The 144,179-nt window shown below is 48.5% G+C and overlaps 1 protein-coding gene and 1 pseudogene across 1 annotated transcript; both read right to left on the bottom strand.

The window, feature by feature from the left end:
• Nucleotides 1-45,025: 45,025 nt before the first annotated feature.
• LOC142814480 (uncharacterized) lies at nucleotides 45,026-136,344 on the bottom strand (annotated as a pseudogene).
• Nucleotides 136,345-137,241: 897 nt separating this feature from the next.
• Nucleotides 137,242-138,730, bottom strand: LOC142814108 (uncharacterized). The gene has a single exon (XM_075892043.1). It carries the CDS (start codon nucleotides 138,597-138,599, stop codon nucleotides 137,460-137,462), a length of 1,140 nt encoding a protein of 379 aa, XP_075748158.1. The 5' UTR covers nucleotides 138,600-138,730; the 3' UTR covers nucleotides 137,242-137,459.
• Nucleotides 138,731-144,179: the final 5,449 nt, after the last annotated feature.

Here is a 144,179-nt window from a genome sequence, read left to right as displayed (position 1 = left end):
ATGCCACATGAAAAACATATCGGCCGATTATCTGGAGTGCGCCATTGGCTGAAGGTAGGGGCACTGTTCGCTGAATAGGTTACCATAAATGGTCGTGCAGGCGGCGGCGTAATATAAACAATCTGAGCTGTTTCGCATACAGCCGGAGACCGAACGGTCAACAGGCGGGCAGGTGGTATCGACGAATAAACGTGGCGAGTAGCTTCGTAGATGCCCGCAGACGCTGGCGCACGTGGCCGAGCCACAGCGGCTGCATACATTAGTGGTGCGGTAACAGATGGTGGAGCCGAGCTGGCGGCAATGCTTCGGCAACTTGCGATATAATGACCTGGCGAAGCGAAGGCGACAAGGGTGCCATCGGCTCGGTAGTTCTTGTGATTATAGATGGGTAGCTTTTATAGGTGGGTAGCTTTTATGTGTCCGCGCTGTGCTGACGGGACGTTCACCCATCGAACCGGATGGCTGTGAAGTTCTCACAACATGCATTTTATCACAGTATTTTCTGGTAGGTGATGTGGTTTTCGCGAGCCACAACACAGCGTCCCGTCGTTTACTTCACCTGCTTGTTACCGCGATGAAACAAGACGTTGATAGATTCTGGGGCGTTGTTGGCCTGCTACGGGTGGACGGCAGGTTCACGCGTGTTTTGCGTGTTCCTCTTTATTGCGATAGCAAGTATGTAGACCTCTCGAATGGATTCAGCCGCCAGCATCGGCGTCGCCTTCACTCCTCGTATATGTATACGTATCAATATATATGAAAACGCAAGAAAGAATATTTATTCGGAAGATGACTTCAGCGCGCGGAATCAAACCTAGGAACTCTGAAACTTGAGTGTGAGGTGTTAACCACAGAGCCACGAAGGAGCACGTTCTTCCCCGTTCAAACAGATGCATATTCATATCTTCTATTTACAGCTTGTGACGCATCTGAAGTGTTCTTGCTTTGTTAATAAGCGATAAAGAGCGACGTTTCGTAGTTGTGTCTATGCCAGTGTACGGTGAAAAAGGAAAAGTTATCGTGAAGAATTTTAAAGCTGCTTATGTGGTTCTTGCAAAGGCTAAAAGACAAGCGTTAGTATGCAATAGGTTGAATTCGCGTGGCCTTCGAGAGAGTGTAACTGCCATTAAGAAAGGGTCGCTTGATATTTTTTTACGGAAAATACTAAAAAATATTGGTGTTCTCTTCCACCCAAGTATGATTGAGAAGGGCAAGGTTGGGATTTCCGAATTTCTCCCGTGATATTTGTATGGTCTGAAGGTTACAGATCCCTTTTCGGTAAAGAACTTTAATGAGCTGATTGAATTTTTCTGAAATTAGGAAGTCCTTCGGAGTCGGTATCCGCTCTTTCTTTCAATACCGAGGACGTTTTATATTTTATTTCTCAGCAAAAAGTATTTAGTGTGGTTTCTAATGCAGTCCTTAGTGTAGTGCTGTATTTCTTGGTGTAGTTGAGACACCATTGAGGAGTCGGACCCTTTGAGCTTTCACAGCTCCTCGGGGCTATCAACTGTGAGCTTTAGAGTTACTATCTTTTTATCTTGCTAATAGATTTGTCTGTTTTAACGATCAGTTTTTATACAAAGAGGGGGATTTTGTATTGGGTCGAGAATAGCTCCAATTTAAGTACATTGTTTTTGCTCATTGTGACACACAGATTGCAGCGCACATTGATCACGAAGTCATAGCAGCAACTTGGGATACGTTGATGATTATCTGATGGCGATAAAGAGGCTGGCTTCTCTAGCAGAAAAAGATTGCGCCCAAAGTATGTTAAATGTGCTAAGCACATATTCGAAAAGCTTCAATGAATTGCCGGAAGGGGGAATTCCTCAATCTGTGCTTTGTACAGGGTGATGACCACGTGTGCTAGAGCTACGAACAACGTTCACGAAAAGTAATTCTCAGGAAATTCTCAAAATAGGAAATTCGGCCCATTCAGCACTAATAAAAAAGGGAATCGCTCTCGGCTGCTTAGCAGCTCTCGCAAAGTCATGTGAACACCATTTTGGGCAAAATTTGCAGCGCCAAGTAGATCGCCTCGAGAGAGTGGGCTTTACCAGAGAACTAATCGGTTCTGTGGCTAAAGGAGGTGAGGACTGAAGGGGGTACTCGTGCAATGTCCTCTGGCAAGCCAAAATAGAGGTCTGTAGCCTCAGCATACATCTACCGCAACAAAATGCGGTGTCTCGGTGGTATTCTCTGCCCGAGAGACGTTTGCCCGCATGTGCCCGGTGGTGAATGGTAGAAAAGGCAAAACTTGTGAGCATGCAAAAAAGCATGTGACCATGCTCGTGCCTTGTGACTCGTGAGACGGGTGTCATGAATAAGACACCTGTCTCTCCCGGCGGTTGCTTACAACACAGGGGAAATCGGGCGCTGTCTTCATGACAGATTGCGAGAGCACCATTCGGCAGTTGGCGCACAGACAGCGAGCAGTTATTTGGTAAATTATTGCGGCAGGTGTGGTTGAGCTTACTTCGTTACTTCGCCAATACATGTGTGCTTGGAAAAAGCAACGATAAGACAACGCAAGAGACGATACAAGCGTTCGCTATCACCGAGAATAAGAGAAATTGTGTCAGCGTGGCGTCGGTTGCCTTATCCAGAAAAGAGATTAAGTATGTAAAACTAAACCTTCCGCATGCAGAGTGGTAATGCATGAAGTGACAAAAATAAGGAAGCACCTGAGCAAGTAATTGTGTGCTTGCGCTCATGCCCGGCGGTTTTTGGCCTTATCAATAAAAATTATGTTGCTGTCTAGCGCCCGTCCTGATTATGTGTTACTTTTGTGTGTCTCTGACTTTTTCCGTTTTGCGCTAGAAATTTTAATGCAAGTGAACAAAACCATAGCCCGCATCGCCGCCTTGCCTTCATTTAAGAGACAGACGTTTACTGAGCGTCTGCGGTACTTTTAGCGTTTTCTAACGGTAAAAGTGCTAAACAGTGACATTATGCAAGCGTCGGTAAACTCCACGAAACAATGTCAACTAGCGAGATAGAGCGTTATTACCATTACAAGTGCGAAACTGCGATATTATGCAAACCTCACTGAACCGCACTTAGATCTCATTATTATTATGTCAAACACGGAAAAACGAGTGCTTAGGTATACACTTCTTTGCCTTTTTTCAATAACGAGGATCGCTTACCGAGAGACTTGGTGCGTTAGGTTTTATACGAGGGACTATCAGTCAGCTACCAGCTCATAATGAGTTAAGGTGCTACATAACGCCACACAGGCTCATAAAAAGTTTGCCACACTCGCCGCCATGGCTACAGAAGGCACTGGCTGACATCCCACGATAATTTCACTTATATACCAAATAAAGCGGCTGGGAATATAGCCGCCGTACTAGTTCAGGGGTAAAGCATCAAACGCGTTATTTGAAGGTCGCAGGCTTGGTTCCTGCCCACAGCAAGTTCTTGTTTCAGCACTTTTCTTTCTTCCTTGGCACTATTGTCTGTTAGATCAAGCTAATATTGTGTCACAACATGGAAAAACGAGCTGTTGAGTACACACTTCTTTCCCTTATTCATTGACGAGGGTCTCGTACTGGCAGACTTCTGCTCTTAGATTTTATACGAGGGTATATTAGTCAGCTCGCAATGAGTTCACGTGCTACGTGACGCCACACAAACTCATAAAGCGTTTGCCACACCCCCCGCCATGGCTTCAGATGGCGCTGATGGACACTACCGAGTTCAATATCACCCCTATAGCAAATATTGTGGCTGGAAGGATATCCGCCATGGTAGCTAAGGGGTAGAGCATCGAATGCGTTATTTGAAGGTCGCAGGTTTGGTTCCTGCCCACGTCAAGTTATCTTTTCACCGTCTTTTCGTTCTTAACATTTACATTACAATTTGGTTTAATAACTTCCCCTATACCTTCCTTGGCATTATTGTATGTTAGCTCTCATTATTACTGTGTCAAGTCACGGTCAAAGAGCTCTTAGGTATACACTTTTTGCTTTAGTCAATAACGAGGGTCTCTTACTGGCAGACCTGGTATCTTGGTTGTGTATTGGGCACGTTATATTCCCCTACAACCGATACGGCACCGCACATGCGCAGTGTACATCTACGAAGGTATAAATACGGCGCATGTAATACAACGAGGCATTTCCTTGTTCTGCACCCTGCTGTTGCCTCCGTTATTTTTCAACACGATACATGGTGTCAGAAGTTGCAGCCGTGCGGCCATCGAAGAAGCGGTGATGGAACTAAGGCCTCCGGAACTCTTGCAGCTGACGGGTAACCTGGCTTCGAACTGGAAACTCTTTAAGCAAAAATTTGACTTTTTTCTCCAGGCGACAGCGTCGAAAGAACATCCCAGGACCGAATCGTCGAAAGCAGCCCTCTTGCTCAGCGTTGCCGGAGACGACGCCCTTGACGCGTTCAACACCTTCCAGTTCGTGGACGAAGAAAATCGGGAAGACTACGGAAGCGTCGTGCGAAAGTTTGAAGCCTACTGCTCTCAGGTGGGAAATGAAGTTCATGAACGATACTTGTTTCGCTTGAAGAACCAAGCTGAGAGAGAGCAGTTTGAAAAATTTCTTCGCGACCTTAAGAAGCAGGCAGAACAGTGGAACTTTGGTGTTTCAAAAGATTCAATGAGGACAGACCAGCTAGTGTTTGGCACTAACGATGCAAAACTTCGGGAGAAATTGCTTCAGGAAAGGAACCTGACGCTGCAGAAAGCGGAAGAAATGTGCAAAGTTGCAGAAGCGTTGACGCAAATGAAGGTAGTCTGGCGCGAAGGCAACAATGTGATAGACGCTATCGCAAAAAGGACAGCAACGAAGTATAGAATAGACAATCGGCGCCAAGGCAGCGATTATCGGTGTACGAAGTGTAACCGCCGGCACAAACCACGCCAGTGTTTCGCTTATGGAAAGCGATGCAACTTTTACAATAGGCTTCATCATTTTGCAGTGTGCTGCCCGACACATATAGGCAAGGACGAAGTAAGGGAAGTAACCGAGCAAGGTGTCGACGATACCTTCGAAATCCTTCACGTTGGTAATGAGAGCAGAAAAGGCAAGGATTGGAAAGTGACGGCACATGTTGCCAATCGAGAAGTACTGTTTAAGGTTGACACTGGCTTCTAGGCTAACCTCCTACCTTTTGCTGTTTACCGAAAGATGGCAACAGAATGTCAGTGGAAGCCCTCAAATTCAGTACTTCGAGCATACAACGGAGGGGAGATCAAGAATTTCGGGAGGACGTCGCAAAGCGTCACTATAGGAGAGCCAACTAAAAATATCACTTTCTTCGTTGTAAAGTGTGGTCAGGCCATACTTGGCTTGGACGCTAGTGAAAGTCTGGGGTTTTTCAACGTACTGTAGGCATAGTTGACGCTTGCCACGAGAATGATGTACTACACGACTTCAAGCACGTCTTTAAGGGTCTCGGATGTCTCAAGCAGCCGTACAGCATGGTGCTGCAACCAGGAACAGTGCCTGTCGTCCAGCCAGCACGCCGCGTGCCGCTCGCATTACGTCAGCCACTTCGTGAGGAGCTTGAAAAAATGGAGTGTGCTGGGATTTTCAAAAAGCAAACCGCCCCAACAGACTGGGTGAGTCCTTTGGTTTTGGTGCAGAAGAAAGACCGTAGTCTAAGAGTATGCATGGATCCGAGGCGCATCAATGAACATATCAAGAGGTAGTATTATCAGCTTCCCAAACGGGAAGATATCGAAGCAGAACTTGCTGGTGCTGCGTACTTTAGCAGATTGGACGCGAACTCCGGGTTTCACCAGATTCTTTTAGACGAGAGAACATCCAAGATATGCACTTTTGCAACCCCATTCGGCAGATACAGGTATCTTCGGTTGCCTTTCGGCATTTCATCTGCACCGGAAGTTTTTCAGCAGACAATGAGCCAGGTTTTTGACGGTTTGCCAGGCGTTCATATTTACATCGATGACATCCTAGTGTGGGGCGAAACGAAAACTGAGCACGATGATAGACTGGCGGCAGTTTTGCAGGCGGCTGAGAAAGCTGGCTTGACACTAAACGCACAAAAATGGGAATTAGGGTTGACAGAAATGCAGTTCTTAGGTGACGTGATCAGTCGGAAAGGCATATCGCCCAGCCCGAAGATTATTCAAAGTTTGAGGAATGTGCCGCCGCCAGAATCGAAGGCCGATGTTCAGCGCATGCTCGGGGTACTAAACTACTTTGGCAGGTACGTCCAACGCCTGTCGGAAAAAAACTACGCTACTGTGTGATCTTATCAAGTCCAAACACATTTTTGAGTGGACTGAAAACCACGCAAAAGAATGGAAAGCAGTCGCTCACATCTTAACTTTAATGCCAGTGCTAGCCATCTTTGATCCCAGAAAGGGAATTAGGATAACATGCGATGCTTCGGAAGGTGGTGTAGGTGCAGCGCTTCTGCAGTGTCAGGCGGACAACAGCTGGCGACCAGTTGCCTAAGCCTCCCGTGTCCTGACGGAAGCCGAACAACAGTATGCACAAATTGAGAAAGAGGCACTAGGCATTGTTTTTGGGTGCGAAAAGCTCTATCAATTTGGGTATGGCCAGAAATTCATCATCGAAACCGATCACAAACCATTATTTCAATAGCAACCAAGGAAATTTCTGACATGCCCTCGCGCTTGCAGAGATTTTTTTCTTAGGCTTATGAAATACTATTATCCTTTGCAGTTCGTCCCAGGAAAGGATCTTGTACTAGCAGATATGCTGTCACGAGCATCCCCATTGATTGGAAATGACAACACAGGGGCAACAGAGGACGTCAACGTTCATGCCGTACAGCTCATGGGCGCAATGGTCACTGAAAATACCCGCCGCAAACTAACCAATGCATCTGCCCAGGACGACTACTTAAATGCGGTCATCGGCAAGGTAACCGCTGGTGAAGAGGTACAAGGTGAATTAAAGCCATTTTCCGCGGACTTGACAGTCGTGAATGGAGTTTTGTTGAAGGGCAGCAAAGTCGTGGTACCGAGAAGCATGCGGCGCGAAATCCTAGACAGAGTTCACGCCGGCCATCTCGGATTGCGCAAGTGCAAAGCAAGAGCCAGAAGTCTGATTTGTTTGGCCAAGACTTAACAGTAACATAACTCAGCTTATTCAGAGCTGTCCCACTTGCAAGAAATACGCCTACAAGCAACCGCAAGAGCCTCTGCTGTTGCGCGAAACTCCAGCATGCCCATTGTATAGGGTTGGTGCAGACATATTTCAGTATGCCGGGCGATCTTATGTCGTTGTGTTTGATACTCTTTCAAATTTCCCAGAAGTCGAGCAACTATGTAACACAACGGCAAGGACCACAGTAGAGGCTCTCAGTGCTATCTTTTCCCGCCAAGGAGTTCCGGTTGAAGTATGCACGGACAACGGCCCACAATTTGCCAGTTACGAGTTCGTGCTCTTCGCGAAACAGTACGACTTCATTCACGTCACATCAAGCCCGGGCTGCCCCCGATCCAACGGACTGGCGGAGAAAGGCGTCCAAGTAGTCAAGCGTATCCTGAAAAAGTGCGCCGACTCATGGAGGGACTTCTGGTTAGGTCTGTTGGCCTATCGATCATCACCTTTAGAACATGAACGATCACCAGCTGAGTTACTGCAAGGCAGGCGCCTCAGAAGTAACATTCCCGATTTTAACAAAGTCGCCAAAACGGAAGTGAGAAAGCACCCGCAACTAAAGGAAGGACGACCGATTCCACCTTTGACGCAAGGCGCTGAAGTTCGAATATGGGAGAATGCTTGGTCGCGTATGGGCAGGATTGTCAACACAGCTGGCCCGAGGTCTTACATTGTGCAAACAGGACCTCACAACGCGCTCAGACGCAACCGACGTCACCTACTTCGCACAAGTGAGGACTATAATCCTGAGTCAAGTGACAAAGAATGTAGCGCGCCTTCTACGCCATCTTGTCTAGCTGCGACTGCCTCCAGAGGACCTACAGAGTTGCCAGCCTCCAGTGATGAGGCAGCCTCCAGTGGCTCTACAGATTTGGCACAGCAAGCCTGCATGCTACCTCGTCATGAGCAGTCTCCAGCCATCCAAGCTGAAGTCCCAACTGCGCCAACTGCAGCAGCGCATGCCTGCGCATCCAATTTAGCTCCGAGAAGGTCAACACGCTCAGTCAAGCCACCTCGGCGTCTTGCGTACGATGCAAACTTTCAGCAGCTAGTATAAACTCCTTTGCAAAACTTTTGTAACGGCAGAAGGATGTATCGGGCACCTGTTATTCCCCACAACCGATACGGCACAGCACATGCGCAGTGTACATCTACCAAGGTATAAACACGGCGCATGCAATAAAACGAGGCATTTTCTTGTTCTGCACCCTGCTTTTGCCTCCGTCATTTATCAACACGATACAGGTTGTATACGTGGGACTATTGGCCAGCTACCAGCTCGTAATGAGTTCACGTGCTATGTTACGCCACAAAGACACCTGAAGAGTGCGCCAAACTCGCCGCCATGGGTACAGATTGCGCTGACTGACACTCTCACGTTTAACTTAACCTATATACCAAATAAAGTCTGGGAGGATACCCGCCGTGGAAGCTCTGGGGTAGAGCGTTGAACACTTTATTCGAAGGTCGCAGGTTCGTTTTGTGCCCACGGCAACTTATTTTTTCACCCACTTTTTTTACTGGCATAATTGTCGGTTAGATCTCGTTATTATTGTGTCAAAACACAGAAAAACGAGCGCTGAAGTACACACTTCTCTACCTTATTCATTAATGAGGGTCTCTAACTGGCAGACATGGTGCCTTAGGTTTTATACGAAGGACTATCGGTCAGCTGCCAGCTAGTAATGAGTTCTTGTGCTATGTGACGCCACACAGGCTCATAAAGCATTTGCCACATTCACCGCCATGGTTTCAGTAGGCGCTGACTGACACTCCAACGTTTATTTCACCCATACACCAAATATTGTGACTGGCAAGATAGCCGCCGTGGTAGCTCAGGGGGAGAGCATCGAACGCAATAATTCAAGGTCGCAGGTTTGGTTCCTCGCCAAGGCAATTTACCTTTTCACCCACTTTTTTTTTCTTAACATTTACATCACAATTCGGTGTAATAATTTCTATACTTTCTTTGGCATATATAAATGTTAGCTCTCATTATTACTGTGTCAAAACACAAAAAAAGAGCGCTCAGGTATACAATTCTTTGCCTTATTCATTAACGAGGGTCTCTTACTGGCACACCTGGTGTCTTGGTTGCACACGAGGCACGATTGGTCAGCTACTAGCTCGTAACGAGTTCCCGTGCTACGTACCCCACACAGGCTCATAAAGACTGCGCGGCACTCGCCGCCATGACCACAGATGGTGCTGACTGACACCTGACGTTTAATTTCACTAACTTACCAGGTAAGTGGCTGGGGTGATAGCCGCCTTGGTTGCTCTGGAGTAGAGCATCGAACACATTATTCGAAGGTCGCAGGATCGGTTCCCGCCCACGACAAGTTATCTTTTCACCCACTTTTCCATCTTCTTTGGCATTATTGTTTTTAAATCTCGTAATTATTATGTAAAAACATGGCAAAACGAGCCCTTAGGTACACACTTCTTTTCTTAATTCATTAACGAGGGTGTCGTACTGACAGGCTTGGTGCCTTAGGCTATATACGAGAGACTACTGGTTACCTACCAGCTCGTAATAGATTTGCGTGCTACATGACACCACATAGACTAATAAAGAGTGTGCCACAGTCGCCGCCATTGCTACAGATGGCGCTTAATGACACTCCCATGTTTATTTCATTTATATACCAAATAAAGTTGCTGGGAAGATAGCCACTGTCGTAGCTCTGGTGTAGAGCATCTCACACGTTAGTCGAAGGTCGCTGGTTCGGTTACTGCCCACGGCAAGTTATCTTTTCACCCACTTTTCTTTCTTCCTTGGCATTGTTGTCGGTTAGATCTCGTTAATATTGTGTCAAAACACGGGAAAACGAGCCCTTAAGCACACATTTTTCCCCTTATTCATTAACGAGGATCTCGTACTGGCAGACTTGGTGACTAAGAATATATACGAGAAACTAACGGTCAGCTGCCTGCTCATAATGAGTTCACGTGCTACGTGACGCCACACAGGCTCATAAAGCGTTTGCCACACTCACCGCCGTGGCTACAGATGGCGCTGACAGACACTCCAACGTTTAATTTCACCTATATACTAAATATTGTGGCTGGAACGATAGCCGCCGTGGTAGCTAAGGTGTACAGCACAGAACGCGTTATTTGAAGGTCGCAGGTTTGGTTCCTGCCCAAGGCAAGTTACCTTTTCACTCACTTTTCTTTCTGAAGATTTATTTTACGATCCGGTTTTATAACTTCTCCTATACTTTCCATGGTATTATTGTCGGTTAGATCTCGTTATTATTGTGCAAATACGAAAAACAAACGCTTAAGTATACACTTTTTTTCCTTATTCATGAACGAGCGTCTCTTGCTGGCAGACTTGGTGTCTTAGGTTGTATACGAGGGACTATTGGTCGGCTACCAGCTCGTAATTAGTTTACGTGCTATGCGACACCATACAGGTTCATAAAGAGTGCGCCACACTCACCGCCATGGCTACAAATGGCGCTGCCTGACACTCTCACATTTTTTTTTTCACTTATACACCAAACAAAGTGGCTGGGAGCATACCCGTCGTGTTAGCTCGGGGGTAAAGCATCGATCGCGTTATTCGAAGTTCGCAGGTTTGGTTCCTGCTCACGGCAAGTTACCTTTCACCCAATTTTCCTTGTAACTTGTCATTATTGTTTGTTAGCCCTCATTATTATTGTGTCACAACACAGAAAAACGAGCCCTTAAGCACACACTTGTTTTCCTTATTCATTTACGAGGGTCTCGTACTGGCAGACTTGTTGGCTTAGGTTTTGTACCAGAAACTATCATTCAGCTGCCTGCTCGCCATGAGTTCACGTGCTACGTGACACCACACAGGCTCATAAAGCGCTTGCCACACTCACCGCCATGGCTACAGGTAGCGCTAAAGGACACTCCCCCGTTTAATTTCACCCATATACCAAATATTATGGGTGGAAGGATAGCCGCCATCGTAGTTCAGGGGTAGAGATGTGGCTATAATAGAGAAAAGAAGACAAAAATGAGCCCCAGAACATCGAACGTGTTATTGGAAGGTCGCAGGTTCGGTTCCTAAAATCGGCAAGCTACCTTTTATCCAATTATCCTTGTACCTTGTCAATATTGTCCATTAGATCTCGTTATTATTGTGTCACAACAAGGAAAAACGAGCCCTTTGCACACACTTGTTTCTCTTAATCATTAACGAGGGTCTCTTACTGGCAGGCTTGTTGCCTTAGGTTTCATACGAGGGAACATCGGTTAGCTGCCTGCTCGTAATGAGTTCACGTGTTACGTGACGCCACACATGCTCATAAAGTGTTCGCCACAGTATAACCGCCATGGCTTCAGATGGCGCTCACTTATAATCCCACGTTTATTTCACCCATATACCAAATATTGTGGCTGGAAGGATAGCCGCCGTAGAAGCTGAAGTGTAGAGTGGAGGGTGAGGTTTGGTTTCTGCCCAAAGCAAGTTACCGTTTCACCCACTTTTCTTTCTGAAGATTTACATTACAATTCGATTTATTAACTTCCACTATACCTTCTTTGGCATCATTATATGTTACATCTCATTATTACTGTGTCATACACGGAAAAATAGCGCTTCGGCATACAAATAATTGCCTTATTCATTAACGAGGGTCTCTTACTGGCGGACCTGGTGTCTTGGCTTTATACAACGGACTATTGGTCAGCTACCAGCTCGTAATGAGTTCACGTGTTATGTTATGCCACAGAGACTCATAACGAGTGCGCCACACTCGCCGCCATGGGTACAGATTGCGCTGACCGACACTCTCACATTTAAATATTTATATGACAAATAAGGTTGCTGGGAGGATACCCGCAGTGGTAGCTCTGCGGTAGAGCATCGAATGCTTTATACAAAGGCCGCAGCTTCGTTTTGTGCCCAGGGACAGTTATCTTTTCACCCAATTTTTTTTCTTATTGGCATAATTGTCGGTTAGATCTCGTTATTGTGTCAAAATACGGAAAAACGAGCACTGAAGTACACACTTCTTTGCCTTATTCATTAAAGAAGGTCTCTTACTGGCAGACTTAATGATTTAGATTGTATACGAGAGACTATTGGTCAGCTACCAGCTCGTAAAGAGTTCACGTGCTATGTAGCGCCACACAGGCTCATAAAGAGTGCGCCACACTCATCGCCATGGCTACAGATGGCGCTGACTAACACTTTCACGTTTAATTTACCTTTTACACCAAATAAAGTGGCTGGGAGGATACCCGTTGTGGTAGCTCTGGGGTAGAGCATTGAGCGCGTTATTGGAAAGTCGCAGGTTCGGTTCCTGCCCAAGGCAATTTATCTTTTCACCCACTTTTATTTCTTAACATTTACAATGCCATTCCGTTTAAGAATTTCCCGTATACCTTCCTTGGCATTATTGTATAATAGCTCTCATTATTACTGTGTCAAAACACGGACAAAGAGCGCTTATGTATACAAAACTTTGCTTTAATCAATAACGAGGGTCTCCTACTGGCAGACCTGGTGTCTTGGTTGCATACGAGGGACTATTGGTCAGCTACCAGCTCGTAATGAGTTCACGTGCTATGTTATGCCACACAGGCTTATAAAGAGTGCGCCACACTCGCCGCCATGGGTACAGATTGCGCTGACTGACACTCTCACGTTTAATTTATTTTATATACCAAATAAAGTTGCTGGGAGGATATCCGCCGTGGAAGCTCTGGGGTAGAGCAATAAACGCTTTAGTCGAAGGTCGCAGGTTCGTTTCGTGCCCACGGCAAGTTATTTTTTCACCCACTTTTTTTACTGGCATTATTGTCAGACCTCATTACTATTGTGTCACAACACTGAAAAACGAGCCCTTAGGCACACACTTCTTTTCCTTATTCATTTTCAAGGGTATCGTACTTGTTGCCTTAGGTATTGTACGAGGTGTGAAGAAGAAGATGTGCCTGCAGCGAGCAGCATCGCCAACGCCCGGCTCTCTCGCCTCGTGCTTCGGCTCGCTGCTGTGCCGGTCTTTGCTGGACGGTTCATCACGCTGTCTTGCCGTTGTCGTTAACTATTAATAAACCTCTTCACATTTGGTGGATGGTGCTGTTTATCCCCGTCGCTACACCCTGAAGCTGCGAAGCCGCGCGCTACAGCCCGTCATGACTGACAACGCCAACCCATCGGCATCGTCACCTCAGTTCAACTGTCCCGGCCATCCTAGGCTACGGGACCCGAAGGTCTTCAGTGGTGCGGATGGGACTGACGTAGAAGACTGGCTCGACCACTACGAGCTGGTGAGCGCCAATAACAAGTGGGATGAAGCCGAAAAGCTGGGCCACGTCATATTTTATTTCACTGGCGTCGCAGAATTGTGGTTTAACAACCACAAACACAACATTCCTACATGGAGCGTCTTCAAGATGTCATGTGCCGAAGTGTTTGGTCTGCCGGCTGTCCGCAAGCAGCAAGCAGAACAGCGCTCGCGCGTCCGCTCTCAGCAGACTGGAGAAAATTTTACGAGCTATATTGAGGATGTCGTCGACCTTTGTCGACGGGCGAATGACACCATGCCCGAGTCGGACAAGGTCAAACACATCTTGAAGGGCATCGACGATGGCGCTTTTCAAATGCTCTTGGCTAGGAATCCAAGCACAGTTTCTGAAGTCGTCAGCTTGTGTCAGAGCTACGACGAGTTGAAGAAGCAACGCACTCTGACTAGGCAGCCTCAGCCTGGTGGTGAGTCGCTGTTCAGTTTCGACTCCATGCCCGACAATTCACCATTGCTTCAGCAAGTCCGAGCCTTCGTCCGTGAGGAATTCGCCCGCCAACTTTCCCTAGCGCCCTTTACTCACGAGACCACCACCCGTCTACCTGCCCCGCTTCGCACTGCTATATCGGAAGAGGTTGCACAAGCTGTTCCTCTTGCGCACTACGAGCCACCTCTGTCTAGCCGTGGTCACTGCCCGGGTGTCGCACAGCCGGTAGGCGCTCCTGTCGCCTATCCGCCAGCCGTTCAGCCTGTCGCCTCGCCCCTAACCTATGCAACGCAGCCTGTGGCTCCTCCTGTCGCTTTTTCGCAAGAGATGCAGCCCGTAGCCGCGCCGCTCACATATGCAGACGCTGTACGTAGGCTCCCGCAACCACCCTACACCACGCCCTCACAGCCCGCACACCCGGCTGCTTATACTGCACCTTGGGCGGCAGCACCAGTCGCGAATTTCTGGAGGACGCCCGATAACCGACCGATTTGCTACGCTTGCTTCACTCCCGGACACGTTGCTCGCTACTGGCGCCGTCGACCTCAGACGTTCGGCGGCAGCCAACCCTTCGTCCAATATGGGCCGGTCTCGCCACCTCGCTATGCCCCTACTGACCACCTTGACTTCCAGCCGCAACGCGCACCCTCTCCTCGTCGGCGATCGCCCTCCCCTATGCGTCGCCGGCCCGGACCCTCCGACCAGGAAAACTAAGCACCGCAGTTCAAGAGGCAAGAACTGCGCCGTTTTCGAACTGTCTAAGCCCTCGCTCCTCTCCTGCTAACGTGGTCGCAGTAACTGTTGAAGGTTATGGTACTTTCACCCTTGTGGACACTGGCGCCGCTGTTTCTGTTATTGCCGCTAATCTCTGCCGTTTATTACGCAATGTAACGACGCCGCTTTCGGGACTGTCGCTTCACACCGCAAGCGCACAGCAAGTAACGCCTCTCTCAGCCTGCACTGCAAGAGTCTCCATCGAAGACATTCTTTACATCGTGGAGTTTATTGTTCTTCCTGTCTGTTCGCATGACGTCATCCTCGGGTGGGACTTCCTATCCCGCCATAACGCCGTCATAGACTGCGCACGCGCCGAAGTTGAGTTTTCGCCCTTGTGTGATGTCCCATTGAAATTACTGGACGCTCCTCATCAGTCGCCGAAGTTGCTCGTTCATGAAGATACCGATATTCCGCCTGGAAATTTCGCACTTGTTCCCGTTTCATGCAACGCCTACACTGACGCTACAGTCCTTTTTATGCCTTCCGATATCTTCAAAGTCGTCGAGCTTTGCCGCTGCCTTTCGCAACAATTGACCTTGCCGCCGGAAGAAGCAACATGTTCGTAAGCAATCCGCTTTCCACATCTGTCACTTTGCTTGCGGTGGAACGTCTCGGCCGCGTGCAGAATCTCGGCCCTTCGTTTTTGGTTGATGTCCCGGATGACTACTGCGACCACCCAAAAGCACTGTCGGCACTCGGGGAGTCGTCCAATGATACGTTTTCCAGCGCCATCGCCGACACTCTCACTCCCACCGAACATGCCGACCTGCTGGATCTTTTGCATGAGTTCAGGAGTTCGTTCGATGTGTCGCAACCTCAACTGGGCCGCACATCACAAGTCAAACATCATGTTGACACCGGCCTACACCAGCCACTGCGTCAAAGACTATACCGTGTCTCCGCTGAAGAGCGCTGCGTCATCAACGATCAAGTTGAAGATATGCTTCGTAGAGACGTCGTTCGACCATCTCACAGTCGCTGGGCGTCTCCCGTCGTCCTGGTGCGTAAGAAATACGGATCTATCCGATTTTGCGTGGAATATCGTCGTTTGAATAAGATAACCCGCAAGGACGTCTATCCTTTGCCGCGAATTGATGACACCATTGACACCCTTCACGGAGCGGAATTTTTCTCGTCGCTAGATTTGCGGTCTGGCTACTGGCAGGTCCCAATGGCAGAAGCCGATCGCCAAAAAACGGCATTTATTACACCAGACGGACTATATGAATTTAACGTCATGCCCTTTGGGCTTTGTAACGTGCCTGCCTCGTTTGAACGTCTTATGGATAATACGCTACGTGGCCTCAAATGGAATATGTGCCTCTGTTACCTCGACGATGTCGTGGTTTTCTCCCATGACTTTCCTACGCACCTCATTCGCCTCAGGCACGTTTTGAGTTGTCTGACCAACGCTGGTCTGCAACTTAACCTGAAAAAATGGCGCTGCGCTGCACGCGAGCTCATCATCCTAGGCCACATCATGTCCAAGCACGGCGTATTACCAGACCCAGCAAAACTTCGAGCAGTCGCAGAATTTCCCAAGCCGACGACCATGAAAGAACTTCGCAGTTTTGTACGCCTATGCTCCTGTTTCCGGCGCTTTGGTCGCAATTTTGCATCTATCATGTCACCGTTAACCCAGCTTCTTCGCGGTGACGTGAACCTCACCTCCTGGTCCCCTGCATGTGACGTTGCCTTCACTACTCTGCGCCGTCTGCTCACTTCCCCACCTATTCTTCGCCACTTCGACCCGACGGCTCCTACCGAAGTGCACACCGACGCCAGCGGCGTCGGGCTAGGCGCGGTCCTCGCTCAACGAAATCCCGGCTATTCAGAATACGTTGTAGCCTACGCTAGCCGCACTCTGACGAAAGCCGAAACTAATTACAGCGTGACAGAAAAAGAGTGTTTGGCTCTGGTGTGGGTGCTTGGAATGTTCCGGCCGTACTTATACGGCCGCCCGTTCGATCTAGTAACTGATCACCACGCGCTTTGCTGGCTCTCCACGTTGAAAGACCCTTCTGGCCGCCTTGCGCGATGGGCACTCCGCATCCAGGAGTGCGACATTCGCGTCGTATACCGCTGCGGACGCAAACACTTTGACGCTGATGCCCTGTACCGCTCACCTTTACCACCAGATCAGACGTGCGGAAACACTTGCCTCCAGATCTTGTCATCGCTAAATCTAGACTCGATTGCCACCGAACAACGTCGTGACCCGTGGATCGCCTCCCTTGTCGAATATTTATCTGGCACGCCCAACCTTCCAGTATCTCGATCCCTCCGACGTCAAGCTTTCCATTTCGCCATCCGCGATCAACTTCTTCATCGACGCAACTGCGCTCCCGATGGCCGCCCTTGGGTCTGGTCATTCCACGCTCTTTACGATCGCAAGTATGCGCCTCCCTTCACGACGATCCCCAATGTGGCCACGCCGGAGTGTTCAAAACATATGAACGCCTTCGCCATCGCGATTACTGGCGCGGCATGTACAATTTTGTACGTAAATTTGTGGAGTGCTGTCCTGACTGTTAGCGACGTAAATGAAGTAAATGAACACTGCAACCTGCGACTGGCGCATTGCAGCCACTTCCATGCCCTGCCAAGCCATTTGATCGCGTCGGCGGTGACCTCTACGGTCCCCTTCCATTGACATCAGATGGTAATCGGTGGATTAAAGTGGCGGTTGACCACCTGACACGCTGCGCCAAAATAGCCGCTTTGCCGAGCGCTACAGCTCAGGATGTCGCCTCTTTCATTTTGCAACGCTTTATCCTTCGACATGGTGCACCTCGAGAGCTCCTTTGTGACAGAGGCCGCGCTTTCCTTTCCGAAGTCGTCGAAACTCTGCTTTCGGAATGCCACATCATTCATCGGAAAACGACAGCATACCACGCGCAGACTAACGGACTAACGGAACGGTTCAACCGCACGCTAGGTGATATGCTCTCAATGTACGTGGCATCTGATAATAGCAACTGGGACCGTGTTCTCCCATACGTCACGTTCGCATACAACACCGCAATACAAACCACCACGGGATTCTCACCTTTCTTTCTTCTTTACGGACGTGAGCCTTCCCATACAATTGATACCCTATTTCCTTACCGTCCTGATGCTTGCGAGTGTCCACCTATCTCCGATGCTGCTCGACAAGCTGAGGAGTGCTGCCAGCTTGCCCGTGCGTTAACCTCGGAAGAGCAACAACGCCAGAAAGAAACCCGTAGCACCTCTCTTCCGGATCCCAGCTATGCCCCAGGGTCTCTTGTGTGGCTTGCCATCCCCTACCAAACACCGGGACTCTCCTCGAAACTTGTCCCCCGGTACGAGGGGCTCTACACCGTTTTGGAAAAAACCTCTCCGGTTAATTTCCTAATTGAACCAGTTTCCCGATCGCACGACATGCGCCGGTGTGCACGTGACATCGTCCATGTTTCCCGACTGAAACCGTACCATGAGCCTTTGCCTGAAACTTCTTAAGTCGCCAGAATGGCTCTTTTTTCAGCGGGGGCGATTGTGAAGAAGAAGATGTGCCTGCAGCGAGCAGCATGGCCAACGCCCGGCTCTCTCGCCTCGTGCATCGGCTCGCTGCTGTGCCGGTCTCTGCTGGACGGTTCATCACGCTGTCTTGCCGTTGTCGTTAACTACTAATAAACCTCTTCACAGAGGGACTATCGGTCAGCTGCCTGCTCGCCATGAGTTCACGTGCTACGTGACGCCACACAGGCTCATAAAGCGCTTGCCACACTCACGGCCACGGCTACAGGTAGTGCTAACGGACACTCCACCGTTTAATTTCACCCGGAGACCAAAAATTGTGGCTGGAAGGATAGACGCCGTCGTAGCTCAAGGATAGAGATGTGGCTATAATAGATAAAAGAAGAGAAAAGTGAGCCCCAGAACATCGAACGCGTTATTCGAAGGTCGCAGGTTTGGTTCCTGAACACGACAAGTTACCTTTCAGACAATTTTCCTTGTACCTTGCCATTATTGTTCGTTAGCCTGATTATTATTGTGTCACAACACGGAAAAACGAGCCCTTAGGCACACACTTCTTTTCCTTATTCATTTACAAGGGTCTCTTACTGGCAGACTTGGTGTCTTAGGTTGTATACGAGAGACTATTGGTCAGCTACCAGCTCGTAATGAGTTCACGTGCTATGTAGCGCCACACAGGCTCATAAAAAGTGCGCCACACTCAGCGCCATGGCTACAGATGGCGCGGGCTAACATTTTCACGCTCAATTTACATTTCACATCAAATAAATTCGCTGGGAGGATACCCGCCATGGTAGCACTGGGGTAGAGCATTGAGCGCGTAATTGGAAGGTCGCAGGTTCGGTTTCTGCCCAAGGCAATTTATCTTTTCCGCCACTTTTATTTCTCAACCTTCACGATACTATTTCGTTTAGGAATTTCTCGTATACCTTCATTGGCATTATTGTATGTTAGCTCTCATTGTTACTGCGTCAAAACACGGACAAAGAGCGCTTATGTATACGATTCTTTGCCTTAATAGATAACGAGGGTCTCTTACTCGCAGACTTGGTGTCTTAGGTTGTATACGGGGGCCAATTGGTCAGCTACCAGCTCGTAATGAGCTCACGTGCTATGTGACGCGGCACACGCTCATAAAGAGTGCGCCACACTCGCCACCATGGCTACAGATTGTGCTGACTAACACTCTCACGTTCAAGATAACTTATACACCAAATGAAGTGGCTGGGAGGATACCCGCCTTGGTAGCTCTGAGGTAGAGCATCGATCGAGTTATTCGAAGTTCGCAGGTTTGGTTTCTGCTCTCGGAGAGTTATCCTTTCACCCTCTTTTCCATCTTCCTTGGAAATATTGTCTGTTAGATCTCGTTATTATTGTGTCACAACGCGGAAAAACGGGCTCCGATTTACACACTTCTTTGCCTTATTCATTAACGAGAGCCTCTTACTGGCAGACGTGGTGTGTTAGGTTGTATACGAGGGACTATTGGTCAGCTACCAGCTCGTAATGAGCTCACGTGCTATGTAGAACCATACAGCCTCATAAAGAGTGCGCCACACTCGTTGCCATGGCTAAACATTACGCTGACTAACACTCTCACGCTCAAGATAACTTATACACCGAATGAAGTGGCTGGGAGGATACCCGCCTTGGTAGCTCTGAGGTAGAGCATCGATCGAGTTATTCGAAGTTCGCAACTTTGGTTCCTGTTCACGGCAAGTTATCCTTTCAGCAACTTTTCCTTATTCTTTGGCATTATTGTCGGTGAGATCTCGTTATTATTGTGTCACAACACGGGAAAACAAGCCCATATGTACCCACTCCTTTCCCTTATTCATTAACGAAGGTCGCGTACCGGCAGACTTGTTGCCTTACGTTTTATATGAGAGACTATCGGTCAGCTGCCTGCTCGTATTGAGTTCACGTGCTATGTGACGCCACACGGGCTCATAAGCGTTTGCCACACTCAACGCCACTGCTACAGATGGCGCTGATTGACACTCCCACATTTAATTTCACACTTATACCATATATTGTGGCCGGATGGATAGCCGCGATCGTAGTTCAGGGGTAGAGATGTCACTATAATAGGGAAAAGAAGAGAAAAGTGAGTCTCAGTGCATCGAACGCGTTATTCGAAGGTTGCAAGTTTGGTTCCTGCCCATGGCAAGTTACCTTTCACGCAATTTTTTCCTTTCACCCAACTTACCCAATTGGGTTACCTTTCACCCAACTTGTCAATAGTGTTTGTTAGATCTCGTTATTATTGTCGGAAAAATGAGCCTTTAAGCACACACTTCTTTCCTTATTCATGAACGAGGGTCTCGTACTGTCAGACTTGTTGCCTTAGGTTTTATACGAGGGAATATCGCTCAGCTCCCAATGAATTCACGTGCAACGTGACGCCACACAGGCTCATAAAGCAATTGCCACACTCACTGCCATGGCTACAGATGGCGCTGACTGACACTCCCACGTTTAATTTCTTTCATATACCAAATATTGTTGCTGGAAGGATAGCTTCCGTGGTAGCTCAGGCGTAGAGTATCGAACGCGTTATTTGAAGGTCGGAAGTCTGGTTCCTGCCCAATGCAATTTATCATTTAACCCACTTTCATTTCTTAACATATACAATACCATTCCCTTTAAGAACTTGCCCTATACCTTCCTTGGCATTATTGTATGTTAGCTCTCATTATTACTGTGTCAAAACACGGACAAAGAGCGCTTAGGTGTACACTTCTTTGCCTTAATCATTAACGAGGGTCTGTTACTGGGAGACCTGGTGTCTTGGCTTTATACAACGGACTATTGGTCAGCTACCAGCTCGTAATGAGTTCACGTGTTATGTTATGCCACACAGGCTCATAAAGAGTGCGCCACACTCTTCGCCATGGCTACTGATTGCGCTGACACTTTCACGTGTAAATATACACCAAATAAAATGGCTTGAAGGATACCCGCCGTGGTTGCTCTGGAGGAGAGCATCGAACGCTTTATTCGAAGATCGCAGGTTCGGTACCTGCCCCTGGTAGTCATATTTTGACCCACTTTCCTTTCTTCCTTGGCAATATTGTCAGTTAGATCTCGTTATTATTGTGTTAAACACGGAAAAACGAGCACTGAAGTACACAATTCTTGGCCTTAGTTATTAACGAGAGTCTCTTACTGGCAGACTTGGTGTCTTAGGTGTTATGCGAAGGACTATTGGTCAGCTACCAGCTCGTAATGAGCTCACGTGCTATGTAGCGCCACACATGCTTATAAAGAGTGCGCCACACTCACCGCCATGGCTACAGATTCAGCTGATTAGCACTCTCACGTTCAATTCAGGTTATACACCAAATAAAGTGGCTGGGAGGATACCCGCTGTGGTAGCTCTGGGTTAGTGCATTGAGCGCGTTGTTGGAAAGTCGCAGGTTCAGTTCCTGCCCACGGCAAGTTATCTTTTCACCCACTTTTCTTTCTTCCTTGGCATTATTGTCAGTTATATTGTCACGTTATCACCGAACGACCACAACGTCTGTTCACAGGAGGAGCACTGGACGTCGAGCCGAGCCGAACGTTAGAGCACGAGCACACAAACCGCCCTCTTCTTCTTTCACACCATGGCACATACTCGCATTGGCATGGCTAAACCTCGTTCCATGCCTGTGGCATTAGCCCTTCCCCCACCCTTCGAAAAAAAAAGTAGCACCCTGATGACCAATGCCGATTAAAAGTTAAAGTAGTCGCGTGCCCGTACAAAGACGCATGATGAAGCAGTGTCAGGTGGCTCGGGGGTAGTGTGGCTTCATTCGTGACACATGAACAATGTCGGCCTGGTGGGAACATCGAGATCGCTGAGCTGTGTCTTCAAGCAGAATTTCGTAGTTGACATCTGTGAGACGCCGTAGTACTCTATAGAGACCGAAGTAGCGGTGAAGTAACTTTTTCGAGTTGGCCCTTTTGCGAATGGGGATCCACAGCCAGACCAGATCACTGAGTTGGTAAATGACATAGCGATGACGGGAGTTGTACCTCTGCGAGTCGATTCGTTGTTGTTTTCGGATCCACTCGAGTGCAAGCTGGCGGGCCGCGTCGGCGAGCCGGATAAAGTCGTTCGCATCAGTAGTAATATCGGTCGTGTCAGGCAACAGCATGGCATCAAGCATCGTAATTGCTTCTCGGCCGTGAAGCAATCGGAATGGAGTGAAACCCGTAGTCTCTTGAACCGCAGTGTTGTAAGCGAACGTTACGTATGGCAAAATTGCATCCCAGTCTTTGTGATCACGGTAGACGTACATAGATAGCATGTCAGCGAGCGTCTTGTTTAATCTCTCCGTCAGACCGTTGGTTTGTAGATGGTATGCGGTTGTTTTGCGATGAGCTGTTCCACTAAGTCTCGTGACGTCTTGCATCAATTGGGCTGTAAAGGCTGTTCCACGGTCAGTGATAAGAACTGTTGGCGCTCCATGGCGTAGGACGATGTTGTTGATGAAAAAATACGCAACCTCATTGGCGGTGCCTCGTTGTAGGGCTTTCGTTTCGCAGTACCTCGTTAAATAGTCAGTAGCGACTACGATCCAGCGGTTGCCATCATGTGACTTCGGGAAGGGCCCAAGCAAGTCCATGCCGATTCGTTCAAACGGTTGTGACGGGGGTGCAACTGGCTGCAATAAACCAGCAGGGCGCACAGGTGGGGCCCTACGGCGCTGGCAATGATTGCACGTTTTAACGTAATGCTTGACATCCTGGGTGAGCTTTGGCCAGTAGTAGCGAGTCCGAATCCGGGCAAGGGTAGGTGCGAATCCTAGGTGGCCGGAGGAAGGCTCGTCGTGGCAGGCAGATAAAATGTCAGCACGTAGCCCAGGTGGGACGACGAGGAGGTACTCAGTCGCATAAGGTTCGAAGTTCTTTTTGTAGACGATGTCGTTGCGGAGACAAAATGACCCTGAACGTGCGAATGCTGATGGTGGACTCGAGCTGCGACCTTGAAGGTATTTGATAAGTTGTTGGATCTATGAATCATTCCACTGTTGTTGGGCCAAGTCAGATTCACTGACTGCACAAAGAAAATGGCCATCGGTATCATCGTCCCTCGATGTCGTCGCGAGGGGTGTGCGCGAAAGGCAATCAGCACCAGTGTGCCTGCGGCCCGACTTGTAGACGACTGTAACCTCAAATTCTTGAAGGCGTAAGCTCCACCTCGCGAGGCGCCCTGAAGGGTCCTTGAGATTGGCCAGCCAACAGAGGGCATGATGGTCCGTAACTACTCTGAATGGACGGCCATACAGATACGGTTGGAACTTTGTTATCGCCCAAATAACAGCAAGACATTCCTTCTCCGTGGTCGAGTAGTTAGTTTCCGCAAATGACAAAATGCGGCTAGCATAAGCGATGGGACGTTCAGCGCCGTCTTGCCACTGGACGAGTACTGCACCAAGACCGATGTCGCTTCGTCAGTGTGAAGTTCGGTGGTGGCATCTTCATCAAAGTGCCCTAGTAAGGGTTCACTCTGAAGGCACTGCTGAAGCTGGGAAAAAGCGGCTGTCTGCTCTGGACCCCACACAAAAGGAGTATCCTCCTTCGTTAAACGGGTAAGGGGTTCAGCGATGTTGGCAAAGCTCTGGACAAAGCGCCTGTAGTAGGCCCAGAGACCCAAAAACCGGCGCAAATCCTGTTTGTTCGAAGGTGGAGGAAATGCAGCAACAGCCATGGTCTTTTCTGGGTCTGGTCTAATTCCATCGTGACTGATAAGGTGGCCGAGGAACTTTAGTTCTTCGTAGCCGAAATGACACTTCTCCGGTTTTAGCGATAGGCCTGCGGATCGAATAGCGACGAAGACGGACTGAAGTCGTTGTAAATGTTGCTCAAATGTTTCGGAAAAAACAACGACGTCGTCTAAATACACGAGGCAGGATTCCTACTTCAGACCGGACAGGACGGTGTCCATCATCCTTTGGAACGTTGCCGGTGCAGAGCACAATCCAAATGGTAACACTTTGAATTCGTAGAGGCCATCGGGAGTTATGAATGCTGTTTTTTTCCTGTCACGTTCATCGACCTCGATCTGCCAGTAGCCGCTGCGTGAATCCATTGAGGAAAAATATCGGGCATGTCGAAGTAGATCCAGTGCATCATCTATGTGCGGGAGAAGGTAGACGTCTCTCTTCGTCACTTTGTTGAGCTTCTGGTAATCGACGCAAAATCGAAGAGGGCCGTCTTTCTTTTTAACAAGTACGACGGGTGACGCCCATGGACTGTTCGAAGGTTAGATGACGTCGTCGTCGAGCATATGTTTCACTTGAAAACGTATTGCCTCTTGTTCTTTTTGCGACACGCGGTAGGCGTGCTGTCGTACAGGCCATTCGGTAGGGTCTGTTATAATGCGGTGCTTCACGGTTGGGGTCTGCTTGATTTTGGAGGTGGACGCAAAGCAATCACTATACGTACGTAAAATCATGCGTATCTGCTGTTGTTGCGCAAAGGATAGCTGGCAATTCACGTCAACTGTACTGGCTAATGCAGTGTTACCTTCGGCAGCACAGCAGTGGTAATCGGAGCGATAGTGGAACATTCTTCGTCATCGATGGCTTCAAAGCTCGCGATTGCTGCTCGCTTTGCCAAGTGTTGGTACTGGCCGCCGAAATTCGTGATCAGAAGCTGAGTCCTCCGACGTTTCAGTTTGACGATAGCACGCGCGACACAAATCTGCCGAGCCAAGATCACCGAGAGGTTAGTTTCCGCGATGCCACTACTCTTGTTTTCACAGTCGCTCTCCACAGTTACCAACATACTGGCTCGCGGCGGCAGTGCGATGGTGTCGTCAGCAATTCGAAGTGTTGTGGTCAGCGCAACTGCATCCTTTCGTAGGGCTGTATGGTCGTTAGATAACGTTATGAGCAGGTCGCGAAGGTTAATAATGGCTCCATGCTCGCGGAGAAAATCCATTCCGAGAATCAGGTTTTGGAAGCATTCGCGCAATACAACGAAGGAAACAATGTACGTCGACTCACGAACTCGGAGGCGGGCAGTGCGCATTCCTAGCGGTGTCAATAGGTGACCTCCCGCAGTCCGGAGATTGCTTCCATGTCCCCAAGGTGTCGTTACCTTTTTTAGCTGTGCAGCGAGGTCAGCGCTTATAACAGAATAATGGGCACCCGTATCTACCAGAGCGGTCAGCAGGTGGTTGTCGACAAGGACAGAGATACGAGCAGAGACCCCTTTGTCGTCGATGGCACACGTCGGTGAAAGAATGTCGTCGGATGTCGGCAGGCAAATCGGGGGAGGGTCTTGTAACGGTCGATCAACAGCGGCCTCATCCCCAGTGGCCGCTGTTCTTAGTTTCCCCGGCGCGGGCTTGTGGATCTAGGCGATCTTCCTGCAAGGACGTCCGCAAAGGTCGATTGTTGGCCAGGTGACGTGGAATGCCGTGGAGATGGTGAGCGGGATTGGCGACGCGGAAGGGTTGAGGATCTTTGGCTTGCCAAGTATTCGGCGATAGCGCGGGGCGCTCACCATCTCTGGGTCGACGAGCATCCGGACGAAAGCCAGGAAGACCCATGTGCCTGTAGGCGCACTCACAGTAGTTGTGACCTGGTTCACCACAGTGATAACATAGAGGCCGGTTGTCGGGAGCATGCCATACACTGGATTTCCGTGTAAAGGGTGCGTTGCCGTACTGCGGTGGTCCCGAGTAGAACAACGGTGCCGTCTGCAGGGTGGACGGACGGGACGGATAGCCAAAAGCCGGTGCAGGAGTACGTAGTGCTTCCGCGTACGTTAATAGCGGAGCTTCGACTGGACGCGGGGCCGTCATGGGTTGGACTTCGGCTGCACGCAGAGTCGTCATGGGGTGCACCAGCTGCCGGACCTCTTCGCGAATGACATCCGTTAGAGCAGCAACATGGGGCGGAGAAGACACCACGTGCAGCTTTTGTAGCTCCTCGCGCACAATACTGCGCACGATCTCCGTCGGGTCTTTTACAGTCGTGACGTCAGGTGTTGGCAGCGCCGACGACATTGACGAAAGACTGCCAGGACGCTCATACTGGTACGAACGCTGCCTTAGCATTCTGTACATTGTCGTGGCTTCGCGGAGGAAATCCTCTACAGTGCTGGGAGGGTTCCACACTAGTCCCGCGAACAGCTGCTCTTTCACTCCCCGCATTAGGAGGCGCACCTTCTTCTCTTCCGTCATTGAGGAGTCGGCTCGCCTGAACAGTCGCGACATGTCCTCAACGAACATGGCAGCACTCTCGTTCAAACGCTGGTTTCGGGAATAGAGGAGCTGTTCCGCTTGTTCCTTTCGGTCAGAGCTTCGGAAGGTATTTCGCAACTGGTTGCAAAACTCTGGCCAGGTTGTCATAGTGGCTTCATGGTTTTCGAACCAAGTGCGTGCAGAGTCCTCGAGATAAAAGTAGACATACCGAAGCTTTCGCTGCTCGTTCCATTCGTTGACGCTGCCGCAACGGTTGTAGTCGTCAAGCCAGTCGTCGACGTCCTCGTAAGGGTCACCGTGGAACGGCTTCGGAGTTCGCGGGACGTTGAAGAACCATGGAGGAGGCAGCGTTGATGTTTCTTGGGTTTGCGTTCCCGCACTAGCCATAGTACTGCCGAGTTGTGGAAATGGTCCGAATTCAGGAGGTAGGCCTAGTTGTCGCCTGCTACGCCGTAGGCCAGCTGGTTCTTCCAAGTCGCGACTAGTGTCGGGACCTTGCCGCTGATTGCAGTGCATACACAACTACCGAGCACCTCCACCAGAAAATGTCACGTGATCACAGAACGACCACAACGTCTGTTCACAGGAGCAGCACTGGACGTCGAGCCGAACCGAACGTTAGAGCACGAGCACACCAACCGTCCTCTTCTTCTTTCACACCATGGCACATACTCGCATTGGCATCGCTAAACCTCGTTCCATGCCTGTGGCAATATCTTGTTGTTATTGTGTCACAACACGGAAAAACGAGCCCTTAAGTGCACACTTCTTTCCCTTATTCATTAACGAGGGTCTTTTACTGGCAGACTTGGTGCCTTAGGTTTTATACGAGAGACTATTGGTCAGTTGCCTTCTCGTTATGAGTTCACGTGCTATGTGACGCCACACAGGCTCATAAAGCGTTTTCTACACTCACTGCCATGGCTACAGATGGCGATGACTGACACTCCCACGTTTAATTTCACCCATATACCAAATATTGTGGCTGAAAGGATAGCTGCCGTCGTAATTCAGGGGTAGAGATGTGGCCATAATAGGGAAGAGAAAATTGAGCCCGAGAGCATTGAACGCGTTATTCGAAAGTCGCAGGTTAGGTTACTGCCCACGGCAAGTTACCTTTCACCCAATTTTCCTTATACCTTGTCAATATTGTCTGTTAGATCTCGTTATTATTGTGTCTCAACACGGAAAAACGAGCCCCTAAGCACACACTTCTTTCCTTTATTCATTAACGAGGGTCTCGTACTGGCAGACGTTTTGCCTTAGGTTTTATATGAGGGAATATTGGTCAGCTCGCCATGAGTTCACGTGCTACGTGACGCCACACAGGCTCCTAAAGCATTTGTCAAACTCACCGCCATGGCTACAGATGGCGCTGACTGACATTCCCACGTTTAATTTCTTCCATGTATAAAATATTGCGGCGAGAAGGATAGCTGCCATGGTAGCTCAGGGGTAGAGCATCGAACCCGTTATTTGAAGGTCGCAGGTTTGGTTCCTGCCCAAGGCAATTTATCTTTTCACCCACTGTTATTTCTTAACATTTACAATACCATTCCCTTTAAGAACTTCCCCCATACCTTCCTTGGCTTTATTGTATCCTAGCGCTCATTAATACTGTGTCAAAACACGGACAAAGAGCGCTCGCTTAGGTACACACTTCTTTGGCGTATTCATTAACGAGCGTCTCCTACTGGCAGACCTGGTGTCTTGGTTGTATATGAGAGACTAATGGTCAGCTACCAGCTCCTAAAGAGTTCATGTGATATGTTACGCCACACAGGCTCATAAAGAGTGCGCCACACTCGCCGCAATGGTTATAGATTGCGCTGATTGACACTTTCACGTTTATTTACCTTTTATACCAAATATAGTTGCTGGGAGGATACGCGCCAAGGTGACTCTAGGGTAGAGCATCAAACGCTTTACTCGAAGGTTGCAGGTTCGCTTCCTGCCTAGGCGAAGTTATCTTTTCACGCACTTTTCTTTCTTCCTTGGCAATACTGTCAGTTAGATCTCGTTATTATGGTGTTAAAACATGGAGAAACGAGCACTGAAGTACACACTTATTTGCCTTATTTATTTACAAAGGTCTCTTACTGGCAGACTTAATGTTTTATGTTGTATAGGAGGGACTATTGGTCTTCTACCAGCTCGTAATGAGTTCAAGTGCTACGTAGCGCCACACAGGCTCGTAAAGAGTGCGCCACACTCACCGCTGTGGCTACAGATTGCGCTGACTAATACGCTCACGTTAAATTAAACTTATACACCAAATTAAGTGGCTGGTAGGATACCTACCATGATAGCTCGGTGGTAGAGCATTGAGGAGCGTGTTATTGGAAGGTCGCAGGTTCGGTTCCTGCCCACGGCAACTTATCTTTTCACCTACTTTGCTTTCTTCCTTGGCATAATTGTCTGTTAGATCTTGTTATTTTTGTGTCGCAAAACGGAAAAACGAGCCCTTAAGTACACACTTCTTTCCCTTATTCATTAACGGGGGTCCCGTACTGGAAGACTTGTTGCCTTAGGTTTACGAGAGACTATTGGTCAGTTGCCTGCTCTTTATGAGTTCACGTGCTATGTGACGCCACACAGGCTCCTAAAGCGTTTGCCACATTCAGCGCCATGGCTACAGATGACGCTGGCTGACACTCCGACGTTTGATTTCTTAGATATACCAAGTATTGTGGCTGGAATGATAGCTACCGTGGTAGCTCAAATGTACAGCATCGAACGCGTGATTCGAAGGTTGCAGGTTTGGTTCCTGCCAAAGACAAGTTATCTTCTCACCCACTTTTCTTTCTTAACATTTACATTGCAATTCGGTTTAATACCGTCTTTTATAACTCCTTTGATATACTGTATGTTAGATTTCATTATTACTGTCTCAAAACACGAACAAAGGGCGCTTAGGTACACACTTCTTTGCCTTATTCATTAACGAGGGTCTCTGATTAGTAGACGTGGTGTCTTAGTGAGTATACGAGGAACTATTGGTCAGCTACCAGCCCATAATGAGTTCACGTTCTATGTTACGCCACATAGGCTCATAAAGTGTGCGCCACACTCGCCGCCATGGGTACAGATTGCGCTGACTGACACCCTCACGTTTAATTTACCTTCTTTACCAATCTTTATACCAATCTTTTAGAACAATCTTCTGGTTTTTGGCATACCTGAAAAACCGGGTGAAACACAAGAATCGCTGGAATCAAGAGTAGTTGAAGACTTGTTCAAAACTAAGCTTAGTGTAGAGGTAAAATCTGTCGAAAGTCTACACAGAATTTGGCGTATGCAACCCGACAAACCTAGACCTGTGATCTTAAAGTTCATAGGTGACGGGGAGAAAGACACGTGCTGAAGGACTGCTCTAAACTGAAAGGAATGGGCATATCTTAATCTGAGGACTTCTCGGCAGCCACGAGGCAAATCCGAAAGAACCTATGGGATAGTGCCTCCGATAGCAGGAAAGTGGGAGTAAATTTGAAACTGTCATATGATAAAATTTGAATTGATAACGAAACGTATGAATGGGACAGTATTCACATGAAGAGGGTTCCTATTAGTCGACGCAGTAGCGGGCTGCGAGATAAGAAGTGACATAAAAGCAAGGAAACTAAGCAGTTTCGTTGTCTTAACATAAATAAATGCCTGTAGTTTGGTTAACAAGGTCGTTGAATTAGAAAGTGTAATTATAGCCCACAAACCGCATATGTTAATAATTACAGAGTTGTGGCTACACCGAGACATAGGTGATGATAAAATAGCGCCACCAGGCTACAAAATGTACCGTAACGACAAAGATTCTCATGGTGGCGGTGTTGTCATCATGTTTCGGGAATCGCTATATGTGACACGATTACCCAATATTAAGGGAATTGAATGTGTTCTCGTTAAAGTGTTATTTGATGAGCTACTTATTGTCGTTGGGGGATTTTACTGTCCGCCCAATTGTGGTGATAAGTTTGTGGAACAATAAATGAGTTTTTGTGTCAGTATAAAACGAATAGTTGCAACGTCTTAATCGGTGGCGACCTTAATTTTCCCATGATAAATTGGTCGGATGAATTTCCACATGCCATCTCTGCTGCATCTGTATCTTTTCTTGATGTCTTGCTGTTCCATGACTTGACGCAGCTTGTGAAACACCCACTTGCATTCAAAACGAATCTAGCACAATTTTAGACCTGTTTCTTGGTAGTTGAGGTATATATAACCGCAGTCCAGTAATAGAAATTTACGACGGCATTTCGGACCATAAAATTGTGTCAATAAACTTTCAACTGTACTATGCGAAAATGCCTGATAAAAAGACCGTTTTCGTACCCGTATTCTCGCGTGCTAGGGATGTGGACATAGTAGACGCGTTTGATCATTCTTATTCCTATTTCCTAACGCTTTCCAAAGAAAGTGAATGTTCTGTTGACCGATTGTGGTGCCTTTTCAAAGACCTAGTAATTAAATGTATCCAAAACTTTGTTCCTCACAAACGCAAGGTAGTAAACCGGTCTAGCCCCTGGATTACGAAAGAAATCGTACGCCTCGGGCGCAAGGTAAAGAAGGCAAGATAGCGACAAATAGAACGACCATCATTGTGTGGACTAGATAATATATTAGAGATGTGTCACATACTGAAAGCCAAATTGAAAAGTACAAAGGAAAATATCAAACCAAGGCTTTTGCAAACTTTCTCTTGACGTCACCAAATACGTTTTGGCAATATCTTTCACCCAAAAAAAGTCCAGTATCAAGCTTATCTATTAATGGGGATGTTATAACCGACAAAAGGCAAATAGCCGGGGCGATGAATACGTATGTTTCCATGGACCTGAGACACTCTTTTCACGAGCGCAATAGCTTTAATGCTCAGGAATCTTGAAAGTAACTTTTAATAGTCAAAATGGTGCAATACGGATACCGAAACCTAGCAGCGCATCCTGTCTGTGTATGATGTACTATTGGGGGCCGGGATTTGGAGCTGGCACGCTTGCCGACATGCGGCTGACATCTTTTGTTTGTGTAGATTTTTGCTGCCCTTTGGTTAAACGATCCTGAATGGTCGGGTAGGCGAAGAGACGTCGTTTCTGCGCATGCCTGTGTCGTCGCCCACATCGCCGTTCGCGTGGGTCACATCAGCATGCGGTGGTGCATTTACACTGCTGGTGATCGCACACGACGGATTTTCCGAGGATGGCGACGATGGCAGCGACGGGCGACCGACCAACTACGAGCGGAATGAACCACGTGACAAAGGACAAGAATACATAAGCGAGCAGCACTACGCATTCGTGGGATTTGGAGCCGGCACGCTTGCCGACATGCAGCTGACATCGCTCTTGTTTGTGCAGGTTAGTCTCTAGTATGCCATTCACAGTAAAACAAACATTATTGTATTGCCGGCCCCTCCACGATGGCGTTTGCTGCTCCCGTGGTTAATAAACATGTCTGAGCGAAGGTGTCCAAAAGGCACTTTCGCCTGTTTGCTAATAGTGTGCTGTATTTGCTCTTGCTGTTGCTCCTTGCTGGAAATGTGGAACTAAACCCCGGTCCTGATGGTATTGTCCAGGTAAACTGGACAAGTCATGAAGATGCTGCTCAAATAGATTGCCTCAGAAGTCTGCAAAATGGTCAGGTGGTGATAATGAATAAGTTAGACGCAATTGAAACTGTTTCGCAAAGCATGAAACCTTGATAGCAGAAATAAGTAAAAACCTGGCTATCACGCAGGAACATGTAAAGGACGTCAGTGAATTGGTATCGAGGCAGGCAGATATAATCAAGGGGCTTCTGAAACTAGTTAATGCTAGTTAATGAGTTACAGGGGAAGTCGGTCGAACTAAAAAGAGAAGCCGGAGACAAAATTTAGTCTTCTATGAGGTGGATGACACTGACCGGTTTGAAAATTCGGACCAGTCAAAAAAAAATAATCCAGAGGATTTGTGAAGATAACTTAGGAATACAGTTGAAGTCGGTTCAAAGAGCGCACCGGATTGGACGTTTCACTGGACTGGCTAAGTGACCAGTTATTGTAAATTTCTCCCGTTACAAAGAAAAAACAAGACGTTCTACTAAATGCTAAAAGATTTAAAGGACCAATTTCAGCGTTGTTCAGGATTATTCGCCTAAGACACGTGGAATGCGCAAGCGCCTGTGGGAATATGCGAAAGCTAAAAAGGAAGATACAAATAACAAAGTGAAATTAAGTCATGATAAGCTTATTATAAACGGCAGGGTTTATAGGTGGGACAAAAAAATGAAGAAGTTTCTGTTACAAAACCTTGATGTGGTGCCCAAATTAAGGTAACACCTCATGTCGATCTGGTTGTTCTAGTTGTGAATTGCCGTAGCGTGAGCAACAAAGCGGATGAACTTGCGGCCTTAATAGAGTCTGTAAAGGCGGATATAGGATTCTGCATGGAATCTTGGCTAAATCCTTCCATCAGCGACAGTGAAGTTTTCCAGGGAACTTTGTTGTCTTTAGAAAAGATAGGCTGAGCCGTGGTGGCGGCGTTTTTTTGCTTGTTTGATCTGATTTTCGCTCATCTGCCCTTGCTATCAGCCATGATGCGGTGGAAGCTGTGTGGTGTAAGGTGCACTTATCTCATTATTTTTCACTTACTGCCGGGGTGGTGTATCGGCCATCGAACTCTGACGTGGCGCCATTACATGCTTTTGGTGAAGTTATCTCTGAGGTTTCAGGTCAGGTTATGTTGGTAGGTGGCGACTTTAATCTACCAGACTTTCACTGGAGTGATAATACCTGTGCATTTCAAAATTGCAGTCAGGTTAACATAACATGAAGAGCATTATTGATACCCAAGGCCTGTTACAATATGTAACCGAGCCAACCCGTGAAAATAGTATCTTAGACTTGTTGTTTTGCAACTCGCCATACCTTGTAAACTCAGCAACTGTTATTTCGAGATTAAGTGACCACCACGCTGTAGTCGCATCTATAAAACCGAAAATTGATCGCGTGATGCACAGCGGGAATAGAAGAGTATTCTTCTTTGACCGAGGCGATTATTCAAGCATAAATGAAAAACTGTATAGTTATCTACCGGTCTTGCAATGCCTGGCGGATGATAAGGATGTGCATGAATTGTGGTGTCTGTTAAAAAATAAGTTACTCGAACTCGTTGAGGCACATGTGCCAAGCGCGGATTCCTTCAAAATGAAAAAAAAAACGAAGAAATCCGTGGATGACGTCATGTCTGTTGCGGCTAATCAATAAGAGAAAGCGGTTATTCGCTAAATTCAAACGAACTAAACGGACTAGCCTCTATCAAATGTTATTTGAGATTACGCAAGAATACAAAAAGTATTAAAAATGCCAGAGACCTCTATTTAAAAAAACTTTAACGACACGCTGACAGCAAATCCTAAGCATTTCTGGCAATATATCAAGAGTTGCGGTTCTGAGAGTGTCGGTATAAATGAAATTGTTTATAATAACAAAACTATCACAGATGATGGAGAGAAGGCGAATTGTTTGAACAACTCTTTTAAATCTATCTTTTCGCCAATACAGGACTTTGCTTATTCGTTCGACGCCAGTAGCATACCTCAAATGAACCCAATTGAGTTCAGCGTAAGGGGCATTGAAAGCTATTAAAGCAAACAGACGAAACGAAAGCAACTGGCCCAGATGCGATTTCTCCGCGTATTTTGAGATGGTGCGCCAAACCAATCTCTCTTTACTTGCACATAATTTATAAACAATCTTTTAAATCAGGCCTCTTACTAGTTGATTAGAAAACTGCCCATGTTGTTCCGATCCACAAGGGGGGATCGAAAAAGAATGCTGGGAATAACATACCAATATCTGTAACATAAATAGTGTGCAAGGTAATGGAACACATTCTCCACTCTGGAATAATGAAACATCTCACTGAAAGCAATATATTAACTAATGTTCAACATGTGTTCCGAGAGGGGTTGTCGTGCACCACACAACTAGTATAATTTTATCATGATCTGGTATCCACCATTGATTCAGGTGGCAAACTGACTGCATCTTCTTAGATTTCTGCAAGGCAATCGACACGGTAACACATTCACTCCTTTGTAACCAACTTAAATTAATAAATATAGGTTTTGCTGTCCTAAATGGGATTGAAAATAATTTGTGCCAGCGCCGGCAATCCATCATCTTAAACGGCAAAAGCTGTGATTATGTTGGTGTGACATCGGGAGTTCCACAGGTTTCAGTTTTAGGGCCACTTTTATATTTAGTTTACATAAATAATATTTCAGCAGGTATTTCATCACATATTAGACTGTTTGCAGACGATTGTGTTGTGTATAGACAAGTAAAGAATGACAGAGACCTCACTCGAATGCAAACTGATTTGGAACGTGTTCAATATTGGTGTCCTACGTGGAAAATGAACCTAAATAGTAAAAAGTGTATCCATGTCTCTTTTACAAAGAAGCGGAAACCTAAGGAAACCGAGTATGCTTGTCATCCGACTGCTCGTGGAATGCGCTTGTAGATGATGTGGTTTGTAAAGCTGGAATGGCGCTAAACTTTATCCAACATAATTTAAAAACTTCGGAACTGAACTTTAAAAAGACAGCCTATTTATTATGTATATGACCTATACTGGAATACGCTTGTGCCGTGTGGGAACCTTCGCAAGCCACATTGATTGATAAAATTGAATAAATTCTAAACCGGGCGGCCAGGTTCGTCTTGGAACGGTACAAGAGAGGGGAGAGCTGCACTCAGATGAAAAATGAGCTTGGGTGGGAACTTCTTTCCTCGCGTCGCCAAAAGCTGTGACTGAAGTTCTTTTTTCAGATATGTAATGATAAGACAGGAATTAATAAAGAAAAGTACTTCAAGGAACCTCATTACCGTTCATCTAGAACTGACTATGTTTTTAAAATTAGAGAATTACGCACCAGGACGAACCTGTTCGTGAATTCATTTTTTGTTAGAGAGAGAGAGAGAACAACTTTATTTAAAAATAAAAGAAACCCAGTCTGGGTCTACTAAAAAAAACTATTTATCAGACAGGCCTGGAAGTTGCAAATGCTGGAGCAGTGTCTTCATGATGTCAGGGGAGGAGTCCGCCAGCCACTCCTCAAGGGTCGCAGGTTTTAGGTTTATAGGTATGTGCTTGAGGATCTCGCCCAAAGCTGCGCGACCACCCGGGCAATTCCACAGAACGTGAGCATTATCCGGGAAGCCACCACATGCCATGCAAGCAGGAGACCCATCTTTTCCTTGTATGTAGTGTTGAATGTGTGGTGTCATTAAAGAGTGAGTTTGCGCACGCCTTATGAGGGATGCCTCGCGTCTGGTCATGAAATGAGGAGGATCGGGATAAACACTGCGATTGTTGCGCATCTCATCGTTCGCGCCTCTCTAAATGTGCCATAGCAAGCAAGTAATTCGGTGCGTTTCAGTGAATCCGGCCACCACAGAGGAGGGCCTGGGAAATTTACGCAGGACATGGCGTGTGCCACTTCATTCCCTCTGATCCCCGAGTGACCATGTATCCACTGTATACGAACACGTAACGAAGGATGGTCAGCTAAGTGCTTCGTAAGTTTGTTGTAATGCGCGTCTGAAAAGTCACCTGTCGCGAGGGCTCGACAGGCAGCTTGGCTATCTGGGCGTATCAGTAAATTACGAGCATTTGGATTGGGCATAGTAACTGCTTCTACTATGTCCGTGATTTCTGCAATGTCTTGCGTACTAATGTTGTAATGGAAGCCCCATGACAGCGGTAGCCCATCGGAAGCTATTCCCGTTCGAAAGCCCTCGCCGGTATGGCACGGAGATGCATGCGTGTACAAGATCCACTCTCCAGTGGCTTCTCTGAGATGATGTACTCGTGCTTTACGTCGTCCTGTTTGGGTATCTTGATCCATGTGCCGCGGAACTGGTTCGACGATGATCTGATCGAGCGTCGCCCAGGGGGGCCGGGTTGCTTCAAATGTGACAAGGGCAGATATGTCATAGCCTAATTCACAAAGCAGGGCGTATCCTTGTGCGGAATGTTTGAGGTGCGTGAATTGTGCTTCACGCTGAATTTGGGCCAACTCGTCGAGGTTTGGTAGGATCGCAGTTCCTTGAACCCTATCAGACTTTGCATAATGAGGGGTACCCAGTATCGTGCGAGAAATCTGATGAAGCAGGATCTCGAGCTTCGATTTTGGGATCTTGGTAATGTCAATATATGGATATTGATACATGACGCGGGGTATGGCTAAAGCTAGGTTCATGTGCCTGAGTTGGTGTTCTTTGATGCCTCTCAGCTTTTGCGTTGTGCATATCAAAAGACGGTGTACTTGCTGCAACAGTTGTATTGTATGTTGGAGCCACTTCTTTGACTTGCCGTCATCTGGCAACCAGAAGCCTAGCACGTTGATGCAGGGATTCCTGGGAATAGTGTCCTTCTGTATGGAGGGCATCGTCCTAGAGCTAGCTACCCGGTCGTTCAATAAATCCCCCCCCCCCCCCCCCCAGTACTTGTGACTCAATCGTGACAAACTGGTGGAAGGTGCTGGGTAGCCTCACGGATGCTGCAGACCCCCCCAGGAAGCCGTAATACGAGTCCAGTGCCAGTCAACACTCCCGTGCATCGGACCAGCCGCCGAATCAGGGGATTGCCTCCGGAAGTCAACGATACTGCTCCCACCACGTCAACAAACATGACCAGCACTTCGGTACAAACCTTGGCAACCGGCACGGGAAGCACGTCGCCGAACCGCTATACGTTGGAAAGCCCACGGGCACCGCCGACGTTCCATGGTACGGAGCGCGAAGACGTTGAGGACTGGTTGGCGGACTTCGAGCGCGTAGCCAACTTGAATCAGTGGGACGACGCGGCGAAACTGGGTCGTGTCTACTTCTATCTCGAAGACGGGGCTCGCACGAGGTATCAAAATCGGGAGGAGCAGCTGACGACGTGGCCCGAATTCTCTCGTAGACTTCTGCAGACATATGCCAGCACTGACCGCCAAGAAAGAGCTGAACGAGCTATTCTTGCCCGCGTCCAGTCGCCAAACGAAACTGTGACCGCGTACGTCGAAGACATGACGCGCCTATTCCGACGGGCCGATTCAAGAATGACTGAGGACAAGAAGTTGCGTCACTTGATGCGCGGTGTCAAGGACCAGCTTTTTGCCGGCCTCGTGCGAAGTCCTCCGAAGACGGTCGCGGAGTTCTTGTCCGAGGCCGTGACAATGGAAAAAATGCTGCAGCAGCGATCCAACCAATACGACAGGCAAGTCAGTGGCATGTCTACTGCCGACATTTTCACCGCCACTAGAACCAACAACGACTGTCTACGTGAACTCATCCGTGATATAGTACGTGAATAGTTACAAAAGGCTGGTGTAACACCTCATCCTACAGTCAACTCTATTGCAACTGTGATCAAGGATGAGCTGCACCAGGCCCTCCGGGACACCTTGCCTCATGATACAGCTGTGCCAGCTCCTGCTGAATACCGCCGTGAGACAACCTACGCGGAAGCCGTGAAACGCCCTGCTGCAACGCCGCCATTATTCGTCCATCCTGTTCCTGCTGTTTCACTACAGTCAGCGCAGCACATACCGTACTACGAAGGCACGTACACGCCACCACCGTTGGCCTTTGTCCCTGGTGCTTCTGCCGCCCATCGTTCAGGGCAACCGGTTCAGTACATCGACGATCGGCGCACATCTCTTCGAAAGTCTGATGTTTGGCGCACACCCGATCGCCGGCCTCTGTGCTTTCACTGCGGAGAAGCTGATCACTTGTACCGCCAGTGTCCTTATCGCCGTCTTGGGCTTCGCGCCTTCTCTGCGTACTCGCCGCCCCCCCGTTACGGCCAGAGACCGCGCGACATCCAAAACTACCTCTCCCAGCAGCATGCACCACCGTCTGCCGGGCGCCAGTCGCGCTCGCCATCACCGAGGCGATTTTCATCAATGCCCCAGCGGTATTCTACCGCACGATCTCCCAGCCCCCGCCGGGAAACTAGCCGAAGCGACCTCTGGGGGCGGGGTTGCTGAACGTCGAAGCGCTGAAGACCTCCTATTGACGCAGAACCGTACAGAAACTGGTCCGACATCACCTGCTGCTGCAAAGGATAGCCGGCTTTCACTCGACATAGCCGTAACACTTGATGGTTGTGTAGTTAATGCGTTAGTGGACACCGGCGCAGACTATTCCATACTGAGCGGGAAACTGACAACGCAGCTGAAGAAAGTAATCACGCCGTGGCATAACTCGCAGATTCGTACAGCTGGTGGCCATGTCGTAACTCCACTGGGCGCCTGCACAACTAGAGTACAGATTCAAGGGTACACATTCGTAGCAAGCTGCCTTGTTCTACGTGAATGCTCCCGTGACGTCATTCTGGGAATTGATTTTCTACAAGAAAATGGAGCTATCATTGATCTGCAAGAGCGCCGCGTCACGTTCTCAGCCCAGCGAGCAATCAACGTGCAGGATGACGGAATGCGTGTCGACGTACTACGTATTTCTGAACAGAGCGTGACGCTTCCTCCCCGAGCCAGTGTTCTAGTCGACGTAACGTGCTGTGGTTTGAGCGATGGCGATGTGGTGGCCGAGACAAATTTAGAACACCTACTGCAGCAAGGCATATGTGTAGCGAGAAGTGTAATACACGTTCGTGACGGCCGATCTGAATTGCTCGTTACCAACTTTAGCAACGAGCATCGACACCTTTTCCGTGGCACTTCGATAGCGTTTGCCCATGAAGTAGCGAACGTAACCAACTGTCTCACGTCAGAAGTAGTGGATAACGCAGACACATCAATGAGCAACATTGACATCAATCCTGATCTGTCCACCGATAACCAGACTGCGCTGCGAGCGCTCGTGTTCGAGTACAAGTCTTGCTTCGCAAGTTGCTCGAAGATCCGCCAGACGTCCATCACTCAACACAGGATCATCACGTACGAGGACGCACGCCCAAGACACCAGCACCCCTACCGCGTGTTGGCTAAAGAACGTGAAGCGATACGTACGCAAGTTCGCGAGATGCTTGACGATGGCGTTATCGAACCATCCAACAGCCCGTGGTCATTCTCCAGTCGTGCTTGTCAAAAAGAAGGACGGGTCGCTACGCTTCTGCGTCGATTACCGAAAGCTTAACAACGTGACCAAAAAGGATGTGTACCCGCTACCGCGTATCGACGATTCGCTAGATAGACTTCGTCGTGCCCTTTATTTCACTTCTCTCGATCTCAAAAGCGGGTACTGGCAAATCGAGGTAGATCAGCGAGACCGCGAAAAGACAGCCTTCGTGACTCCAGACGGCCTATACCAATTTCGAGTACTCCCTTTCGGCTTGTGTTCAGCGCCGGCGACTTTCCAGCGAATGATGGACACTGTCCTCACAGGGCTGAAGTGGCAGACTTGTCTTGTCTACCTTGATGATGTGGTGGTCTTCTCTGCCACGTTCGAGCAGCACCTTCAGCGCCTGCGCAGCGTGCTGGAGGCTATCCGATCGGCGGACCTCACACTAAAGCCACAGAAGTGCCACTTCGGCTATAAAGAACTAAAGTTTCTTCGACATGTAGTTAGCGCCGAAGGAATCCGTCCCCATCCGGACAAGCTTGCCGCTGTTGCCGAATTACAAGCTCCTGTCGATAAGAAAGCCGTCCGGCGCTTCCTTGGTTTGTGCGCCTACTATCGCCGATTCATTCATGGCTTTTCACAGATAGCAGAACCTCTGACTCGTCTCACAAGGGACGACACACCGTTTGTCTGGGAAAACGAGCAACAAGCAGCTTTTGATGAGCTGCGACAGCGCATGCAATCAGCGCCCGTTCTCGCTCATTTCGACGATGATGCTGACACGGAGGTCCATACCGACGCTAGTAACATTGGGCTAGGTAGGGTGCTCGTTCAGTGTCAAGAAGACATCGAAAGAGTGATAGCCTACGCCAGCCGCTCTCTATCGCGTGCTGACGCGAATTATTCCACTACGGAGAAAGAGTGCCTCGCAGTCGTGTGGGCAATCACCAAGTTCCGCCCGTACCTTTATGGTCGTCCCTTCAAGATAGTGACGGACCACCACGCCCTCTGCTGGTTGGCAAGCCTGCGCGACCCTTCAGGACGGCTAGCACAGTGGAGCTTGCGGCTGCAAGAATTTTACGTCACCATCGTCCATAAGTCCGGCCGTAAGCATGAAGACGCTGACACACTGTCACGCCCGCCCCTTCATGTCGCCAGTCAGGAAGCAGAGGAAGACGAAGGCTTCCTGGGCGCCATTAGCTCATCAGACTTGAGTAAACGGCAGCGGGATGACGCAGAGATTCGTCCGATCATCGATCATTTAGAGGGCCAGGACACAATCATACCACGTCATTTATTCCGCTCGTTGCCGTCGTTCTGCCTTCGAGATGGTGTGCTGTACAAGAAGAACGCTCGTTCGAACAACCGTGCCTACCTCCTGGTGGTTCCTCGAGACATGCGAGACGACGTCCTCTTCGCTTGCCATGACGAACCCACATCCGGTCATCTGGGCTACTCACGAACACTTGCCAGAGTGAGTGAGAGGTACTATTGACCAGGACTTTCGGCAAGCGTCAAGAAGTACGTGAAGAGCTGTCGGGATTGTCAGCGCCGAAAGCAACCATCTGTTAAGCCAGCTGGTTTGCTTCAGCCCATTGAAGCACCTTGCACGCCATTCGACCAAGTCGGCATGGACATTCTCGGGCCATTTCCCCTGTCTGCTGACAGCAACAAATGGGTGATCGTCGCGACCGACTATTTGACACGCTACGCTGAAACGCAGGCGATCCCACGAGCCACGGCTTCTGAGGTAGCACAATTTTTCATGCGCCACATCGTGTTACGACATGGTGCTCCTTCCAGTGTAATAACGGACAGAGGGACGGCATTCACGGCGCAGCTTACGGACGAAGTTTTCAAACTGAGCAACACCAGACACCGAAGAACAACTGCGTACCACCCGCAAACCAACGGACTTACCGAGCGACTGAATAAGACCCTCGCAGTCATGATCTCAATGTACATCGACGTACAGCACGAAACATGGGACCGGATCTTACCTTACGTGACCTTCGCGTATAATACCGCCGTGCAAGAGACCACGCGATTCACGCCATTTCGGCTTCTCTACGGCCGCGAAGTGCAGACCATGCTAGACTCTATGCTACCGTGTCAAGACGAAAACGAGTTGGCAACTGACGCCGAAGAATTCGCAGAGCGTGCTGAGGAAGCCCGGCAGCTCGCGCGACTGCACATCGGCCAGCAACAGCAGGCAGACGCACGACGCTATAATACCCGCCACAGAAAAGTGTTTTACAGCCCCGGAGATCAAGTTTGGGTGTGGACGCCCGTTCGCCGCCGTGGCCTTAGCGAAAAGTTGCTGAGCCGGTACTTTGGCCCATATAAAGTGTTACCCTGCGTCAGTGACGTGAACTACGAAGTGGTTCCGGACTCAACACCCCATGCACGGAGCAGGACACGGCTGAGGCCGGACGTCGTTCATGTGTTGCGCATGAAACCATTGCGCGTTGCTCGTAACTTTTCCTTTACCGTACAGCATTCTTTGTGTTTTTTGTTTATTTGTGTGAACTTGCTTTCTCGTTCATTGACGTTTCTTATATTGGCACGCTCTTCAATTTTTACTTTCACATTATCCGAATTTACAATTTCTTTTTCACGTGCCTATGTAGTAGCATCGTGGTGATGCTATGTACTTTTCTTTCCTCTTTTTGGGACTTGTTTTTTTTCTTTTCGGAAGGGGGGATAATGCCACCAACACGTAGTGGGTCGACAGCAAGAGCGGCTCTCAATCTGGAGGAAAAAGATGATCGCGTGCTTTCTTCTCTGCTCGAGAGCCAGCCACGACTGACGCATCGTCCTAGAGCTAGCTACCCGGTCGTTCAATAAATCCCCCCCAGTACTTGTGACTCAATCGTGACAGTATGTTGGAGCCACTTCTTTGACTTGCCGTCATCTGGCAACCAGAAGCCTAGCACGTTGATGCAGGGATTCCTGGGAATAGTGTCATTCTGTATGGAGAGTGTAACGAGAAGCCGGTCTTCCTGAGCGTTTGGAAGCTTTCCATATTTGTAACGTAGATAAACTCAGATTTGGCACTGGAAAGAGTGAGCCCTCTTTTTTCAAGGTATCGAGAAGTCGTGTCAATGGCCGACTGTAGTGTGTGTTGTATATCTGATGGGGAACCCCTACCGGCCTAAAGGGCGATGTCATCCGCATATATTGTAAACTGAAGGTCTTGTATAAATATGAGTTCCCGCGTCAGACCATTGAGAGCGAGGGAAAAGAGTGTCGGTCACAGAATTTATTCATGTGGAACGCCTCGTTGGAGGTACCGCGTGCGCGCTTTTGCTTCGTTTACCTGCACGGCGACTGTGCAGGTAACGGTAAAAATTTTTTTAACATAGTTGCATAGCTTCTGTCCCGATCCGATCGCCCTAAGGCCCTCAAGAACCGCTGCGTGGGTTACGTGGTAAAACGGCCTCTTAATATCAAGGCCAACTACAGCACGCAGGTGAGAGGTGCTGTTCACGGTGTACACATCCTGCAAAGCAAGCATCGCATTTTGCGTAGACATGTGTTTTCGGAAACCAATGACGCGCGGGTCAACCGGACAGGCTCTGTCCTGCTGCCAGAGTAGTCATGTTTGTGCCATGTGCTCCATAAGTTTCCCTCGACACGATGTCAGTGAAATCGGGCGAAAATTCCCAATTTCGTTTGGTGCCTTATTGGGCTGGGGAATAGGAATTACAGTGGCCATTTTCCGCTCTGCGGGTAGTTTTTCAAGCTTGGTTGACGGTGTCGAGAAGAAACTTGAGTTGTGTCTCGGGCAAATTTCTTAACATCTTGTTGCTTATGCTATCCGGGCCTGGCGCTGTCTGCCTTTCACAGACGTCGATAGCCATTCGCAGCTCTCGCATTGAGAAAGGTCGGTCGAGATCTGAAGAGGTGCCGCCAGCTAATGCCGGAAGAGGATGAGTGCAAGGAATTGTCGTAGCTGTTGAAAAAAAGTGATCGGCGATTTCTTCTGCCAAAGTTTGCGAGTCGATCCCATTCTTGAGCTGTATTACCTCTAGGTGGTTCTTTCGTTTGGTTTGCCCAAGCAAGGTGCGAAAAAGAGACCATGCTCTGCTCGTGTGCAAGCTATTGCCTGCGTACTCACAAATATCCAGCCAATTGTCGGAGGCTAACTTGTCCGCGTACTCTTGCGCTTCTCGCGTGATCTCTTGTATATAAGACTTAAGACGTTTGTTCTGTTTGTTCCGTTTCCATCTCCTAATTAGCCCATGCCTTTTGTACCAGAGGGTCAGAAGATGTCGATCAATCTGTGGGTTGTCATCATTGCGCTGATCTGTTTTGGTGGTTTGTCCATGTGCTGTAAGGAGAGAACGGTTCCAATCGTCAAGTGTCGACGTTTTTACTTTTGTAGTGACCTTGCGAAAGGCGTCCCGATTTGTAAGCTCCGACGGTATTGAGTAGTACTCCGCGTGGGACCTCTTTTTTGATTAGGTAACAGAATTGTAATTTCGAGGATGCAGTGATTACTGCCGAATGTTTCACCTAAATTGCGCCAGTCCGGTGTCTTCTTTGTCCTGCCCCATGCCAAATCGGAATTTGTGTCACGTTGCACAGAATTACCGGTTCTAGTGGGCTTGTTGACATCATTGAGAAGAGAAAGGTGGTATGTGTGGGCCAAATTGAGAAGGCGTCTTCCGGCCTCCGAAGATGCATGGTAACCCCAGTAGGTATGACAGCTATTGAAGTCACCTGCTCATAGCAAATTCGATTTTTTCATGTTGCTTGAAAAGGTTGTGCCATGGGTTACGGCACATTTTCGAATTAGGTAAGCGATATGTATTGATGCTGCTTATGTCGTACTGTCGGAAAAATCTACATTTTAAGAAAATGCTTTCTTCTTTCGCATTATTCAGATAGTCGACAGGTTCCTGCACAACAGTGTGTTGATCCAATAGCAGCATTAAGGTCATGATTCGGTACGTTACTTGTGCAGTTCCATATCTATGTTTTTATGGGATGCTAGGAGCACTATAGGTTGCATAGCGTGGTAAAGAGATTACTGCTAATGATTCCTGGAGAACAATGACATCCGGTTTGGGTGGAGATTACGTAATGAATTGTAAGAGGGAGCTACGTTTCCGGCGAATACCTCGACAGTGCCACATGATAATCCCCGTAGCAGGCTGTGACGAAATGGGCTGCGAATCACTCAACATCTCCATTATTATGATTGGTGAATTTATACGAGTGTGCATCGTCACGTGCCGTTTCTCGCCTCTGCGTTGTCGCTGCATTTCTGAGTAGTTCAAGCGACTGCGCGAGGGCTACTAGTTGCTTGAGTATCTCTACTTGTGTCTGTATTTCATCTTGCTGCTTCTGTAGAAGATTAAGTTGTCTTTCTATTGTTTCTAACCGCATATCACTCGCGGTCTAGTACGCGAAAAAATAATGTGGTGGTGCTGATACTCATGGAGCAGCGGAAGATGAAGTAGGGGTAGGTGAATGTGTAGAGGTATTATGTTGTTTCGTGGCACTGCGACCCAGTGGAGACGGACTCACCTTGTCCGACGGAGACTGCCTTGGCTGCTTGCGTGGTGGTCCTTCGGAAGGCGTAGGCGGCTTCTGGGATAGGATGGCCTGTAGATTGCTAGATGTTTTCGGTTTGGGTGGTGGTGGTGGTGGTGTTGGTCATTTCGTTGTGTAGCCTGGCAGACTGCCCGACCTGGTTCGAGGTTCAGGTTGTGGGTTTGGTGTGGAATCTTGCAAAGCTGAAAACCGGTTCTGGAGCAGCAGTAAAGTATTCTCGTCGTACTTCTTGGGTGGTTTGGTTAGTCGACTCTGGCTCTCCTGGCTCTTCTGAGGCTCAGCAGAGTCCGTAGGTGTGGTCTTGAGTCGTCTCTTCTCCGCGGCGATGCGGGCGAGGTTGTCGGCCTGCTGTTTCTTGCGACACCGTGGCTTACGTGCCCCATGTGGTCTTTTGTAGTTGAAGCACTTAACTTCACATTCATGCGCTGTACTCCCGGGTTGTTGGCCGGCAGGGAACTGTTGACCACATGTTTCACAGCGAGTGAATTCATGTGCCGTGGGACATACATCGGCGCGGTGCCCTATGGTTAAAGAAATGGTGCACTGTACCGCGCGAGGGTGAAAAGGTTGAGTTTTTGTGAGCCACAGGCCCATCTTAAATTCCTTGGGTACCGTGGCACCCTTCACTGTCAGAAGTATTGTCTCGGGATTGCCTATGTGACGTGCTGCCAGAATCTGCTGGTCTTCAATGGTAATGATGCTGAGAAGCTGGTCATCAGGATTATCCTTTGGAAGGCCATGAACAACGCAGCGTGCGTGTTGTGCTTCGGTTGCCACATAGGCAGTCACATCATGGCGTTCCCCGTTAAACGTCAGTGAGTGCGAACCGGTGAGTTTATGCGTCACCGATTCTCGTCCACTCGTCGCCGCGACAAGGTTCTGTAGTTTTCTTACTTAAATGGTGACGTCGCGCACCTCAGACGCTGTGAGTCCTGCAGCGACGCCGATGGTGTTGGTGACTTGGTTGGTCGGATACTTTGCAAGGTGGAGTTTTGTGCCCAGCCTAAGGATGATGGTCTTTGGGCTTACGTGGCGTCTCACAACATGCACGAGATCGGTTTGATGATCTTCACCTCGGTCTTGTGAATGTTCCATGGTTGTTTCGTCCTCCATCACTCTGGAACGCAGGGCCGCATTTCTCCCTGCCACCGGGGAGGTTCCAGGGGCTAGGGTTAGCGAGGCTGCCTCGTCGCATAAACGGAAATCAGCATCCAAAAACAAGATTGCATTGCTCTGACGTACTCTATTTGATGTCCATGTGGCGCCGGAACACTGATCGAATCCTTGAAAAAGAAGCAGAGAGTCGTAAATCCAGTGGCTACGGTATTTCGGGCGAAAATTGCGGAGCCGTGTCGAGATGCGACTTATCACCTCAAACGCGCGTCTCTCCCCCTTTTTGTTAGAACTGTTAAAGAGTGGAATGGATTGTCTGCCATGCAAGTGTGCTGTAAGAACAAATATTTGTTTTTGTTGTTTCTGTAACCCCCTGTTCGCGAATTCATTTTTTGTTAGAACTGTTAAAGAGTGGAATGGATTGTCTATCATGCAAGTGTGCTGTAAGAATGAAGAATTGTTTATGTCGTTTGTGTAACCCCCCTGCTGTAACGCCTTTAGGCAATGTGGGGTAACCTTTGAATAAAAAATAAAGAATTCGGTAAGAATTGAAACCTTATACTAGTCCCGCCGACATGGAGTATGAAAACTATGAAAGTAAGGCCAGCGAAGTGCCGGCCAAGGAGATCAAAGGAAGAAGGAAAGCTTTCTTGTGCTATACCTGAGCCAAACACCTACACAGTCGCCTTGTGGCCTGCACAATGAGCGCTGTAGCGGCGACAGCAGCGATTCCACCGGCTGCGTCACTGTGACGCCATGGCACACTCGGCGTCACACAGACAGTGTTAGCAATAATTCTAGCAATCGAGGTTACCTTTTCGAGGCAATCATTAAAATTTATTTCCATAAAATCAGCGCGTCTCTCAAGTCTGTCATTTCGCCTAAATGACGAAAATGTGCAAAAGAACGTACGCAGCGAATTTCGTTAGGATACATTGATCCCGAAAAAATTGCCGGAGTTGGCCTTTAAGGGCTTGTGTTTCCATGTTGTGACGCAATAATAATGAGATCTAACACACAATAATGCCAACGAAAGTATAGGTGTACTTATTAAACCGAAGCGTATTGTACATGTGAAGAAAGAGATGTGGGTGAAAATAAAACTTGCTGTGAACAGGAACCAAACCTGTGGCATTCAAATAACGCGTTTACTGCTCTACCACTTATTAAACATGGCGGCTATCCTCCTAGCCACTTTGTTTTGTATATAGTATAATTTAAACGTGGGAGTGTCAGTCAGCGCCATCTGTAGCCATAGTGGCGAGTGTGGCACACTCTTTATGAGCATGTGTGGCGTCACGTAGCGCGTGAACTTATGGCGAGCTGGTAGCTAAACAATGGTGCCTCGTGTACAACCTAAGGGACCAAGTCTGCCTGTACGAGACCCTCGGTCATGAATAAGGGAAAGAAATATATATTCAAGTGCTCGTTTTTTTCAGGTTTTGACAGAGTATTAATGAGATCTAGCAAACAATGATGCCAAAAAAAGTATAGGCTAAGGTATTGGACTGAATTGTTGTGTAAGTGTGAAAAAAGAGAAGTGGGTGAAAATATAACTTGCCGTAAACAGGAACCGAACCTGCGACACTCGAATAACGCGTTTGTGTTCTACCACTGAGCGAACAAGGCGACTATTATCCTAGCTACTTTAGTTGGTATATCAGTGAATTTAAATTTGGGATTGTCAGTCAGCGCCATCTGTAGCCATGGTGGCGAGTGTGGCACACTCTTTATAAGCCTGTGTGGCGTCAGTTAGCACGTGAACTTATAGCGAGCTGGTAGCAAAACAATGGTGTCTTGTGTGCAACCTAAGTGACCAAGTCTGCCAGTACGAAGCCTGTATTCATGAATAAGGGAAAGAAATATATATTCAAGCGCTCGTTTTGCCATGTTTTGACATAGCAATAATGAGATCTAGCATACAAATATGCCAAATAAAGCACAGGGTAAGTTACTAGAATGAATTGTATTGTAAATGTAAAGAAAGAAAAGTAGGTGAAAAGATAACTCGCCGTGGGCAGGAACCGAAGCTGTGACCTTGGAATAACGCGTTCGATGCTCTACCACTGAGCTACTATGGTGGCTAACCTCCCAGCCATTTCATATAGTATATAGGTGACTTTAAACGTGGGAGTGCTAATCAGCGCTATCTGTAGCTATGGTGGCGAGTGTGGCACGCTCTTTATGAACCTGTGTGCCGCCACGTAGCACGTGAACTAATTACGAGCTGGTAGCCAACAAATAGTCCCTCGTATACAATCTAGGGCATCAAGTGTGCCAGTACAAGACCCTCGTTATTGAATAAGGAAAAAAAGTTTATACTTAGGGCTCGTTTTTTCATGTTTTGACACAGTAAAAATGAGATTTAGCGGACAATAATGCAAAAGAAATTATAGGGTCAGTTATTAGAGCAAATTCATTGTAAATGTGAAGAAAGAAAAGTGGGTGAAAGGATAACCTGCCTTGGGCGGTAACCGAAGCTGCGACCTTCGAATAACGCGTTCGATGCTCTACCACTGACCTACCACGGCGGCAATCCTCAAAGCCACTTCATTAGGTATATAAGTGAATATCAACGTGGGAGTGTCAGTTAGCGCCATCTGTGGCCATGGTGGTGAGTGTGGCACACTCTTTATAGGCCTGTGTGGCGTCACGTAGCACGTGAGCTTATGACGAGCTGGTAGCTGTCCCTCGAAAAGAACCTAAGGCACCGAATCTGCCTGTACGAGAGCCGCGTTAATGAATAAGGGAAATAAGTCTATACACCAAAGCCAACTCCGGCAATTTTTTGACCATGTCAAGGTAATGATGTTTCTATGTTCCTGAGACACTCTTATCACGAGCCCAATAGCTGTAATGCTAAGGAAATTTGAAAATCACTTTTATCGGGCAAAAAATGGGCAATATCAATACCGAAACCCAACCGGCGACCCTGTGTGTATGACGTACTGTTTAGTAAGAAGAGGAAACCGTATACTGATACCGCCGACGGGAAGTATGAAAACGGTGAAAGCCAGGCCAGCGAAGCGCCGGCCGACCAGCACAGATAAAGGAAGAAAGCTTTTCCGTGCTATACCTGGGCCAAACACCACCACAGTCGCCTTGTGGCCAGCGCAATAAACGCTGTAGCGGCCAAAGCAGCGATGCCATCGGCGGCGTCACTGTGACGTCAATGCAACTCGACGTCACACCGACTGTGTTGCCAATGATTCTGGCAATCTAGGTCACCTTTTCGATGCAATCTTTAGAATTCATTTCCAAGCAAGCAGTGCATCTCAGATGTCTGTCATTTGAAATAGATGACGAAAGTCTGCAAAGCAATGTACCCAGCGAGTTTCATTGGGATCGATTGACCTCGAAAAATCACCAGAGTGTGCCTTTAAGGGCTCGTGTTTCCGTATTTTGACACACTAATACTGAGATCTAAGATACAATGATGCCAATTAAAGTATACGTGTAGTTATTAGACTGATTTGTATTGTAAATGTGAAGAAAGAAAATGGGTGAAATAAAACTGGCCATGGAAATGGTGGCGATTGCTGCACACTATACATGAGCCAATGTGGCGTCACGTAACACGTGAACTTACTACGAGCTGGTAGCTGACCGATAGTCCCTCGTTTACAGCCTAAGACACCAAGTCTGCCAGTACGAGACCCTCGTTAATGAATAAGGGAAAGAAATGTATACACAAAGGCCAACCCCAGCGGTTTTTCGACCATGTCAAGGTATTGGTGTTTCTATGTTCCTGAGACACTCTTGTCACGAGCCCAATAGCTGAAATGTTCAGAAAGTTATAAAATAATTTTTGATGGTTAAAAAGGTGCAATATCGATACCGAAATCCAACCGGGCAGTCTTAGTGTATGACGTACTATTTGGTATCAACCGGCAACCGTGTACTGGTCCCGCCGGCACAGAGTATGAAAACTGTGAAAGCCAAGCTTGCGAAGCGCCGGCCAAGCAGCACAAAGGAAGAAGGAGAGCTCTCCTATGCTATACTTGTGCCAAACGCCACTGCTGTCGCCTTGGGGCCAGCAGAATAAACGCTGTAGCGGCCAGAGTAGCGATGCCATCGGCTGCGTCACTGTGACGTCATGCCAAACTTGACGTCACACAGACAGTGTTGGCAATAATTCTGGCAATCGGAGTGACCTTTTCGAGGCAATCATTAAAACTTATTTCCTAGCAATCAGCATATCTCTCCAGTCTGTCATTGGCATAAATGACGAAAATGTGCCGATTAACGTAACCAGCGTATTTCATTAGGATACATTGACCGAAAAAAATTGCCGGAGTGGGCTTTTAAGGGCTCCTGTTTCCATGTTGTGACACAATAATAATGAGATCTAACAGACAATAATGCCAATGAAAGTATTGGTGTAAATATTAGACCAAATTGTAATATAAATGTGAAAAAAGATTGTGGGGGAAAATTAACTATCCGGGGGCACCCGGAGAGTTAATTAACCTGCGTTAACCTGCGACCTTCGAATAAGGCATTCGATGTTCTACCACTGTGCTACCCCGGCGTCTATCCTGCCAACCGCTTTATGAGGTGTATAGGTGAATTTAAATGTGGTAGTGTCAGTCAGCGCCATCTGTACCAATGGTGGTGATTGTGGCACACTCTTTATGAGCCTGTGTGCCGCCACCTAGCACGTGAACTTATCACGATCTGGTTGCGACCAATAGTCCCTCGTATACAACCTAAGGCTCCAAGTCTGCCAGTACGAGAGCCTCGTTAATGAATAAGGGAAAAAAGTATATTCTTAAGGGCTCCTTTTTCCATGTTTGGACATGGTAATATTAAGATTTAGCAGACAATAATGCCTGCGCCTTACTTGTTTATTTTTTTTCTTCATGCTGGTTATATGAAGGTGCGTGTGCTGAAGTCAACTCTCAATTTCTCCACTGCGATCTACCTTTGAGTTCTTGCCTATGTTCACTTTATATTGGTATTCTTTATTTGTGTTGCTTCTTAGCTGTGTGAATTTCAGTTGTTTTCACCTTATACTTGGTATCGTTATTAGCAGTGTGTTTTCCAGTGTTTGATCACATTCACCTTATACTTGTTATTTTACTGTACCATGCGTGTCGTGGCTCATGCGTTTTTGCTGTTGGTTTATTTCTTTGAGTTCCCTGTTTTTTATGTGCTCTATAATCGACTATTAAATCAGCCCCTGCCATCTGTAACGCTTCTTGTAAATCCCGAGGGTAATAAATAAATAAATAAATAAATAAATGAGTAAGGGAATTATAGGGTCATCTAATAGAGCAATAGTAATGTAAATATGAAGTAAATAAGTGGGTGGAAAGATAAACTGCTTGGAGCGGCAACCGAAGCTGCGACCTTTGAATAACGCGTTCGATGCTCTACCACTGAGGTACTATGGCGGCAATCCTCCAAACCACTTTATTAGGTATATAATTAAATATAAACTAGGGACTGTCAGTCAGCGCCATGTGTAGCATGGCGACGAGTGTGGCACACTCTTTATGAGCGTGTGTGGCGTCACGTAGCACGTGAACCTATTACGAGCTGGTAGCTGTTCATCGTATACAATGTAAGGCACCAAGTCTGCTACTACGAGATCTCGGTAATTAATAAGGGAAAGTAGTATATACACACAGGTCAACTGCAGCTATTTTTCAACCATGTCAAGTAATTGTGTATTTATGGGCCTGAGACACTCTTTTCATGAGCGCAATAGCTTTAATGCTCAGGAATCTTGAAAATAATTTTTAATAGGCAAAATTGTGCAATACCGATGCCAAAACCCAACCGGGCCTCCTGTCTGTGTATGATGTACTATTTAGTAAGAACTTGAAACTGTATACTGGTCTCGCCGACAAGGAATATGAAAACTATGAAAGCCAGGCCAGCGAAGCGCAGACCAAGCAGAGCAAAGGAAGGAGGAAAGTTTCCCGTGCTATACCTGAGCCAAAAACCATCACAGTCGCCTTGTGGCCTGCACAATAAACACTGTAGCGGTGAAAGCAGTGATCCCATCGGCTGCGTCACTGTGACGTCCTGCCAAACTCGACGTCACACAGACAGCGTTGCCGAAAATTCTGGCAATCGAGGTGACGTTTTCGAGGCAATCTTTAAAATTAATTTCCAAGCAATCAGGGCATCTCACAAGTCTGTCATTTGAAATAATCGACGAAAATGTACAATAGAATGTAACCAGCAAATTTCATTAGGATCCATTGACCTCGAAAAATTGCTCGAGTTGGCTTGAGGGCTAGTGTCTCCGTGTTGTGACACAATAACAATCAGATATAATAGACACTAATGTCAAGGTAAATATAGGGGAAGTAAGTAGATCGAATTGTAATGTAAATATGAAGAAAGAAAAGTAGGTGAAAAGATAACTCGCCTTGGGCAGGAACCGAACCCGTGACTTTCGAATAATGAATTCGATGCTCTACCACATAGCTACCATGACGGCTACCCTCCAGCCACTTAAATAGGTATATAGGTGAATTTAAACGTGGGAGTGTCAGTCAGCGCTATCTGTAGCCATTATGGCGAGTGTGACACCCTCTTTATTAGCCCATGTGGCATCACGTAGCACGTGAACCTATTGCCATCTGGTGGCTGACCAATAGTCCCTCGTATACAACCTAAGGCGCCGAGTCTGCTAGTACGAGACACTAGTTAATGAATAAGAAAAAGAAGTATATACTTAAGGGCTTGTTTTTCTGTGTTTTGACACAATATAATGAGATCTAACAGACAATAATGTCAAAGAAATTAAGGGGAAAGTTATTAAACCGAATTGTAATATAAGTGTGAAGAAGGAAAAGTGGATGAAAACATACCTTGCCACTAATAGGAACCGAACCTGTGACCTTCAAATGACGCGATCAATGTTCTACCATTGAGTGAACAGGACGGCTATCTTCCCAGAACCTTTATTAGGTATATAAGTGAACTTAAACGTGGTAGTGTCAATCAGTACCATCTGTAGCCATGGCGGCGAGTGTGGCGCACTCTTTATGAGCCTGTGTGGCGTCACGTGAACCTATAACGAGCTGGTAGCTGACCAATAGTCCTTCGTATGCAACCTAAGGCACGAAGTCTGCCAGTACTAGACCCTCGTTAATGAATAAGGGAAAAAGATATATTGCCACGTTCCATTCCTCAATCTTTGTTATCGCTCCAATACACTACACAATTCTCAGCGCAAACCGCGCCTGCAATTTTTGAGAAGCTTCGGGACTGTAGTAGATCGTTTCGATAAGATCGCACCCACTCCGCGAACTGTACAGATTATTGTGGAACACTCGTCACCGACAGCGATAACGCTAGAACATTCGATGGCAACAGTATAAATGCCGACGCACTTCGCCGCTTGTCAGTAGTTGATCGATTGCCGATGCTCCGTTCACTGCTCTCTGTGCAAGACTGCTACTGTAATCGCATTCTCCGTTTACTGGGCACAGGTTCGCCCAAATAAACAGTTAAATCCCAACATAAGGTCTCCTGTCTTCGGCCACGTCGCGACCCCGTGACATCTGACGAAGGTGCTTTTCGATCATGTACCAAACGCCCTGTCAAGCCATGAACCCAGCCCACGTCGCGGAAAAGACACCGACGCCAATTAGGAGCAGCGAAGAAGCTGCCGACAGCAAGGTCTACCACCGAAGCACGGGCTTCTACAAGACAAGGCGCGGAAGACAAGGCAATGACCGTGACTGCAGCGACAATGACCACCGCAGCGTCCCAGCCCACGATCGTCATGCATCAACCCCGGGAACCACCAATTTTCTATGGGTCATCGTTCGAAGACCCGGTGACCTGGCTAGAAACATACCACCGCGTGGCCGCCCTCAACCACTGGGACAATGACGAAAAGCTCCGTCGTGTATTCTCCTATTCGGAAGACATCACAAGGACCTGGCTCGAGAATCGGGAGTCCACGCTCTGAACGTGAGATGGTTTCTGCGGCGCATTCCTGCAAACATTCGCGAGCGTCGCTCACAAAGAAGGGGCCGCTGCTTTACTAGAGACCCGGGTTCAGCTGCCAAATGAAAATGTTGCCATTTACACAGAAGAGATGACCCGCATATTCCGTCACGCTGACCCAGACATGCTTGAGGAAAAGAAAGTTCGTTTCCTCATGCGAGGGGTGAAACAGGGGCTCTTCGCGAGCTAATGAGGAATTCACCGAGCACTGTCCAAGAATTTATACCCGAAGCGACCACTATCAAAAAGACCCTGGACATGCGCACCAGACAGTAAAATTGTCGCCTGATTCCAGAAAGCGCTGCTGCTTAAGCCAGTAACTCCGAAGACCTGCGTGAAACGGTCCGAGTGATCGTGCGGGAAGAGCTGCGCAAGCTGTTGCCTTCGGCGCAGCCTCCAGTGGATTCGATCACCGACGTTGTGCGAGAAGTTCGGCAATCGCTTCGAATTCCCCAAGCACCGCTGCCCGAGCCGGAAGGTATGAGCTACGCCGCTGCAGTGTGCCAAAATGCTCCTTTCCGTCCACGCCAAAACGCCACCCCATCGCACTTGCGTCGCCAGACGCCACCGCCCCCCCCCTCCCCGACGTCCTACCATTCGCCAGCGGGCAGGAAAACCGACGTTTGGCTTGCACCTGAAAACCGCCCGCTCTGCTACCAATGTGGCGAGGCTGGACACACATACCGCCGTTGCCAGTACCGACAGATGGGACTGCGTGGCTTCGCCGTCAATGCAACACGTCCGCAGCCAGGGGAACGGCCACACGACATTGGCGACTACCTGACAGGAACTCAGTGCACACCACGAAGCCCTTTTTGGTCGCCATCGCCCAGCCGCCACATGTCACTGCACCACCGGCAGTACCGTGGCCCAACGCGGGGCCGGTCTCCTAGCCCGTATCCGGGAAACTAAGGGCAGCAACCAATGGAGGTGTGGTTGCTGTGCGATGAACTACCGAAGATTTCCGACGACGACGACGCCGCGATGGAGCTTTCGAAACACCACGCCAACCAGGCAAAGTCTTGACGACGAAACCTCACTCACCGAAGGTGACCTAATGACGCAACATGGAAGCAGCGGAACAAGCCGACGAAGCCGTGACCCGACGCCACGGCCTAACTGCAACGCGAGACGGCGAACTAGTGACCTCGACGTTCTCATTGACGGCCACAGCGTGACCGCTCTCGTCGATACAGGAGCTGACTATTCCGTCATTAGTGGGCCGTTCGCCGGGAAATTAAAGAAAGTTAGGACAGCTTGGGAAGGCCCCGAAATCCGCACAGCCGGAGGTCATCTCGTAACGCCTGCAGGAATCTGTACAGCGAGAGTCACCATTAACGGCCGTATTTATCCTGCAGACTTCGTAGCCCTACAGCGTTGCTCGAGAGACGTCATCTTTGGCATAGACTTCTTATGCCTCCATAGTGCTGTCTTCAACCTAGGAACAAAGTCGATAACGTTATCCACAGAAGAAGCACTACCGCCGCGCATGCCGTCAGAAAGCCATGCTTTGAATGTGCTGGAAGAACAAGTTACCATTCCGCCTCGCTTCAGCGTCATAATTTCAGTCTGCACCCCTAAATCACCTGACTTGGAAAGCGTCGTTGAAGGCAGTCAGCATCTATTGGTCACCCGCAATATTTGCGTCGCAAGAGGAATTGCAAAGCTGTGGGGAGGCAAAGCAACGAATATGCTCACAAATTTCAGCAATGAATACGAACATGTCAACAAAGGAATGACGGTCGCATACATCGAAGAAATTGTGGAAACCACCAGTGCTTTCTCCCTCGCCGATTCTGCGGAACCTGCTCAGAGGAACCAAGCCCCAACCTCAGCTTTCGACGTCAATCCCAGCCTTCCGAACCATAAGCAAGAACAGCTCAAGACCCTGCTGCTGCAATACAAAGATTGCTTTTCCTCGTCATCAAAAATTCGGCAGACCCCAATCACGAAACATCGCATCATAACCGAAGAAAATGCCAGACCACTGCGTCAGAGTCTGTACAGGGTTTCTACGCGGGAACGCGAGGCCATGATGAGACAAATTGATGAAAGGCTGCGGGATGACATCATCCAGCCGTGCAAGAGTGCATGGCAGTCCCCTGTGGTGTTAGTGAACAAAAAGGATGGGACCCTACATTTCTGCGTCGATTATCGCCACCTGAATAATATCACAAGAAAAGACGTGTATCCTCTTCCACTAATAGACGCGCACTTGATCGGCTCCATAACGCCAAGTATATTTCGTCAATGGACCTCAAGGCTGTCTATTGGCAAATCGAAGTCCACGAAAGAGGCTGAGAGAAGACGGCGTTTATAACACCGGACGGCCTCTGAGTTTAAGGTGATGCCCTTCGGTCTTTGCTCAGCGCCTGCAACTTTTCAACGCGTTAGGATACGGTACTGGCAGGATTGAAGTGGCAGACTTGCCTTGAGTACTTGGACGACTTCTTCGTGTTTTCCTCGGGTTTTGATGAGCATCTTCGGTGCCTTGAAGCTGTACTTCAAGCCATCAAGACGTCCGTACCCACACTGAAGCCAAAAAAGTGCAGATTTGCGTACGAGGAGCTCTTTTTCCTGGGGTACGTGATTAGCAAGAGTGGAGTTCGTCCTGATCCACGGCAAACAGCTGCCATTGCCGAATTCCCGCCGCCCACTGACAAGAAGGCAGTGCGCCGATTTCTAGGCCTGTGCGCCTACTATAGGTGGTTCGTGAAAAACTTCGTCTGCATTGCCGATCCACTCACTAACCTTACCAAGGCCGACGTAGAGTTTAAGTGGGAAACGCTGCAAGAACACGTTTTCCAGGAGCTTAAACATAGCTTCCAGACGCCTCCGTTATTGCCCATTTAGACGAATTGGCCGAGACACAAATGCACACATACGCAAACAGCGTAGCTCTCGGCGCCGTTCTTGTGCAGAGGGCTGAAGGACTTGAAAGGGTGATTAGTTACGCCAGCCGATCGCTATCCGAAGCAGAAGCAAATTATTCCACAACAGAAAAACCTCTACGGCAGGCCTACCTCTACCTCTACGGCAGGCCCTTCAAAGTTGTGAGCGACCACCACGCCTTGTGTTGGCTAGCTACCTTGAAGGACCCTGCAGGTCGCCTGGCACGATGGAGCTGGATATTTCAAGAATGTGACATTACCGTCGTTTACAAGTCCGGCAAGAAACGCTCCGACGCCGACTGTCTCTCTCGTGCGCCTGTCGACCAACCACTGCCCGACGACCCGGATGACGACTACATCTTGGGAACGATAACTGCCGCGACTTCGTTGAACGACAGCGGGCCGAGCCAGATTTTAAAGCCTTAATAAAGTACATCGAAGGCAGGACCGCCGAAGTCCCGAAGGTATTCAAGCGCGCACTGGCGTTGTTCTTCCTGCGAAACGTTCTTCTCCAAAAGAAAAAACTTCTCACCGCTCCGAGCCAAGTACCTCCTTGTGGTGCCTTCAGCTCCGCGGCCAGAACTCATGCAGGCCTTGCACGACGATCCGACGGCAGGGCACCTCGGTGTTTCCCGCACGCTCACGAGGATACAAGAAAGATACTACTGGCCACGTCTTACCGCCAATGTCACTCGTTATGTGAGGACATGCCGAGACTGTCAGCGCCGCAGGACACCACCGACAAGACCAGCAGGACTTCTGCAGCCAAATAAACCACCTCGCTGACTATTCCACCAGATTGGTATGGACCTACTGGGGCCGTTCCCGACGTCGGCTTTCGGAAGCAAGTGGATCGCGGTAGCTACCGACTACCTCACCCGCTACGCCGAGACAAAAGTCCTGCCCAAAGGCAGCGCATCCGAGGTAGCTATGTTCTTAGTCGAAAATATCGTCCTACGTCACGGCGCCCCGGAGGTCCTCATCACCGGTAGAGGAACGGCATTTACTGCTGACCTAACTCAAGCAATCTTGGCATACAGACAGACAAACCACCCCCGGACGACAGCGTACCACCCACAGACCAACGGCCTCACCGAGCGGCTAAACAAGACGATCGCCGACATGCTGGAAATGTACGTTGATGTCGAACACAAGACGTGGAACGCCATCCTCCCGTACGTGACCTTCGCATACAACATGGCAGTGCAGGAGACGACGCAGATATCTCCATACAAATTGGTCTACGTAAGGAGCCCGGCAACGACGCTCGATGCCATGTTACCCAACGTCACCGACGAAGAAAACCTCGATGTGAGTGAGTATTTTCAATGCGCCGAAGAAATCCGACAACTTGCGCGTCTCCGTATCAAGAATCAACAAACGACCGACAGCCGCCCTCACAATCTTCGACGACGCTTCGTGGAATACCAGCCCAGTGAACGTGTTTGGGCGTGGACGCCAATACGCCGACGTGGACTCAGTGAAAAGCTTCTGCGACGGTACTTCGGACCGTACAGGGTGGTTCGACGTCTCGGCCCTCTTGATTACGAGGCTGTCCCCGACGGCATCACGAACTCTCAACGACGGCGATCGCGACCTGAAGTCGTCCATGTCGCGCGCCTCAAGCCGTTTCATGCGCGTTAACAAAAAACAGTGTTTTTTGTATTATTGCTGTTTTGTATTTATTCATCGTACTTTCTTTCATAACTGTTGTACCTTCATCTTTAGTTAAAGCATCGGAACGATGCCTTTTTCAGAGGGGTGCAATGCCACGTTCCATTTCTCAAGCTTTTTTATCGCTCCAATACACTACACAATTCTCAGCGCAAACCGCGCCTGCAGTTTTCGAGAAGCTTCGGGACTGTAGTAGATTATTTCGATAAGATCACGCCCACTCCGTGAACTGTACAGATTATACTGGAACACTCGTCACCGCCAGCGATAACGCTAGAACATTCGATGGCAAGAGTATAAATGCCGACGCACTTCGCCGCTTGTCAGTAGTTGATCGACGGCCGACGCTCTGTTCACAGCTATCTGTGCAAGACTGCTTTTGTAATCGGACTTTCCGTTTACCGGGCACTGGTTCCCCCAAATAAACAGTTAAATTCTAACATAAAGTCTCCTGTCTTCAGCCACGTCACGACCCCGTGACAATATACACAAAGGCCTACTCCGGCGATTTTGCGACCATGTCAAGGCAGCGGTGTTTTTATGATCCCGAGACACTCTTGTCACGAGCCCAACAGCTGAAATGCTCAGGAAAGTTGAAAATAATTTTAGCAGGCAAAATGGTGTAATATCGATACCGAAGCCCAACCAGGCACCCTGTCTGTGTATCACGTACTATTTGGTAAGAACTGGAAACCGTATAGCGGTCCCGCTGACAAGGAGGAAAAAACTGTGGAAGCCAGGCCAGCGAAGCGCTGGCCAAATAGCACAGAAAGCAGAAAGCTTTCCCGTGCTACACCTGAGCCAAACACCACCACAGTCGCCTTGTGGCTTGCACAATAAACGATGTAGTGGTGAGAGCAGCGATTATATTGGCTGCTTCACTATTACGTCATGTTAAAATCGACGACACACAGACAGTGTTGCCGAAAATTCTGGCAAGTGAGGTGACCTTTTCGAGAAAATCTTTGAAATTCATTTCCAAGTAATCAGCGCATCTCACAAGTCTGTCATTTGGAATAAATGACAAAAATGTGCAATGAAACGTACCCAGCAAATTTCGTTACGATCAATTGACCTCGAAAAACCGCCGGACTGGGCTTAAGGGCTCGTGTTTCTGTAATTGGCACAATAATAATGAGATCTAAGAGACCATAATGCTAAGGAAAATATAAAGAAAGTTATTAGACTGAATTGTAATGTAGATGTGAAGAAAGAAAAGTGGCCGAAAATAAAACGTGCCATGAACAGGAACCGAACCTGCGTCTTTCGTATAACGAATTCGATGCTCTACCAGGGCAGCTATCGTTTCAGCCACTTAATTAGGTATATAAGTGAATTTAAAGGTGGGAGTGTCTGTCAGTGCGATCAGTAGCCATGGTGGCGAGTGTGGCACACTCTTTATGAGCATGGGTGGCGTCACGTAGCACGTGAACTTATTACGCTCGAGCTGGTAGATAAACAATGGTCCCTGGTGTACAATCTAAGGCACCAAGTCAGCCAGTACGAGACCCTCGTTAATGAATAAGGGAAAGAAGTATAACCTAAGGACTCGTTTTTTAGTGTTTTCACATATATAATGAGATCTGACAGACAATAATGCCAAGGAAAGTATACAGGAAGTTATTTGACCGAATTTCAATGTAACTGTGAAGCAAGAGAAGTTTGTGAAAAGATAAATTGCTTTGAACAGGAATCAAACCTGCGACATTCGAATAACGCGTTTAATGTTCCACCACTGAGCGAACACAGCGGCTATCCTCCTAACCACTTTATTTGGTATGTAAGTGAGTTTAAACATGGGGGTGTCAGTCAGCCCTATCTGTGGCAATGGTGGCACACTCTTCATGAGCCTGTGTGCCGCCACGTACCATGTGAACTTTTTACGAGCTGGCAGCTGACGAATAGTCCGTGGTATACAACCTGAGGCACCAAGTGTGCCAGTACGAGACCCTCGTTAATGAATAAGGGAAATAAGTATTGTGACGATGAGTCACAAATTCTAGGGGATATATTAAACCACCGAGCAGCTAGCTCTAGGACGATGCGTCAGTCGTTGCTCGCTCTCGAGCGGAGACGAAGCATGCGATCTTTTTTTTTTTTCTCCAGATTTAGAGCCGCTCTTGCTGTTGACCCACTACGAGCTGGTGGCATTATCCCCCTCCCGAAAAAAAAGTCGCAAAAGAGGAAAGAAATGTACGTAGCAGCACCACTATGCTACAACATAAGCACGTGACAAAAAGAAATTCGAATAAAGTGAAAGTAGAAATTGAAGAGCGTGCCAATAAAGGCAAAGGCTATGAACTTTTCTGCAAGTTCACAAAAAAAACAAAAAAAACACAAAGAACGCTGTACGGTAAAGAAAAAAAAGTTACGAACAACGCACAATAAATGGTTTCATGCGGAACACATGAACGACGTGCGGCCTCGGTCGTGTCCTGCTTCGTGCATGCGTTGTTGAGTCCGGAACCACTTCGTAGTTCACGTCACTGAGGCGGCGTAACACTTTATATGGGCCAAAGTACCGGCTCAGTAACTTTTCACCAAGGCCAAGGCGGCGGACGGGTGTCCACACCCAAACTTGGTCTCCGGGATTGTAAAACACTTCTCTGTGGCGGGTGTTATAGCGTCGTGTGTCTGCCTGCTGTTGCTGGCCGATGTGCAGTCGTGCGAGCTGCCGGGCTTCCTCACCACGCTCTGCGAATTCTTCGGCGTCAGTTGCCAACTCGTCTTCGTCTTGACGCGGTACCATAGAGTCTAGCATGGTCTGCACTTCGCGGCCGCAGAGAAGCCGAAATGGCGTGAATCGCGTGGTCTCTTGCACGGCGGTATTATACGCGAAGGCCACGCAAGGTTAGATCCGGTCCCATGTTTTGTTCTGTACGTCGATGTACATTGAGATCATGTCTGCGAGAGTCTTATTCAGTCGCTCGGTAAGTCCGTTGGTTTGCGGGTGGTACGCAGTTGTCTTTCGGTGTCTGGGGTTGCTCAGTTTGAGAACTTCGTCCGTAAGCTGCGCCGCGAATGGCGTCCCTCTGTCCGTTATTATAATGGAAGGAGCACCGTGTCGTAACACGATGTGGTGCATAAACATTGTGCTACCTCAAAAGCCGTGGCTTGTGGGATCGCCTGCGCCTCAGCGTAGCGTGTAAACAGTCGGTCGCGACGATAATCCATTTGTTGCTGTCCGTAGACAGGAGAAATGGCCCGAGAATGTTCATGCCGACTTGGTCGAACGGCGTGCAGGGTTCTTCAATGGCCTGAAGCAAACCAGCTGGCTTAACAGATGGTTGCTTTCGGCGCTGACATTCCCGACAGCTCTTGATGTACTTCTTGACGCTTGCTGGAAGTCCTAGCCAATAGTACCTCTCGCTCACTCTGGCAAGTGTCCTTGAGTAGCCCAGATGATCGGATGTGGGTTCTTCATGGCAAGCGAAAAGGTCGTCGCGTCGCATGTCTCGAGGAACCACCAGAAGGTAAGCACGGTTGTTCGAACGAGCGTTCTTCTTGTACAGCACACCGTCTTGCAGGCAGAACAAAGTCAACGAGCGGGATAAATAACGTGGTATGTTTGCGCCCTGTTCTCTAAATGATCTATGATTGGACGAATCTCTGCGTCATCTCGCTGCCGTTTGCTAAAGTATAATGCGCGCCCAGGAAGCATTCGTCTTCCTTTGCATCCTGACTGACGACATGAAGGGGTGCGCGTGACAGTGTGTCAGCGTCTTCATGCTTGCGGCCGGACTTAAGGACGATGGTGACGTCCAATTCCTTCAGCCGTAATCTCCACCGTGCTAGCTGTCCCGAAGGGTCGCGCAGGCTTGTCAGCCAACAGAGGGCGTGGTGGTCCGTTACTATCTTGAAGGGACGACCATAAAACTACGGGCGAAACTTGGTGATTGCCCGTACGACTGCGAGGCACTCTTTCTCTCTAGTGTAATAACTCGCCTTCGCCCGGGATAGAAAGAGGCTGGCGTAGGCTATCACTCTTTCGATGTCCTCTTGATGCAAAACGAGCACTACACCGAGCCGAATGTTACTAGCGTCGGTATGGACATCCGTGTCAGCATCATCGTTGAAATGAGCGAGAACGGGCGCTGATTGCATGCGCGGTCGCAGCTAATCAAAAACTGCTTGTTGTTCGTCTTCCCAGACAAACGGCGTGTTGTCCATTGTGAGACGAGTCAGAGGTTCTGCTATCAGTGAAAAGCCATGAATGAACCGGCGATAGTAGGCGCACAAACCAAAGAAGTGCCAGACGGCTTCTTATAGACAGGAGCTGAGAATTTGGCAACAGGGGCAAGTTTGTCCGGATCGGGCCGGACTCCTTCGGCGCTAACTACATGTCCAAGAAATTTTAGTTCTTTATAGCCGAAGTGGCACTTCTGTGGCTTTAGTGAGGTCTGCTGATTGGATAGCTTCCAGCACGCTGCGCAGGCGGTGAAGGTCTGCTCGAACGTGGCAGAGAAGACTACGAGATCATCAAAGTAGACAAGACAAGTCTGCCACTTAAGCCCTGTGAGGACAGGTGTCCATCATTCGCTGGAAAGTTGCCGGCGCTGAACACAAGCCAAAAGGGAGACCTCGAAATTGGTATAGGCTGTCTTGAGTCACGAAGGCTGTTTTCTCACGGTCTCGCTGATCTACCTCGATTTGCCAATATGCGCTTTTGAGATCGAGAGAAGTGAAATAATGGGCACGACGAAGTCTATCCAGCGAATCGTCGATATGTGGCAGCGGATACACATCCTTTTTGGTCACGTTAAGCTTTCGGTAGTCGACGCAGACGCGTAGCGACTCGTCTTTCTTTTTGACAAGTACGACTGGAGATGACCACGGGCTGTTAGATGGTTAAATAACGCCATCGCCAAGCATCTCGCTGACTTGCGTACGTATCGCTTCACGTTCTTTAGCTGACACGCGGTAGGGGTTCTGGTGTATCGGGCGTGCGTCCTCGTACGTGATGATCCTGTGTTGAGTGATAGACGTCTGGCGGATCTTTGAGCAACTTGCGAAGCAAGACCTGAACTCGAACAAGAGCGCTGGTAGCGCAGTCTGGTTATCGGTGGACAGATCAGGATTGATGTCAATATTACTCATAAACTTGTCTGCGGTATCCACTAGTGCTGACGTGAGACAGTTGATGACATTTGCTACTTCGTGGGCAAACGCTATCGAAGTGCTACGGAAAAGGTGTCGATGCTCGTTGCTAAAGTTGGTTGCGAGCAATTCAGATCGGTTATCACGAAGGTTTATTACACTTCTAGCTACACAAATGCGTTGCTGCAGGAGATGTTATAAGTTTTTCTCGGCCACCACATCGCCATCGCTCAAACCACAACATGTTACGTCGACTAGAACACTTGCTCATGGAGAAAGTGTCACGCTCTGTTCAGAAATATGGAGTACGTCGACACGTCTTCCGCCATCCTGCACGTTGGTTGCTCGCTGGGCTGAGAACGTGACGTGGCGCTCTTGCAGATCAATGATAGCTCCATTTTCCTGTAGAAAGATAACTCCCATAATGACGTCATGAGAGCATTCGCGTAGAACAAGGCAGCTTGCTACGAATGTATACCCTTCAATCTGTACTCTGGTTGTGCATGCGCCCATTGGAGTAACGACGTGGCCACCAGCGGTCTGAATCTGCGAGTTATGCCAAGGCGTGATGACTTTCTTCAGCTGCGTTGTCAGCTTCCCGTTCAGTATGGAATAGTGTGCACCGGTGTCCACTAACACATTAACTGCACAGCCATCAATTGTCACTGCTATGTCGAGTGAAAGTCGGCTATCCTTTGCAGCAGTAGGTGATGTCGGACCGGTTTTTGTACGGTTCTGTGTCAATAGGAGATTTTCAGCGTTTCGACGTTCAGCGACCCCACCCCCAGAGTTCGCTTCGGCTAGTTTTTCCGGCGAGGGCTGGGAGACCGTGTGGTAAAAAACCGCTGGTGTGTCGATGAAAATCGCCTCGTTGATGGCGAGGGCGACTGGCGCTCGGCAAATGGTGGTGCATGCTGCTGGGAGTGGTAGTTCTCGATTGCGCCTGGTCTCTGGCCGTAACAGTGTGGCGGTGAGACGCAGAGAAGCCGCGAAGGCCAAGACGGTGATATGGGCACTGGCGGTACAAGTGATCAGCTTCTCCGCAGTGAAAGCACAGAGGCCGGCAATCAGGTGTACGCCAAACATCAGACTTCCGAGGAGACATGTGCCGATCGTTGATGTACTGAACTGGTTGCACCAAACGATGAGCGACAGAAGCACCAGGGACAAAGGGCAAGGGCAATTGCCAGTACGTGTTTTAGTAGTACGGTATGTGCTGCGCTGACTGGAGTGAAACAGCAGGAACAGGATGAACGAATAATAGCGGCGATGCAGCAGGGCGTTTCAAGGCCTCGCGAAGGCTGTCTCACGGCGGTATTCAGCAGGAGCTGGCGCAGCTGTATTAGGAGGCAAGGTGTCCTGGAGGGCCTGGTGCAGCTCATCCTTGATCACAGTTACAATAGAGCTAACCATAGGATGAGTTGTTACACCAGCCTTTTGCAACTTTTCACGTACTATATTACGGATGAGATCACGTAGACTGTCGTTGCTGGTTCTAGTGGTGGTGAAAATGTCGGCAGTGGACATGCCACTGACTTGCCTGTCGTATTGGTTGGATCGCTGCTGCAGCATTTTTTTTTTCATTGTCACGGCCTCGGACAAGAACTCCGCGACCGTCTTCGGAGAGCTTCGCTCGAGGCCGGCAAAAGCTGGTCCTTGACACCACGCATCAAGTGACGCAACTTCTTGTCTTCCGTCATTCTTGAATCAGCCCGTTGGAAGAGGCACGTCATGTCTTCGACGTACGTGGTTACAGTATCGTTTGGCAACTGGACTCGGGCCAGAATAGCTCGTTATGCTCGTTCTTGGCGATCAGCACTGGCATAGATCTGCTGAAGTCTACGAGAGAAATCGGGCCACGTCGTCAGCCGCTCCTCTCGATTTTGATACCACGTACGTGCCCCGTCTTCGAGATAGAAATAGACACGACCCAGTTTCGCCGCGTTGTCCCACTGATTCAAGGTGTCTACGCGCCCGAAGTCCGCCAACCAATCCTCAACGTCCTCGTGCTCCGTGCCATAGAACGTCGCCGTTGCGCGTTGGCTTTCCGACGTGTAGCGGTTCGGCGTCGTGCTTCCCGTGCCGGTTGCCGAGGTTTGCACCGAAGCGTTGGTCATATTTGTCGACGTGGTGGGAGCAGTATCGTCGGCTTCCGGAGGCAATCCTTTGATTCGGCGGCTGGTCCGATGCACGGGAGTATTGAGCACCTCCACCAGTTTGTCACGATGAGTCAGAAGTACTGGGGGATTTATTAAACCACCGAGTAGCTAGCTCTAGAACGATGCGTCAGTCGTCGCTGGCTCTCGAGCAGAGAAGAAGCACGCGATCTTTTTTTATTTCCCTAGATTTAGAGCTGCTCTTGCTGTCGACCCACTACGTGCTGGTGGCAGTATATACACAAAAGCCAACTGCGGAGATTTTTGGACCTCTTATATGGAGTGGTGTTTTTATGCTCCTGAGATACTCTTGTCACGAACCCAATAGCTGTAATTCTCAAGAAATTAGAAAATAATCTTTAATAGGCAAAAAGGTACAATACCGATACCGAAACCCAGCTGGGCACCTTGTCTATGTATGACGTACAATTTAGTAAGGAAAGGAAACCGCATACTGCTCCCGCTGACACAGAGTATGAAAAACTGTGAAATCAAGGCCAGCGAAGCGCCGGCGAAGCAGCACAAAGGAAGAAAGAAAGCTTGCCCGTGCTATACCTGAGCCAAACACCCCCACAGACGCCTTGTGGCCTGCACATACACGCTGTAGCGGTGAAAGCAGCGATTCCATCGGTTGCGTCACTGTGACGTCCTACCAAACTCGAAGTCACACAGACAGTGTTGCCAATAATTCTGGAAACTGAGGTGACCTTTTCGAGGTAATCTTTAAAATTCATTTCCAAGCAATCAGCGCATGTCACAAGTCTGTCATTTGGAATAAATGACGAAAATGTGCAACGGAAGGTACCCAGCAAATTTCATTAAGATCCATTAACTTTGCCTGAATTGGCTTAGGGCTCATGTTTCCGTGCTTTGACACAGTAGTAATGAGAGCTAATACACAATAATGCCAAGGAAGGTATAAGGGAAGTTCTTAAATGGAATTATAATATGAATGTTAAGAACGAAATGTGGGTGAAAAGATGACTTGCCGTGGGCAGGAACCAGACGGTCGACTTTGAAATAACGCGCTTGATGCTCTACCCCTGAGCTACCACGGCGGCTATCCTTCCAGCCAAAATATTTGGTATATGAGTGAAATAAACGTACGTGCGTTCATCAGCGCCATCTGTAGCCATGGTGGTGAGTGTGGCAAACGCTTTCTGAGCCTGTGTGGCGTCACGTAGCACGTGAACTCAATACGAGCAGGCAGCTGACCGATAGTCCCTCGTATAAAACCTAAGGCAACAGGTCTTCCAATAATGAATAAGAGAAACGAGACCCTCAATAATGAATAAGAGAAAAAGTGTGTACTTAAGGGCTCGTTTTTCCGTGTTGTCACACAATAATAACGAGATGTAACAGACAATAATGCCAAGGAACAAAGAAAAGTGGGTCAAAAGACAACTTGCCATGGGCAGGAACCAAACTTGCGGCCTTGGGATAACGCTTTCGATGCTCTTCCCCAGAGCTACCTCGGCGGGTATCCTCCCAGCCACTTTATTTGGTATATAGGTTAAATTAAACGTGCCAGTGTCAGTCAGCGCAGTTTGTACCCACGGCGGTGAGTGTGGCGCACTCTTTATGAGCCTGTGTGGCGTAACATAACATGTTAACTCATTACGAGCTGGTAGCTGACAAATAGTCCCTCCTATACAACCAATACACCAGGTCTTCCAGTAAGAGACCCTCGTTATTGATTAAGGCATAGAATTGCGTACCTAGGCGCCCTTTGTCCGTGCTTTGACACAGTAATAATGAGAGCTAACACAAAATAATGCCAAGGAACGCATAGGGGAATAAACAGAATTAAAATGTATATTTTAAGAACGAAAAGTGGGTGAACAGATAACTTGCCGTGAGCAGAAACCAGGCGTGCGACCTTCAAGTACCGCGTTCGATGCTCTACCCCTGAGCTATCACGGGGGCTATTCTTCCAGCCACAATATTTGTCATATAGGTGAAATTATACGTAGGAGTGTCAGTCAGCGCCATATGTAGCCATGGCGGTGAGTGTGGCTAACCCTTTCTGAGCCTGTGTGGCGTCACGTAGCACGTGAACTGATTACGAGCGGGCAGCTGACCGATAGTTGCTCGTGTAAAACCTAAGAGAACAAGTCTGCCAGTACGAGACCCTCATAATGAATAAGGAAAAGAAGTGTGTACCTAAGGGCTTGTTTTTTGTGTTGTGATACAATAATAACGAGATCTAGCTGACAATAGTGTCAAGGCAAGTTAGGACGAAGTTATTAAACCAAAATGTAATGTCTGTGAAGAAAAGTGGCTGAAAGGATAACTTGCCGTGAGCAGGATCAAGCCTGTGACCTTCGAGTATCGCGTTCGATGCTTTACGCCTAAGCTACCACGGCGGCTATCCTCCCTGCCACTTTACTTGGTATATAACTGAAGTGATACGTGAGAGTGTCAGTCGGCGCAATCTGTAGCCGTGGTGGCGAGTGTAGGGCACTATTTATGAGCCTGTGTGGCGTTACAAAGCATGTAAATTCAATATGAGCTGATAGCTGACCAATATTTCCTCGCATACAACCTAAGACACATAGTCTACCAGTAAGAGACCATCGTTAATGAATAAGGCAAAAAAGTGTATTCCTAAGCGCTCTTTGTCCGTGTTTTGACACAGTAATAATGAGATATAACAGACAATAATGCCAAGGAAAGTATAGGGACGGTTTTTAAACCGAACTGTAATGGGTATTCGTGAAGAAAGAAAAGTTGGTGAAAAGATAACTTGCCGAAGGCAGGAACCAAACCTGCTACCTTTAAATAACGTGTTTGATGCTCTACCCTTGAGCTACCACAGTGGTTACCTCTCAGCCACAATTTTTGGTATATAATTAAAAAAAATCGTGGGAATGTGAGTGAGCGCCATCTGTAGCCATGGCGGGGAGTGAGGCAAACACTTTATGAGCTTGTGTGGCGTCACGTAGCACGTGAACCTATTACGAGCTGGTAGCTGACCGATAGTCTCGTATAAAACCTAAGGCATCAAGTCTGCCTGTACGAGAAAATCGTTAATAAATAAGGGGAAAAAGTGTATACTTAGGCGCTCGTTTTTTCGTGTTTGTACACAATAATAATAAGCCCTAACAGACAATAATACCAAGGAAATTACAGGGGAAAATATTACCCCAAATTGTATTGTAAATTCGAAGAAATGAAAGGGCGTGCAAAGATAACTTGCCGTGGACAGGAACCGAATCGGCGACCTTCAAATAACGCGTTCGATGCTTTACCGTAGAGCTACCATGGCGGGTATCCTCCCAGCCACTTTATTGTATATAAGTGAAATTAAATGTGGGGGTGTCACTCAGCGCCGTCTGTAGCCAAGGTGGCGAGTGTGGCGCACCCCATATGAGCCTGTGTGGCGTCACGTAGCACGCGAAGTCATTACGAGCTGATACTTGAAAAATTGTCCCTCTTATACATTCTAAGGCACCGCGTCTGCCAGTAAGCGACTCTCGTTATTGAATAAGGCAAAGAAGTGTTTGACACAATCATGATGAAATCTCAGTGCGGTTCAGTGACGTTTGCATAATATGGCAGTATCGCACTTGTAATTGTAATAACGCTCTCTCTCGCTAGTTGACTGTTTCGTGGAGGTTACCGACGCTTGCATATTATCACTGTTTCGCACTTTTAACGTAAGGAAACACTAAAAGTACAGTAGACGCTCTGTAAACGCATGTCTTATGTGAAGGCAAGGGCGCAATGCGGGCTATGGTTTTGTTCACTTGCATTAAAATTTCTAGCGCAAAACGGAACAGGTCAGACACACGAAAGTAATACATAATCAGGACTGGCGCTAGAGAGCAATATAATTTTTATTGATAAGGCCAAAAACCGTCGGATATGAGCGCAAGCGCACAATCACACGCTCAGGTGCTTTCTTATCTTTGTCACTTTACACGTTACCACCCTGCATGCGGAAAATTTAGTTTTAAATACTCAATCTCTTTTCTGGATAAGGCAACAGACGCCACACTGACACATTTTCCCCCCTTCTCGCTGATAGCGAACGTTTGTATAGTCTCTTGCGTTGTCTTATCGTTGCTTTCTTCAAGCACACGTGTATTGGCAAAGTCATCACAACCACACCTGTGGCAATGATTCTCCATATACCGTTCGCTGCCTGTGCGTCAACTGCCGAATGGTGCTCTCGCAATCTGTCATAAAAAAAGCGCCCGATTTCCCCTGTGGAACAACCGCTACACGAGGCAGGTGTCTTATTCACGACACCCGTCTCACGAGTCACAAGGCACGAGCATTGTCACATGCTTTTTTGTGCACGCAGTTCTGCCTTTTCGACCATTCACCACCGGGCACATGCGGGCAAACTTCTCTGGGGTAGAGAATACCACCGACACACCGCATTATGTTGCGGCGGATGTATGGCAAGGCCACAGGACTCATTTTTGGCTTGCCAGTGGATATTTTACCAGTACCCCCTCTAGTCCTCACCTCCTTTAGCCACAGAACTGATTAGTTCCCCGGTAAAGCCCACCCTCTCGAGGCGATTTACTTGGCGCTGCAAATTTTGCCCTACAAGACTTTGCCCAACTTTGCCCAACAAGAAATTATGCTCACATGACTTTGCAAGAGCTGCTCCTAAAGCAGCATACAGCGATTCACCTTTTTATTAGTTCTGAACGGGTCGAATTTGCTATTTTGAGAATTTCCTGAGAATTACTTTTCGTGAGCGTTGTCTGTAGCTCCAGCGCACGGGGTCATCACCTTGCACAAAACACAGATTGAGGAATTCCCCCTTCCGGCAATTCATTGAAGCCTTTCGAACATGTGCTAAGCACATTAAAAATACTTCAGGCGCAATCTTTTTCTGCTCAAGAACCCAGTTCCTTTATCACCATCAGATAATCATCAACATATCCCAAATTACTGCTATGGCTTCGCGATCAATATGCGCTGCAATGCGTCTGTCACAATCAGCAAAAACAATATATTTGAATTGGAGCTATTCTCGACAAAATATATATTCCCCCTCTTTGTGTAAAAAGTGATCGTTAAAGCAGACAAATCTGTTACCAAGATAAAAAGACAGTAGGTCTAAAGCTTACTGTTGATAGCCCAGAGAAGCTGGGAAAGCTCAAAGGGCCCGACGCCTCAATGTCATCTCAACTACACTAAGAATTACACTATTACACTGAGGACTGCATTAGGAACCATAGTAAATACTTTTTTCTGAGAAATAAAATAAAAAAAAGATCCTCGGTATTCACAGAAAGATCGGATAACGACTCCGAAGAACATCCTAACTTCAGAAAAATTTAATCGGCTCATCAAACTTCTTTACCAAAAAGGGATCAGTAACCTACAGACCAGACAAATATTACAAGGTAGATTTGGAAATCTCAACCTTGCTCTTCTCATTTATATTTGGGTGGAAGTGAGCACCAATATTTTTTTAGCATTTTCCGTGAAAAAGCTCAAGCGACTTTTTCTTAGTGGCAGTTGCACTCTTTCGAAGGCCACGTGATTTCAACCTACTGCATATTAACGCTTGTCTTTTAGCCTGTGCAAGTACCACATAGGAAGCTTTAAAATTCTTCACGATCACTTCTTTTTCTTTTTTACCGTACACATGCATAGACTCATCTACGATCCCTCGCACTTTATCGCTATCAACAGAGCAAGAACACTTCAGGTGCGTCACAAGCTGTAAGTAGTAGATATGAATGGCCAACTGTTTGAACTTGTTAGAACGTGCTCATTCGTGGCTCTCAAGTTTCAGAGGTCCCAAGCTTGATTCTGGGTGCCGGAGTCATTTTCCGGATAAATATTCTTTCTTGCGTTTTCATATATATTGTTACGGGAAGGAGATATTGATACGTATACATATACGAGGAGTGATGGCGACGCCGACGCTGGCGGCTCAATCCAGCCAAGAGGTCCACATACTTGCTATTGCAATATAAAGGAACACGCAAAACACGCGTGAACAGCCACCTTCCGTCCACTCGTAGCAGGCCCACAACGCCCCAGAAGTTATCAACGTCTTGATTCTTCGTGGTAACAAGCAGGTGAAGTAAACGACGGGACGCTGTGTTGCGGCTCGTGAAAACCACATCACATACCAGAAAATACTGGCTTAAAATGCATGTTGCGAGAGTTGCACGGTCATCCGTGTCGGCGGGTGAACCTTTCGCAAGCACAGCGCTCACAAATAAAAGCTACCCATCTACCTGCCGAATGCAACCTAAGCCTTACAGCTTGATTGATTGATATGTGGGGTTTAAAGTCCCAATACCACAATATGATTATGAGAGAAGCCGTAGTGGAGGGCCCCGGAAATTTCGACCACCTGTGGTTCTTTAACGTGCGCCCAAATCTGAGCCCAGGGGCCTAGAGCATTCCCGCCTCCATTGGAAATGCAGCCGCCGCAGCCGGGATTCAAGCCAGCGAGCGACCTGCGGGTCAGCAGCCGAGTACCTTAGCCACTAGACCACCGCGGCGGGGCTAAGCCTTACAGCTGTGGCACGAGAAGTATCGACAGAAAGTGGCAGCATGGTTCAAGGCTTTCGCACGCTGGTTACACGCGACCTAGCCTTAAACTACATTGAATTGCGAGGTTACAGTGAGCGATGTTTGGTGAACATGGCCCCCTCCTCGCTAGCCCGTCAAACTTGGAGGCTCACCACTTCGATGCTGAAGAAGCAGCTCGCACTGTTTCTCAATGAATTACAGGTGACGTGGGTCTTTTTCGATAGTTCGGTTGGTCGAGGTAGTGTCCACACACAAAACAAAAATGTTCAAACGTCACTCGTATGGCGAACCATGCCATGGCGCCAAAGATCTGTTGTCTACAAAAAGCCCAACATGAGCAGCAGATGCAAAATGAGGTCGGCCGCCTGCGTGTAGTACAACTTGATATCGACGCTTGCATATTCGCACATGCGTTGTTGCAGCCAAATATGGCCGGGCTATTGCGTCATGAGATCGGACATAACCGCCTTATCGGCCTCATCTCGTGCTACGGAAGAACATTATCGAAAAAAAGTCACACCTTTGACAAAAAGGCGCAATGCAGGCTCATAAAAAGGCTATACCACACTCACTGTCATGGATACAGATGTCGCTGTCACTCGCGTTGAAATTCACATATATAAACTTAATAAAGTGGCTGGATGTATAGCCCCTTAATGGCTCAGTGGTAGAGCATCGAACGCGTTATTCGGAGGTCGTAGATTTGATTGCTGCTCACAGCAAGTAATGTTTTCACCCACTTTTCTTTCTTCTCATTTACCTTACATTAGTTTTAGTAAGTTACCCTATACTACACTCCTTGGCAATATTGTCTGTTAGATCTAATTAATGTTGTGTCAAAACTTGAAAAAACGAGCCCTTAGATGTAACTCAATATATATATATATATATATATATATATATATATATATATATATATATATATATATATATATATATATATATATATATATATATATATATATATATATATATATATATATATATATATATTGTAGTGGGGAAGAGGGAGAGAGACAGCATCTAGTTGGAGCACCTGAACGACGACTTCGACGAAGAGCTGAGCTCGTGACAGTGACTGACGCCTCTTGAACCAGGCAGTTGGTTTTATTCAATAAACCCCCTTATAATCTGGTGGAAGTGCTGGGTAGTCTTCAAAGCTGGAACTACGAAGTCGCACCTTACCTGCAGTGCCAGCAATGCCGGAAGAACCCTCCACCCAAGGTACCTCGCAAGTTTCCGCCTCTACATGTCCCGGCGTGTGGCCACTGCGTCACCCACCGATCTTCAGCGGCACTGACGGCCAAGACGTTGAGGAGTGGCTGGCTACTTACCAAAAGGTGAGCGCAGTGAACAAGTGGGACGATGCGGCTAAGCTGACCTATGTAAGCTTTTACTTGTCCGGCGTCGCTAGTTTCTGGTTGCGCAATCACGGAGCCGACATTGCCAGCTGGGATTCATTCAAGGCCTCCTTTTCACAAGTCTTCGACCACCCTGCTGTGCGAAAACTCCGCGCAGAACAACGACTTCGTGAGCGCGCTGAGCAGCCAGGAGCGACCTTTACCAGCTACATTGAAGACGTTGTTGACTTGTGCAAGCGGGTAAACCCAGCGATGCTCGAAGCCGACAAAATCAAACAAATCTTCAAGGGCATATGCGATGACGCATTTCAAATGTTGTTAGCCAAGGACCCACAAACCATTGCCGAACTCGTCAGCTTGTGCCAGAGTTTTGACGAATTGCGCAAGCAACGCGCCCAAACACGGCGCTCTCTGGAACAACGTGATTCGATCGCGGCTATGACTCTCGGAGACCAGAATGACATGTTGGCTCGCATAAAGCAGTTCGTGCGTGAGGAGGTCGCTCGGCAGCTCTCCATTTTATCGAGCGCGCCCGAGCGAGCACAAACGCATCCTTTGGCCCCAGATCATCTGGCCTCGGCCATAAGGCACGTCATACAAGATGAGGTAGCGGACGCTTTGCCTTTCGCTCGTTCACCACCTCTGGAGGCAGCACCCTTGACGTATGCGCAAGTCGTTGCAGCCAGAGCACCTCGACAGCCCACTTATACTACCTCACCGATCCCTGTTCGTCCATCACCAGTTCCGTTCAGCCGGCCGATCGCAGCGTTTCCGAATACGTGGCGCACCGCAGACAACCCCCCGATTTGCTATTCTTGCGGTTACGCAGGACGTGTGGCTCGCTTGTGCCGCCGCCACCCTCTCGTTCAGAGCGCAACATGCAAAGATCGTCGCACGACTCTCGGCGCTTTAGCATCACGGCACGTCAACAAGGATCCTCTTCACCCGACCGCCCTCCCTCAGTCAGTCACCGATCTCCATCTCCCCGACGTCGCTCCCTGTCGCCTATGCGACGTCGACCTGGCCTGCAGACGCGGAAAACTAGATGCCGCAGTTCCGGAGGCACGAACTGCGTCGTCGTAGAAAGAATCAAGTCCTCGCATTTCTCCGACAAACCTCATCGACGTTTTTGTGGATGGTTACCGTACCCTTGCGCTTGTGGACACTGGTGCTGCCGTTTCAGTAATTGATTTAAAACTTTGCCGCCTGCTTCGGAAGGTTACCACGACGCCAAAGGAATTGTCCCTCCGTACTGCCAGTGCTCACCATATTCGACCATCTGCTGCCTGTACCGCCCGCGTTCTCATTCAAGATGTATTGTATACCGTTGAATTTCTTGTGCTAAAGGCGTGTTCTCATCATGTGATCCTCGGCTGGGATTTTCTGTCTCGTAATCATGCGGTTATTGACTGTGCTCGTGCTGAAGTGGCCTTCTCTGCGTTGTGGACCTCGTTTCCGGAATTTCCGTTGAATAAGCTGTTTGTCGCGGACGTCATCGACATACCACCGACTAGCACAGCCTTTGTTGCCGTATCTTGTGCCGATGTGTCTAAGCCTGCAGTGTTGTTTGCGCCTTCCCAAACATTCCAAAGTCGCGAGAGCCTCGCTTTGCCGTTTGCAGTTCTAGATATTTCGGCGGGCGCTACCAATTTTTTTGTCACAAATCCCTTGCCGTCTCCCACAACCTTGCGTCACGGAGAATGTATTGGAACATTCCAAGACTTAGACGTTTCCTCTATCTTCGACCTTGACGGTGAAAGTGATTTGCAGCTTAATGCATTGACGCCATCTGCCCATTGAATTGTCCACGAAAATAATAAGTTGTTTGGCCCCTCAATTGATGGCGAACTTGACGAACCACACCGCGAAAAGCTTCTAGAACTTCTTCACCAGTTTCGCGGCTAGTTCGATTGCCAGCAGATGTCTTTGGGCCGAACGCACACCGTCGTGCATCAGATTAACACCGGCTCCCAAGCGCCTCTGCGACAGCGTCCCTACCGTGTATCTCCTGTGGAGCGTCGTGCAATCACCGAGAAAGTGGCCGACATGCTTAAACGTGGCGTCATTCAGCCGTCCAGCAGTCTCTGGTCTTAACCTGTGGTACTTGTGAGGAAAAAAGATGACTCGATTCGCTTTTGCGTCGATTACCGCCGTTTGAACAAAGTCACGATTAAAGACGTATACCCTTTGCCGCGCATCGATGATGCCCTGGACTGCTTGCAAGGCGCTGAATTCTTCTCATCACTAGACCGATGGTCTGGTTATTGACAGGTCCCCATGGCACCATCAGATTGTCCAAAAACTGCTTTTGTGACGCCCGATGGGCTATACGAATTTAATGTAATGACCTTCAGCCTTTGTAATGCGCCAGCCAAATTCGAAAAGATGATGGATAGCGTCTTGCGTGGGCTAAAGTGGAAGACATGTCTATTCTACTTGGATGATGTCGTTGTTTTCTCCCCTGATTTCGACAGCCATCTCCAACGTCTCAACGAAGTCTTGAGCTGCCTCACGAGCGCAGGCCTTCAACTACACATCAAGAAGTGCCACTTTGGAGCTCGGAAGCTCACAATACTTGGTCACGTTCTCTCAAAACAGGGCGTCCTCCCTGACCCAGAGAAGCTTCGTGCTGTCGCTGAGTTCCCGAAGCCTACGACTGTGAAAGCGCTTCGCAGCTTTGTCGGACTATGCTCTTACTTTCGCCGCTTTGTGAAGAACTTTGCTTCGATAATCGCACCACTGACACAGCTGATCTCTGGCGATGGACACCTCTCTGATTGGTCGCCAGCATGCGATGATGCTTTTGTAACATTACGCCATCTCCTTACGTCACCACCTATTTTACGCCACTTCGACCCTACTGCTCCAACCGAGGTGCACACGGATGCCAGTGGCATAGTACTTGGCGCGGTCCTTGCTCAACGCAAACCTGGCTTCTCGGAGTATGTAGTTGCGTATGCCAGTCGCACCCTAACCAAGGCAGAGCACAAATACTCGGTTTCCGAAAAGGACTATTTGGCCATTGTTTGGGCATTACAAAAATTTCGTCCTTACCTATATGGACGCCCACTCGATGTAGTTACAGATCACCATTCACTCTGTTGGCTCGCTTCATTGAAGGATCCTTCGGGCCGGCTTGGATGTTGGGCGCTACGTTTACAGGAATTTGATATTCACGTCATTTACCGCTCAGGCCACAAGCACATCGACGTAGATGCTCTTTCTCGTTCGCCCCTTCCTTCAGCCGTTGCACCTGTTTCCTTCGCCGAAGCTACCATTGGCAGCATCGATACCGCTGACATGCCTTCGGAACAACGCAAGGACCCTCGGATAGCCTCGCTCATCGACGTTCTCTCCTCGTCTTCGGTGACACCACGCCAGCGTCTACCTCGTGCACTACGTCGGCAAATTCCTCATTATGCAATACGGGATGTCATGTTGTACCTTCGCAACTATCAGCTGGATGGTAGGAAAGGGCTTCTTGTTATACCTCGCCATTTGCGCTTCAACATGTGCGCGTACTTCCACGCAGACCCTCAAAACGCGCACGCTGGCGTTTTGAAAACATACGTCCGGCTTCGTAAGCGATTTTTCTGGCGTGGAATGTGCTCGTACGTTCGCAAGTACATACGCTCGTGCACTGAGTGTCAGCGACAGAAAACAACTTGTCATGCCTCTGGCGAATTACAACCATTGCCGTGTCCAGCTCGGCCGTTGGATAGAATCGGCATCGACCTCTACGGCCCACTACCTTGTACTCCTGCGGGAAATCGTTGGTTTATTGTGGCCGTTGACCACCTAACCCGTTGCGCTGAAACCGCCGCTTTGCCAGCCGCTGCTGCTCGTGATGTTGCCTTGTTCGTCTTGCGTAGCTTTGTCCTTCGCCATGGCGTGCCGCGTGAGCTGCTTAGTGACCGTGGGCGTGCATTTCTATCGCAAGTCGTCCAGGAGCTTCTCAGTGAGTGCAATATTATTCATCGCACTACTACAAGCTATCACCCACAGCCAAATGGTTTGACAGAGCGTTTAACCGCACGCTCGGTGATATGCTTTCTATGTACATATCCTCCGACTATTCTAATTGGGACTTGGTGCTCCCTTTCGTGACGTATGCGTATAAGACGGCCACGCAAGCAACTTCTGGGTTTTCGCCTTTTTTTCTACTGTAAGGACGTGAGCCCTCTTCTACGCTTGACACGATACATACTTACCGCTCAGATGCTTCAGAATACCGCCCAGTCTCCAAAATTGTTCAGTGTGCTCAAGAGTGCGCCGAAGAGTGATGTAAGTGAATGTAAAAGTGGCCGTGTCAGTGAGCGCCATCTGTTGCCAAAGAGGCGAGTGTGGCACACTCATTAAGAGGTTGTGTGGCGTCACGTAGCACGTGAACCTATTACGAAATGGTAGCTGACGAATAGTTCCTCGTACACAACCTCAGGCACCAAGTCTGCCAGTACGAGACACTCATTAATAAGCGAGGAAAAGATGTAGATACCCAAGGGCTAGTTTTTCCGTGTTTTGACACAATAGCAAAATGATCTCACAGACAATAATGCCCAGCAAAGTATAGAGGAAGTTATTAAACCGACATAGAATGTAAAAGTGGAGAAAGCAAAGTGGGTAAAAAGATTACTTGCCGTGTGCAGGAACCAAACCTGGGATCTTCGAATAACGCGTTCGATGGTGTACCACTGAGCTGCCACGGTGGCTATTATCTCAGCTATTTTATTAGGTATGTAAGCGAATATAAACATGGGAGGGTCCGCACCATATGTACCAACAGTGGCGATTGTCGCACACAATTTATTAGCCTATGTGGCGTCACGTAGCTCGTGAACCTATTACGAGCTGGAACCTAACCAATACTCCCTCATATACAACCTAAGGCGCCGACCCTGCCTGTACGACACCCTCAGTAATGAATAACTGAAGGAAGTATATACCTGAGGGCTCGGCTTCCCGTGTTTTGCCACAATAATAATGAGATCTAACCGACAATAATTCCAAGTATAGGGAAGTTAATGCACTAATTTGTAATGCATATGTGAAGAAAGAAAAGTGGGTGAAAAGAAAACTTGTGGGCAGCAACCGAACCTGTGACCTTCGATTAACGCGTTCGAGCTCCACCATTGAGCTACTACGGCGGCTATCTTCCCAGCCACTTTATTGGGTATGTAAGTGAATATAAACATAGGAGTGTCAGTTAGTGCCATCTGTAGTCAAGGCAGCGAGTGTGACTGTGGTAAAAAACGCTGCCCTGGAGAGTGTGCGTCATGCTTTGACGTAGAAAATCGGTGTGCAGGGCCGATTTAGTATTTCAGGGTGCGCGGGAATCATCATGATGGTGATAGCGGTGAAACGATGAGCTCACCTATGCACGTGCTCGTGCGCGTGCCTCGTGAAAAGCTCCTGAGCCACGGGGACAGCTAGGCTAACCCCAGAGAGCAGAGCGCAAGGACAAGTTCGGGCCAGGCCCCGGCTGCTCGTTCTGACCCTCCGTGTCCGGGCCTCGTCTTCAGGTGCGTCCTGGACTGGGCATCGCCCCACCTCACCCCCGCGTTGGTCTAAAGCAACGTTCGTCACGGCCAGCTGCTGTTCTGATTTCGGCGCGAGACGCGGTCCCAGGTCTGTTCGCGGAAGTCGGCGGTACGCTGTTCTCGGTGGTGTGCAGGCAAGCCCAGGCGTTGACCACCGTACTGGGATGCCCCTGGCGGGTATCTTCTAGGCCGGGCCCCACCACGGTAGGAACTCCGCAAGCACAAGGCACACCGCCTCCTGACTACCAGAAAGCTCAAGGTCAAGCGCAACGTTCACGCTCCAAGAGTAGAACATGAGTGGACGAACAAGAACATTAACTTCCTTCCGCGCAGGACCGTGAACGAGTGTATATATGTGTGAGCGTATGTTGTGTGTATCCCCTTGTCCATCTTCGTGTATATCTCGTAAGTCTCTCGTTGTCCATGAACGTCCTCTGTCCTCATCTGGCTAACCTGGGCCCACAGTTGCCCACAAATTTTGGCGAGCCTTGCCAGGATAGATCGGCCTTACCTTCTGGCCGAGAGCCAGACGGGCGGGACGAACCGATGGATTTAGAGAAATTGCACGCGATCGGAACGGACATCGGTCTAATGGGATCGGCACTGCAGGAATGGGTTGACGCGGAGCGCGTTATCGAAAGGGACCTTCGTGCGCAAGTTCGCGACGAGCAGCGAGAAAAGATAGCGCTGGAAGAAAGACAGCTGCAAGCCGAGCAGCGCGTTTTGCAGTTGAAGCTAAAGTTGCAAGAGCAGATGACTGGTTCGAATACGGGAGAGATAGGGCGACCGGTAAGTGACGACGCAGCGTCCCCAGCTGTAATAGATAGCTGTGGCCCGCACAAGCTATTGCCACCGTTCAACGAGATGCGAGATGACCTCGACGCATATCTGCAGCGTTTTGAGCGCGTCGTGGTGTCTCAGGAGTGGCCTCGGAGCAAATGGGCCTTTTCGCTCAGCTTGTGCCTGACGGGAGAGGCGTTATCCCTGATTAGTCGACTTGACTCTGCTTCTGCCACCGACTAGGATCAGGTGAAGGCAACACTGCTGTTAGGATTCCGGTATACGGCTGAAGGATACCGCGAGAAATTTCGGAGGGCGAGACCAGAGGACAAGGAGACGGGGCTCCAATATGCTTTTCGCATAGCAGGTCCGTTCGACCGTTGGATGGAGCTGGCAAATGTCGAGAAAACAAATGACGCTCTTCGCGACGTAATGATTTCAGAACAGTTCATGAAGGGATGCTCACCCACCCTGAGGATATTTCTGAAGGAGAAGAACTGTAAGAAATTGCACTCTTCAGCGCAGAACGCAGATTGCTTTCTGGAAGCCCAATATTTGTTCAATTCGGGCAAGGACAAGCGGTATAAGGAGAGCTCAGCAGATGCTCGTAAAGCAGAAACTGCTAAGCGCCAGTTTAAGGGCCAAAGTCTCTGTTTCTTGTGCAATAAGACAGGGCACCGTGCGTCTGAATGTTGGTCTCGGACAAGAAGTAACCAGTCAGCAACAGGCTGGTCGAGTAGCAGAAACGGTTCGTCTGCGGAGACAACTCGAACCCAGGAAAAGCGGTTGGCGTCGTGCATGCTGTCACCCAAAGAAGGAGACAACGCTGACACACCGGAGAAACCGGATGAAGGGTACGTCGTACTCCAGACTGGGGAGACTATCCCAGTCGTGAATACGACTTTGACGCCTGCCCCAACTGTGGCTGATGTCGGAACTCTGCCTGTAGTGAGAGGTTTGCTTGAGGACAGAACCTTATCTGTACTTCGAGATACGGGATGCAACACGGTAGTGGTACGAGAAAGGCTAGTCCCGGAAGAGAAGTTTACGGGCACTACAAGACCGGTTTTTCTGCTCGATAGAACAGTGCACTACTTGCTGGAGGCAATAGTTTCTATTGACACACCGTTCTTCACCGGTGTCGTGCGAGTTAAATGCATGAAGAACCCTCTATACAATGTCGTGCTAGGTAACATTGAAGGTGCCCGATCTACAGAGCTAGAATATTCGCACAAGCCTCAGCAGCATCGTGAGAGGCATCGTGATTACAACGGAGGGAGGGTCGTCAGAAAACTCGCTAACTCGCCCGTGCCCATCATCGCGGACGACACGCAAAGTGATGTCGGAAACGATTCAGGCTACTTTCCGATGACAGTAGAGACAACTTGCACACCTCATAGACCCGCAGATCAAGTCCCACTAGGTGATAGTGCTGCAGCAGTGAAAGAAACACGCGCCACAACCAGGCTACCTGTTCTGAAAGCCACTGCCACAATCATAGATAAAGTGACGCTTGAGGAATACCAAAGAAATGACCCATCGTTACGGCATTGTTATGAGAGTCTTGGTAAAAAGTTGATTGTAAAGAATCGCGAAACCTGTTTCTTTCTTGTCGGCGGTACCTTGTATCGGAAGCACAAGTTACTCTCGGAGAAGAAACTCGAGCAACTGGTCCTACCGAGACAACTGCGAGAGACTGTGCTCAAACTAGCCCATGAAGGTATCCTCGCCGGACCCCAAGGGATATCCCGAACAACTGACCGTGTTCTTGCCGAATTCTTCTGGCCAGGTGCTCAATCAGAAACCAAGAGGTTTGTGAAATCTTGCGATATCTCTCAGTGGACTGTCCCGCGCCATTTGGTTGGTCGGGCTCCGCTAGGTACCATGCCACTCATTGAGACCCCGTTTTCACGTGTGGGCATCGACATCATCGGCCCTTTGTCATCGACATCTTCCAAGGGCAGCAGGTACTTTCTAACCATGGTGGATTTTGCAACCAGATATCCAGACGCCATCGCACTTCCTTCGAGTGAAAGCAAGGGCGTGGCAGAGGGACTAATGGAAATGCTGTCGCGAGTTGGTCTACCACGAGAAATTGTGAGTGACCGTGGGACAAGCTTCATGTCGTCGGATATGAAGGAGTTCAGCCGGCTACTATCTATCAGGCAATTACCGACAACCCCTTACCATGCGATGACAAACGGGTTAGTGGAGCGATTCAGTGGCACGTTAAAGCAAATGCTCCACCGAATGAGTCAGGAAAGCCCGAAAAATTGGGACCGCTACCTCGGCCCCCTCCTTTTCGCGTATCGGGAGATGCCACAAAAGAGTACCGGATACTCGCCGTTCGAGTTACTTTATGGCCGATACGTTCGCGGCCCAATGACGATTTTGTGAGACTTGTGGACTAACCCAAAGTTGGATGACGCGACCAAGTCAACCTACGAATACATCGTAGAATTGCGGGAACGTCTGCAACGAATCTGTGAAATAGCATCTCAGGACCTTGCGAAGGCACATGTTCGTCAGAAGACTTACTATAATCGCAAGGCGAAGAAGCGGGACTTAAGCGTGGGTGACAAAGTCCTCGTGCTGCTACCCGCCGATCACAACAAACTGATACTAACATGGAAGGGCCCCTTTACTGTCATAGACAAGAAAAGCCCATTGGATTATGCTGTGGACCTCGGTCACAGAACAACTGTCTTCCACATCAACATGCTCAAAAAGTACGAGCTGCGGAAGGCCCCGGACACGTCAACGACGACAGCTGCTGCTGTAACGTCAATCCATCAAATAGAAATCGAAGGCGCAGAGAATTTATTACATGCCCCACTTGCACAAACGCACAACTGGAAGGATGTGGCTGTAGCACCTAGCCTTACTAGAGAACAAAGAAACCAAGTCAACGAGCTTCTTTCCGCCTACCACGACATATTTTCTGATTTACCGGGAAAGACTGATGTTGTGGAGTGCCAGCTGAAATTGACCACCGCTCAGCCCATACATCGTCCGACAATACCCCATAGCTTTCGCTGTTAAGGAAGCTATTGAGAAAGAGATCCAGGAAATGTTACGGCTGGGCATAATAGAGAAGTCTACATCTGCTTATCAAGCGCCGATTGTGGTTGCCAAGAAGAAGGATGGCACGATGCACCTCTGCATTGATTTTCGTCAACTAAAAAATGTGGTCGTTCCGGATGCGGAACCGATTCCTCGCGCTGACATAATGTTTGCACGACTTACTGGGCGTCAATACTTTTCGAAGTTTGACTTCACAAAAGGATATTGGCAGGTACCCATGGCCAGTACGTCAAAAGAAGCTACAGCATTTTCCTGTGACTCGGGCCTATACCAATTCCGTGTTATGCCTTTTGGCATAAAAACTGCACGTGCCGTGTTCAACCGACTGATGCGAGAAGTCGTCGGAGCCATTCCCAATGTCTATTACTACTTTGATGATGTTCTTGTTGCGACCGCAATATGGGAGGAACGCATGGTCACATTACGCCATGCATTTCAACGGTTGCCCGAAGCGCGTTTAGCTATCAAGCCGAAGAAAAGTGAGATAGGTTCCCCGACGACTAGCTTCCTTGGTCACGTTGTGGGGCAAGGGTTGCTACAACCCCAGAAAGACAGATCAGACGAAATCGTGTCATCAAAACGGCCGGAAAGTAAGAAAGAGCTTCGAGCTTTTCTCGGACTTACCGGCTATTACCGAGAATTTGTGCCCAACTATGCCGAGCTTTCACATCCACTTACTGAGCTCACGAAGAAAGGAAGTCCTAATAAGCTGGACTGGCGTGACAAGCATCAGGATGCATTTCAAAAGCTCAAGGCAATGATGTCAAGGCGACCCATACTGAAAGCACCTAACCTGGAAAGGCTTTTCGTATTGCGCACTGACGCGTCATTACGGAGTTTGGGAGCTGTCCTCCTACAAGAACACAATGGTCTCTTGCGTCCAGTGTCCTACGCCCGTAGAAAGCTGCTACCTCGTGAAGCGGCATATTCTACAATTGAGAGAGAATGCCTCGCCATCGTGTGGGGTGTCCAGAAATTTCATGTGTAACTTTACGGCAGGCCATTCGTTTTGCAATCGGACCACCAGCCACTGAAATACATCAACTCTGCCCGACAAATCAACACACGAGTGCTACGTTGGAGTCTACTCTTGATGGACTAGGTCTTCCACGTGAAATACATTCAGGGCTCAGATAATGTTGGTGCTGACTATCTTAGCCGCACATATCTTACTACTGACAAGGCTGTCCGATTACCTGTATAGACACACAAAAAACACCTGACGCGAGTAATACGTTGTCTACTCTATGAACATGCCTACCCTTCTTTTCCCACCGTTTCGATGTTCTTGAACTGGGGGGAAGATGTGGTAAGAAACGCTGCCCTGGAGATTGTGCGTCATGCTTTGACGTAGAAAATCGGTGTGCGGGGCCGATTTAGTATTTCAGGGTGCGCGGGAATCATCATCAGCGGTGAAACTATGAGCTCGCCTATGCGCGTGCTCGTGCGCGTACCTCGAGAAAAGCTCCCGAGCCATGGGGACAGCTCGGCTAACTCCAGAGAGCAGAGCGCAAGGACAAGTTCGGGCCACGCCCCGGCTGCTCGTTCTGACCCTCCGTGTCCGGGCCTCGTCTCGGCGTTGAAGTCTTCGGGTGCGTCCTGGACTGGGCATCGCCCCACCTCACCTCCGCGTAGGTCTGAAGCAACGTTCGTCACGGCCAGCTGCTGTTCTGATCTCGGAGCGAGACGCTGTCCCAGGTCTGTTCGCGGAAGTCGGCGGTACGCTGTTCTCGGTGGTGTACAGGCAAGCCCAGGCGTTGACCACCGTACTGGGATGCGCCTGGCGGTTATCTTCTAGGCCGGGCCCCGCCTCGGTACGAACTCCGCAAGAACAAGGCATACCGCCTCCTGACTACCAGAGAGCTCAAGGTAAAGCGCAACGTTCACGCTCCAAGGGTAGAACGTGAGTGGACGAACAAGAACATTAACTTCTTTCCGCGTAGGACCGTGAACGCGTGTATATATGTGTGAGTTTATGTTGTGTGTATCCCCTTGTCCGTCCTCGTGTATATAAAAGTCTCTCGTTGTCCTCTAACGTCCTCTGTCCTCATCTGGCTAACCTGCGCCCACAGTTGCCCACAGTGACACAGTCTTAATAAGGTTGTGTGGCTTCACGTAGCACGTGAACATTTTACGAGCTGGTAGCTGATCAATAGTCTCTCGTATACAACCTAAGGCGCCAAGTCTGCCAGTAAGAGACCCTCGTTAATAAATAAGGGAAATAAGTATATACTTTAGGGCTTGTTTTCCGTGTTCTGACTCAATAATAATGTGATCTAACAAGCAATAATGCCAAGGAAAGTATAGGAGAAGCTATTAGACCAAATTGTAATGCCAAAGACAACAAAGAAAAGTGGATGAAAAGAAAACTTGTCGTGGGCAGAAACCGAACCTGCGACCTTCGAGTAACGCGTTACAAGCACTACCACTGAGCTACTATGGCGGCTATCTTCTCAGCAACTTTATTTGGTCTATAAGTGAATTTAACGTGGGAGTGTCAGTCAGCGCCATCTGTTGCCGTGGCAGCGAGTGTGGCACACTCTTCATGAGGTTGTGTGGTGTCACGTGGCACATGGACATTTTACGAGCTGATAGCAGATGAATAGTCCCTCGTATACCACATAAGACACCAAGTCTGCCAGTACGAGACCCTCATTAGTGAATGAGGAAAAGATAATATACCTATGGGCTCGTTTTTTCGTGTTTTGACAAAGTAAATGAAAGATCTAACAGCCAATAATACCAAAAAAGCATAGAGGAAGTTATTAGACCAAATTAGATTGTAAATGTGGAGAAAGCAAAGTTGGTAAAAAGATAACTTGCCGTGTGGAGGAACCGAACCTGTGACCTTCGAATAACGCGTTCGATGATCTGCCACTGAGCTGTCAATGCGACTATTCTCTCAGCCGTTTTATTAGATATGTAGGTTAATTGAAACGTGGGGGTGTCGGTCAGCACCATCTGTACTTACGGTGGCGAGTTTTGCACAAAGTTTATAAGCCTACGTGGCGTCAGGTAGCTCGTGAACCTATTACGAGCTGGTACCTAACCAATATTGCCTCAAATACAACCTAAGGCGCCGAGCTTGCCTGTACGAGACCCTTGTTAATGAATAAGTGAAGGAATTATATACTTGAGGGATGGGTTTCATGTGTTCTGACACAATAATAATGAGATCTAACAGACGATAATGCCATGAAAAGTATAGGAAAGTTATTGGACTAAACTGTAATGTAAATGTGAAGAAAAAAAAGGTGGTGAAAAGAAAACTTGCCGTAGAAAGCAACCAAACCTGCGTCCTTTGATTAACGCTTTTGAAGCTCTATCACTTAGCTACCACGGCGGCTATCTTCGCAGCGACTTTATTAGGTATTTAAATAATTTAAACGTGGGAGCGTGTCATCGCCATCTTAAGCCATGGCAGCGAGTGTGGCACACTCTTTATGACCCTGTCTACCATCACGTAGCGCGTGAACCTATTACGAGCTGGTAGCTAACCAATAGTTCCTGATATTCAACCTAAAGCACCAAATCTTCCAGTACGAGACCCTCGTTATTGATTAAGGGAGAAAAATATATACTTAAGGGCTCATTTTCGCGTGTTTTCACACAATGTATTTGAAATCAAACAAAGAATAATACCAAGTAATCTATAGAGGAAGTTATAAGACTAAATTGTAATGTAAATATGAAGAAAGAAAAGTGGGTGAAAATATAACTTGCCGTGGGCAGGACCTTAGCCTGCGACTTTCGAATAACGCGTTCGATGCTCTGCCACTGAGCTACCACAGCGGCTATCTTCTCAGCCACTTTGTTAGTTATATAAGTAAATTTAAACATGTGAGTTTCAGTCAGCACCATCTGTACCCACGGAGGCGGGTGTCACACACACTTTATGAGCCTATGTGGCGTCATGTAGCTCGTGAACCTATTACGAGCTGGTCGCTGACCAATAGACACTCGCATCAACCTAAGAACAAGTCTGCCAGTAAAAGATTCTCGTTAATGAATAAGAGAAAGAAGTATATACGTAAGGGCTCGTTTTTTCGTGTTTTGACACAATAATATTGAGATCGAACAGACAATAATGCGAAGAAAAGTATAGGGGAAGTTATTAGACCAAATTGTAATGTAAAATGAAGAAAGCAAAGTGGATGAAAAGACAATTTGCCGTGGGCAGGAATCGAATCTGTGACCTTTGAATAACGCTTTCGATGGTCTAACACTGAGCTACCATGGCGGCTATTCTCGCAGCCATTTTATTATTTATATAGGTGAATTTGAATGTGGATGGATGGATGAACTGATATGGCTGAACCCTTTAGAACGGGCAGTAGCTAGCGCCACCAAGCCGTAATATTTAGTGGACCAAAAGGTAGAATAATTTTTTCCTTTAAATAGTTAGGTCGAGGACTCGGTCTTCGCAGTGAAGGGTGTAATTTTCACTCGTGCCTTGACTTTAGCACCAATAAGATAATCTCAATCTAGTTAATTCTACCCACTTAAAGTCTATTTTGCCCTCCCTGTCCCTAAAACCCAGTGCTTTGAAAACCTGTGCGCCATCATCCTGAACTATTGGGTGAAGCCCTTTACAGAACATTATCAAGTGTTCGGCAGTTTCTTCTCCCTCTCAAAACGCAATGCATACCGTGTCTACCCCTTCGTGATTGGCCCGATATGTCTTGGTTCGCAATACTCTCGTCCTGGCTTCAAACAGTAAAGAACTACCGCGAGTATCATCATAGATCCTTTCCTTGGCAATTTTCTGCTTAAAAGTTCGTTATATCTCTAGTGTGGACTTTTTATTCATGCCTATATTCCACATATCGGTCTCAGCTTCCTTCATCTTCTTCATAACCGATGTCTTTTTTTGTTTGGCCCCCTGCTGTTTTCTAAGTATTTACCAGTCAATTTTATGGTTCGCTTCCTACACTTTGTGAAGACATTCTTCTTGTACAAGTAGCTGAATACGTTCCTAGCACAAACGCTCCTCCCCCATTTCTGTGAATTGCTTCTCATATTTTATCTTTCTGCTAGCTTCCCTACCCTCAAATGATCTCCAGCCCTTAACACCTTGTACTCCCTGATTCGGCGTATTCTTATGAGCTCCTAAGGAAAGCCTACCTATTCCACGTTGCTTGATTTCTAATCTTGCTTGAGCTTCTGGTCTCATGTACAAGACCGCATCGCTGAACGTCAGACCAGAAACTATGACCCCTTTCCATAATCCTCTCACAATGTCATACCTATTGTAATTCCACAGTGCCCTGTTTTTCATCATCGCTGCATTCCTGTTACCTTTAGTCGTCACGTATATTTCATGCTCCCTTAGGAACTCGGCCCCATTGCTTATCATACGCCAGATATTTGTATTTATCAGATATCTCTAGGGTGACGGAGACTGCCGTCCGTATATTAAACATGGTAGGAGTACCCAAAGAGCAGGTTCTGCTTGTCTGGGCTCCAGCTCACCAAGGACTTGGAGGGAATGAGGAGGCTCATTCGGTCGCCCGAGGTCTCACCTACCGGTCGACCCCTGGAAACTCCCAAATTACCGAACAAAGAAGCGAGTATATGCGCACATACCATGAAATCGTCGCAAACTACTGGCTGAATCGGCAAGTATACCCGAGAGCGGACAACTCACTAAGTAAGAAGAACGAGGTTTTGTGGCGAAAGTTACAGACCGGGGTTTTTCCTAACCCCGCACGTTACCGCAAGTGGCACCCCGCAGTTTTCCAGTCCCAGTGTAAATTTTGTGATGAGGTAGCAAATTTGGTCCACATGGTGTGGACATGTCCAAGCCAAAACGATGGTTCTCACCCTGTAGAATCTTGGGAGGCCCTGCTCTGCAGCCCAGATCCCAACGTCCAGCGCGACATTGTCAGCCAAGCTTTTGCTGCTACCGCGTCCCAAGGGATTCCGGCTGACAGCTAGGGGCGATGGGCCATGCCTGAACAATTGACTGACTTTTTAATAATGTTTTCTCTCTCTCTCTCTCTCTCTCTAGCGTGACCTCCTGTATTCTAAGCTCACTACCTTCTTTATCTATAAAAATTATGACTGCTGATTTTTTCTTGCTGAATCTGAAATCTAACCTATCTCCCTCATTACCGCAGATGTCCATCGATCTCTGCAAATCTTCCTTGTTGTCGGCCATTAGTACTATAACATCTGCGTACATCAAGGCTGGTAGTACCTGTTTCATGAGTTTTCTTGTTTGACGAAAGAGAGGTTGAAGCCCAGTCCACTTCCCTCTACTTTGGCCTCTAATCCTTGTAGGTACGTCTTGAGTAACAAGGGTGACAGAGGACACCCCTGCCTAAGCTTCCGTTTCACTTCTGTAGGCTTGGATTCCTGTTTTTCTCACTATATAACGGCCTTTTAACCGTTATAGATATCCTTTAAAAGATTTGTGACTCCATCTTTCACACCTAGTGTGTCCGGTATTCCCCACAAGTCCTCTTTAACCACGCTATCGAATGCTCCCTTGATATCCAAAATGCTAGCCACAGGGGCCCTTGTTCCTTTTCTGCTACTTCGATGCACTGCGTCAGTGAGAACAGATTGTCTTCCAACCTACTTTGTTTCCAAAACCAATTCTACAGTTCTCACAGCACCCCCTCATCCTCAATCCATGCCTGCAGTTTTCCATTTATAATCTGCATCGCCATCGTGTAGACCACTGATGTCACTGTTATAGGATGGTAGTTTTTTATGTCTGATTTGTCCCTCTTTCCTTTATAATCATGCTCATCCTGCTAAGTTTCCATCTATTGGGGACTTCATCATCAATTATTATTTTGCCTACTGCCCCTTTCAACGCCTGCTTAGACTTCGGACCTAATGTCTTTATCAGCATACTTGGAATGCTACCTGGGCCGGTTGATGTACTTCTAAGAACCCTCTTCTCAGCCCTTTGTGAAAATGGAGCCATTGCGCCACTTGATTCATCCTCGTCAATTGTGGTGCTCAAAGCACTTCTTTGTCGAAATTTTTCTCACACCCTTGTTCTTATATATTCAATAGCTTCGTCCCCTTCTAGCCTAGTACCTTGAACTGTAGTTATAGACCTCTGCCCTAGGCTCGTCTCTTTTCCTAGGGATTTTCGATGGTTGCAGAATTTCTCAGCTGCCTTTCTATCTTTTTCATGTACTTCTGCCAGCCACTGAGCTCCTTTTCTTCTAATCTTTTCATTGATCAGAAGGGATGCATCCCTTAAACAGCTTAGAAATATTTGCCATTTTCTTTCCACATTTTATGTCGGTTCACCCCGCTGCTTATCATGTCTGTGTTCCATAGAGCCTTCGTGACGTTTCGCTAAGGTTCTCCTAATTTCTCGTCCCACCAACTCTTGGGTTTGTGTATTCTTTTCTGGGGTCACTTGTCATCTGCCTTAGCAAGCACTAGCTTAAACAGTGTAACTAGATTCGCGTATGTCCACACTGTTTTATTATTTGCACTGATCACTTTCTCAGTTTGTTCAGTAGCAATTTCTATTTACCTTACTAAATAAAAATTTTCCTGTAGTTGCTCACCTTGTCTCCTTCTCACTTTCACTGCTCTTCCAAAGCTTAGCTTGATTGGTTTGTGATCACTACTTCTGGAATCACCTCCATCTATGTGCATACATCCTATGTGACATCAGTGCGTTAACAATCGTCGACTGCAGCCTTCCTACCTCCCATGTTATCCGCCCTTCACAATTCTCGGTACTGTTGCAAACTATTAAATCATGCTTTTCACACAAATTCATGATCATTTTGCCCGTTGGGTTTGTATACCCATTGGTGGGGGTGCTGACGTTTCCCGTCGCCTAAACCTGGGTGGTGCCATTTGCTGCCGCCTAAACCTTGAACTGCGCAACCCGTGTACTCAGATTTGGGTGCACGTTAAAGAACCCCAGGTGGTCAAAATTCCCGGAGCCCTCCACTACGGCGTCTCTCATAATCAAATGGTGGTTTTGGGACGTTAAACCCAACAAATCAATCAATTGAACTGCGCAACCGAACGCTACCTCCCATCATGGCTACCAACAACGCCCCACCTGGCTCTTCCACACCAACCTCCAGCAACCCTGGCGTTCTTTGCTTGCGAAAGCCGAAGGTCTTTAGCGGAGCTGATGAGGCCGACGTGGAAGACTGGTTTACTAACTACGAACTGGTGAGCGCAAAGAGCAAGTGGGATGACGCGGACAAGTTGACTAACTTCATATTTTATCTTGATGACGTGGCCGAATTGTGGTATAGCAACAAAAAAAAAACGACATTACGACGTGGTCCATCTTCAGAACGTCGTTTGCTGACGTTTTTGGCTGACCCATTGTCCGCAAGTCCAGAGCCGAACAACGCTTCCGGACTCGTGCGCAGAAGCCAACGGAATCGTTCACCAGGGACATCAAAGATATGATTGGTCTTTGCAACCGTGTGAACTCCACCATGCCCGAGTCGGAGAAGATTCAGCACATCATCAAAAAGATAAATGACCGCGCATTTCAGATGCGCCTGGCCCATAACCCTGCCACCGTTGTGAAACTTGTCACTTTGTGTCAAAGTTTCGACGAGTTGAGGAAGCAGCGTGCCCTAACTCAGCCATTTTCTTCCCACGCCGACTCGCTCTCCAGTCGCACTTCCGTTCCCGATCACTCACCAATCCTGCAAGAGATAAAAGACTTTGCGCGTGAAGAAGTAGCTCGACAACTGTCGTTGATTCCCTTCACGCAGCAGCCGCCGTCCTCTCGTCTGCCCTCACCACTCCGTGACGTTATTTCCGAAGAGGTAGCTCAGGCTGTTCCCGTCGCTGCCCACCAGCAGCCTGTGGCCATACCTGTTGCCCATGCGCAGGCTATGCAACCCGTGGCCGCGCCTCTTACGTATGCCCAGGAGGTACGCAGCAGGCCCCACCAGCAGCATTTGCCACAGATGTCTTCAGTGGCTCCCCACTCTGCCCCTTTTTCGACACCTTGGGCCGCACCGCGAGTCAGCAATTCCTGACGCACTCCTGACAATCGACCTATCTTCTACGCCTGCGGTACTCCAGGACACGTGGCCCGATATTTTCGCCGTCGCTTCCGACCACTCTATGACGTTACTCGGCCGTTACCGTATGACTCACAGCCCATGCACATACCTGCTCCCTATCCCTAACCGCAGTATTGATACACTAACCTTCCCGAGTCTCGGACACTCCAGGCCCCATCTCAGACTCCATCTCCCCCCTGTCTCCATCTTCTCGCAGGCAATCACTCTCCCCAATGCGTCCCCGACCCGCTTCCTTCAACCGGGAAAACTGAACGCCGTAGTTCCAGAGGCAAGAACTGCACCATCGTCTAAATGCTTTCACCTGCTAACGTCGTCGCCCTAGCTGTCGATGGTGTTTCTACCTTTGCCCTCATCGACACAGGTGCTGCCGTTTCTGTTATAGCCACCCAGCTCTGTCACTCCCTACGCAAAGTGACCACGCCGCTCTCTGGACTATCGCTTCGTATGGCTAGCGCACAATCAGTTCGACCTCTCCGCACCTGTACGGCCCGCATATTCATCCAAGGCTCTATGTACGTTGTCGAGTTCATTGTCCTTTTGGTGTGCTCGCATGACGTTATCCTCGGGTGGGACTTTCTGTCAAACTATCATGCCATCATCGACTGCGCACGCGCTGAAGTTCAATTTTCGCACCTGTGTGACGAACCTTTGCACGAAATCCTTGAGCGGTCGCCAAAACTCCTCGTGCGTGAGGACACTGAAATTCCGCCAGCCTCTCTTGCCGTTGTCCCTGTCTGCTGCGATGACTATAACGATGGTACGGTAATGTTTACACCGTGCGACATTTTCATTAGCCGCAGAACCGTTTCTTTGCCTTTCGCTACACTTGACGTCACTGCTGGCCAAAGCAATATTTTCGTCCACAACTTCCTTTCTGCACCGCTTCCGCTACTTGCCGGTGATTGTCTCGGTTGAGTGGAGTTACTTGATTCTTCTTTATTCTTTAACATGCCAGACGAATCGTGCAGTAGCGTCTCGACCAGAATTCGTGCCTTTCCCCACTGGAATGCTCGTCGAGTGACATCTTCTCAAGTTCCATCGCTGACACCTTAAGTGCTCAAGAACGCGCCGAGCTTCTTAATCACCTAGAGCACATCACGAATTCATTCGACGTTTCTCAGCCGCAATTGGGTCGTACTTCAGCAGCGCACCACTACATTGACACCGGTTCGCACCGGCCATTGCGTCAAAGACCATACCATGTCTCTACTGCAGAACGTCACGTCATCAACGACCTGGTCGAGGAGATGCTACGCCGTCGCGTTATTCAATCATCGCACAGTCCTTGGGCATCTCCTGTCATTCTAGTTCAAAAGAAGGATGGATCGATTCGATTATGCATCGACTAGCGGCGAATAAACAAGGTGACACGGAAAGACGTCTATCTATTACCGCGCATCGACGACGCCCTTGACAGCCTCCAAGGAGCCGTATTATTCTCCTCATTAGACTTACGATCTGGATACTGGCAGGTTCCTATGGCTGAAGCTGATCGCCAGAAAACTGCGTTCATTACACCAGATGGCCTGTATGAATTTAACGTAATGCCTTTTGGGCTTTGTAATGCCCCTTTCCCGTTTGAACGACTCATGGACAACATGCTGCATGGACTGAAATGGTCTGTGTTTATGCTACCGCGATGACATTGTCGTTTTCTCTACCAATTTTCTTACACATCTGCTTTGGCTCCAATTGGTTCTGACGTGTTTAACCAACGCTAGGCTCCAACTGAACTTTAAAAAGTGCCGCTTCGCCGCGCGAGAGCTGTTCGTCTTAGGGCACATCGTGTCCAAGCATAGAGTTCTACCTGACGCTGCAAAACTGCGAGCAGTCGACGAGTTCCCGAAACCTACTACACTGAAAGAATTACGCAGTTTCATCGGACTGTGCTCACACTTCCAGCGCTTCGTTCGAAATTTGGCGTCGATCGTGTCACCACTGACCAAACTCCTCCGCAGTGACGCAGACCTTTCATCCTGGTCTCCTGACTGCGACGTCGCGGTTCCTACGCTTCGTAGTCTGCTAACATCTCTTCCCACTCTTCGGCATTTTGACCCAACAGCTGCAACGAAAGTTCATACAGATGCTAGCGTGGTTGGTCTTGGCGCGGTCCTCACCCAACGCAAGCCTTTATGGACGCAAACCATCTTACACCTTTGACACTCTCCTTTCATACTGTCCTGACGCATCCGAATGCCCGTCTGTGTCCGACGCTGCCCGAAAAGCGGAAGAGTGCCGTGAACTCGCAAGCACCTTTACGTCACAAGAACAGCAGCGCCAGAAAGAAAACAACGCCAACTCTTCACGAAGCCACAGCTATTCCCTGGGATCACTTCTATGACTGGCTGTTCCTTACCAAACCCCCGGCATTTCCCCAAAACTCGTCCCGAAGTACGAGGGTCCTTACCACGTTTTGGAGCAAACCTCGCCAGTGAATTTTCTCATTGAGCCACTTTCACCATCTGACGACATGCGCCGGCGTGACGTGACATCGTCCACGTCGCCCGCCTAAAGCCACATTATAGCCCTCTGCCTCCAGACTCTTAGGTCGCCAAGATGGCTCTTTTTCGGAGGAGGACAATAGTGAAGAAGAAAACGCATCGTTGGTAAGCAACGTCGCCACCGCTTTTTGTACTGCGTCCTGGGCTTCTCTCGCTGGCCTCGTGCTAATCGTCACTGGCATCTGCTTGACGATTGCTCTGTCCCGATCGTGTTTTCAACGTAGGGCCACCGTCGCAACACACGCCAATAAACACCTTTTCACCATTTATATCTTCTATGTGCGCAATCATATCTCCTTGTATAAATATATATCACTCTCCTCTTAACACCTCAATGTCCTTTGATATACACTCTACAATGCCTGGTTTTCCTCTATGGCCTCTGATCCCGTCCACAAGTACACCAAACCAAGGAGTGTCATTTGCCCTGCCACTTTCCCTTTTAGCCATAAATGCTCCTTGCACTCCTGCTTAACCCTTTGCCAGGCTGTACTTTTATGAATGAATGTCCCAATACCACCCCCCTTTCTGCTGCCTTCTCTTCTATTACAATATTCCCACGCGTAGTCCGGATTTTAGGAGGTTAGTCCATGTCCCTAAGATGTGTTTCTTTAAAACCGCATATCATCGGCCTCTCCTCCCTTAGCTGTTCTTTTATCTCTTCCCACTTCAGCCTGTTCATGCCACCCTGCATGTTAATATACCCTATGTCTGAATTGGCTTGGCGCTCGTGACTACGTCTATTTCCGCCCCGGACTCTACTATCTTAGATACTGGTGCCACTTTGGAAATGTTTCTGTCCATACCACCTGTAAAAAGTCTCCCTGGTTGTTCTCCTTGTTACAAGCTATCCTGCACCCCGAAGGACACGCGTGCCCCTCCCCTCACAAAAAGCTACTGCTCGTCCTGCAAGTCACCAACCAACCTCATGACCTAGCCGCCCATCGAAGTGTATTCTGTCTCGTTGAAAACCACCCCACCTATGCACCTCTCTGTTTATTTCCACCACCTCAAAGGCTTTCTCTCGACTCATCCGCCATATCTCTTGGTCCGCGTACAACCGTTCTTCGCAGGTTGCCGTCACGCACCGGTACCTCCGGTATCGTGCATAACACTACCTGTAAATGAGGATCAGTGGCGCGCATTCCATCGACACCTTTCGCCAGTGTAGTCGCTAGTCCTGCCGTATCTTCATTTAAGACATCGTTTAAACCACCCTAAACTATCACGAGGTTTCATCTATCAGCTGTAGTTTTGAGTTTTGCGCTCGCTTGCCTCAAGACTGATTCCAGCTTGCGTGCTGGGAACGTCGATGCTGCAAGCCTCTTGTCACCTCTTACCCTCTCTTTGATTGCTTCTGCGCATCGATTTAAATTCTTTTCCCCGGTGATTATCACATGCTGTGACTTTTAATCTGGAGCGTCCTGCATCTGAGGGTTACTTTCACCTGTGACGCCGGCTGCTTTGTCTCCTCCCAGCCTCACCACTACTTCGCTGAACCTGGGCCTTGCGACAATTGAACCAGCTGAACCTGTTTTTCCCAATCTTGCTTGCTCGTTCTCTTCCGCCGTTCCGGTGGCCGGTGCCCTAATGTTCTATCTGTCGGCCGTTCCTTTGTGCACCTTGGCTAGTGCTTCCTCGGATAACTTCAGCCTTTCTCTCATCGCCCTTGTTTTTTCTTGTCCTCTCGCCAACGCAGTTTCCAGCTGTGTGATTCTCACCTACAGTTCTCTTTGGGCAACCACCGTTTTCTCCATTTTTTTCTCGACCTCACAATGCCTACACTTCTAGTAAGCATCCTCACCATTTGATTCTGCACTTGGCTCCATATTCAAATTCAACCCACATCCTTAACACTTTACAGCCTTTTTAACCATGTCTTTATGACACCAATTGTTCTTTTAACTTGTCTCACTCGATAATTACAAAACACGAACTTTGCTCTACGACAAAAAGAAAGTTTAGGCACTAATACAAAATTTTGCACGTTAAATTTACGTGCACCATCCCTCGGGGTGGCAAGAAAAACACACACGAAAAAACTAACACATACGTGCACAAACTAGTAAATATCTGGTGGCTGACCCCCGGAAAAGCCGTACAATGTAATAAGTACTACAAATATTTTAACTCCTGCCTTTATAATTATAAAAGCAAGCTCGTGGAAGTGTCATGCAGTGCCATCTGTAGCCATGGTGGTGAGTGTAGCACACTCTTTATGAGGCTGTGTGGCGTCACTTACCACGTGAACTTATTACGAGCTGGTAGCTGACCAATATACCCTCGTGTACAACCTGAGGACTAGTCTGCCAGTACGAGACCCGCGTTAATATAAAAGGAAAATAATTATATACATAAGGGCTCGTTTTTGCGTATTTTGACACAATATAATGACATCTAGGAGACAATAATGCCAAGCATACTATTGGGGAATTTATTAGACCGAATGGTAATGTAAGTGTGAAGAAAGAAATGTGGGTGAAAGGATAGCTTGCCATGGGTAGAACCCAAACCTGCGACCTTCGAATAACGCGTTTGATGCTCTACCACTGAGCTACCATGGCGGATATCTTAAGACCCAGGCAGTCTATAAGTATATAAGTGATTTTAAACGTGGGAGTGTCAGTCAGTGCCATCTGTAGATATTGATACGTGTATAGAACTGTCGCCCCGACACAGCTGAATTGGCACCCAAATGAAGAAGACGACAACATGGTTGTTGTGGGTTGAGCTCTCGAGCTTCTCCCGTTGGCCTGCCTGACTGTGTGCTCTTTAAGCCGTTAGCAAGACCAACTTTTGGTGAATAAATCTTCCCCGTAACATCTTTTGGTGGAGGTGCTGGGTCTTCGCACAACCCAGCTCTGGAACTCCGCAGTGGACGCCAGCTTTGTCCAGCCGCGATGCCTCAAACCGGCATTCAGGCCTCGCCATCCGCGCCGGCTCCATCACGTTTGATTCCCCCCCCCATCTTCTCGACCCTGGCACGTTTTCCGGGACGGACAGCACGGACGTCGAATGGCTTGCATTATACGAGCACGTCAGCAAGCACTACAGGTGGGACGAAACGCTTATGCTGGCAAATATTCTATTCTACCTACGGGGTACGGCACGCGCTTGGTATGAGACACATGTGGAAGAATTAACCAGCTGGGACACATGCAAGCAAAAGCTCCGCGATTTGTTCGGTCGGTCAGTTGCTCGTCAGATGGCAGCCAGGCAGGAACTCGCGTCGCGTATTTAATCATCGACGGAGTCGTACGTCACGCACATCCAAGACGTACTGGCACTGTGCCGGAAGACTGACAAAAACACGTTCGAGGTGGACAAGATCAGCTAAGTGTTGCAAGGCATTGCTGATGATGCTTTCAACATACTAATGTGCAAGAACTGCACCACTGTCGACTCCATCATATCTGAATGCCGACGATTTGAACAAGCTAAAAGCAGGTGAATAACCCACCACATCACGAGACTACCAAACGATTCTGCGACTTCGTCTTGCGAGGATTCTGCAGCGCCCCGTTCACTTGCGCCTCATGTCGATATCGCAAGGATTGTTCGCCAGGAGCTGGAAGCCGTGGCACCCACTTCCTATCAGCCCCCTGCGCAAGACAACTAGGCGACAGTCTCGCCTATTCAAGCCGTCGTACGTCAGGAGTTTGCTAACCTGGGTGTCCAGGTTCCCCAGCCCGCCAGACTTATGCCGCAGCCCATGAGCACCCCCGCCCACAACGCTGACCACCACTCTGCTCCACTTGTCGCTGTGGCAACTTCGACTCCTCGGTTTCTACCACGCTACCGAAATCCATCTGAGTGGCGCACGCACGATGATCGACTCATCTGCTTTTCTTGCTCTCGAGTTGGGCACATCTCCCGCCATTGCCGCGACAGGTGGTATTTCCGGCCAAGCTTTCCTAATGTCGACCGCCGTCAGGACCGTGGACACTATTCGCACCCTGGTTTTCCGAATGACCATATTCAGGACCCTCCAGCTTGCCGTTCTTCTCCATGCTCCAAACCGTCCTACGCTGACGTCGTCGCCCAAAGAAACTGGTCTAGCTGCTCGCCGTCACCTCAGAGTCGGCAGTCACGCTACCCTCAACGCCACCGCTCTCCGTCACCGGCTTATTCTGGCCATTCCCCGGGAAACTGACGAGTGCAGCTCCTGGAGGTGGCGCGTCGTTGACGACTTGGAACGAAAACCCTCAACCGGCTACAAATTCAACACGCAATTTACTTCGGGTGTTCGTTGATGGCCACGCCGTTACTGCTCTATTTGACGCTGGTGCCCAAGTATCTGTTATGAGTTCTACACTTCGATCTCGCCTGAGAATGTTCTCACACCGGCTATGTTCTCCACTGTTCGAGTTGCCAACGGAAGTCGAACATTGGTGCTTGGTATGTGCACTGCATACGTTACTGTTGCTGGCCACAACACTACCGTTCTCTTCGCAGTCCTCGATGCTTGCCCACAGGACGTCATCCTTGGAATTGACTTTTTAACCGCCCACTACACCCTCATCGATTTTTCTACCGGTATATTACGGCTCGAATTGCCTTTGTGCTCCAATTTCACTCCTACTAGTCGCACTCGGCTACGATCCGTGGAGTATGTATGGCTACCGCCCCAGGCTGCTATGTACATTACTCTGTCGCCCTTCCCGTCCGTTCCTGATGGAGGCTATCTGGTGGCTCCCCTCATTGATTTGCCCCTTAAGAACCACATCGCACTACCACATACTATATTGGTTGTTGCTAACAACACGGTGCTACTTCCAGTTCTGAACTTCTCTACGTCGACCCAAGTTCTTCCCCAAGGCATAGCTTTAGCCGATCTTTCCACCCTTGATGATTGTTCGATTTGTTCTTTTACCGCTCACACAAAGATCATGGCGAAACCTGTCATCACGTCGCAATATAAGGCGTTCCTCGACAAAATGATATCCAGCGACCTCTTACCTTCCCAAGTTGCAGCGTTCCGGGGTGTTCTATTTTCTTACCTCGTTATCTTTGACGTTGACGACCGTCCCCTGGGCCGCACAAGTGCCGTAACCCACTGCACCGACACCGGCGTCTCCAGTCCAATTCACAAACGCCCTTATCGCGTGTCACATGCTGAGCGCCAAGTTATAAAGACGTAGGTCGAGAAAATGATGAGTAAATACGTCATTAATAAGTCATCGAGTCCTTGGGCATCCCCTGTGGTCTTAGGTAAAAAGAAGGACGACACCTGGCGCTTTTGCGTCGACTATCGCCACCTGAATCAGATCACCAAGAAGGACGTTTATTTTTTACCCCGAATCCATGATGTGGTCGTCTGCCTCCACGGCGCCAACTATTTCTCGTTTCTTGACCCTCGATCCAGATACTGGCAAATTTCGGTCGACGACCGCGACCGCGAGAAGACAGCTTTCATCACACCCGACGGCCATTACCAATTCAACGTCATGCCTTTCGGGTTGTGCAATGCCCCGGCTACTTTTGAACGTATGATGGACTCTCTTCATCGCGGTTTCAAATGGTCGACCTGCCTTTGCTATCTGGATGATGTAATCGTTTTCTCGCCCTCCTTCGAAAGCCACCTGTCTCGTCTCTCGGCAATTCTTGACGTTTTCTTTGGGCTGGTCTCCAACTGAATTCGTCAAAATGCTCATTTGCATGCCGGCAGATTAAACTACTCGGCCACCTTGTTCATAGCTCGGCATACTCACTCATGAGTACACTCACTCACACTCATTCATACTCATTTGAATGTGGTGAGTGTGAGTATGAGTGAGTACTGATGAGTATGAGTAGGAGCGAGTAGAACGTGAGTGAGTACTTATGAGTATGAGTAGGAGTGAGAATGGACGTGAGTGAGTACTTTCAGTGTGAGTAGAAGGGAGTATGAACGTGAGTGGGTGCTCATGAGTGTCAGTAGGAGTGAGTATGAACGTGAATGAGTATTCTGAGTGTGAATAGGAGTGAGTATGAACGTGAGTGACTATTCTGAGTGTGAGTATAAGTGAGTATGATTGTGAGTGAGTACTCTGAGCGTGAGTAGAATTGAGTATGAACGTGAGTCAGTATTGTGAGTGTGAGTAAGAGTGAGTATGAATGTGAGTGAGTACTTTGAGTGTGAGTTTGAGTGAGTATGAACGTGAGTGAGTACTCATGAGTCTGAGTAGATGTGAATTTGAACGTGAGTGAGTACTCATCAGTGTGAGTATCCGTGAGTATGAACGTGAGTGAGTATTCATCAGTGTGAGTAGGAATGAGTGAGAGCTTGTGAGTGTGAGTAGGAGTGAGTATGAACGTGAGTGAGTACTCTGAGTGAGAGAAGGAGAGAGTATGAACGTGAGTGAGAACATGAGTGAGTAGGAGTTTGAACATGAGTGAGGACTTATGATTGTGAGTATTCATTAGTATGAACGTGAGTGAGTATTCATGAGTGTGATTAGGAGTGAGTGAGAGCTCATGAATGTGAGTAGAAGTAAGTACGAACGTGGGTGAGTACTCATGAGTGTGAGTAGACTTGACTGCGAAGGTGAGTGAGTTGCTGTGAGTGTAAGTAGCAACGAGTAGGAACATGAGTGAGTTACTATGATTGTGATAAATATTTGTAACCATCGCAACGGCGTCCTCAATACATTAGAAATAACGGGCACTCTGGCATGCAAGCTTACTGTATGTAAAAGCCTTAAGTTAGTTTGGAAACTGAAGGAGCCGTCCTATATCAGATGAAGGGGGGGGGGGCGAGGTGACCGCGCAAAACTGGAGTTGAGGGTAGCCGTCCATTTTATTGTTATTTGAATTTTCTAGGCTGAATAACTTTGAACTGCCTGTCCCTATAGCTACCGTTCTTGCTGCACTTACCACTTGCACCTTCAATCTACGCAACCTGCTGACAATACATGTAAAACAAGGTCTTGAGAAACCCTTTAACAAAAATCGCCGCGCGAGCCGGCTGAGAAAAAGAAATGCACTGTACAAGCGACAAAAAAAACGCTGAAATGGCCCGTGAGACAAAGCACATTGTGTGCGCGACGCACATTGTGCGCAGCGATTTCGCAGTTTCTATCTCTGCGTTGTCCCTCAAGTGAAGGTTGCCTTGAACGAAAACCTTGAGTGATCTCATGACCTCTCAAACGCGAAGCTGTGTGCAAACTTCGCCTTCTCAGTGCTCCATTAAGAAAAAAAAAGGAAAGCTTGGAGGACGGTTGAGCTTCGCCGTCAATAGTATAGTATGTGATAGCGTAATCGGACCCTGTTCGCATCGTTGTTTCAATCTCTACCCTCTCTTCAGTTTTCGGCGGCTTACTATGCCTTCAACAGTGCAGACACAATGTGCAATAAGCGCCCAATCACCCTTGATGATTTATTCTATTATTCACATAACGTGGGCTAATACAAAAACACACATAACGCAACTCGTTAATTACCGTTTTATTCGGCTGTCCGTGATAACCCTGCGTACGTACACTGCCAATGAACGTTAACCGCGTCCGCAGATCCATAAATAAAGCCCCCTGCAATCTTCAGTGCCGGCACGGAGCCAACGAAGTCTCCACGTGAGCGCGACGCGCGGAGGAAGGAAAACATCTCCGAAGATGCGCACAATTTCTCGAATGCAAAACTGCCGTACGCAACGCATTCCATCTGAAGGCGAGGCAGAGAGGAGAGGCGCCGTCTCGACGGTCGCGCCGGGCCACAGAACACCTACCAGTGGCCGGGCGGCCGGGGTGGCCGTGGCGCCGCGGCGCCCGCCTGTCCCGCTAGTGCAGTCAGAAGGGGCCAGGGGCAGTGGAATGAACGAAGCGGCTGAGCCGGATGGCATGGCAACGTCTTGGGTTCTGGCGGGTAATCAGCGGTGGCCGTGTAGTATACTGAAGCTGTAGAGAGCGTCTCTATTTCGCGCGTGTGCGTCGTAGCCTACGAAAGCGCGTTTTGAGTGCTTGTAACACATTACTGAGATTCTAAACGATGTGTCAGCGTCTCCTACGCGTCATGGCACACAAATGAATGTGCAGGTGCGTTGTAATTGCGCTGAGTCATTGCCTGTTTGTGGAACCTACCGACCCTTAAAGAAAGTGACAATCGTTCACCTCGATTGTTTATTGAGTAACCTGAGTACACGTAACGCTACCTCAATGTTAATATTCATCATCGGCCTGACAACGTCCACTGCAGGACAAAAGCCCCTCCCATGATCTGCCACTCAACTGGGTCCTGTGCTTGCTGCTGCCTTTATGTACCCGCGAGCTTCATAATCTCATCTGCCCACCTAACTTACTGTCTCCCCCAAACCCGTTTGCTTTCTCTGGAAATCCGGTGAGTTGTGCTTAATGACCAGCTGTTATCCTGCCTACGCGCTACATGCCCGGTCCATGTCCATTTCTTCTTCTTGATTTCAACTATGATATCCTTAACCCCGGTTTGTTCCCTGATCCACTCTGCCCTCTTCTTGACTCTTAAGGTTACAACCACTATTTTCCTTTCCATCGCTTTCTGCGTCGTCCTCAATTTAAGCTGAACCCTCTTTGTAAGCCTCCAGGTTTCTGCTCAGTAGGTAAGTACCGGCAAGATGCAGCTGTTATATACCTTCGTCTTGAGGGGATAGTGACAATCTACCAGTCATGAGCTGAGAATGCTTGCCGAATCTTCTCCACCCCATTCTTATTCTTCTAGATACTCCAGTTTCGTGGCTCGGCTCTCTAGGTACTACCTCTCCTAAGTAGACGTATATACCTTTTCGAACTTCAAGTGCACTGCCACCTATCTCGAAGCGCTGTTTTCTTTCGAGGTTGTTGTTCATTACTTTCGTTTTCTGCCGGTTATTTTGTAGATTCCAAGAGAAGGAAAGCGGGAAAAGGGGAGACAAAGTTTGGTGGGCAGATGTGATTAGGAAGTTTGCGGGTATGAAGTGGCAACAGCAAGCAAAGGACCGAGTTTACTGGCGGAACAGGGGAGAGGCCTTTGTCCTGCTGTGATGATGATGAGTATGTGAATGTAAAAGTACGTGGGTGAGAGCGCCTGAGTATGGGTAGGCGTAAGTATGAAGGTGAATTCTTAAGCTAGTGCGGAGGTGAGTGAGGGCCTATGATCTTGAGCAGGCGTGAGTATGAAGGTGAGTGAGTAACTGAGTCTTAATTGAGGTGCACAAAAAATTGAAGTATAGAGAGGAGGCACCTGGACACGGCGCTCTGTCTCGAGGTGTCTTCCTTTTGTACTTCACATTTTCGCACACCTGAGTTAAAATGAAATACCAACTCGCCAAGCAGTCCGTGTTTCTCTGAGAGTGTGAGTAGTCGTGAGTATGAACATGAGCCATGAACAATGAGTGTGAGTAGGCGTGAGTATGAACGTGAGTGACTGTGAGTAGGCGTGAGTATGAGCATGAGTGAGTACTCATCAGTGTGAGTAGTCGTGAGTATCAGCGTGAGTGAGGGCCTATGAGTGCTAGCTGGCGTGAGTATGAACGTGAGTGAGTACTCACAAGTGTGAGTAGTCGTGAGTATGAAATGAGTGAGTACTCATCAGTGTGAGTAGTCATGAGTATGAACGTGAGTGAGGGCCTAGAGTGTGAGTTGGCGTAAGTTTGAACGTGAGTGAGTACTCATGAGTGTGAGTACGAGTGAGTATGAACATGAGTGAGTACTCTGAGTATAAGTATAAGTGAGTATGAACGTGAGTGAGTACTCATGAGTATGAGTAAGAGTGAGTATGAACGTGAATGAGTAAGTAGAAGTGAGTTTGAACGTGAGTGAGTACTCATGAGTGTGAGTAGGAGTGAGTATGAACGTGAGTGAGTACTCTGAGTGTGACAAGGAGCAAGTATGAACGTGAGTACTTTGAGTGTGAGAAGGAGTGAGTATGAACGTGAGTGAGTAGGAGTGAGTGTGAGTAGGTGTGAGTATGAACGTGAGTGAGTATTTTGAGTGTGATAAGGAGTGAGTATGAACGTGAGTGAGTACTCTGAGGGTGACAAGGAGGGAGTATGAACGTTAGTGAGTACTCGTGAGTGCGAGTAGGCGTGAGTATGAACGTGAGTGAGGGCCTATGAGTAGGAGTAGACGTGAGTATGAACGTGAGTGAGGGTGAAGGCTGAAGAAATTGAAATTGTGGTGAGTGAGTATGAGTGAGTAGTCTCTCAAAGTGCCGACCTATGACCTTGTTGACGCCACTGGTGTTGAACCCGACCCTGACAAAGTCCGTGCTCTCCGAGAATTCCCGGTTCCGCATTCCACACAAGAAGTTCGCACATTCCACACATTGGGCTCTGCTCATACTTCTGCCGCTTTGTCTTCAACTTCGTGGATATTGCTAGGCCCCTCACGGACCTTCTCAAAAAGAATGTGGCCTTTTCTTGGGAAAAGGACCAAGAACATTCCTTCGCGTCGCTAATTACCGCCCTCGCATCACCACCTGTGTTGGCTCATTGTGATCCAGCGGCTCGAACAGAGCTTTGCACCAATGCAAGCGGCCATGGCATTGGGGCTATACTCGCTCAGATACAGAATGGCACCAACCGTGTCAGAGCCTACGCTAGCCGCCTTTTGTCGCTAGTGGAACAAAATTATTCTATCACTGAGTGGGAATGCTTAGCCCTCGTTTTGGCTATTGCGAAATTCCGTCCAACTTATACGAACGTCCGTTCGCAGTCATCATGGACCATCATGCGCTTTGCTGGCTGTCGACGCTTCAGGACCCTACAGGAAGACTGAGCCGATGGGCACTTCGATTACAGGAGTACACGTTCTCGGTTGTTTACAAATCTGCAAAGCTGCACAGCGATACTGACTGCTTATCCCAGCACCCTGTTGATCCACCTAGCTCCACTGATTTGGAATCCGATGCCTGCGTTTTAGCCATCACTGACTTTCTGAACGTGGCCGACGAACAGCGCCGAGATTCATCGCTGGTCACCATCATTGACCGCCTTCAATCGCGTTATGCTGACCCTTTTCTTAGCAGATACCTGCGCCAAGACAACGTTTTGTACCGCCGCAACTTACACCCCGACGGCGCGGAACTTTTACTCGTCGTACTGCATCACCTGCGAAAGGATGTTCTGTGACAACTCCACGACGCTCTAACTTCTGGACATCTAGGTGTCTCCAGAACTTACGACCGCATTCGATGACCACTATTCTGGAAGGGCCTCTACCGCTCTGTTCGCCGGTACGTCGCATCATGCGACCTCTGCCAGCGCCGAAAGAAGCCTACAATTCCCCCTTCTGGTCTTCTTCAACCTATTGACGTTCCAGCCGAGCCATTTTATGGAGTGGGGTTAGGCTTGCTAGGTCCCTTTCCTACTTCTACAACTGGCAAGAATTGAATTGCAGTGGCCACAGACTATGCCACTCGGTATGCAATCACTCGAGCGCTACGAACCAGCTGCGCAACCGACGTTGCCGACTTCCTGCTGTACGACTTTATTCTCCAGCATGGCGCTCCGTCTCACCTGCTCACGGACAGTGGTCGCTACTTTCTATCTCGTGTGGTTGATCTACTCCGATCTTGTGCTACCCGTCACAACTTCACCACATCTTACCACCCTCAAACTAACGGGCTTACGGAGCGCCTAAACAGCTCATTGCAGACATGCTTTCCATGTACGTATCTACCGACCACACTGATTGGGGCATAGCTCTTCCGTTCGTAAGTTTCGCCTTTAACTCGTCGCGTCATGAAACAGCGGGCTACTCCCGTTTTTATCTACTCTTCGGACGTCATCCCTTACTGTCCTTCGACACACTGCTTTCATGAGACCACCCATCTTCGACTTCGTACGCTCAGGATGCGATCACCCGTGCCCTTACGGCATGCGCGGGTTATCACCCGTGTCCTCACGGCACGCACGCACTCGGTTATCATCGTCGCAGACAGCACAGAAGTCCCTTTATGGCCGTCGACATAGAGATGCCGTATTTTTCTTCGGGATTTCTTGTTCTACTGTGGCTCCCATCTTGACGTGTTGGCCTCTGCGAGAAACTACTATCACAATACGCTGGGCCCTACCGAGTCATTCGTCAGGTCACACATGTGACCTACGAGATTGCCGCTACTACAAACTCATCAGCTGCTGCACCCAGAACGGAAGTAGTCCACGTTCCTCGTCTCAAGCCCATAAACACCGACTTGCTCATTTAACATGCACCGAGACGGTGCCTTACGGGCCGGTGTGATGATACGTGTATGGAACTGTCGCCTCGACAGAGCTGAATTGGCACCCAAATGAAGAAGATGACAACGTAGTTGCTGTGGGTTGGACTCTCGAGCTTCTCCCGTTGGCCTGCCTGACTGTGCGCTCCTTAAGCCGTTAGCAAGACCAACTCTCGGTGAATAAATCTTTCCGTAACAATATGGTGGTGAGTGTGGCACACCCTTTATGAGGCAGTTTGACGTCACGTAGCAGGTTAGCTAATTACGAGCTGGTAGCTGAACAATATTTACTCGTATACAACCTAATGCAACACGTCTGCCAGCAAAACACCCTCATTATACAATAAGGGAAACGTGTATATATCTAAAGGCTTGTTTTTCCGTGTTTTGACACAATATTATTGAGATATAAAAAACAACATAGCAAAGGAAAGTACAGGGGAAATTATAAACCCAAATGTAATATAAATGTGAAGAAAGAAAAGTGGCTGAAAAGATAACTTTCGGTGAGAAGGAACCGACCTTCGACCTTCGAATAACGCGTTCGATGATCTACCACTGAGCTACCACGGCGGCTATTCTCCCAGCCATTTTATTAGGTATATATGTGAATATAAACGTGGGAGTGTCAGTCAGCGCCATATGTAGCAATGGCTGTGAGTGTGGCACACCGTTTATGAGTCTGTGTGGTGTCACATAGCACGTTAACCTACTAGGAGCTTGTGTCTGATCATTAGTTCCTGGTATACAAACCTAAGGCACCAAGGCTGCCAGTACATGACACTCGTTAATATGTAAGGAAAAGAAGTATACACTTAAGAGATCGATTGTGCGTTGTTAACAAACTAATAATGAGATCTCGAAGACGATAATTCAAAGGAAAGTATAGGAGAAGTTATTGGACCAAATCGTAATATAATTGTGAAGAAAGAAAATTTTCTGAAGAGATAACTTGCGGTCGGCAGGAACCAAACATGCGGCCTTCGAATAACCTAATCAATGCTCTGCCACGAGCTATCACGGCGGATATTCTCCCAGCCATTTTACTAAGTATATAAGCGAAATTAAATGTGGGAGTGTCAATCAGTGCCATCTCTACCCAAGGCAGTGAGTGTGGCACAATCTTCAAGTGCATGTGTGGTGACAGGATGCATGCGAACCTATTATGAGCTGGTAGCTAACCAGTAGTCCCTATATACAACCTAAGACACCTAGTCTGCCTGTACGAGACCCTCGTTAATGAATAAAAGAAAGAAGTATATAATTGAGGGCTCATTATTCCGTGTTCTGACAAAATATTATTATGATCTAACTGACAACATTTCCAAGGAAAGTATAGGGGAAGTTATTAGACTAAATTGTAATGTAAATGTGAAGAAATAAAAGTGGCTGAAAAGAAACTTGCCTTGGGCAGGAAACGAACCTGCGACCTTCAAATATCACGTTGGAAGCTCTACCACTGAGCTACTATTGCGGCTATCTTCCAAGCCACTTTATTAGGCATATAAGTGAATTTAAACTTGGGAGTGTCAGCCAGCACCATGTGTACCCACGTTGGCGAGTGTCGCACACACTTTATCAGCCTATGTGGCGTCACGTAGCTCGTTAACATATTACGAGCTGGTAGCTGACAAACAGACCCTCGTATACAACCTAAGGACAAGTCTGCCAGTACAAGTCTCTCGTTAATGAACAAGGGAAAGAAGTATACGCCTAAAGGCTCGTTTTTTCGTGTTTTGACACAATACTATTGAGATCCAGCAGACAATATTGCCAAGGAATGTATAGGGGAAGTTATTAGACCGAAATGTAATGTAAAATGAAGACAGCAAAGTGGGTGAAAGGAAACTTGCCTTGGGCAGGAACCGAACCTGCGACCTTCGAATAACGCGTTCGATGGTCTACCACTGAGCTACAATGGTGGCTGTTCTTGCAGTCATGTTATTAGTTATATAAGCGAATTTAAACGTAGGAGTGTCATGCAGCGCCATCTGTAGCCATGGCGGCGAGTGTGGAACACTCTTTATGATGCTGTTTGGCGTTAGGTAGCACGTGATCTTATTACGAGCTGGTAGCAGACCAATAGACCCTCGTATACAACCTAAGGACAAGTCTGCAACTACGAGACCCTCGTTAATAAATAATAGAAAGAAGTATATATTTAAGGGCTTGTTTTTCCGTGTTTTGAAACAATATAAATGACATCTAAGAGACAATAATGCCAAGCATAGTATAGGAGAAGTTATGAAACCGAATTTTAATGTAAATGTGAACAAAGAAAAGTGGGTGAAAAAAAACTTGCCGTATGCAACAACCGAACCCGCGACCTTCGAAAAATGCGTTCGGAGATCTACCACTGAGCTACTACGGGGGCTATATTCCCAGCTACCTTATTAGGTATATAATTGAATTTAAACGTGGGAGTGTCGGTAAACACTTTCTGCAGCCTTGGCGTCGAGGGTGGCACACTCTTTAGGAGCCTCCGTGGCGTCACGTAGCGCATGAACCTATTACGAGCTGGTAGCTAACCAATAGTCCTTTATATACAACCTAAGGCACCAAGTCTGCCAGTATGATACCCTCGTTATTGAATAGGGGAAAAAGGTATATACTTGAGAGCTTGCTTTTTCGTGTTTTGACACAATAATATTGAGATCTAACAGACAATAACGCCAAGGAAAGTATAGGGGAAGTTATTGGATCGAATCGTAATGAAATGTCAAGAAAGAAAAGTGGGTGAGAAGACAACTTGTCGTCTGCAGGCACCGAAGATGTGACTTTCGAACAACGCATTCGAAGCTCTACCACTGAGCTATTATGGCGGCCATCTTCTCAGCCAATTTATTAGGTATGTATGTGAATTTAAACATGGAAGTGTCACTCAGCGCCATCTGTAGCCGTGGTGGCGAGTGTCGCACACACTTTATGAGCCTATGTGGCTTCACGTAGCTCGTTAACCTATGACGAGTTGGTTGCTGACCAATGGTCCCTCGTATACAACACAATGCACCAAGTCTGCCAGTCCGAGACCCTCGTTAATGAATAAGGAAAAAAATATACTTAAGTGCTTGTTTTTCTGTATTTTAAATAATGAACTGTAAATGACAGTATTGCCAAGGAAAGTATAGAGGAGGTTATTACACCGAATTGTAATGTAAAGGGAAAAAGCAATGTGGGTGAAAAGACAACTTGCTGTGGGCCCAAACCTGTGACCTTCGAATAACGCGTTCGATGGTCTACCACTGAGTTACTACAATGGTGGCTATTCTCCCAGTCTGTGTATTAGTTATATAAGTGAGTTGAAACGTTGGAGTGAAAGTCGACGTCATCACTAGCCGCTGCGGTGAGTGCTGCACACTCTTGATGAGGCTGTGCGGCGTCACGTAGCACGTGAACTCATTACGAGCTCGTAGCGGACCAATAGTCCCTCGTATACAACCTAAGGCACCAAGGCTGCCAGTACGAGACCCTCGTTAATGGGTAGGGGAAAGACGTTTATACTTAAGTGCTCGTTCTTGCGTGTTTTGACACATTTTAAATGAGATCTAACCGACAATAATGGCAAGGATACTATCAGGTAAAGTATTAGAATAAATTGCAATGTAAATGGGAAGAAAAAAGTGGGTGAAAGGATAAACTGCCGCGGGCAGGAACCGAACCTGTGACCCTTTATTAACGCGTTCGATGCTCCAACACTGAGCTACCATGGCGGCTATCTTCCTAGCCATTTGATTAGGTATATAAGTGAATATAAACGTGGCAGTGTCTGTCAGCGCAATCTCTAGCCACGGCGGTGAGTGTTGCACACTCAGGATGAGGGTGTGTGGCGTCACGTAGCACGCGAACTCATTATGAGCTGGTAGCGGACCAATAGTCCATCGAATAAAACCTGAGGCACAAAGTCTGCCACCACGAGACCCTCGTAAATAAATAAGGGAATTATGTATATGCCTAAGGAATCGTTTTCCGAGTTTTGACACAATATTGCTACATTTATGCATACGGAGATTCTAGGGGCGACGCGCGTGTGTGCCTGACGACGAAGACAAAGGGTGGTCTCCGCTCGTTCGCTGGTGAAATGGTCACGCAATTGCCGCTGGTTTAAAATACATCTATTCCACTGCCTTGTCGATACGCCGACTCTCCTTTTCCGTAACATATTTGATGGAGGTGGAACGTTCCCCGTCCTCACCACGAAACTTCGCAGTGGCCACACCGTACTCTCTCCAGCTATGGTTACCAATAACAACAACCCATCGGCGTCTCCATCTGAAGCTCCAGCCACCACATACCTGACGATGCCCCAACCCCGTGATCCCTGTACATTCTCCGCACAACCTGGTCTTGACGTTGACTACTGGCTCCGTATGTACGAGCGTGTTAGCCAGACGCACCGATGGGACCCTACAATGATGCTGGCCAACGTAATAATTTACTTGGACGGCACCCCACGTGTTTAGTTCGACGCGCATGAGACCGAGCTCACCAGCTGGGTTATCTTCAAGGAGCGACTACGCGACCTCTTTGGGGACCCGTTCGGTCGTCAAGTGGAAGCGCGAAAAGAACTTGCCACTCGTGCGCAGTCCTCAACTGAGTCGTATGTCTCGTACGTACAGGACGTGCTCGCGTTGTGCCGGAATGTGGACGAGCAAATTACAGAGAGTGACAAGGTAGGCCACAATTTCAAGGGCATCGCGGAAGACGCCTTCAACTTGCTCGTGTATACCACGTCCCGACAGTAGATATGATTAATAAAGAGGGTGCACAATAGCAAACGATTCTCCATGCTTTCTTTTGTGCGCTTCAATCTGAACCTTTGAAAACGGCTTGTTGTATGCTTGTATGTACAGCATTATCCCGATTGAACAGCTGTTTGCAATGGTACTCATGTCTTGCAAACAAAAGGTGCTCCATTTTTCATTTTGAGTTTCCAGGTTGCCTGAACTGGTTGTTGAGAGTGTTTTTGTGGCACAAGAATTCTTGTCTATGATACTTTGCTGTGTTTGTCACACAGAAGGTGGACAAGAGGAAATGATTCTTCACGCTTTGTTTTGTATGCTTCCATGTGAACCCTTGCAGGTGAACATGAACAGAAAATTCAAGGTATTCATGTTGCTTCAAGAACACAAGTACTGTAACACATATATGCTTCTCTGCTTGGCAGAAAGGTTTCATGCATACGTGCAATAAGCTGTAACAAGCTGCTTTGGAAATATCAGATGGATTCAGACGAAACTAAACATTGAGAAATATTTGCTCTTGCGCACCTTCTGTGTGATAACCAAGCTGAGGGACGGGTCACAGAGAAGAAAGCTTTTGCCGCCAAAACAGTTTGAAGAATTTCAAACAATATAAGAACTGAACTGAAAATTCGTGTGACCTATGTTTGCAAGAAACAAGTACAGTGACAACCTGTCAAGTGAGGACGATGCCTCCATGCATGCATACAAGCTCTTTTCTAAGGATCACATGCAAGCACACGAAACAAAGTGTAGAAAACTCTTTCGTCTTGTCCACCTTCTCAGTGATAAACACAACCAATTATCAGAGACAAGAATTCTTGAGCCACAACACCCTCATCAACCATTTCAAGGGATACGTGGAAGCTAAAAAATTGCCCGCAGCTTCCCTCGGGGGAACACTGAGGAGGATGCGGAGCATATAATTGGTTAACGGGGTGTTAAAGTGCGACTTACTTGGGTCGATGGCTAAATTGGTTAACGTGGTTGTGAAATGAGGTGTTAAATTGCGACTTACTTGGGTCGATGGCTAAATTGGTTAACGTGGTTGTAGGAGGGGGTGTTAAATGAGTGAACACGTACACACGTATGCGAAAGGACGGCGCTGGTCGAAGGGACGTCGATCATTGTGTTTGTGGATTCGTTGGAATTCATTTCACCGCGACCTTGGACGTCGACGCGCCGTACAAACCAACCGACGAGCGGCAACTGAGCGAGCGAGCGCCGACCTTGAGTATATATACAGTGCGACGGCGCATACACTGTCAGCTGTTGAATGTTCTCGAAGCGCGACGGTGCATGCGCGTCCACTGCAGAATCAGGAGAATTGTAGATGTCGAACGCGGTGTGTAGAGGAGGAAGGGTGCACAGATGGTGGAGGAGTGAAGCGCGCGCGGTGTTTAGAGGAGGAAGGGATGCACAGATGGTGGAAGAAGGAGGAGACGGTGCGACGGCGCATGCGCGCGCGTCAGCTGTCGAATGTTCGAGAAGCGGTGCGGACGGCGCGGACGGCGCACTACAAGGCGCGAGTATAAGATGCTTCCGCATCTAAAAAAGCCCCTCTTGTTTGCAAGACATGAGTAGCGTTACAAATAGCTGGCCAATGGGGATGATGCTGTACACACAAGCGTACAACAAGCCCTTTTCAAAGGTTCAGATGGAAGTGCACAAAACAAAGCGTGGAAAAAGATTTGCTACTGTGCACCTTCTCTGTGATAGCCCAGACAAGTATCAGGAAGAAGAAAGCTTGTGTCACCAAACACACTGATAAATCATATAAAGCAATGCGTGGAAGCTCAAAACAAAAGCTTGAGCCACTCTTGTTTGCAATACATGAGTACCGTGACCATTAGTTGCTCAGTTGGAAGGATGTGGTACATGAATGTGCATTGTTTGAAATGTGTCATCTGAGTAATTATATGACACAAACTTGTTCATTTTCTGTTTGCCCGTTTTGAGTTTTCTTTAAAGGTCCTGAAAACGTCATTTGAAGACGTCTCTCTCAATTTATTGATGAAAGTAATCTTCCAGTGCCATGCAAGCATTGTTTCAAAAAAGGTTGGTGGGCTGTAACTGCAAAGAGAGTTCATTCTCCAAAGAATTGAAGGGAAGTTTCTAGTGTTAGCCTTCTCTATTTACAATAAAGAAGTCTTACACTTATAAAACAAAAGCAAGAAAGACTTTCTGCCAAGCTTGAATTTCCGCAATATGATGGCAATCGAGTTTTCTATCTTGTGTGCCACTTCGACATCAGTATGTTAATATTAATTAGCACTCATGAGAAACACTGGATCCTTAGCCAGCCAGAAGTCACATAGGAAAGCATACTGGGTCGTTCTTAATTTACCTTTTTATTAACAAGATTGACAGTATCGATTTCTCATTTTGTTTTGCACAATTCTACATAGGTGTCGGTAAAGGAAACAAATAGGGTAGTTGTCCCACTTAAGCCTCACTAGCACTTTCACTCACCCAAGCTACGCCAGTGCTTTCGCCCTACACCTGGCATTTGCACCCCCCAAGAGAGAATCCTGCCAACGACTGTGCACTTATGGCACCTATAATACAGTTGTGTTTGAAGGCTGATCTCTAGGCGATCTGGGTCATGCGGCGTCGCAGTCTGCGTTGGAGGCGCAACAAAAAAAGCGAAGACGAGAGAGTAAACACGGAGTCTGTACATATCAAAAGCAACTGCAGCCTCGTTTTCATCATCAGTCACGCAGGCTGTCTTCCCACCTTTCGCTATCGGTCCTTATGGTCCAAGTTTGTGCGCTTCAGTGTGGCCGGCTTCGATTGTCATAAAGTTGCTGTAGGCGTTCCGCTTAGTTCGCGGCGTCTTCAACGCAGATAGTGGTGTGCGTGAAGCTTGAGGACTGGCAGTTGTAGTGGCAGCATGTAGCGAATCATTGTTACGTTTCTACAACCGCGGAGTGCATGTGGCTGAAGTTTGTATTGCTTCAACAAAAAGCTGCGCGTAGAATTCGCGTTAGGTTCTATCGTAATCTTCGTAGAATTTTTTGGTTAGTAAAAATGGAGCGTGCCTGGGTAATTGCGCTAGAAATTTTTGTGGCCAATACGAGAGGGATCACTTTTTGGCCACGGGGTAAAGTGTGTGCTAGGACAGGAACCACTGACTTGCAGCTCTAGAAACATAAAAATTGTGCATGCCATTTACAACTCTAGGTGTTTGGTTAACACACAAGTTGCTGAGAAATGTGCAGGCCAGACTTGTGCGTTAAGCTGTCTCACGTTTTAATTGTTCTTCCTACTACCAGCACTTTAACAAAGCTCCACATTATTAAAAAAAAGAGCTTTACGCATCATTTACAACTTAGGTACAAATATTTTTTTCTCCACAGCTCAGCTGTTTCTTCACTAATAATTACGCTGAGTTCTGGAATATGCATATGGTAGATAAATAATAATATAATGCTTCCAGATATAGTAAGTTCAGCTGAATACTCATCTAAGTAACACTTACGGCTTGTGAAAAAATTGTAAACAACACCACACAATTATTACGGGGCCCAGACGAGAATATCTCTACCATTACCCTGGTTATTGAACAGAAAATAGTCAATATCTCGCAGATCTGCATTTTCTGTTTTCGTCGTTAATCTAGAATAACATAGATGAATTAAATTTCGATGTGCTTTTTTTCTCTGTTGGTCTCCTCGAAGTTGAGTGTACTGGTTGAGTTCTTTTGACGTATATGTATGCTTATATACGCCAGTTATTGTATGCCGTCACGGCATGCTGCTGAAGAATAATCAGCCAGGAAGCTTAGTGAAGTTCAAAAAAAGCTTTTTTTCTCACATGCTCTCTGCTGTAGGTAGGTCCAGTTTGTTACTGCGTCGATGAGAATCAACGGGATCATTGCAGAATGCTTAGCTGCCATTTGAATTCTTGCGCGACCGGACGTTTTCAAGCCATGTTTCAACCACACCTGACAGACGCACTACGAAAGCCAAAATACAATTTTCGGTAGCGTGAAAAAAATAATAAACAACTGAGACCAATCATACTTACTGCATGCTTTTATACGCGTGCAAAAAACGTGAGTTTATGAATATGAATTTGTGTGAATGAGTTTTCTCTTTTTCGCCAGCTTCGAGTTTTTTTTTTCATGTGAACTTCGGGAGAGTCGGTCAACTCCAAGCAGCCAAGACAAGCCCATTTCGCAGTCCTTTGTTGCCAATATGGTGCTTGCTGGTTGTGCGATTGGTTGTGTTGCTTGTCTTGTGCTACCGGGCTTATACGTTTTCTGTGTGCAGCCTCTATGCTTCTTTAAACTGTGTGGCAGGTGTGAAACAGATGTGGTTTAGTAAAACCGTGAAAAGTCATTTAAATTGCGGGGTTCACCAGAAGTCACGTTCGTCGTTTGCGGAGCCGGTTACCGCGGCGTTGTGGGCAACCTCGAAAAAGGCTTCATTTCGCTGAGCGTTGCCGATATGGCAAAAAAGGCCTTTATCGGCAAAGTGAACCAGGTAAGGACATCAAGAAGAGCTGCTTTCACAGGGATGTCCACCTTCTTCGAGGTCAGTGTGATTTTATTTTCCATGACGTTCTCACTGGCTTGCGTTTAAACGAACAAAGGAAGGCACAACGAAAACGTGTTTGAGTTTGTGTGTGTTTTATTTTTTATGTGCGACATTTTATCCGCGTGTTGTGTATGTTAGCGTGCTGCACCTGATACCGCGCGCTCGTGTCCAATGGGATCTTTCGATCGCGATCATGAGCGATCTGAATTAAAATGTCTCTATTATGTGCGGCTGCACAGGGACATAAGTTGTAGCTGCCACTATTGTTCGCGATCAAAAAACCACATTCTGGTCGCACTGATGGTGCTAGAAATGTTCGGTCTGACACTAGTAGAGTTATTAATATGTATAGGAACAAGTCTACGTCGCTATTTCTGACGACCAACCTGCATTATATTGCATTTACTTATTTTTCGCGATAATATTCACACAATATACGTATTGGTTTCATTGATTGATTCATTGGTATGTGGGGTTTAACGTCAAAAACCACCATATTTTCATTCCGACGCACATTGTCATTTCAGTGTGGTTATTTAGCCTGCTCTCCAACTTTATGTTTTCACTGGTTAAACTATATTTCCTGACCTCGTGAAAATGGAGCAAATAACGACGCGCCATGCAACACAATTTTTTCTACCAGAGTGATTGTGAAAGGAACGTCAGAACTTGGAAGGTTAATGTTCTTAATAGTAAAACTCATTTTAACACCATACAAAATGCTAACTTCCAATGTCCTCGTTGCTTCCTCAAGCCGCAAGTCTATAGAATAGTCGCTCATTCAAGTAAACCCAGGCAGCACACCGGTGTTGGACCAATCTTGGACCCGTATTGGCTAATGTCGGTCGCAATATTGCCCCAAGCTCGGCATGTTGGCCAAGTGCAACTTCTTCCGATGTAGGACCGTTGTTCAAGCCGACTTGAGGCCGACGTTCTGCCGTTTCATTTGCCAATATCTAGCCGAAGCCGGCCCACTCTACACATGCCAATGAAGGCCCGTCCTTTCACCGACGTAGTTTCCAACATACATCTAGCATAGGACCAATCTCGTGCCACTTTTTGCCAAAGAAATGCCATTATTACGCCAGCATTCGCTTTACGACGAATATCGGCTACCATTGGCTTGCCAATAATCCACCGTTATTAATATGGGCTTTTTTACTACTGGCATTCCTTGGCAGGTAAACTTTACAATACGCCCCAGAACTTTCTCTAGCAGCTTATAGCAGCCCCGTACGAGCTTCACAGTGTAGTATACTTCAAGGCGACTGATCATTGGATAACCAGTGGAGAAACACAACATGATTCCACTAAATCGTTCGTTTTCTGCCTTTTTTCTTGCATTTCCTATTACCCTCCCCGCATGTAGAGCATAAGACTGCACAAGTCTAGTTACTGTCTAGTTTTCTCCAAACATATCTCCTCGGTTTCGCGAGAAATTGTAACATAGGCTGGTATTAGCTAAAAAACAATAACATAAGTAACTGCTCGGTGCAAATATTCTGCACAAGGGCAATCTATAAATAAGAATACCAGAACACAAGTTTTGTAACTTTATTTCTAAATATAACAAATCAAACCATTTATTTTTCAGTTAAGCTTTTCAAGTTACTGCTGTTCAGTAATGCAGCCCAAATTAGAAGGCGAGTTGAGCAAACCTCTATGGGCATAGGGCTGGCCAGGGCAGCAGAGGTGGGGCGATGATTTAGAGGCTGCAGCAGGAGATGAGGAAATGACAGTGGGCTGCCCAGGGTCCTGCAAGCAGCGATTGGGCAGGAAACGAATCATCACAGGCTGTCGCAGATCCCTGCTCTGAGGGGCAGCAGCGATCGGGCTGCAAATGTATGAACACATGTGTGAAGTGCCTTTCCTAACCTCCATAAGGGTTAACAAACTTCAACAGCCAGGTCTTAATGAAACGCTGAGCTTTTTCAAACACCTGCATACGTGAAAAGAAATAAACACTTCAAACTAGGTTCTAAGCACTGCAGTATAACATTTACGCAAACTAAAACAATAAAAACAATAAAAAACAATGAAAGCAGACGTTATAATGAACTATCCAGACCAAATGCCATGTGGCCATTATGAAAAGAAATGAACGAATATTTCAACAATCATTGTGCAAAAAAAAATCTGCCAGAGATTAAAATATTTAGGAATAGATTTCAAAGAAACTTGATTAAGACAAGCTTGTTTGGCTGATTTACAAAAAAACGCAAGGTGTTTCATGATTTCTAAACATGTCTTACAGGGTTGCAAGCCAGGTAAACTAGTCTGCAGTTATATCCTATGGCTGTATAAACTCATAACAGGACAACAAGACACACGACTGCACGAACTTTCAACTATGGATTATTCTTGGGCACACATAAGCTAATACTGCACAAGAGGTTGGCTGACCACCAGATAGACAACACAAGATGAAAAAATCTATGCAAACCCTATTTCAGCACTGACACATGAGGATTATTGCAAGGGTTCAATAATAATTTATAAATAGTACCTCTAAATACTGTGAAAGATGTGCTGATGTGGTTTCTAATGCAGTTATTTTAGCATTATTTAAACCTCCAAAATTTCACGTGCTTTTTGAGACTTGCATTGATCCGAAGTCTTTGTTTCTTAGGAGACCAGAACTGGTAGGTGGCTCACCGACAAACAGCACTTGGCAGGTAGTCGCGACACAACTCAGCCATCCGCGCCCAGACGACCGACTGCAATGAGCGCACGCTCTTGTGGCGCTGCCGCGCTTCATTTTGGAACGAACAGCTCTAAAAGCCATTGCGCTAGTAATACTGCACTGTGGTTTAAAAAACTGTCCGTAGGCTACCCTCACATAAATAGCACTTGAAAACAAAGAGAAGCTCTGCAAAGCGGACTGCATCTATGCATGTGGCATTGAAGAGACAGTGTTGTGCAGATAACTCCCTCGTGATCATTTTCTCTTTGGGATTTTGTGCTATGGTAGTACCGGCTTACATGCCCGTGCGGTGACGATACTACACTGTGCACTTCTGTAGTAAAAAAAAATGAATAAGTAGTGGCTGCGGCATCACTTTTTTTTCTGGTGGCATATTGTCGCGGTACAACGCGAATAAAACACAGATACACCTTGGGACGATTAAAGCAGCGTGTCCTCAACAGCTGAGCCACAAGATCGTCTTCTTCGGCCTCGAGAGAAGCTAGAGGCCCACAACCTCGTGCCCACTAAATGCCCCATCATCGTTATCGTCCACATGTAGACACGCGTCGTTTGCCTCTCTCTCAAAGAGCATCGCCCCGATGTGCAGTCTGTAATGCAGTTTTTTTTTCTAAAGTAAAGTATCACGCAATCACTCGCTGACGTAAGGTTTCATGCGAACTACGTGAACCAGTTCAGGATGGTGCTGGCGACGTCTTGTACTATACGAACAGTCGGGAACAACTTCGTAAGTCACATCGCTCAGTCGTCGCACAACTAGGTACGGTCCAAAGTGTCTTCTTAAGAGTTTTTCGGAAAGTCCTCGTTTTCGTATGGGCGTCCAAACTCATACTTTGTTGCTAGTTTGGTAGATGACTGTTCTGCGGTGAGCATTGTAGCGGCCTGCATCGTAGTCTTGCTGCTGGCTGATCCGTAAACGTGCAAGATGCCTAGCTTCTTCTGCGCGTTCCGTAAACGTGTCGGCGTCCGGGACGATGTCGTCGCCTTCGTGCGGTAACATTGCATCTAACATGGTTCGTACTTCCCGTCCATGAATGAGGCTGAAAGGTGTCATGCGGGTCGTTTTTTGCTTGGCCATGTTGTATGCAAACGTTAGGTAAGGCAAGATTGTATCCCAATTTTTGTGTTCGACGTCAACGTACATAGAAAGCATGTCTTCAATGGTTTTGTTTAGACGCTCTGTCAGCCCGTTCGTTTGTGGGTGGTATGCGGTTGTCTTACGGTGCGTTGTTCCACTCAGCATCAAAACATGGTCCAAAAGAGCTGCTGTAAATGCGGTTCCTCTGTCTGTGATTACGACGGTTGGTGCACCATGCCTCAGTACAATATTCTCGATAAAAAATCTTGCCACCTCCGCTGCTGTACCTCTCTGGATAGCCTTTGTCTCGGCATAACGGGTCAAATAATCCGTCGCGACAATAACCCATCGGTTGCCTGCAGTAGAAGTAGGGAGTGGGCCCAAAATGTCCATGCCGACCTGGTGGAATGAAGTCATTGGGACCTGTACGAGTTGCAAGAGGCCAGCTGGTTTAGTTGGCGGTGACTTGCGCCGCTGGCAGTCGAGACAAGTACGAACGTGGTGCTTCACGGCTGTGGTTAGTCTTGGCCAGTAATACCTTTGCTGTACCCTGGCCAACGTTCTTGTGTAACCCAAGTGGCCAGAGGTAACCTCGTTGTGGCATGCTTTCAGTACTTCGGTGCGAAGGGCTGCTGAGACGACGAGTAGATAGGCAGATCCCGTCGACGAAAAATTTCTTTTATAGAGTACTCCGCCACGTAAACAAAATGATGACAACGCTCTTGCGAAAACTCTTGGCGCCTTCCGAGATCTTTCATCCAAGTAGGTAATTAAGCCAAGCAACTCAGCGTCGTCTTGTTGTTGCTGCGCAATGGTGATCGTGTCGAGGACACCGAGAAATGATGTTTCCTCCTCCTCGGGTAGGGTTGCCAACTCAATGGGTGAACGGGACAAACAGTCGGCGTCCATATGTCGCTTCTCTGACTTATGTACGACTGCCATATCGAATTCCTGCAGCCTGAGACTCCAACGCGCTAACCGGCCGGTAGGGTCTTTAAGATTAGTTAACCAACACAGTGAGTGGTGGTCGCTAATTACTTTGAAGGGCGGCCATATAAATACGAACGAAATTTTGTAACCGCCCATACCACGTCGAGACATTCCTTCTCAGTCGTGGAGTATGTAGCCTCAGTGCGTGTTAACGTTCTGCTTGCGTAAGCGATTACTCTTTCTGTGCCCTCTTGCTGCTGCACAAGCACAGCTTCCCGACCAACATTGCTAGCATCGGTGTGAAGCATCGTAGGGGCTCTCTCGTCGAAGTGGGCAAGGACTGGGGTTGTTTGTAGTCGCTGGCGAAGATCGTTAATAGCAGCTTCTTCTTCGTTATTCCACTCAAAAGTGACGTCTTCTCTCGTGAGGCGAGTTAGCGGTGATGCTCTGCGTGTGAAGTCCGCGATAAATCGTCGATAATATGCGCAGAGGGCGAGAAATCGTCTGACAGCCTTTTTATCGGTCAGCATAGGGAACTGTTCTACGGCTGCGATTTTTTCAGAATCGGGAAGAACACCAGCATGACTGACAACATGACCAAGAAATCGCAGCTCTTCGTAGCAAAACTGGCACTTCTCAGGCTTCAACATCAGGCCCGCGGACTGTATGGCTCGTAAGACCACCTCAAGTTGTTCAAGGTGCTCGTCAAACGTCGCGGAAAACACTATGACGTCGTCCAGATATACTAAGCATGTTTTCCACTTCAACCCAGAAAGCACGGTATCCATGAGTCTTTGAAAGGTAGCAGGGGCTGAGCACAAATCAAATGGAAGCCCTCAAATTCATATAACCCATCTGGTGTCACAAAAGCGGTCTTCTCGCGGTCTCCCGGGTCCACTTCGATTTGCCAATATCCGCTCCGCAAGTCTATTGAAGAGAAGTATCGAGCATGTCGAAGTCTGTCGAGAGAGTCGTCTATACGCGGTAGTGGATATAGGTCTTTCTTGGTCACCTGATTTAGCTTCTGGTAATCCACACAGAAGCGCAGGCTGCCGTCCTTTTTCTTAACGAGGACTACAGGCGACGCCCAGGGGCTCTGTGAAGGCTGAATGACGTCACCTTCAAGCATTCTGTCTACCTGCTGTTGTATCGCTTCACGTTCTTTTGGAGCCACGCGATAAGGGTTCTGGTGAATAGGTCTCGCCGTTTCCTCGGTAATTATTCGATGCCTGGTTAGAGGCGTGCGGCCAACTCTTGATGTTGTCGAAGAGCAGTCTTGAAATTTGGCCAGTAGCTCAAAGAGTCTGCATCGGTCGTCTTTCGGCAAAGTAATGCTAACGTCCAGAACAGGCGCTGAATGAAGATTTAGTGACTCGTCGAATACCGCCAAGCAGCCTTCGGCATCTACGACATCGTCGAAGTAAGCGACAGCCGTGCCTTTAGGAAGGTGCCGGCGCTCAGCACTAAAATTGGTCAGCAGCAAGTCCGTACGTCCAGCAGCAACTCTGACGATACCTCGTGTGACAGAAATACTGTGGGTGAAGAGCAGCGAGCTTATTCGGTCTGCCATTCCTTCAGCGTCAAACTGAGCTGCGGCGGCCCCAGAAACAAGCGTGCATGACCTCGGAGGGGAACTACATCGTCATCAGTAATACGCAGTTGGTTTGGTCGCGCCTCTGGAGAATTCGGTAAGCCCGAACTGTTGCAAAACGTAATCAAGCTTTCCGGTATGTTGATGACGGCACCATATTCCCTAAAAAGTGCATGCCAAGAATTACGTCTCTGCAGCATGCGGCGATAACGACGAATGACGCAGTGAAAGGAGAACTTCCGATGTCAATTCTTGCGGTACATCTTCCCAAGGGCATCAATAACTGGCCTCCTGCTGTTCTTATATGAGGGCCCGTCCACAGCGTCTTCACTTTTCTGAGGCTGTCTGCGAGGTCCTGACTGATAATGGAGAGCAGGCACCAGTGTCGACTAAAGCTGTTACTTTCTGGCCGTCAAGAAGAACACTAAGGTCAGCAGTCACAATTTCATCGTTTTCATGGCTTATCGGCTGTATGACGTCGTGCTGTGGGGGCTTCTTGTCATCATCTTTATGGCCTGCAACCTTGCCCCCGGAGGTCACCGCTCTCAGTTTCCCCGGCGCGGGCTAGGTGACCTTCTTGTATTAAGGTCCGCGTAGGTGCGGTGGTGCGACAAAGGTGAACGCGCGGGGGACTGAGAGCGGGACCGACGTCTCGGACCAGGAGGGTGAGCAGACATTGCCTTCTCTGAAGTTGTAGAGCCGTCCTCAAAGTGAGAACGGGCTCCATAGAAAGAGGTGTCGTCACGGCGCGGAGTGTATTCGTCGTTGGCACGTCGACCGTCAAACCAAGGTCGATGAACACGGAATGAATCACCTCGATGTCAGCAATGACGGGCAATATGTCCTGCACCTCCGCAGTGAAAGCACAGTGGACGTCTGTCCACTGTGCGCCATGCATCTGTTTTCCGGGTCGGTGGACGCGTCGATTCCCATGGGGTGGCTGCGTACGGCTGGTTGTATGGCTGTAGCGTGGGTGGTTGATGCAGTGTCTGCTCTTTCGGCGGATACGAAGCGGTCATCGGCACCTGGTGGTACAGCGTCGGCATAGCGGGTGGTGGACGTCGGAGAGTGGCAGTGTAGCACATAGGACGCTGCTGAGCATCAGGACTACCCGTAGACAACGCTTGGTGGATTTCGTCGCGTACAACTTCAGCGATCGACGCGATGGGATTTTCAGCAACCGGATTTCGCAACTTCTGCAGTTACTCGCGGACTATCTCTCTAATCAAGTCTCGCAAGCCGCTCTGACTCTCAGACGTCATGGCGATAGCATTGATTGGGACATTGCAGGACATGCGGTCATATTGTCACGTAATACAAGAGGGGGAACACACACAAATGATTTATTGAGGGCGAACTTGGGCCCAGAAAAGTAGCTATGTCACAAAGAAGAGTCTGCTAAAAGCGTTCCGCCTACGTGTCCCTTTCTGAACAACTCCTCCGTCAGTCTTCATGGCTCGTGCTCGTACACCGGAGGCATGCGCTGCTCTGACGAAGATGCGTGAGCAGGCGCGAGGCACAGTAGACGCCCACATAGCGTCTCGTTGGTTGCGAGGCACTGCAGACGCCCACATAGCGTCTCGTTAGTTGCGAGGCACTGTAGACGCTCACATAGCGTCTCGTTAGTTGCGAGGCACTGTAGACGCTCACATAGCGTCCCGTTGGTCCTCTTTGTAAAATAATTAATAGGAGCAATCTCTGTGGCATCACTCCTCCTCCGAAATGCGCATCGTCTCGATGTGTGAATTCGGAAGGTTAATAGTCGAGGTTGTAGATGTTTCATTCTCTTTCGTGGTATGGCTTCATGCGGACAACGTGGACGACCTCCGCATGGTTTTGCCGTTTCGAGCGCTCTTGTCCGTCAGGGATTACTTCATAAGTTAGGTCACCTAGCCGGCGAAGGACATTGTATGGACCAAAGTACCATCGAAGGAGCTTTTCTGACAGGCCACGGTGTCGTATTGGTGTCCAGATCCATCCTTGATCACCTGGCTGGTACTTGACTCCCCTGCGGCGCAGGTTCTAGTAGTCCGCATCCTTGAACTGTTGTTGACGGATTCGGTGCCTTGCCAACTGGCGTGCTTCTTCAGCTTTCTGCAGAAATTTGTCAATGTCAGATGGCTCGTAGGGGTCATTGTCGACTGGGAGCATGGCGTCGAGAGTTGAATTCACTATGCGACCATAGACAAGCTGAAATGGGGTGACGCGGGTGGTATCTTGGAGGGCCGTATTATAGGCGAACGTTGCGTAAGGCAGGATTTCGTCCCACGTTTTATGCTCCAAGTCCACGTACATCGACAGCATGTCAGCGATCGTGCGATTTAGGCGTTCAGTTAACCCATTCGTTTGGGGATGGTACGCAGTACTTTTCCTATGGCTGGTGTTTGCCATTATCATCAAACATTGTATCAACTCTGACGTGAAGGCTGCTCCTTGGTCGGTGATTACTACCTTTGGGGCGCCATGTCGAAGAAATCTTCTGTGCACGAAAAACTTGGCTACTTCAGCTGCCGTTCCTCGCTCAAGGCAGCCGGTTTCAGCATACCGCGTTAAGTAGTTGGTGGCGACTACGATCCACCTCTTGCCCGATGATGACATTGGGAAGGGTCCAAGAAAATCCATTCCAACTTGCTCAAATAGTGTAGCAGGCGGTTCTATGGGCTGGAGCAGGCCGACCGTCTTCAGTGGTGGTCTTTTGCGCCTTTGACATTCGCGACATGTCTTCACATATTGCTGCACGGACGCCAGCAGCTTGGGCCAGTAATACTTCTGATGAATTCTGGCAAATGTCCGGCTGACGCCCAAGTGACCAGACGATGGTTTGTCATGACAAGCTTCTTGGGTTTCGGGTATCATTGCTAACGGAACGACGAGTAAGAACTTCTCTTTGTTATGCCCGAAGTTCCTTTTGTATAGCACATTTTCACGGAGACAGAATGAAGATAATGTTCTCTTAAATACACGTGGGACCTGGCCGGCACGCCCTTCGAGGTGTTCGATCAACGGGAGCAGTTCTGCGTCAGCTCGTTGATGCTCCGCAATATCTGAGGCTTCCATCACACAGAGAAGTGTCGAGTCGTCTTCTTCGGAAGGAGTAGAGTCAAGTGGCGAGCGTGATAAGGAATCGGCATCATTGTGTTTTCGCCCAGACCGGTATACAACAGTAATGTCGTATTCTTGCAGTCGGAGGCTCCATCTGGCATGACGTCCCGACGGGTCTTTTGAGTTCGCCAGCCAGCAAAGTGAGTGGTGGTCGCTGACGGCACAGAACGGCCTTCCGTAGAGGTATAGTCTGAACTTACTGATAGCCTATACCACTGCCAAACACTGTTTTTCTGTCGCGGAATAGTTTTTTTTCGGCTTTTGAGAGGGTTCGGCTGGCGTAAGCTATTACTTTTTCTTATCCATTTTGCCATTGTACGAGTACTGCGCCGAGACCAATATTGCTTGCTTCTGTATGGAGTTCCGGGTCAGTGGTCTCGTCGAAGTGGGCAAGGATCGGCGGGCTTTGCAAACGTTGCTTTAATTCGTTGAAAGCTGTTTCTTGTTCTGCACCCCAAGCGATTGATTCTTCGTCTTTTGTGAGTTTGTTTAGAGGTTCAGCGATTTTCAAGAAATTTTCTACAAATCGTCTGTAGTAAGCGCATAAGCCCAAAAATCGATGCACCTCTTTCTTCTCTCTGGGCTTTCGGAATCCTGCGACCACCGCAGTCTTGTCAGGATCAGGGCCAACACCTTCCGCGCTGATTACGTGTCTCAGAAAACGAAGCTTGTCGGAGCCGAACTGGCACTTTTCTGGTTTGATTGTCAAGCCGGCCGACTGGATATCGTGAAGCACTGACCACAGTCTCTCTACGTGTTGGTCAAACGTCGCAGAAAATACCACAACATCGTCCAAGTAGACTAGGCATGACTGCCACTTCAGCCCCGTGAGGACACTGTCCATCATGCGCTGGAATGTCGCTGGCACACAACAGAGGCCGAAAGGTAGTGCTTTAAACTCGTACAAGCCATCCGGGGTTACGAAAGCGGTCTTTTCACGGTCTCTTTCATCCACTTCGATTTGCCAATATCCGCTTTTTAAGTCGAGCGAAGAGAAATATCTGGCGTGCCGTAGCCGATCCAATGTGTCATCAATACGCGGTAAGGGGTATACATCCCGCCTGGTTATGTTGTTTAGTTTCCGGTAGTCTGCACAGAATCTCAACGTGTTGTCTTTTTTCTCACGAGAACGATGGGCGATGTCCACGGACTGCTAGATGGCTGAATGACATCATCCCGCAACATCTCCTGCACCTGGCTCTTTATAACCTCTCGTTCTTTCGGCGAAACTCTGTAAGGGTGTTGATACACTGGCCTGGTTGTTTCCTCTGTTATAATCCTGTGCTTCACGATCTGCGTGCAACGTACTTTTGATAAAGTGGAAAAACATTCTGCGAATTCATCTATCAGGTGTTCCAGGATTTTCCACTCGGCTGGCGATAGACTTCGGCTGATTGAAACTGATGTTCCAAGGTCATGCGTAGTTTCCGAAGTAGGCGGCCCTGACGCAATGGCACATAAGTCGGTAACTTCAGTAAAGCTGTGCAGAAAAGCGATGGCAGTGTCTTTTGCGACATGCTGAATTTCATTTCCGAAATAAGTGAGCAGTACGTTGGCAAGCCCACCACGTAAGAGAATAATGCCTCGAGCTATGCAAATACCTTTCTTTAGCAGCAGCTCGACATTGCCATCCGCTATTCCTTCAGAGTCGACGAATGCGTCATTCCTTACGCCAACCAGGACGCTGCATCGTGGTGGCACGGTTCCGTCGCCGTCGATAACACGCAACGCAGAACATCCCGTCTCTTCGTCTATGGCCAGCTTTGTCGAAAAAAGAATACTAGAATTCTGCAGGTTTATTATGGCGCCGTTATCTAGCAGGAAATCTATTCCGATTATTACGTCTCTCGAGCATTCTGGCAGAACTAGGAAATCAGTGACATTAGTGGCACCCTGAATGCCGATCCTGGTGGTACATCTTCCCAGAGGTGTTATCAGATGGCCCCCAGCCGTGCGTATTTTCGGTCAACTCCAAGGCGTCAAAACTTTCTTCAAGTCTTTTGCGATTGCTCAGCTTACGACTGAATAATCGGCACCAGTATCAACCAATACGTTAAATTCCCGCCCGTCCATTGTAACACGCAAGTCTGAAGAAATTTTTTTTACTTATATTCGCCCTCATTTTCTGCTCGTGGCTGCTTCGCTGGGGCCTTGACGGAGGATCTTTGCTCTGTCGGACATCAGCGGCCTTGCCTCCCCAAGTCGCTCGCTTCAGTTTTCCTGACGAGGGCTCGTTAAACGACGGTTTCGTGAATTTGGTGGTGAACTTGAACGTCGTGGACTTGGCGATCGATAACGATTTGGTGCTGGTGACCTTGGCTTGCGCTGGAAGCTAGCGGCTGGAGATCCGTGCCTTGAAAGGTTCTCCTCTATTTCTATAGGCCTTTCACCATTACGCGGGCATGGAGCATACACAGAAAACCCACGCAGACCAACCCTTCGGTATGGACAGTGTCGGTAAAGGTGTCCAGCTTCTCCGCAGTGAAAACAGAGCGGTGTCCTGTCAGGTGTGCGCCACACATCGCTTTTCCGTGGTCTCTGCTCTCCAAAAAAGGTGGGTTGGTCGAAGCTGACTGGCGAGCACCGGGAGTCGCGAACGAAGCATTGTGGACGGCAGGTTGGCGTAAAGCGTCTGCGTACGTTTATACAAGGCGTTCCTGCAGGGGTTGTTGAATTCGAAGAGGTTGCACTTCTGGTTCCGGCTGAAGAATGGCGTGCCGAACTTCATCACGGATGACGGATGTGAGGGATGAAACTGTCGGCATGACTTGCGGTTGGAGAATGTTACGAAGCTCCTCTTGAACGATAGAACGCACCAGTTCCCTCAGCGTCTCGTTGCTGCTAAATCGCTTTGCCATAAGGACGCCCGCAAGCTCACTACCGGCATCCCGATTGTAGTGACGGGCACACTGCTGCAGTGCTCTTCTATGGTCGTGGCTTCTGTGCAGAATTCAGCAACGTTACGAGGAGAAATGCGAACCAGGCCTGCAAATAAGTCCTGTTTGACTCCACGCATCAAATGGCGCACTTTCTTTTCTTCGGTCATGTTCGGATCGGCTCGTTTGAAGAGGCGGGACATGTTCTCGATATACATGCTGACACTCTCGTTCGTGCGTTGGTTTCTTCATTGAAGGGCATTTTCTGCCCTTTCTCGGTGATCTGTGCTGGCATACGCAGCAAGGAACTGCTGCCGAAAGTCTTCCCACCTCGCTATTTCCCCTTCGTGGTTCTCAAACCATATTCTCGCTCCATCCTCCAACGCAAAGTACACGCGGCCCAATTTCCTCGCCTCATCCCAGGCATTGGTCCTTGCGACTCGCTCGAAATGTTCCAGCCAGTCTTCCACATCTTCGTGCGCGTCACCGTGAAAGGGTTTAGGTAAGCATGGGGGAGACACTATGAGTTCAGATGTTGATGCTGGATTGGCCATTTCTCTGAGATTGGCGGTTACCGCTGCCCATGTTGCTGGAGTAGGGAGGAGTGGTCCGAATTCAGGTGACTCACCTCAGAGGCGGCGACTTGAACGCTGGTGTACTGGAGTAAGTTCGCCAGGCTCCAATCGCTGGGGGTCAGGGCTTCTTTCTCTTGTGCCAAGGTGACTTCCAATCATACCCCGTACCTTCACCAAAATGTCACATAATACAAGAGGGGGAACACACACACAATGATTTATTAAGGGCAAACTTGTGCCCAGAAAAGTAGCTATGACACAAAGAACAGTCTGCTAAAAGCGTTTCGCATACGTGTCCCTTTCTGAACAACTCCTCCGTCAGTCTGCCCGGCTCGTGCTCGTACACCGGAGGCATGCGCTGCTCTGACGAAGATGCGTGAGCAGGCGCGAGGCACAATAGACGCCCACATAGCGTCTCGTTGGTTGTGAGGCACTGCAGACGCCCACATAGCGTCTCGTTAGTTGCGAGGCACTGTAGACGCTCACATAGCGTCTAGTTAGTTGCGAGGCACTGTAGACGCTCACATAGCGTCCCGTTGGTCCTCTTTGTAAAATAATTAGTAGGAACAATCTCTGTGGCATTACTCCCCCTCCGAAATGCGCATAGTCTCGATGCGTGAATTCGGAAGGTTAATAGTCTAGGGGGTAGATGTTTCAATATTGCCTGCAGCTTTGATGAAGGGCCCGCTCGATAGTCGTAGCCTCCTTAATGAAGTCAACGACGGTACTTGGAGGGTTGCGCAGTAGCCCGGCAAAAAAGCTGTTCCTTGACACCACGCATGAGGTAACTCAACTTTTTATCTTCCGTCATGTGTGGGTTAGTTGGTTGAAAGAGACGAGTCATGTCCTCGGCAAACATTGCAACGGTTTCGTTGGGTTTTTGAACCCGCAGCTCCAATAACTGCTTCGCACGGTCCTTTCTATCGATATTGGCGAAGGTATCGACGAACTTCGGTCGAAAGTCGGGCCAAGCTGACAGATCGCCTTCTCTATTCTCATACCAAGTACGAACACCGTCGTCAAGGTAGAAATAGACGCGTGAAAGCTTTTCCTGTTCCGACCACTCATTTACCTTGGCAACACGCTCGTAGTGGTCAAGCCAGTCGTGAACGTCTTCATGGGCACCGCCACTAAAGCGATCGGGAACGAGGGGTTGAAAGAGGGTCACCTGAGATGTGTGCATCGCAAAGCTGCCTTGGGGCACCTGTTGTGTGCTTGCGTTGGCCATTGGTTGTGGTGTGCGGTGCCTAGCAGGTTCCGGCGAGTGAGTCAGCTCTGGCGCGAGGCCTCGCAACCGTCGACTGGAGCGATGCACTGGTGTTTCTACAGGTGACAATGCGTCTGGACTCGATGAGTGGCTCCCAGCTGGCGTGTGGAGCATCAGACAGGGTTGCGGACCAGCAACTCTATCAGTGTCGCGGTACAACGCGAATAAAACACAGATACACCTTGGGACGACGAAAGCAGCGTGTCCTCAACAAGTGAGCCACAAGATCGTCTTCTTCGGCCTCGAGAGAAGCTAGAGGCTCACTACCCCGTGCCCACTAAATGCCCCATCATCGTTATCGTCCACATGTTGACACGCGTCATTCTGTACACCCTGGTTGCGGTATGTATGTACGTGGACGTTGATCAAGCAAACCACTGTGACAGCATAGCACGGGTGGTGTCTCGGTCTCATGCTTGATAGCGCGGGATGGATCTCCGACCAAAATGGCTGCAGTTAGATGGGGACGAAATATAAAAAGTGCAACCGTGAACCATAAGATATGTGCGCATAGGAGAACCCCAAGCGGTCACAATCTTGGTACGCAACCTGCAGCGTACCTCAGAATGATATCTTGTTGGCTAATGAATGCCTAGCAATTATCGATGTTGAACAGACAAGTTCATTTTAGGCCGACACAGGCAAGCGGAAAAAACTGAAACTGTGCATTAGGTGAAATAAACAACAAGTAAACATTGAAGACATTTGATACTTCTCTAGATAGGCATAAATTCTGATGTTACTTAGCCACGGCAAGTAAAAAAAAAACGCTTACCGAATTAGCTGGCTCCATAAAGCTAAGCTTTGAGTATTCCCATCCTTTGTTCGTAACAAGAACCCTGTCTTTTGCACAAATTAAGTTAAACAAAGGCACTTCGTCATCGAGTTTTCACCGCGCGACTATCTCTTACAACAGTTTAGAGGCGTATGAACGTGGCCCTGCACAAGTCTCCTGGGCAACGCAGCTTTCTTTAGACGCAACTGCTTACAAAAAAAAGGACTACCTGACAATCGCTTCGTTCACTGCACGCAGTGACAACAGAAGGAGTTTGGTGGTGATGGTCAAATGGACGGACGCATTGAAAGTCTGATAGCCTTGAACTTCACTACTCAATGCTCAGCGGGCCAGATAAAAAAGTGTACAAAGACGTTGGTTGCATATTATGCTGATTTCATTTCCGGCAAAACACCGTTTAAACTCGACTGTTTGGCCCTAGTTTCTACTGGTGGCTGTCTTCACTATCGAATAAATATAGCAGACACGTGCAATCGGTTTAGAAACGAGAACGACAGCACCAGAAAGAAGAGCGAAAGCAGAATTTTGCTTGGCTGACCATTTGAAGGGAACGCTGCCTCCTCTTTCTACGTTCTCTCTTTCCACTACACGTCCTTCTTTTTAAATACTGTTGCACTTGAATACGCAGCAGTACCACCAGTGCCCTTTGGTTTCTTCAGAGAGATATATTTCCTTAGTGCGCAGGGAACGTTTCAGAAGGAAGAAATAGCATTGATTGATATGTGGGGTTTAACGTCACAAAACTACCATATGATTATGAGATACGCCGTAGTGGAGGGCTCCGGCAATTTCAAACACATAGTGTTCTTTTACGTTCACCCATACCTGAGCATACGGGCCTACACCATTTTCGCCTCCATCAGAAAAGGAAGATATAGCAGAGATATAGGACAGAGCGCAAACTTACAGCCAATTTTATTGCACAGATGGCGGGAATATATATACGGTCAAGAGAGCAAGGAGATCACGCACAGAACAAAGGACAAATGATGGCTCATGCTCCAAACCACCTTATTCTCGTCTTAAAATGACAACTTAACTGAAAAGATACATGTATCTATTACTCAACAGATTGACACGTATCTTTTCAGTTAAGTTGTCATGTTAAGATTGGAATAAGGTGGTCTGGCGCATGCGCCATCATTTGTCCTTTCCTCTGTGGGTGATCTCCTTGCCCTCTTGACCGTATATATATTCCCGCCATATGTGCAATAAAATTAGCTGTAAGTGTGCACTCTGTCCTTACTCTCTGCTATATCTTTTCTCTGAAACATTCTCTCTGCAGTAATAAAGTATATTCCTCTCAAAAAATGCAATACCAACCAGCCCAACTAGCCACTGCTTTGGTTTTGTTACGGCAATACGCGCACGCACCATCTCTACAAGCCGCCACTCTCGTCTGCAGGAGCAGCTGAGAAGTGCGCGCTCTCACCGCCAGGGTGGCTTTAGAAACTCCAGCGCTGGTTCTCTATACTAGCTACGTTTAGGATTCGATGGGGCGGGTTCCAGAGAAAAAACCTTCGACAAGGATAACTTTGACACAGCCAACTTTGAACGACCCCTTTACCTGGGATGAGTGACAGAAATCAAACCTGATAGGCACATCATCAGCACTATGGAGAGGACCCTAAAGAACTGGAGATGGCTGGACTGTAAAGACGCAATTTTGTACTCAATTGAATCCACTAGGCAAACAAGGTATCTTTGAGTTAAAACATCTTGATTGAGGAGGTACATGTATGAATAAATTTTCATACAACTGTGAGGTTGCTAGAACAAAAACCAGTTGTAGATAAATCAAATGAAATTTTGTTTGTGTAACATTGTGCTAGCCTTTTTTCCCAATCTTATTCAGCCAAAAACAACTTTGTCACAAAGCTGCCCCACACGATGTAGAGTCATTTGCCCCACCTCACCTCCCCACCTCAATAGAGCCATTTGTAATAAATATGCGGATCAGTAGAACACTCCATAGTGCGAGGGAAGCTTCAATATACGTTCTGCCACTATTCGTTTGCCTTTATAATGACGATGCTTCAGCAAGGGCAAAAAAATGAGTGAGTAAAACAACTTTATTGACGGTCCGGCATAAAGGGGGAAGGGGTAGGGGGATTAAAGCGAGACACTAGCGTGCTCGGACGTCCCGGAGCAGCAACCTACTCGCGTCAAACCTGTGGGGGCGCCGCTTTCGGCCGCAGGCGTTCCAGGATGCTAAGCACGTGCTGGACCACGTCTGTTTGATTGCCTGGCTCTCGGCTGATAATTTTGCTGCTTATGGCAAACTTCTTGGCATTACTTCTTGGTTACCCGGCGGTGGTGCACAGTCCCAAAGGAGGTGTTTCTGGGTGGCTCGCGCCTTCTTGCAGTGTTGGCATACATCAGTGGTGTAAACCTCCGGGCAAACGTGCTTTGCCCAGACGGGGGTCCATATTGCTCCTACTTGCAGCTGCCGTAGTGTGGCTGCTTCTCTGCGTTGTAGGTCTCGGTGAGGCGGTGGGTAGAGGCGTCTGCTCGTTCTGTACCACTGCAGAACGTCGGCGTAGGTTGTGATAAAATACTCTCCGTCTTCGGCATCGGGTCGTTGCGGCTCCGAGGAATGCGTTGACAGAGACCCGCGGCTAGTTAGCGCGTGTGCTTCCATATCTGCCTCCTCGTTGCGGTTCGGGCACACGTCCAACTCCCCGGCGTGCGCAGGGAACCACTTGACGGTAATGTTGGTTTCCGGTCTTGCTATAGTTGAACATACTCTTGCAGTGGTTCCATGGACGTTGTTTGTAGCAAAGTTGGCTATTGCCGTCTTGAAGTCGCTGAGGACCGTGCGGCAATCCGGGATCGCTAGTGCCAGTGCGATTGCAAACTCCTCGGCTTGCGTGGGCGACTTGCACCGTATGCTTCCCGACTTTGTGAGTACTCCAGTGTCTGCTGCGATGACTGCTGCTGCGTACGTGTTTGGCCGGTGGGGATACTTCACCACGTCCACGTAGTACGCGCGCGGATCGTTGGCGTGACCTTTTGTGAGGGCCTTGGCTCTCGTCGTTCTTCTTTCTTGGTGCACTTGTGGATGCATGTGCTTCGGTAAGGGTGGAACCCTCAGTCTTTGGAGTACGTCCCGGGGTAGCTGCTTTGCTACCTCTGGAGTCGTCGCTGGCGCGTTGATTCCGATGCGCTGTAGTATCGTTCTTCCCGTCCTGGTCTGGGACAGGCGGTGATACTGCGCCGTTCGCTGGGCTTCTGCGATTTCTTCCAGCGCGTTGTGAACGCCCAACGCGAGCATGCGTTCTGTGTCGGTGTGGGGGTATAAGCCCAGGGCCGTCTTGTACGCCTTTCTGATCATCGCGTCAATCTTGATCTTCTCCGCCGCTTTCCAATTGTGGGACGACGCTACGTAAGAGATGTGGCTGACTGCAAACGACTGGGTGAGTCGTAGTAGACTGTCTTCTCGCATGCCCTGGTACCGCGTGGCCACCTTCTTGAGTAGGCGGGTGGCCAGCGAGAGCTTTGCGTGGAGCTTCTGTACCGTCACGTTGTTGCGGTTCAAGTCCTGGAGGGGCCGCCCCAAAACTCTGAGCGTCTGCACGTGCGGTATCGGCGTTCCGTCTTGGGTTGCCACGTTGATGTTCTGCGTTGTCGGGCGTCGCGCACTTCGCGGTGAGATCACTAGCAGTTCCGACTTGGTTGGTGAACATTTGAGTCCGGTGGGTCGTAGGTATTCTTCTACGGTGGCGACGGCTTCTTGGAGGGCTGCCTCGATCTGGCTTCCGCTTCCTCCCGTTGACCACAGCGTGATATCGTCCGCGTAGATCGTGTACTTGATGTTTCAAACGCGTTCCAATCTTCTTGCAACGCCTATCATGACAAGGTTGAACAACAGAGGGGAGATCACCGAGCCCTGCGGTGTCCCCGTGCTCCACAGCTGCTTGAGCGGTAGTTGTAGTTCTCCTGCCACAAGCCGCGTGGTGCGGTTGGTCAGGAAATCTTTGATGTAAGCGAACGTCCTCTCCCCCATGTTGAAGTGGGACACCTGCCGAAGGCCGGCCGAGTGGTGTACGTTGTCGAATGCTCCCTGGAGATCCAGTCCGAGCACCGTTCTGTTATCCAACGTGGGAAAGTGTCTGTCCATGATTTAGTTCTTGAGCAACAGCATGGCGTCCTGGGTACACAGTTTGGCCCGGAACCCCAGCATTGTATGTGGATATATGTTGGATTCTTCCAAATAACATTGCCATCTGTTGAGTAGGACGTGTTCAAGCACCTTGCCCACGCACGACGTTAGAGAGATGGGTCTCAGGTTTTCTATGCTGGGTGGTTTGCCCAGTTTGGGATCAGGACCGTTTTCGCGGTCTTCCATTGTTGCGGTAGCTTGCCTGTCCGCCAGCACTGGTTGTAGTACTTGGTGAGGGCTTCGATTGCCGTGTCGTTCAAGTTCCTCAATGCCTTGTTGGTGACGTGGTCCGGTCCGGATGCTGATTTACAGTTGATTGTTTGTAGAACCGCTCGCACTTCCCATTATTCGATGTCGGCATCTAGTCTCTCGTTGGTTGCCCCTTCGTAGCTGGGGAGTGGGTCCGTTGGCGTTACGGGGAGATACTTGGCGTCCAGGCGTCGTTGCACCTCAGCCTCTCCCATTTCTTTGACGGCTTTGTGAATTGTCTTGTTCAGCATGTAATGCTGAGCTCCCTTGGTTGTCTGATCGTTGAGCAAGTGGCGTAGCAGGCGCCACGTCTTGCCTTTGTGTAGTTGATCGTCCGCTTCTTGACACACCGCGTGCCACTGCTGTCTGCAGAGGACTGCGCTGTGATGCTCGATGTCTCTGTTGAGTTGTGCTATACGTTTGCGTAGCTTTCTGTTGTGGCGTTGACGTTTCCAGCGCCGTATCAGCGAGTTGCGGGCTTCCATGAGGTGCGCTAGTCTGCTGTCCAGCATCGTAGCCTCCGGCTCCGCTTCTACCGTCTGAGTGGCGTCTTTGGTCGTGGCGTTCAACATGTTGGTCCATGCTTCTATGTTTTCAATGTTTTCCATAACGTTGTCTTCTAATTTCTTTCTGTACTCGTGCCAGTCGATGATTTGCTGTTGCTGTGCTCTTTGCGTGTTCTCTGCGATGGGTATTGTAATTTCAAGTATGCAGTGGTCACTTCCCAACGTCTCCCCGGTGTTCCGCCACGTGACTCCACGCAGTGCTGAGGCCGTGCTTATGAAAGCGAGGTCCGGGTTTGTGTCTCGCTGCGACGACGTTCCGTTTCTCGTAGGTGCGTTGGGGTCGTTTAGCAATTGGTAACCTGCGTCCACTGTTTCGTCGTAGAGACTGTGGCCCTTCGCCGTCGTGTATGGATACCCCCATGCCGTACGTTGAGCGTTGAAGTCTCCACACAGTAGGGTTACGTTGGAGCCCGCGAGCTGTTGCGCTTTGTGCACAAGGGTGCGGAATTTTTGCTGGAAGTGCTTCGGATTGCTGTACACGTTGATTATAAAAGTGCTTTCAACGCGCTTGCGCTTCCCGGTGACGATTTCAACCGTGCTGTGCTCGATGGCACCGTTGGGTAGCAGCTCGTGATCTATTGAAGTTAGTTTCTTCTTTACCAAGGTGCAGACCCCCTTCGCTGCGCCTTTCCCAACCGTTCGTGCGCTGGGGGGCTTCGCAAAGGATCTGTACCCCGGTAACGTCAGTGGGGTTTCACTGTGCGTCTCTTGTAGTATTATAACGTCGGGTCTCTTGGTGCTTTGTTTTATGTACTGTTGTAACGATGCTTTTCTCCCCTGTATGCCGTTGGGGTTCCATTGTCATATGAGGCGATGATGCTGTTGTGTCTGTGCTCTGTTTCTGTGGTTAGCGGTGCCTGTTGCCGTTGTCCCGTCCATTATTGCGGTTGGGTGAAGGCCTGTTGGGGGATTAGTCCTGACGCCATCAGCGCGTGTATTAGTGCATCCAACTTAGTCTGTATTTCTTGTATAGTAGACTGCATGCCATGTACGGGTGTAACCAATGTGTCGAGGCGTGCGTTGGTAGCATCGAGGCGATCGTTAGTAGCTTTGATGACTTGGCTCAGGGTTTCGTAGTTGGCTTTCATGGTCTGTTCTAGTCAATCTTGACGTTCTTCTAGGCTGTCCAGCCTAGCGTTGACTCTTCGTTCACGTGCGTATTCGAGCGCTCGCTTCTTGGGTGCCGGTTCGCTTGTCCTAGCAACGTCGATAGTTTCGGGTTCTGCGTTGTTAGCTTCCGTAGTAACTGGGACTTGTACCTCCATGGCTGAGTTTGTGTTGTTTTCCTTTGGCGTTGGGGGTCTTCGTTGACTCTGCGGCGGCGACAGTGGCGGTGGCGGAGTCACCTGTTGTTGCTGCTGCTGCTGCTGTGCGTTGATGAGTTGGTTCAACTTAGCGTTCATCTATTGCATTTGAGCTCTCTGTTCAGCGATGCATCGCTTGAGCTGGTCATTTTCATTGCGTAGTGACTGGATGGTGTTGTCCTTTGCTTCAGCTACGTGGTTGAGCGGATTGCGGTTCGCCGCTTGCGGGTTGATTGCTTGGGCCCCATTTATAACATCGCCCGGTCGCTGCTGGTTGCGGTTGTAATTCATGTTTTCGCTGCGCTTGCCGTCGGTGCTTCTGCCGCGGCTCGCCGATTGTCTCCTGCTTTTGTCCCGCTTCCTCGAGCGGCTGCGTCCTCTCTTTGATAGATGCACTTCGTTCTGTTGTTGCGGTGGCAGCTGCGGAAAGTCTTGCGACGAAAACGTTGACACCCGCGTTTCTGCGCTCCCATCTGCGCTGAGTAACTACGAAGGGCACCTTGTACTTGTTCGTACAGCCTTCCGTGCCCGTGGCGTGGGCTCCGTTACACAGTTTGCAACGTGGCTTGCACCGCGCCGCGTGGTCTGCCGTTGGGTTAGGCGCGCCACACGCAAAGCAGATCTTAGTTTCCGGCGTGGGGCATACATCGGCTCGATGGTCGATTTTGCCGCATGTCTTGCATACGTTGTGGTGTTGTCTGTATAATCCACACTTTACTATAATGGAGCCATACTTTATGTAGTTGGGAACCTTTGTTCCTGCGAACAAAATGACGATTGAGGTAGTGTTTCCAATCTTGTGTGCTTCGAGGGCCTGCGGGTTTGCTTGGTTAACGATATTCTCATGCAGATCTTCGGCAGTGTTCTCTACTGTGATGCCACGGATTACTCCTTTCACTGTGCCGTGAGGCGTGGTGCAGTAGGCATGCGTTTCGTAGCTACGGCCCCCAATGTACAGAGAGCGTACGCTTGCGTAGTAACGTGCTCGTTCTTCATCGGGCGTGCTGATCACGATGATGTTCTGCGTGGGATTAATACAGATCGTATCTGCTTTCGCTGTGGACTTGGGAACATTGGCTGCCGTTATGACTGCGGACATTACGATGTCAGCTTCCAGTTTTGCTAGGAATAGCCCTCCTCTCGGTCGTATTACAATCTTCTGCTCTTCCCGCGGCAAATTCAGCGGCATGCGGGACGCTTTAGTAATTGTCGCTACCATGCGTTTTGCTTGAGCTTCACTAAATTGCGGAGTTGGCTTGCTGCTTTGGGTAACTTCGTTAAGCTGGGGCTTATTAAGTCGTTGGCTTGTTTTCCGGAGATTTTCCATCCCGCGATGTTGCTTGGGTGTAAGTCGTTGCCGCGCACCACGACTGCGGTGCGGCCGGTGCTGCGTAGCACCTCTTGGTCGTTGATCGTGTCGGTGGTCGTAGTGTCGTTGCCGCCTGCACAAAAATCCATGTCTTCCGTAGCAAGGGCCACTAAACGGTTGTGGGAAACGACGTTGAGCTGCGATGAGGCCGAGGCCATCTTCGGCGATGAGGAGTCGATCGTCGAGCCGGGCCGGGCGGCTGACGCAGCTGCGCGCCCCGGCCGTACTCGTGCTAAGCCTAGGCGTGGTCCACTAGGCCTAGCGTCGCACAAGTGAAGAAAACGTCAAAAATTGACAAAACGTCGGGTTGGCCGGACCAAAAATAGTATCAATCGAGTCCAGGGATGTTCACGGACACTGCAGTGATGATATCCAATCGATTGGAAGCAATTAAGGCGGCACAATTAGCGAAAACAGCGGAGCTCATTCGGAGCACGTCTGCTCAGCTCGGCGACCGGAGCGCCCCCCCGGGCAAAAACATGAAAAATCTCCCAAAAAGTAGGGGAGGGCGCGCTGGTCGCCGAAGAGAGCGGACGCGCATCACGTCGGCTCCGTCTTCCAAGAACTATTTGCCAGGGATTTTCGGTCATTCAGTTCATGAATTTTACAACAAAGCGTGCGGAAAGTGACCAGGATTCCACTGACACCGAAATTCAAGGTGGGAAAAGACGTTTTGCCGGATTTGAGAGGTTTTCAACCCGCGCCCCTTTGGCCCGACGCTCACGAAAGCCGGCCACTCGACGAGACGCGCTGAGCGTCTCCTCTGATGCGGGCGCTTTCTTCGCCCAACAACGATGAAAGTCCAAGTGAACAGGGAGGATATCTCCCCCGAAGAGTTTCTGGAGGGCACAGATTGGTGCACCATCGGATCTAAGACCCAAGTTAACCGCGCAAACGCGCAGAGCAACACCCAGAACGGAGCCCCCTCCTGCACCGGCGAGGGAGCGGACTTCAACCGACAGCGTTCGCGTCGACAACCGCGTAACATCAAGCAGCAAGTCATTAGAAAGAGCAAAATGCCACTACTCCCACGGAGCGATTTCAAGATCGTGATACGACCACGAGGAGGCCTCGACGTGGCCACCACTGGAACCATGCGCCTCGCATCGGCGATTTACCGCGCGGCCAACGTACCGGCTCATGAAGCAGGGGAGGACACGGTGTGTTCCAACAACCATCAAAACATCATCGTCGTGAGCACACCGCATGCCTCTCACGCCGATAAGTACAGACAGCTTCAAGCCATCACCATCGGCGACCGCCACCACGAGGTTAGTGCGTACGAGATGGCCCCCGGCAACACGGTGAAGGGAATGATCAAGGACATCCCGTTGGAAGAAGACGCCAAGTCCATTCATACCAGCATCGTTCGCACACGTAACCCTTACGCCCTGGCAGCCAAACGGCTCAGTAACACCACGATCGTCATAGTGGCGTTTGAAGGATCGCGAGTGCCCACTTACGTCAATTATGGCGGCGCTCTCCTTCGCTGCACCTTGTATCGCAAGCAAATCGACATGTGTCACTGCTGCGGGAGACTTGGTCACCGCATGGACGTGTGCCCAAAGCCCAAGGACAAAGTGTGTCGTGGTTGTGACGCCCCTAACCCAGGCCCCAACCACCAGTGTTCCCCCCATTGCAAGCTGTGCGGGGGCGCACACATGACGGCGGACCGCAACTGCCGTGCAAGGTACGAAACGCCCTACATCGTGACGAAGAGACAATGGGAACGACGCAGGGCCAACGAGGAGGCAGAGGCCACTGCTACCTACTATTCCACCAGCAAGCCCCGCTCAAGATCTAGGACACCCAGTCGAAGCCTCTCCCGATCTCGTAGCCGCACACCGGGACCCCGAAAGCAGCAGCAACGCCGAGCTCGCAGCTGTACACCTGGGCGGACCCCAACGAGGGACGCGAAGACAACTGATTCGGTGAGCTTTGCAGATGCGGTCAAAGGAAAACGCGCAACAAACGTAGAGGCTGGCGGCAAAATACACACTAAGATAGAGGTGGAGATAGCTCAGTGAACACAGACGATACAAACTATGCAAAAACAAATTGAATGCATGCAGGCACAGATTCACGCGAAAGACGAACTCATACAAAAGCTCCAGTCTGCCGCTCACAGCGAGACTGATCAACAGGCAATGCAGGAAACACAAGAAGAACTCGTAGAGGACGGTGAGGTCGAAGGCCCTGATACTAAACGCGGGCCGGCTACCTCCCTTAAAAAGTCAGTACGTTCCAAGCGTATGCGCGCAGCAACAGACGACACCCGAGTGAAGGCACTCGAGGCTCGCGTGAGCAGTCTCGAGGAAACTATCACCGCGACTATCACGCATACGATTTAACAGAGCTTGGAAAGCATTTATCTCAGATTGTCCAGATTAGAAGTTGCAAACAGCGCGCTTGTGACGTCGCATAGCGAAGCGGCGCCACACTTGTAGTACCACATAACCATGGCAAGACACCCTTCGAAACAAAAACATACAATATGGCAGTGGAACTGCAGAAGTTACAAAAACAAACGAGCGCACCTACAACAATACCTGAAAACGATCCCCGAACGCCCAGACGTCATCATACTGCAGGAAACAAACGGCCCCGCCAAACTTTCAGGGTACCAGTCTATACCAGGCAGGGAGGAAAATCCAAATGTCACCACACTGGTCAAGCGAGAGCTCACGGTCATCGAACACGACACCCATGTCAAGGATATTGAAAACGTCCTCGTAGAGCTAATTCTACCGCGTAAGGCGCCCGACAGCATCTTCGTACTAAACGTCTATAGCAGTCCGAGATGCCGCAAACACCGCTTTCACGTCCTCTTCAAACGAGCACTCGATATCACCCAGGGGCAACAACTCTTCATTGGAGGTGACTTCAACGCGGTGCATACGGCGTGGGGTTACAAACAAGATCAGCCGAAAGGTAGGCATTTGTGGGAAACGGCGCAACTCGCCGGCCTCGAGCTGGTCACTGACCCAGCGGCACCAACTAGGCAGGGCAACAACGTCAGCACTGACACCACGCCTGACCTTACCTTTACGTGCAATACACGAAAGGTGACTTGGAGAAACGCCATGCAAAACTTAGGCAGTGACCATTACATTATTTCTATAGAAGCAGAAGGCGGCCCACCGGAGCACAATGCCGGTCGCCAAATGAAGATCACCAATTGGGAACTACTACGAAAAAATCGAGACAAGGAACAGATTGAAGACATCAAAGACATTGGGCAATGGACCGAGCAACTTCGGCGTGACATCGAGAGGGCGACGCAAATGATGCCGTCAACAGCTGGGCTTGATAAAATAGACACCCGGTTTCTGCACATGTGGCAAGCCAAGACCCAACTGCATCGCCATTGGAAACGACAACGACATAATAGGAGACTGCGAAAACGAATAGCATGGCTCAACAAAGAAATAGAAAAGTACGCACTTAACCTGCAACAACAGCAATGGGAAGAGAAATGCGCGCAGATGGATGGTCAGCTCACTACAAGTCGCACATGGCAGATACTGCGGTACCTCATAGATCCCGCGAACACCAAGACCTCACAGAGGCAAGGCATATGCAAAATCATACACGCTTACGGGGGAACGGAGCAAGATTTCCTACGGGAAGCGGAACTCCAATACATATCCCAAACGCCCCCGCAAGTACATCCGGACTACAGGGGAGAAGGCAACGCCATCCTAGACGCAGAATTCTCAATTTCCGAAATCGAGGCGGGCCTCGTCGAACTCAATACCAAGTCAGCCCCAGGCCTAGATCGAATATCGAACAGGGCACTGCGCAACCTCGATTACAGATCGCTAGAGAAACTCAAAGATTATATTAACGAGTGTTGGGTGCGTCGAAAGTTACACCAGCCATGGAAAGAAGCGCAGATCATAGTTATACCGAAACCTGGCAAGAAATTGCGGCTGCAGAACCTGCGCCCTATCTCCCTAACATCATGTGTAGGTAAACTGATGGAACATGCGTTCCTCAATAGACTAACAGATTACCTCGAGGACAACAACCTATTACCACACACAATGATTGGGTTCAGAAGACATCTCTCCACACAGGATGCTCTTCTGCAACTAAAACATCAAATCATAGAAAATCCTGGGAACTCAACGAGAGCCATCCTTGGCTTGAACCTGAAGAAGGCCTTCGATAACGTTGGTCACGACGCCATATTGCGAACAATAGACAGATTGAACCTCGGAATGCGAGTGTACAACTACGTCCGAGACTTCCTCACGGGAAGAACCGCACGCATGCGAGTGGGACAGCTAGAATCAAATCAAATCAACATTGGAAGCTCGGGTACACCGCAGGGCTCAGTGATCTCGCCGATTCTCTTCAACCTCGTCCTGCTGGGGTTACCCGAACGATTACATCAAATTGATGGACTGCACCACACGCTATACGCGGATAATATTACGATCTGGACGACAACTGGCAGTGACGGAGAAATCGAGGATCGCTTACAGGCGGCCATAGAATGCGTGGAACATTACCTCGTAGGCACGGGACTCACCTGCTTGACCGAAAAATCCGAATTACTGCTATATAGACCGGTGAAAAAGGGACGCCCGCCCCAAAACTACGTACCTTCAGAAAATCAAGAAATCAAACTAACATCATCAAACGGCTCACCAAGCCCAATGGTAAAGAAGATCCGGGTACTGGTGATGATGATTGAGCAGAACGGCGGCAATGGGGTAGCACTGCGCAAGATAATGGCAAAGGCCACCAGCACGATGCAACCCATCCGACGCATCACGAACAAACATGCGGGCATGCGCGAAGGCAGCGTCATACGACTCATACAAGCCTTTGTTATCTCACAACTAATGTACACGGCACCGTTTCACAAATGGACAGTTGCGGAAAAAGACAAGCTTAACGCCCTGATACGCAAGACGTACAAGTTCGCGTTGGGACTGGCGCCCGGAGTTAGCACCAGCGAACTCCTAGAGCTAGGGTTGCCTGACACCCTCGGAGAACTCGTGAAGGCGCAACAAGTTTCCCAGCTCGAGCGCCTATCCAAGACCCACCCAGGCCGACACCTACTCAAAAAACTTGGCATCACGTACCTTACGCAGCACGGCATGAAAGTCGAAATTCCAAGATCGGTACGCGAGCAAGTATACGTACCCCCATTGCCTCGCAACATGCACCCCCAACACCATACGGGACGGCGTAAAGCCAAGGCACAACGCATTACTCAAAGCTACTCCAACGACACTGAAGCGGTTTTCACTGATGCTGCGCGTTATACCAATAAAAAGAGTTTCGTGGCGGTAGTTACCGGCCATCGCGGCAAGTACATCACAAGCCTCACTGTGAACACGGCACACGCTGAAGCGGCAGAGGAAGCGGCTATAGCACTGGCCCTCACACAGACAAATGCCACATACGTGATTAGTGATTCTCAAACAGCAATTCACAATTTTGCCAACGGACGCATCTCGCAAAAGGCGTTTCACATACTCCAACGACATCCTATACATCCAGGAGAGGTCGATTTCGATAACC

This window comes from Rhipicephalus microplus, chromosome 4, assembly GCF_043290135.1.
Source record: "Rhipicephalus microplus isolate Deutch F79 chromosome 4, USDA_Rmic, whole genome shotgun sequence".
In the NCBI taxonomy this organism is placed as follows: domain Eukaryota; kingdom Metazoa; phylum Arthropoda; class Arachnida; order Ixodida; family Ixodidae; genus Rhipicephalus; species Rhipicephalus microplus.
This window is presented reverse-complemented; position numbering and strand designations above follow the sequence as displayed.

What these genes read in the sequence shown, in the direction of transcription:
- LOC142814108 (XM_075892043.1), bottom strand. Translation starts at nt 138,599, where the DNA reads ATGGAAAATCTCCGGAAAACAAGCCAACGACTTAATAAGCCCCAGCTT.